The sequence below is a fragment of the Myxocyprinus asiaticus genome, chromosome 2 (genome assembly GCF_019703515.2).
Source record: "Myxocyprinus asiaticus isolate MX2 ecotype Aquarium Trade chromosome 2, UBuf_Myxa_2, whole genome shotgun sequence".
Lineage (NCBI taxonomy): Eukaryota > Metazoa > Chordata > Actinopteri > Cypriniformes > Catostomidae > Myxocyprinus > Myxocyprinus asiaticus.
In genome coordinates this window covers 10,652,186-10,796,364 of record NC_059345.1, presented here as the reverse complement: position 1 = coordinate 10,796,364, position 144,179 = coordinate 10,652,186, and the positions used below count along the sequence as shown (strand labels likewise).

Below are 144,179 nucleotides of genomic sequence, written 5' to 3'. Positions count from 1 at the left end.
ACTGAAAGAGAAGCCATCCTTGTAAACATTCATGTTTCTTATAAGCATAATTGCCACCATATCTGTTTTTACTTCATTTTAGTTTTAGGTCAGGTGCACTCATAACTCTGTAGATTTTATCACACGGAGCATCAAAAGGCTTAGTGGACCAAATGTGGGCAGGATCAAGGACATGGGCCATCTCTCACTCACACACACAATGGAATAAAGATGGACCTGACACCCGGCCCGTCTTCTGCCCCAGCCAAACTTTTGCATAAGCTGTCAATTGAAGTTGAAGCCTGTGCTAGTTTATTTATACATCTTTGTCTGGTCAGTCATTTGTTTGGCAGTGTGTCCTTGTAAGTTTTAAATGGGACAATCCTTTCTTCAGTGCTGACTGGATGCTTTGAGTTCCTTGAGAGATTTGTTTTTTTTTTTTTTTCATATTTATTAATTTATTTTTACTTTTTTTTCTCCAGAGTGAGCGAGCGGTGAATAATACATTGGATTCTGCTCCATGTACATTTTTTATCATTAGCATGCAGCTCCAGTTATCTGCTGAACTTATGAGTGCCTGTGAAATGTTTGTGATGTTATTTATTTATGTTGCTCTCAATTATTCATTTTTTTTATTTATTCATGGCAGAACTAACTGCAATTGGAAAATTCATTTTTGCTGAAGGCACATCCAATCCCCTCCCACCACCACACCTCAACCCACCCTCCCTCCACCTACACGAATCGGGGTGGGGTGGAGTGTTAGTAACTGCTTCATGTGGCATTTCCTCAGACTCAAGGGAAGATGTCATTTTAATCAACAGGGACGGTTGAGGAGACTGGGAGAGATAGACAGGGAGAGAGTACTTGAAAACTTTGCGCTGTGGGGAAGTATGGTGGGGGTTTATAGGGAGAGATTTAATTAAACAGGGATGATTTTTATAGATCTTATACATCCAGGCTTCTTCATATCTCTGAGTGCAGCCATAATGGGCCCCGATTCCTGCTGGATTCCCTCAAGCCCCTATGCTTTTTTGCTTTCTCTTCCAATTCTTTGTCTTCCATCTTGACTGTAATTAAATGGATTGTAATTTTGTTACATTTCACACTAGCATCTGCATATGTTGTAACTCTATATAAGCAGTTACTGAGATTAATTGAGTAGTACTTGGTGATCATAACATGGCGGCCCCCATGAGGGGACCCTCTCCATGTAGAATAAAACACCATGTATATTTATTACAAATATGACTTCATCTCATGTAATTGGTCATGATTTTATACGTTTAAAAAAAAAAATAAATAAATAAAAAAAACATTTATTATATATAGTGGTCCAAAAAGTATTTGGGGACTTAAGCCACACTATTACAACCCGGCTCTAAGGCTGTAACAAAAAGGGAGACTGAGCACTAGGACAAAGCTCTCAGATCAGTTCCATGACACAGCTCCATCCTCACGAGGACGCCGTCGTCAACAAAGGACTCCCCCCTCGTGAATACTTCTGAGGAATTTAAAGCTCCCACTCACAAGCGTCAGGTGTGTCAGCCATGCCCCCCAGAGCCCGAGCCACCTGCAACAACCACTTATACACAAACACTCACAGGCACAAGACTGGGATGTCATACACCCCCAATAAGACTAAGGGACTCACAAACACCCAATTTCAATAAATAAAAAAATAAATAAAAATAAAAAACCTCTCTCTCTCTATATATATATACATACATGCATACTTCCCACTTATGACATCCACAGTAACTTCAGCATCACACTTTTTTAGGACCATGTTTGTCCCACTAAACCCCCTCTGCATCACTACCCCACTATCTTCATCATCAGCAATCCAGATCCTGAAAGCAATATAAGGTAATAAAGAAAGAATGCAGAGAGAACAGAAGAGGAAAGTGAAAGACAAAACACAAGATCAAACTTAATTCAGATCAGGGGCATGAGACAACGCATCAGCCAGTACGTTGTCGACTCCTCTGATGTGTCTCACAGTCAAGTTATGGGGCTATAAAAAGAGAACCCATCACATCAACCACTGACTTGGCCTCTGTAAAGAGTGTAAATATGTCAGGGAGGTGCAGTTATACTGTACCCCAGACTCCAGCACTTTCCATTTATTGAAAGAAATTCGATACAAATGCTAACGGATTGGCTGCGCATCACCTATATCCACATCATGTTGGATTAGATGTGTACAAGTTGTAATATCTCAGAACAAAGTGGGAAACTCGGACACTAATCTGGTTAATTCTAACCGGTGTGACTCAGACAGATGACCAAACAAGACATCTAAATTCTGGAAAGTCTCAGAATTTTTTAAACGGGGTAACAACACACCGTCTTCAGGGGACTTCACATTCTCTTTTCCCTCTGACACAGGAGAACGAGGAGACACAACGGACACCGTGGCAGCGACAGAAACTGGACTTTTTATTTCTTTGTAAAAACAGCGAGAGTTCACATGGCACAACTGCTTTGATTTTTTTACGATCTGGAGTAGCAATTAAATAATTTTGCTTGGATACTTTTTGGATAATAGTATATGGGCCGGTAATTCTTCCACAAAAAGGAGAACATGGTGAAGGCAGCAGTGCCAACACCTGATCACCCGGAATGAACGCACGACATTCTAAACAGCTTCTTCATTTTTGACTGCGCTTTAACAAGATTTTCTCGTGCACTCTCCCCTGCCAAAAGCAAATGTCTGCAAAAACTTTTAACTTAATCCAACAAATTTTGAGGCAGTTCATCGCCTTTCAACTCCTCCTGCAAAACAGCAAGTGGACCACGCACAGTATGAACAAAAACTAATTCATCTGGACTGAAACCCTAACTCTCTTGAGTTACCTCCCATGCCACAAGCATCAACAAAGATAACCCCTCTTCCCAATCATGGTTTAATTCAACACAATAAGCACGTAACAATGCCTTAAGGGTTTGATGAAAACGCTCAACCGCACCCTGACTCTGAGCATGTTACACGCTTGATTGGTTATGCTTCACTTTAAGCAGTTGCAAAATTTCAACAAACATACGTGATGTCAAACTGGTTCCTTGATCTCTCTGGACGATCTTGGGTATACCAAAAATAGAAATAATTGAGTTAAGGCTTTTACAACAGCTTTAGTAGTGATTTTTCGAAGTGGGTGTGCTGCGGGGTAACGAGTTGCTTGGCAAATGCCCGTTACCAGACTTGGATGGAGGCAATGGACCAACTCAGTCAATTAATATGTGTTCAAATGGCTGAGTAGTGACAGATATCAGACACAACGGTACTGGTTTCAAAGACTGATTGGGCTCTCCCGTCAACTGACAGGTATGGCGGGTTTTTTTATTTATTATTTTTTTTTTTTATCCCCTTTTCTCCCCAATTTTGGAATGCCCAATTCCCACTATTTACTAGGTCTTCGTGATGGTGCGGTTACTCACCTCAATCCGGGTGGTGGAGGACAGGTCTCAGTTGCCTCCGCTTCTGAGACAGTCAATGCATCTTATCACGTGGCTCGCTGTGCATGACACCGCGGAGACTCACAGCATGTGGAGGCTCATGTTACTCTCCGCGATCCACACACAACTTACCACATGCCCCGTTGAGAGCGAGAACTACTTAATCATGACCACAAGGAGGTTATCCCATGTGACTCTACCCTCCCTAGCAACCGGGCCAAGTTGGTTGCTTAGGAGACCTGGCTGGAGTCACTCAGCACACCCTGGATTCGAACTCGCGACTCCAGGGGTAGTAGTCAACGTCAGTACTCACTGAGCTACCCAGGACCCCCGGATGGCAGGTTTTTATGTATGTGCCGATGTCTTTATTCAGACGAGGCCAATAGAATTGTTGCAAAACTCATTCATATATTTTCCTGACTCCTAAATGACCAGCGACCTCACCATGGACAGCTTGCATCACCACATCTCTATACTGGCTAGGTACCACAATCTGAACTATGGGCTCACCAACTAAATCGTTATTTTGGCGAATCCACTTTCTTAACAGTAATTCTTCCTGAACAAAATACCCACTCACAGCACTCTCCACATCCTCGGGTAGAAGAACAGCATCAAACAGCCACTGCAACCCAGGGTCATTTTGCTGTGCAGCCACCAACTCACTGCGAGAAATAGGAGGGAGGGCATATAAACCAGGTACAACAAACATTGACAGTTTTTTTTTTTTTTTTCAAATGCCGAAGCATGACTCATTGGATGTGTCGCCGCACAGGACGTAAACACTTCAGGAAATTCCCGCACAAGTTCATCAGACTTTGTAATCGACGTAACTATGGGTGGAGGAGTAACATCTCGCCACACTCGCCCCCCTGCCAAAATATTACCGAAACACCATCCACTGGTAATGATGGACATACCCCCAGGGTCACCTTCCCACAGACCAAATCAGACATCAGGTTAACTCTGTACAAAGGAATGGACAAAGTTTGTAGTCCTATTCCTCGAATCAAAACGTTCTTTTCTGCACTTGACACAACAGTGAAAGTTAGAACGGATTCCAAGATGAAAGATTCAGATGTACCCATATCTCTTAAAATCTTAACTGGCAGTCTATCCGTACAACCAGGCAAAGACATGAGACCTTCTGTAATAAAAGGAGCATAATTTTGAATGTTCGCTTTGTAATCAACCCCTACATTCATCGGCTCCGAAACAGATGCAGAAAGCACAGGCGAATTTGAAAAAGACACGGTTTCAGCCATTAACATAGGAGCAACAGAATCTGTATTGGGACTTTGACTTTCCTGCCACCTCTACATGGGTATGCCTCTCACCTTTTCTCCAACTCCTAAAGCATTGGTGATACGCCTCTGGAACCAGTTCATAAGCTTTCAGGATAGTGGATTTTACTTTATCATAATCCTCCCTATCCGCCATTGTAAGTGCAGTGTATGCCTCTTGTGCCTTCCCTGCAAAGATATTTTGAAGCATCACCACACAATCAGTGGTAGGCCAATTATGTTCCTCAGCTATACTTTCGAACAACGAAACAAAATACATCAGGGTCACGTTCATTAAATTTAGGAAGCAATTTTAAATTACCTACCACATCAAAAATACACAGTGAGCTTTTATTAGACCCCACTCTCCCAGAGGATAACTTACCTTCCCTGATTAGTTTTAAACGCTCAACCTGCAGTTCAAACTCTTGTGCCATTTTCTCAGCTTCAAATTTTTGTTCATGTTTAAGCTGTTGTAATTCGATTCTGCGTTGCTTTAATAAATCATCCCTTTTTAATTTTACAAGCTCAAATTCATGCTCTTTAGCTTATTTTGCTATTTTTCTGTCATGTGCCTGTTGCATTTCCAAAATCTCTTTCTTTTGTTCAAATGATAAACCTGAAAAAAATGTCCATAGCCCAGCCAAATTCTCAAAACAGACCTAAGTTTATCTTTTTTTTAAATGTTTGTCCAACTCACCAATCCTGTAATGTTTTACAAGCTGCCACAGCTGCGGCTTATCAAATGAACTCAATAACTCCTCTGATGGAGCTTCAACAAAATCCTCAATGGATGCCGTAACAAAACTGTTTGGCAATGACGAACCAATCAAATAATTTGTTTATTCAAAGCCACTCAAATTTATAGGCAAGTAAATAATTTTATGGTCAATACAGGTGAGATATTTATTCAGAATCTCCCCTTTCTAATCTAAACATCTCCCCCACTAAACTGTCTCTATACCTAGTCTTCATGCAACTCCCCAGAGTTAAGCATCTTTAAACACCATTATACCACTGGAATTGTATTGAACAAGACAGTTCAACCCGCAACCATGGCAGTGTGCTCAACCCAGGAGTCTGCATAAAAATAACAAATCAACGTTGCTAATACCTAACAGGGAAGTAAATAAAACCTCAACCTGTAATTTACCAAAAATGAACTTACCCACAAAAAGATTTTTCCTCCAGAAAAATCATAAACAAATTTCAACGTAATACTAACCTAACAAATAATCGCGTTCGTCTCCTAACAAATTTTACCCATCAATGAATCAATCAAGACTCATTGTAAACGAATATACAGATCCAAATTAATTTTAAAGAGTAAAGACGAGCCACCCTTTGCTACAACCTTTGCTCTAAGGCTGTAACAAAAAGGGAGACCAAACGTGCAAAAACTGTGAAAAAACATTTATTTTAACATAAGAACAAACACCAAAGCAGAAACTGAGCACTAGGAAGAAGCTCTCAGATCGGTTCCATGACACTGCTCCATCCCCACGAGGACGCCATCGCCAACAAAGAACTCCCCCCCTCGTGAATAATTCTGAGGAATTAAAAGCTCCCACTCACAAGCGCCAGGTGTTTCAGCCATGCCCCCCAGAAACCGAGCCACCTGCTACATCCACTTACACACAAATACTCACAGGCACAAGACTGGGATGTCACACACACTTAAAAATGTATGAATGTCATTGTGTTCAATAGCAAAATTTCAAATCAAGTGGCAATTATTTTTAAGTTAGCACACATTCTAACTCTTCAAGTTTGTTTGGTTTGACATTATAAAACAATAGATATGCTGTTCAAAATTTACACTAAATGTATTTGGACATTTTCTTGTTGCCAATCTTAGTATGTTGTGTCCATAGTGTATATGAACTGCACATGTGGGTACTCTATTAGGAAACCTGTGTGAACTTGAGGGGAACTGACATTACATCCACTAAAAATCACATTGGACCAGTTGGTTGAAACTAATTGCAAAAAAGTAGTTCAGAGAAAAGATCTAGCACAAATTGTCTGCAGATTCTTCTTGGTTTGTTATCTAATGCAATGAAATTCATAAATGTTTTGGTATGGCTTAAGTGTCCTTTTTGGGGCCACTGTATCCTTGTGCGACCCTGCATACACATGTGCGGATGTTGTATTTTGGCTTCGCTATATGCAACATATAATTTCATTTCATTTAAACTGACTGATCTCAGATCAGGAGATTCTGGGCTGTCAGTAAAGGGTTAAACTTTCGACACACAGAGTCATGTGACAAAACAGCATAGCGCAGATCACAGTGGAGTTTGTCTTTGGAAGAAACGGCAACAAAACTATGGGATGTCGAAACACGGTTTTCTTGCATTGTCAGATTTTTTTGAACGACCTGATTTTCGGTAGTTGTCAGTGTATTGTTGTGCATGTAAATGCACTCTACGAAAAAGATATTGAGTAAACATGAGTTGTCATTGTTGCTTTGTGTTGTTGTGGATTGTTTACGTGCTTTTAGCTGAAAGGTGTTTGTTAGGTCCCCAGTGAGCACGCTCATGCGTACTATTTCCTGTCTGCTGCATCGACAAACCACGCATAGGCATGAAATTCCAATTAACTCCGTTTAATTAGGCCCTCCCTTGCTCATGGCACAGTTGCTTCATTTATTTTAATCTTGTTTATGCACCTTGATTGTTTCACAATATAGATTTTTTTTAATTAGGCAAGATTGATTAAAGTGCATTGATTCTGTGTCCTTATTAAAATGAAATGCCACCCCCCCCCCCCCCCCCCCCCCCCCATCCAACTCTCTCCAAACCAATGTTATTTTTCATAATTAGTGCCCGTGCCTTCAGCTTGGCTTTAGGTGACTGTGTGTTTTATGAAAACAGTGTTTATCATACTTTAAAGCAGTGTCTGAAATTCTGTTGTAGTGGCAGGCACTTTATGAGTCAGTGGAGGCTTCATTAAAAGGGTGTGTGGTCAATTATAAGGGGGTCTATTGGTTCCAGTGTTTCCTGCAGAACTGGCCCTAACTACATACTAAACGTTTTTGTAACATATTTCAAATACTAAAAAAACACTATTTTGGTAACATATTTTAATGTTTATATATATATATATATACCATTAATAGAATCAAAACTATTTTATGAATGTGTTTATACCTACATATTGTCATAAACATCCAATAAATGAGCCCAAAAATGCTGTTTTACTCACCCTCATGACATTCCAGATTCTATGACTTTCTGTCTTATGCTGAACACTAAAGGAGATTTTTTTTTAAGGAATATCCCCATCCATCTTCTCAATACAAGGGCAGTTGATAGTGAATCACTTTAAGGCTTAAAAAAGGACACAGCAGTATCATAAAAGTAGTCCATGTAACTTGTCCATCATATTCCAAGTCTTCTGAAGGCATATAATAGACTTTGGTGTGAAACAACCAGAAATGTAAGTTATGTTTCTGTGGAAAATACTGATGTCTGTTGCTCGTTCAGCGCTAAAAATTCTACACTTAATAAACATTTAATAATAACCATTCATTGGTGTTTTCTTTTTTTTTTTTTTTTTTTTTTTGCTAAGGCAACCATTTAGGAGAGATGTGCTACAAAATAATACTTTTCTAACTTATGGTTTTCACCAACCAGGCAATAAAATGGGTAAAAAATTATCCCGCAGGCTTACATTAAAAAAGTGCCATACATACTGTATCTAGATCATCAGATAAGGATCAAAACCTCATATAGACCTGAGGGTAAGCTCTTTTGACTCGGCATAAAGCAAAGACCTAGCAATGTCCTAGCAAACACTCACAAAGCTTAGCAACTACATTACACCCAAGCAAAAGCTCAAAATGCAACATTGGGTGCATTTACAATGCACACTAGTATGCTAATAACTACCAATAATCATCTTTATCTAATCGCGTTTGCATGAGACTTGAAATAATCAAGTAATTCTCTGCTTTCAGTTGCGCACATTGGATAAGCCAGTAAAGCCGCTGATTTACATGTTTACATGCAATGCGAAATCGGGGTAATGGGCAAAAATCTATGCATGTTGATTGGTTTATAACTAAACTGTTTATGACCTAACCCTGATAAAAGAAAATAATTTTAGCTGTTAACATGACCACACATGTTATCGGCTTATCAAGCATAATCGGTGTAAGATTGTGCATGTGAGCATGCTCACTGCTGAAACTACTCAGAATACCTTTAGCAAATACTGGGAAAGTTGTTAACTCCAACATCTATCTCATCCCACTCAATGCAGACTGCAAACTCACAACCCATGTAAAATATGTTTTTTTTTGTTGTTGTTTTTTTTTTTATTTAGATTTTTTGATTTAGTAGCTTTGCTGCAAATGCAGATTGGTTGCATAACACTTAGTAAAAGATGAGAAGTCCTTTAGAAGATCAGGTAATGGTGAGCGTCTCAATACACAAGTATTCTGTCTTCCTGCAGTTCTCTGCTACAGCTAATACATTTGATGCTTATTCGTAGAATTCTCTAAGCATGTAGCGGTGCACAGGTCTTTTAATTTGGATTGTTGACTTGGTTTATCCTTTACATAACACATTCCTGTCTCTGTCCTCCTCTGATCAATGGATGGATACGTGGATGGATGGATGGATGGATGGATGGATAAATGGATAAATGGATGGGTGGGTGTGACAAGGTTCTTTCAACTCTTTCAAGGAGGAAGCGGGAGACTGGTAACAATTCAACGTGTGTTTTTTATTTCCCACACAAACTTCAAAATGCTTTCCAGCTTCAACACAATGACCACACACATGAACACACTGCTGCGTGCAACGCTCTCTCCCCTCCAGTGGTCTGGATTGCACTTTAAATTCCTCTCCGCTCTCACTGCAAACACAAAACAGCTGTTAGAGGTGATTTCCCACAGGTGTCAATCCTTTCCGTACTCACTCTCTCTGCCTCACTCTCCACAGACGTCGCTTGGCCAAGATGGGTAAGTCTTAGATGTGTAACTAAGATTAATGTAAGTCTGTGGGATCATCCCCTTAAGAAAAACCGCTGGTATGATCAGTTAGAAAAGCAACCTGAGTGAGAACAGTCTTTAGGACTGCGTCGAGTTTGGTAGATGTAGCTTAAAAAAGTTTTAGGATGAGTTACAATCAGAAACTTTTGGTCTTGGTTTAGAAAAAAATAAAAAAAATAAACCAAACCTGTAGAATAGTCCAACCAACATAATAATGTTTGTTAATGTTTGTTACACCCATGAAATCAAAACTAAAGTTGAGCTTATTTGTTTTCTTGGACTTTTAATCCATGTGTGTTTGCTTTGAGGTCATCGATATGCTAGCATACTCCAAAACATTGACAAAATGTACTTTTAGCAGATGTACACATTTAAAATTTGCAGTATTTCTCTTCCAAGAAAACGGACCAAAATATTGAAGACTCATCTTGCACTTCATGGATTTCTGTCCAATCAGATGCTCTCTAGAATGAGAATGTCTCTCCTCCTCATACTACTGCAACTGACTAGCAAGCAGCAAATTATGTGACTAAAGCCTATTGGCTATTTAAAAACGGGGGGAAGAGCCATTCAATTTGTCCCTTCCAAACTACATCAGCAGGAGATGTAGCTCAACTGGTAGATCATGGCGCTAGTTACACCAGGGTCATGGGTTCAATTCCAAGGGAACACACAAAAGGATAACTGATCTGTACCTTGAATGCATTGCAAGTTGCTTTGAATAAAAGCATTTGTCAAATGCATAAATGTTAAAAGGTTTTGTGTTTGAGTGGGACATCAAATGCCTCGTCTTCTTTTTTTTAACTGCGATCGACAAGTAAATTCACTGGTTCTTAAATGTTTATGAAACTTATACAGTAAGTGTTACCAATAAAATGTTCTTTTTGCATATTAGGGGGTCCCTGGATTGGCTGAGATTGTGCAAATTTCTCTTTTGTAATACATGAAGCCATGCAATACTCTTTCCCCACCTTTTACTAGTTTTCATCAACCTTAAGGGGCATTCACACCATCTCTCCTTTCCTCTGCTCATTTCATTTATCCCATTCATCTATCAGCAGTTTCCCTCTGTGTTTTCTCATATGGTTGTCCGTGTGACTTCTTCCGGCTCAACTTCAAGGAAACAGAAGCACAGGTGAATCACTAATGGACACATTATCAGGTTCCACTCTTTTAAAACAACACAATTATTGCTTCAGTCTTAATGATGCTTTCAAGGGATATTCAGTGCACAGCAGAGACTCCATCCAGAGCCTTCATCAAGCCCAATAAATCATGCAAGTTATCTCACAAAACCAATATATAAAGTGTGTTTGCACAGTAGTCGGCGTGATTTATTATTTTCAGCCTGCGAGACATCTGTTACAGTGCTCCTTATTTTTGTAATGCATCATCAGCCAGGGGAAAAATTATATTATCCAATCTGGGATCTGCTCTCTCCAGATTCTAATAATCTAATGTAGAGCTGCTATCAGTGAACCACCACAGACACGCTTCAGGGAGCAAACAGGCTTCAGTGATTTCTGTTTGAGAATATCTTGCTGTCATTATATATGCCAGCATGTTCTGTGTGGGTAAAAGTGAGTTTATAAACAAAGTTATGAAATTCTGATTTTAGAAGTTGTGTTCTTTATAAAAAAGCGATATATGCACACATGTGACTGCAAATCTGTTGAATTCTATAGTAAAGGAATAGTTGAGACAAAAATTTTAATTATGTCATTATTTAATCACCCTTATATCATTTCAAAACTTCCTTTCTTCTTTGGAACACAAAAGTTCTTGTGAATGTTTTTGAAAAATATCCTAGCAGCTCTTTTCTATGTAATGAAAGTGAATGAGAATTATGCTCCAAAATGACAAACAAAAAAAAGCAACATGAAAATCTCCAAAAGTGGTCCATATGATTTATGCACTACAAGTTTTTTTTAAAGTCATTAGATAGCTTTGTGTGAAGAGCAGACCAAAATTGTTATTATTATGTTTTTACATATTTCTTTTAATAAAGACAAATACAAATCATATATACACCAATCATCAAAAACATTTAAAGACACTAAAAAAACAAAAAAACATTTAAAATCTTTTTCCTAATCCATATATTAACATATGTTTACAAGTTATGTTTAATAATAAAAAAATTAGCCATCACATCCTTTTTTCTTTTTCTTTTTTTTTCTTTTTTTTTTTCAGTAATATGATAGAAAGTCTATATTCTGTTACTATATTACTTGGCAGAATAGTTTTTTACTCTGATTAATCCTACGTTTTATAATTATATTTTGCATTTTATACACTTAAAATTATAATAACTTTTTACTAAGCACTAAGCCACTCAAGACCATGGGTTATATTTATTTTACCACATTTAGGGAGATTTTAGGACTTCTGTGTTGTGCTAAATAAAATCTCTTACCATTTGGTAAAATCTGCATGACCTCCTCTGTCGTAGTGCTTTATTTTTCTTGTATCAGTGATTATATTTCAAAACCTCCACCTAGACAGCATTTTGGGGCACCCTTGGAGATCCATTGAATTTGACAGTCAATTCAAATGTTTGAATAGGCTTATGAAGTCCAAACAATGCATGCTTTCTAAGTAGGCAGCTCCAGCTAGGTAATGCAGAGAGCTGGAGAAAGCTCACAGACAGCAGAGAGACACAGAGGAGGCGAGACAGCACTGTTACCTTAAAGCCTAATTTATACAATGGAAGAAGCCATTGTATAATTTTTTTCTCTCCTGAATGAACTAAAGCACCCTAGGCGAGTTTGTTAGTTTGTTGAGGTTGACGTCACAGAATGTTGTCATCTCTCAGGCAGACGACACATCAGTAGATAAGCCAATCATCAACGCTCTTCGACTAGCCAAGTTTAGCTAGGACAAGAAGTCTCACACCGAGCCCTAACTAGGCAGTACTCAGTAAAGTGACAAGCGCTCAAAGCTCCTCCGTGCAAATTCGAGTTTTTGTCCTAACGAGCAGTCATGAGTGACAGGATATTTGGTTCGTTACTTGATTTCTATTTCTGTAGCGTCCCACTAAATAGACCCATCTCATTGGTCCGACATCCTGCTCCACATAAATGTATATTAAACATCAAACATTGTTTTGATTGAATGGGAATGTGTTGCATATCGCAGCATTTTCGCATTTAGTGTTGAAAGACAAATTACTGGAAACTTGTTGTGTTGTGCCTGGTTAGGAAAATGTGTTACTATAGCATTCTAAATAAAGTGTGCGTTTATGTGTTAGGCCTCCTGTAGGGAAGCAACTCTTCGAAGTCAGGATGCAGAGTTGATTCAGCTGAAGGCAGGTCTACTAGAGGCTGAAAGGTTGGCCACAGATGCAGAGACCAGACTACAAACTCTAAGTGAATCTCTCGAGCTGTACAAACATAAGTTTCAGGCCTGCCTCAGGAAGATTGCCCAATTAGAGAGCACCCTGCATAGCAAGGAGGAGGACCTGAAAGAAGCCCACGATCAGGTTGGCACCTAAATTGCTCTTAGTAACTTCCATCAGAATTCCATCTGCATTGCATCCAGGGATATATTGGTGAAAATACAATTTACCTGTTGAAACTGTATACTCTTTTTAAAGTGATGAACAGTTATCCATCTTTTCTACTGTACGTTAATAATATTTTGATGTCTGATTTCACTAAAAGCATGTGAATTTACTTACTGTGAATGGTAATTTTTGCTTTTAAACTGGCTATGCAGTAAATTTATAATATCAGATGGTATAATGCCGGCCATTACCGCTTGGCGTCAAGGTCTTGAACGAGGTCTTGGGTTTATTTTGAGTTCATGATTAACTGGCTGTATATTATCCCTTACTTATTGGCTTTCTGTATTGGCCACCCTTTCTATATTTGTGCATCCCTGATTGTAACATTAGAATATGTGAGCACACTAAAACTAGAAGCTGTAGGGCAAATTGCTGAGAGCAAATGTAAGTGTTATTACTCGTACAATAAGATATTTCATGGTTCCATAAGGACTGTACAAGGCTGGCTGATGTTTGTGTGTGTCTCCTCAGGTGGCAAAACAGGAAGAGCAGGTTCTCCATCTGAGAGCTCAGGTTGTAGCTCTACAGGGGGATTTGCAGGTACACTGTGCTCAGCTGGAGAGTGGAGATGATGTTCTTGCTGATCTGAGCCAGCAGCTGCGAGACACGCTGGAGGAGCTGGATCACAGCCGTAAACACACCCAGGAGTGTGAGCTGCTCATCAGCACTCTTAGAGAGACCGCCGCCACCCTTCGCCGACAGGTCAACCCAACTGCCAACCATCACCAATCTTACCCACCACACAGTTCATCTTCACGGTGACCATGATTTTGCTAAGAAGGACGTGTTCCTGAATCAACATCTTTTAATGGTCCCGGAACAGCATTGCTGTCAAAAATCATAGCCCTTACCCAACCAACAACCTTTAAAGACCACATGAAATCAAAATGAGAGATTTTAGTCCATGTGTGTTTGCTTTAAAGTCAAGTAATTGTTATTTGTATAGCGCTTTTCACTATACACATCTTTTCAAAGCAGTTTTCCAGGAAATCATACAGTAATATCAATTATGTATTGGGTCCAGGGCCACCGATAAGGGGGAACAACTGGACCTTTTGTCCCGGGCCGGGGGCTTGAGAGGGGCCCGGAGTAGAGGTGGGGGGGGGGGTCCACAGAAAGGCTATTCCATATTGTAGAGCGCATCTAAATGCGTTCAGTGGGAGACGTGGATGAAAACATGGAGACAGTGTGCAACCGCGAAAACCATCCGGGTAGCGCACGTTGATGGGGTAACTCTCCACGGGTGACGCACTTATTTGTGTGCACACGCAGTGTTTTAGCGCTTTTAGAGCAGTTCACATGCATTGTGAAAGAATAGTACTGCAGGTTTAAGCATTCGCACAATTCCAATTATTAACCGCTACAAGTTATTATACAAATCTACCAGCGTGGCACAGTAGGACAGATAGGACAGAAATATACTACTTTTACATAAAACAAATCTAATCTTCAAAATAATAATTATAATTCAGTATTAAATAATGATAATAAACTTGACTTGGTCCCACAGAAATAATTTAGTGTTATGCAATATTCAACTGGGTTCCTAAAAATAATTCACAAAAATGTTTTAAGTACAAATATATGAAAGTAAATAATGCTTTGTATTAAGCTCTTTTTATTACTGTATGTGGAAAATAAATATAAAAGTGCATGTAAATGATAATGATTAAATTTCTAAAAAACTTGGAAACATGCCTTTTATTTAAAATATAATTTTATTTAATGCCTTTAAAATATTTAATCTACTTGGTTACAATGGCTGTTTGGACGAAATGATGGTTCCTCTGATAAAAAAATTAATAAAAAAATCACTTTTAACCCATTTCAGAGCTAATACAATAATTATCTTGATAATGATAATTATCGAGATACATATTGAATATCGTCAATAGGCTGAAAAATATTGAGATTTAATTTTTGAAACCATATCGCACAGCCCTACTCCCACCCAGGCTTCCTCTTTTAATAGGAAATGTGTCAACACATAGCAATTTTATGGGGATTTTAACCTTAATCCTAACCATTTAGAACCTCTAAAATCAGTCTAGGGTTTTTTATTGGGTCTAACCCTAATCCTAACCATCAAGAAAAAGGTTGATGAGAAAATTGTTCAACTCCAGCCCTAAGCCTAATTCTAACCCGAAACCTAACCATAAAATATGATTGGTTGATAGAAATGTTGTTCTAGGACCAATAGATAAGTCATACTTGGCAAACTCAGAGTCACCATAGTTGCACACTTTTGAGCCATTTTATAGAGCATTGTGAGAGGCTGCAGACTTAAACCATAAATGTCCCATATTTAAAGAGATAGTCCATACAAAAAATTATAATTATTTCATCATTTACCCATGTTGTTTCAAAACCTGTATGACTTTGTTTCTTCCATGCTTTGAATAGAAAAGGTCATGTTAGGCAATATGTTAGTCTCAGTAACCATTCACTTTCATTCATTGTTGACAGAGTTTTATTTAGACTTTTAATACAGTGAAAGTGAATGGGGATTGAGACTGTTATTCTACATAACATCTCCTTTTGTGTTCAACAGAAGAAAGAAAATCATACGGGTTTGAAAAAACATGAGGGTTAGGAAATGATTTGAGTCAAATATCCCTTTAACAAACTCGTCTCCTCCTGAGAGTTAAATTAACTCTGCCGTGTTCAGATTGCATATCAAGCCAAATGAAACCTAGTTACCAGACTTGCGGGTGGAAAGTGGCTTGTTAGTGCAGCACATAGTGAACATAATGGGGAAGGGAATCTAAGCCTTAGATACATTTGTGTTGTCTTATTGGATTGTATCGACCCGGGGCAAAGCCCTCACACCCCCTGCCATGTGACGAGAGAGCATTTGCAGGTGTTTCATGTCCCACAGTGTCAGTGAGAGAGCTGTGACAGGCTCTCTCGAGGAATTCTGGAAGATGTAATTGATTTGGAGTTGTTGGGTAAAGATTGCTTGGAGTGACTTGTGTTTAAGTGGACCTGAAGTTTGCGAGATTTGCATGTATATGTGCGCTCAACATACACTTGGGGGTGGACAGGCAGGCGTAAAGTGGAAAAGCTTGCTGGGTTGACGGCGTCTTGTTGGAATAATGGCCACTGCTCACGGTGGTGGGGCGACAGGGCTCGCCTACAGCCCAGTGATATATTTACCTCTGTCTGATACAGCTGACACCAAGTGTGAGTCTTCCTGCCCTATCCTTCTTCTCCTTCCTGTGCTCCTCTGCCTTTTTTCCTTCCAGCACCTCCGCCTCAGCCCAGCTTCTCCTCTCTTATGTCTATGATGCCCAGTGCTCCATTTGCAATCCATAAACAACGTGCTCACATACACTGTATTGATCCAACTGTTCACAGTCAGAACCTCTGAACACACGTCCTTCAGCGTTTCTTTCATATCTCCTTTCGTACCCTCATGTGAATCTTCTCCTTAAGTGCTCCAACTATCTCATGACACTTATTTCTTTTTTTTTTACATGGAGAAAAATTGCTCATCTCTCAACTCACACAAGGCTGTATCCAAATTGTTGTCCAATAAAATGCTTTTTTAGAATGAAAATGTCCCTCCCGCTAATACCAGCTATCTGTTATTAGCAATAACAAGTAACAAATCCCAATTCATGGCTTGATGCAAACTAAAGGCTACTGGCTATCTAAAACATCATGTCCCTGTTTCAATAAGAAATACATCAATAATGGGGAAAAAGTACTTGTCAAGCAAATTCATGTGGATTTTAAATTATTTTATTTTTATTTTTATTTTTTTATATATATTTCATTATTTATTATTACTATGTAAAGTACTTTCAATTATAACTGTGTACCACTTTGATGTGCTATATAAACTTGCCTTGCTTTGCCAAGCTCATCTTTGTTTTATGATGACTTTTTTAGAACCATGGCAGCAGACAGTGTGACATCATGAAATATTGTCTTTATTAAGTCTGAGCCCATTTGGGAGTGTTTTATATTCAGTCTTGACTAAGCACAGATTCCCTTTACTTCTGACAGCACTGTGCTGGCTGATTTATCTCTCTCAAAAGAAGCAACTTAACAGGCATTAGGCGCTGTTATCAGACCTCACCTACTGAAGAGAGGAAGATAGAGAGCAGATAAAGACTGAGCTGCTTACAGTTTTACATGCTGTTTTACAGTGCACAATGCTGACTTGTGACTACCCAGTCTTTCTCTCCAGATTATCACCTTTTTCCTCATCACTTTACAGCTTGGAGACAATAAGATTTAAAGGAACAGTTCAACCCAAAACTGACAATTCTGACATCTACTTACCCTCATGTTACTTTATATGTGGAACAGAAAAGGAAATATTTAGCAGAATGTCCATTCTGGCTGGGTTTCCGGAAACAGGAAGTAGAACTTTAGTTGCACTTAAGTAGTACTTAATCTATACTGTTTATTTCCCAAAAGCATTGTTATCTAAGTAGTATGTAAGAAAAACAAAAAACAAACAAGTTAGTAAATTAATAAGTTAAGTAAATCCATTGTACACTATTTCAGAGTATAAAAAAAGTGTTGAAAAAAATTGCATTAATATTAATAGGCAATCACCGCATTCTGTGCATGCAACGTGATGGGTCTAAATTTGGTCAAAAATGTACATGACATATAATACAGTATAACATTTTATTGGCCTTCTTTAATAACACAACTATAACTATAGTAGTTCAATACTGATGTCTGATATTTAAATCCTGTTTTGTGTGCATCTGTTCAGTTTCCAGCCAAAGAACCAAAACTTTAGAATTTTGGACATACTATATTAGCCAAAGTTTCAGCACCTTTGGACCAGACAGCTCCGCTAATGAAGCACTTAAGTTCTACTTTACAACAAGCAATCCACCTGCAGGTTTGGGAAACAGGTGTTACTCCATCGTAAAATAATGAGTCTTGGTTAATGTTAATTTCTAAATATACTAATACATTTTGGGCAGTGGTGGCTCAGTGGTTAAGGCTCTGGGTTACTGATCAGAAGGTCAGGGTTCAAGCCCCAGCACCACCAAGATGCTGCTGTTGGGCCCTTGAGCAAGGCCCTTGACCCTATCTGCTCCAGGGGTGCCATATCATGGCTGACCCTGCACTCTGACCCCAGCTTAGTTGGGATATGTGAAAAAAAGAATTTCACTGTATATGTGCAAATGTATAATGTGTGATAAATAAATACAATTAAAAAATTAATTAAAATTAATTAGTATATCTATAAATGTAACCAAGATTAAAAAATGCTGTAAAACATTTTTGTTCTGTGGTACAGTAGCTTATGATACCTAATGCATTAACTAATGTTAACGTATAGAACTATATTATAAGGGTTAATACTTTAAATGAAGTCTCTATTCAATAACATTACTAATTAATAGCATTAAACATGATGAACAAATGCTTTAAAAGTATTGTTCATTGTTAGTTGATGTTAACTTTTGCATTAACTAATGTCAAAGGTGCTGTAAGCGATGTTAGCCATTCTGGAACTTCCATCAGACATTGGCCACTGATTTAGACACGGCCCGTCTTTCCAAAACCCCACCCTCCAAAGACAGTGTTGTACTGTTGAGACATCACTGAGCAGAAGAGCAGCAATCTGTCTTCTCACAGTCGTCAAAAACAACAGTAGCAAAATAGTGCCCACAACAGACAACTAGTCTAACAGACAACTGTTATGAATTTGAAAATGGCTTTAAACCTGAATGATCTGCTTTAACTACAACGCACAAAATGGTTGACAGGCAGAAAGTGCATCAAAATCTTCTGACTGTCTTATCAAAGAATTTGGCAGCGGCCCGTGGCCACATTTTTGTTTTCTGTTGAGTCTAGTGTTGGCACAGAGATGGGTGAGATACGGTATCTCAGCTCACTTATTTATGTTATATCTGTCAGGGAGTAGGAACATTTTCTGCATACCCTTCTATTAAAAAAAAACTAAAACACTCAGCGGTACACTTACAGGACCTTTAACGAATACAACCTTATTGTAGAGCAGGGGTTCTCAACGGGGGCATTCAAAGGATGCCACGGGGCGCTGAGAGCAAATTAGTAGAGAGGGGGGCGTTAGGTTACAAATGGGGGGCGTTTATCAGTCATATTAATCAAATCTATCATCAAGTTCCTCTTTGCATTAAAACGTTTATCTAGACTTGAAGTATATCAGTTTGTTCTCTAGTATATTGTGACATGCCAAGTTTGAATGGTCTGTTGCTTTTGTTTCACTTTTTTAAGGAACTCCTCATTCCGAAGTGGTGGGACCATGAGTGACTGTGTGTGTGTATGTGTTTGCTGTCTCTAGGTTGAAGAGCAGGAAGAGACTGTGGTGAAGATTCAAGCTGATTTTTCCATCTATCGGGCCACTCATGTTCACTCCGATGCAGACTACGAATCCGGGTTTTCCCGAATTCAGGAGCTAGAACACGTGAGTTAATCATTAAATGTGTTCCTGTCTTTGTAGTTGAGTGAAACATCGCATGCAACACTTAAATCTCCATGGATCCATCACCGTATTCTCTGCCTTTTACAAAAATGGCCTTTAAATGGACACATCTGATCCCTATGTCAAACATTACTGTATGCATTGACATCGTGCAACTCTGGGACTATTTATCAGTCATGAGTGGAGTCTTTGATTGAATCAAGAGAAGCTTCGCTTAGGTTCATGGACACCTTTGTGACTAATTGTTTGTTATGTCAGCACGGCAGCCAGCCATCCAGCTTTAATGGAGTGTAGTGGAGCGATCCATCAGGCTGTCTGGGAGCTCGCATGTCAGCGTTTCAGCGTACTCTACGCGAATGGCAACGTGATTTAGTGCCCTCCTCGAACCACTGCCCACCCGCTCCCCCGTCTAAGATTGATTACCCACCAGCCTCGCTGACAGTGCCCGCCATCCTCTGGCAACCTTTTAGCAGCTTTTTATAGATGATTCGAGCTCCTCGTTTGGCTATTTATACATCTGTAAGTGGCCATGAAATATAGATTTGTCTTGACAGATGTTGGCGTTAGAGTGGCAAGATCCAGTGCCTCATGACTCCTCGTTATTTTAATAGCGCCAAACAAAGGGCAGCTGTGTCTTGCTGATTATTCCTGTACTTTATTAGTTTCACAATCACATCTTGGTTAAATCTGTCCTGTTTTAATGCAGCAGACAGACATACCACGACGTTCCTCTGGGAAAGTGCGGTACATGTTACTCACACTATTGTGACATGTTGCTTCACCTGTCACATTGCTAGGCACACGCGCAACCCGGTTGTCAGGGTAATTAAGAGATGGCACCCACACACAGAGCATCCCAGAAACTTAATTGAATGGTTAGTGCGTCAAAAGCGCAGGCTGCCAGGTTGGAGACGACACCTGTCAGGGAGCAAACAAACCTTAAATATTTCCATGGCAGGCGAATGTGTACACGTGCACTGTGGGGATGCTAAATAAAGGCTAGATGGGCGAGAAGAATGGAGTTGAAGAGACGAGTAGAAGCAGCAGGTGTTGAGATACCCTTAGGGATGGAGGCAGTCAGGGGAAAAGGGTTAATTCTTATATGCCTTAGGTCGGCCCCTCCAGCGCCCCAGGCATCAACACTGCTCCCCCAAGGCACAGTCACAGAAGTTTGACAGCTGTGTGATGACTTCGCATGTTAGTGGAGGTGTGTGTGTGTTTGTCCTTAGGCACTGTTCCAGTCATTGGAGTGCTACGGTCAGAGTGCCAAGGAGCTGCAGGCGTGCCAGCTAGAGTTAGAGAGGCACAGATACGACAGTACGGCAGGTGAGGGAACTCACAGCTCACTTTCTCACTCACCACCATTTTTCACATTCTCTCTGTTACGAGCCAGCTTGTATGACTATGGTTGTTTTCTGCATACAGGGAGCATGTTTGTGTTTCTTTCTCTCTCACTCCCTGCCATCTTGAAGTCTAAACTGCAGCAGCAATGCTTACCGCCCCTAACTTCTTTTCCCAAATTTTCCTCTTTAATTTAAAAAACATATTTTCATTTATTTTCATTTATTGTCCTTTGTGTTGCTTTCCTTAAGCCAAGGTTGTGATTATTTGAGGGCTCATCGGGATTCAGATTGAAATAGGAAAAAAATAGTTTCCTCTACATTGTTTTTGTTTTGTGGTGTTCTTTTTCTTTTCCATCTCTTTTTGATTTAATTCTTCCTGGATGATTATGGTTGTTTGAGTATATTTGATCTACTGCTGCGTTGCATATTCCTACTCCTGGAGGGCCAGAGTTAACCCAAAGTCCTTGATTAGCTGGTTCATGGGTGTTTACCCTGCTGACAAAAGCAGCATATGTTGTGTTTTGAATGCTGGTCCAGGATGTTGGTGCGCTGGTGTTCCAACAAGTCTTATTGACTGCCTTAACCGGCAAGGCTTCCTTGGTAAAGCAGAATTACCACATAAACCGTACTGGTTCTCTAGCAAAGTTTGCTGATGAACAACATGGTTATGCTTGTTCAATAGCTAGACCAGCACTTAACCAGCATAAACCAGCCTAGAGCAGCATGGGAACTGCATGCTGGTTACATGCTGGTCTTTTCAGCAGGGTAATTAGAGTTGCAGTAAAACTCTGCAGGAAAGTAGCTCTTCATGAGCAGGAATGACTAACGCCTAATTTATGCAATGAAAAAAGAAAAACTTTTCCCTTGAATGAACAAAAAATATCTTAGGCGTTCAAAGCCTGCGTTTTTATACCATGCGCATTGTCATTTTAAAATTATTTTGTTAAGGAAAATACATAAATAAAGAACATCACGTCCAAACCACATTAGTTTTAACCAATCATCAGTGCTCTTCGAATAGACAGGTTCTCCTCGGTCAAGAATTTCAGGGATGTGCGCGAACAGGAGAAATATCACCAAACGAACACCTTAGAAGAGCAAAGATGAAAAAAAAAGAAACCTGTTTGCCCAGTAAGTGTAAATAAGCCTTAACCCTGATCTAGTGCATGAGTTCGCTCGTTAAGTAGGGTGAGTGAATTAGTACTCTTTTGTTATTTTTCCTTTATAATTTTCAAGGCTATTCAAGGTAAGCCGTTCACAACAAAATCTTAGCAACCATAAGCCATAATAAAATCAATAGTCCTACTGTTGTGAACATGGCTTTTGGTTGCTGAGATTTGCTTTAAAAATCTTGTGCTTGGTAGTGGTACACGGTATTCCAGTACTACGTTACTACTGCGGTACTCAAGCTTCACAATGCCAGTGGTGCCTTTTCAAATGTTAGTAACGTATTTATGGTAATAATTAGTTAATAATGTATATACGATGGTGATTTATTCAAGATAGCATGTGGTACGAGAGCGGAATTCAGCTGTGAAGCGACGCTTGTTTCTCAGAATTTGTAATGGCATGTATCTAAGTCCAGTACTGCATTAAGGCGGTTAGACCCGCTTTTCAAAAATGAACTCCTTTTAACTTGACACTTTGAAAAACATATTGCAATGCCATGCAAACTTAGATGAAACCTAATTATTTTAAATTAATAATATTCTAATGTTTAAAACAACAGCAATGATATCTTTGTGAAAGCTGTTAAGAATAGACTAGCACTGACAATTAGGCTGTTAAAAGAAACAACACATCCAAACAATGTGAGCAGTATTGTGATACTTTAGCTGGTATCCTATCGTAAGACATTATTAAGGTTTCGTGACAACCCTAGCGAATGGTATACCTCAAAAGTATGGCATAGAAAACATTAAGCAGGGCTGCAGGGTTTCAGCATCTCTTATCAGTGTGTGTGTGTGTGTGTGTGTGTGTATGTATGTGTATTGTAGAGGTGCAGCGACTGCAGGAACAGGTAAGGCAGCTCCAGGCGGATGCAGCACATGAGGGCCGGAGACAAGAAGAGGTGGAGTCTCTGAGGCATAGGGTAGCCAATCTAGAAGAAGAACTGCAGGCAGCTCAAAGGCAGTGTGCACAGAAAAAACAGGTAAGCAAGTATAAACACAAACACACTCACCACCTGTGTAAAAGGTGCAGGTAAACAAAAGCATTGTTTGCTTGAAAGTTCAGATCAAAATTGTTTTGCCTGTTACCTTTGTTTTTTAAGCCTGTGGGGATTAGGGGTTGCATAGACTAGTCGACTATAACTAATGTAGTCATCAGCCTGAAGTCGACTAGTCGCTTTCCACGTGATGTACAAAACGCATCTGTAGGGTGGGTGGCCGATTTCTGAAACATAAGATGGCAAGGGAAGACTTCTTCGTATTAATGAGGAAAGCTCTTCTTCATTTGTTATAGTTAGGTTTAGGGGTTGGGTTATAGTTTCTCTGACCAATCAGGTAGCACTTTCTTGTTGAATATTTCTAAATCGTCCAATCAGTTATCGCTTAACTTATGAATATAATTAACTCTTTCCCAGCCCTTAATTTTTGGAAACTTGCCAGCAGGTCTGGAGGTCGATGGCTCTACACTGAAAGAGCGAAGTGGCTCAAATGTACTTTGATAAAGATTACAGATGCTACAGTAACCTCCAATATATGCAAAGTGGTCTTCAAGTATAACAGAAATACTAGTGCTACGAATAATCATTTATAAAGGCACACTTTGTGTGTTTGGACATCTGACCTGGTTGCTGTTCGCTCCTTCAAGAACACGAATCCGTGAGTTAGAAAAGCACTTCAAGTTGGAGTATGATGATATGACGGAATGCATCCCCATCCTGCACGCTAGATCACATGTCCACCTGTAATCATCTGTTCAAGTGGCTGCAAGAGGAGGGGGAACCGCCAGCAGCTACAGGTTGTCCAGACGACTAGGGCTGTTGTGGTAGTAAATTGCCTGTTTATTGTGGATCAAACTTAAAAAAAGAAGTCATTGAACACAGAATAGAAATTAAACAATTTGTGAAATATCACAAAATACCCCAAATACCATGATGCAAAACTAAAAAATAATTTGTATTGGCTTTAACACTTCTGTATATTATAGCGCCAGTAGCCTATCTTATAAGTCAGTAACATGTAAATGTCAACAGCTAAAAATATTCCAGAATGTCTGTACATATAGCTAAACTTGAATATTCAACAAGACTAAATATCAGTAAACAGCTGGACAGTAATTAAATGGTTCAGTCCTACCTTGGCTGAAAGCTTTTCAGTTGTCAGATGTTTTAAAGAGCACCTATTATGGTTTTTTAAATATTACCTTTCATGTAGTGTGTTATATAGCTGTTTGTGAATGTAAAAAAGTCTGCAAAGTTTCAAAAATCAAAGTGCACGACAAATGGAGTTATTGACACCCAAAAGTAAGAACCGATTCTGAACACCTGAAACGAGTCGTTAGTAATTCCAGACTTACTTCCTGTACTAACCTACGTAATTTGGTAACAAAAAACCCACCTCTGGTCTTCATTGGCTGCTCGCGAACAGCTTTGATCCGCCCTCAAACACTACACTAAGCAGTAGACCAATCACAACAGACTGGGACATCTGACCAATCAGAGCAGTGTAGGCTCACTGAAAGGAGGAGTATAGAATGAATCCTTTAGAACGGATCATTGAACGAGTCGTTTTTGACACTGGGAAAAAAAAAAGTAATGCTGCAATTTAAATTATGAGCAAATTAAAGTGTTTTTTGACCTTGGATGCATGTAAATCTATTGTATGAGACCTTTAAAACAAAATTAGGCACGTTTAAAAACCATAGTATGTGCTCTTTAAATTGTTTCTATAGGAAAATAAAAAAGCATCAGGTTTTAGAGAGGGCTTTACTGGGGATATGATGTTTCCAGCTGCACTGAATACACATTCATTCAACAAAATTACTGACAAAATTATTATTATTATTTTTTTTTTTTGATAACAAAGACGTGATGGAAAATAAAATAAACCATGAGAATAATTAAACAATTCTACTTAAAACATACTGTTGCCGAAAATATGACGTAAAAGAAATAACACTGCAAGATATTACTAATGCACTAACAATGTTTTATTTAGAAGAAGAAAAACCTTGTTGAATAAAATGTTTTTATCTCGACTACTCGACTATTCAAAATCAGAAAGTTGTGCAACCCCTAAACTCCTAGTAGGCATGTGGCAAGTGTTTCTCACCGCCATGGCTGGTCGCCCTCTCTTTCTTACTTTCAGGCTATCGAGAAGAGAGACACCCTGCTGAGACAGTCCGAGGCGGATCTTCTGCAGGCGCGAGAAAATATCCAAAGCAGGGTGGCGGAGGCAGAGAGACAGGCCCTCTCTGCTCGAGGCCTGGAAACTGATTTGCAGAAAGCAAAGAAAGAGAGAAGGCAGAGAGAAAAAGAGTGTGCATCTCTCAAAGCACAGATGCTGCAGCTCAGAGAAGAACTGAAAGAGGCTCAAACCAACTGCAGGGACATGGGTGAGAGCTGTGTACACATCACACAGAGCATCACAATGCAAACAAATCACAAACTTTGAAATGACTAATCTTAATTTTTAACTATCCATAAAAGGACAATTCACCTAAAAATGAAAACTCAAGTCATTTTTGGCTTAGAACAACATGTGGGTTGTTGACAGAATTTTCATTGTTGGGTAACCTGCTGTATCACTTTAATCTCCTGAGACCCGAGCGTGACTGCTCTGTGCATTTTCTATTTCCTTTTTTGATTTGCAACTAGCAGCACCTAATAAACATGCAAAAAAAAAAAAGTTAGTTTTCAAATAGTTTTCCTATAGTGGACAGCGGGACTAAGTTGTGAAATTTTAAATAATACCAAGCTATAGAAAGTCAGGTTTTTTTTTAATCAAATTGTTTATTATGTTTCCAGGAGTTATTCATGTTTTTGAGACAATACAGACAGTATTGGGATAAGCACAAATAAAAAAAACTATACAAATATTATTTTTATTTTTTTTACTTAATCTGACTTTTGTTATAATGTTTTACTTTTGGCAAAAAAGCATAAATGTTCTCTCTTTGCACTGTCAAACAAACAAGGGATAGCCAGTGCTGAAGCATTTTACCAGAAATTAGCATAATTAATTCTGATACAAGTAATGGACAGCATTGTCCAAATACTTTTAACCATGTTAAAATAAAGAAAATATATATAATATTATACATTATAAATTCTGAATCTAAGAACTAATTACCTTTGGCCCATGTCTGCCAACCATGTTGAGTGGTTCAAACATCAGCTGTAGCCTGAAACTGAACTTTTGATAATGAAGTTTGAATTGAATGCACTTGGCTTCATAGGAAAGCAATAGGACGCTCCCTTGCTCCCTCTTTAGTGAATGTAACCTCCAGTGTGCTGTCTGTCTGCACTGGTCTCAGAACAGTTTGAAATGCACCTAATTTTTGTCCTAACTTCATATAAATCCTCTGAAAGCAACATTTATTTTCTGAATGTAATAATGCACAGGAAATACAGTATAGGATTTCTTTTTTTTTTTTTTTTCTCCCCAATTTGGAATGCCCAGTTCGCAATTCGTTCTAAGTCCTCATGGTGGCGTAGTGACCATCTGGCGGAGGACGAATCTCAGTTGTCTCCGCGTCTGAGACCGTCAATCCGCGCATCTTATCACGTGGCTTGTTGAGCGCATTACCACGGAGACATAGCGCGTGTGGAGGCTTCACGCTATTCTCTGCAGCATCCACGCACAACTCACCATGCGCCCCACCGAGAGCGGACCACATTATGGCAACCATGAGGAGGTTACCCCATGTGACTCTACCCTCCCTAGCAACCGGGCCAATTTGGTTGCTTAGGAGACCTGGCTGGAGTCACTCAGCACGCCCCCTGAATTCGAACTCGCGACTCCAGAGGTGGTAGTCAGCATCTTTACTCACTGAGCTACCCAGGCCCCTTGTAAATATAGGATTTCGAATGAAAATCTTGTGCTATTGTACACTATTGTGTACATTGTATTTAACAGTGTGGCGCTTCGTGATAAATCGCTCAAATTTTAAAAATGACATTTTGGATGAAACTAGAGACTCTAATCTTTTGACTCAAATGGGTTTCGATGTAAAAACTTAATTAGATTTTTACCAGGTGTGGTTTTGTCGCCGTTTCTCCCAAAGACAAACACCACTGTGATCGCCACCATCTTGTTTTGTCACATGACTCCGTCCGTTGAAAGTGTAACCTTTACTGACAGCCCAGAGTCTCCTGAACTGAGATCAGTCAGTTTAAATGAAATTAAAGGATGCGTTGCATATATCGAAACCAAAATGCAATGTCCACGCATGTTTACGTGGGGTCTCACGAGGTTGAAACAAGATGTTAAAGAGTGTACCTCGGATTGCTATTTTGTCTTTTACATTTACATGTAACCTTTTAGTATTTATTGTCTGTGAATGGTAGATTGTGTTTGTACCTGTTTTGGTTCTGCTACAGCGCATCAATTCAGACCCTCAAGCCATAAGACGCGCACACACACACACACCTTTATGCAGGCCACTGTGGGAATGATGCTCATTAGAAACAATACCACCATCCCAGATGAACAGGGGCGAGGTTTGCCATGATATAACCTGAAGAGATATTAGCATGTTGTTTGGAATACACAAACACAGCTTTTCAACTGTATGGGGTATAACAGTATAAAGCAGTCATATAATGAAATTTGATTTAGTGTGTAATGAAGGTTTGCCTTTATGTGGCTTAATTAAGGTCATAAAGTCACAAATGTTTCAGCCTTGGCCAAGCCATATCAAAACCCTTACCAAGTTGGTCAGAGTGTAACACAGTGTTACATAGCTGCAGTGTTTGAAGTATAATTAGATGTGTTTGCTTGGCAAGCATCACAGTTTATATTGGTCATACTTGGGGTTAGGAATTTGAACAAAGTAAAAAATGTGGTGAATAATTTGTGTTGCACTGTTTGTGCCACATACATGAATCATCCCTCAAATCTTACAGCTTGCTGAAGAGAGATATGCTATTACTTTTCTAAGTGATCAGATTTACAAACCTGGTGGATGGTAAAATGGGCAAAAAAATCCCATAGACCTCAATTAAAAAAGGGACAGAATTTAATAGACTTACATACTAGATTTGGGGGTGGGTTATTATGACTTCAAACAGTAAGTAACCACCTAACACATTGGCAGCTGCATAGCAACACCCTAGAAGGCACCCCTCATAGCATCTAGTTAAATCTAGTATTACCATTGTGTTTCTCACATTGCACTCTGTCAGCAAGTTTACCAAAACTTCCTCTGGGAGTAAAATCCTCAAAGGTATCATGGTTTATTTGTTTACACTCCTTGTGTGTATGTGTTTCAGGCCAAGAGCTGGCCCGGCAGCAGGAGAAGGCGCAGTTGTTGGAGGGAGGTCAGCGTCTTGCTCAGGAGCAGCTCTCTGAGCGTGTGGCAGAGGTGGTGCGGTCAGAGAAAGCTCAGAGGAGACTTCAGGCAGAGCTCAAGAGACTAACAGACAAATTGGAGAACACCGAACGGGAGCTCCAGGACTCACGGTAAACTCAAAACACCCTTTATTTCGATTTTTCAGTGTGCTCGGAGACAATCCCTGTGTTTAGTAGGACAACATAGTGCAGAAGGCAGCTTTTAAAAGCTGTTCAATCAAGACTCACTCTCTCAGGGTGATAATCTGGTCGACAGTTCTCACACCCATAGTCAGGCTGCTAGTTAAAATATGAGCCAATTAATCCATATTTCTCAGCTTTATGCTGCCTTCAAGTCACTTTGGAAGATAAGTGCACATGGATGCCACCACAATGTCATAATTACCAGAGGAAAACTCTGGATTTATTTATTTATTTTTTACTTTCAGACTTTACAAGTTGAGGACGTGTCAATTAACCCTTTAATGTTTAATGCCCACACCTCTTTAGTATTCCTCAACCTTTATTTTCTGAATAATAAAATGTCAAAATTGCACATATATATATATATATATATATATATATATATATATATATATATATATATATATATATATATTATAACTGCTTAATTACCAAAAGTGTTTAGACCCTAGATATGTCTTTTTTTTTTTTTTTTTTGTGCTTCCATAAATCATATTTTTATGATGATTTCATATCTATATAAGTTTATCTATATAAATCACAGGATATATATTTATTTGTTTTATTACAAGATAAATTAGTACTATATTCATACAAATGACAACTAGATCACATTGATTTTCTTTGTGACAATGGTGAATTATCAGTATCCCATATATGTGGACACATACATAATATACATGCTATTTCCTACTCAAGGTGGTGCTGATGTGTCATTGATTGACTTAATTTACATTTGACATTGCTATTCCACAAAGAAGTAACATGGAAGTAAACTATAGCAAGTACAACACATGAACCGTATGATTTGGCTATTGTTATTTGGGTGTACTACTGAAATTATGTCAGTTGTACAAAAAGTGTAACAAAAAGCACCTGAGAAAATACAAATGTGTTGCTTGTATGTTGCTTATGTGTAGATTATGTGCTATGTGTAGCTCAATATGTGTTTGACAGCCAGTTGCGTCTCTGAAATTTCAGTGTGGAAGTAATGAATCCTGTTCTATATTTGTCCTGATTTGTTACATCATCTCTTAGATATATGAAAAATAATACATCAACATATATCAAAATATATTCTATTCTACTATTATCTAATTGTCTTAAAAATGTTTACAAAATTTGACACTATGGGCACTTTGTAAATCAATTTGTGATTGATACGTATATGTGCCAGGTCTCTAAAGACTTGAGTATGTAATAATGTTTGGCGTAACACCCATGCATTTAAGGATTAAAAAAATTATGGTGGAAGCTTATTGGTATTGGTCATAATTAAGCGCATAATAAACACGAACTGTACAATTAGGTTTATATGGGTTAGTTGATACATAACGTATATTTCATCAAGATTTAGGTTCAAATTTTTATGAAAGTATAAGGGAAAGTGTTTCTTTTAGATGTTGTAACTGGTCACTTTTTCACATTCATCCCCATTTTTAATCACCTTTTTTCCTTAATTAATTCACTTAAATAATCCTTTGGTGTGACAATGAAATAAAAAAATAAAAAAAAGAAGTATAAATATTTCATGTAATCTCTCAATTGTGCATAGCCTAATAATTAAAACAGAACTGCAAAATGAATAGCATGTCACACCACAGGACACTCAAAGTATTTAATGTCATCTAACAATTTGCAATTTATACTGTTGATGAAGAATAGCTATTTAGAAAACACTACTCTATTAGCTGGTTTATGAGTCCACAGGCTTGTGCGACAACATGTTTAACGTTATTTAAAATATATACTGTAGATAAAGCAAAAATTATGCATCAAAGTGCATCCTTTAATCTTCGTTTTTGAAATAGCCCCTTATAGCTTCTTGACATTGTCAGTAGGTGAAGGAGAGAGAAATATATAATTTCCCAACTCGTCCATTTTGTTCCAACCAAAACCCACCTTGAATGCATATAATGTCGTAATTATGACTTTCAAACCCACAAGTGGTAACTTCCCAGGAGCATTTGAAAGCATCATTAGACTCTTAGATTTCTTACCATCACCCTTACTGACTTCTCAATACCTGCCTTCAGTTAAAATAAAGTCTCTAGGGCAGTAAGTCACATAGTAAAAACACAATCGGCATTATCAAGCAATGCTGCAATTCCCAGGACAGTTCAATGAGTGTTTTTTCATTCATGACCCTTGGTGTGCTGCATTTATCTCCTACTGAGAACGTTGACCGCTCAATGGAGAAATCAGCATGGATTTGGATCTACATGTGAAATCAGATGTTTAAATGGCTGAAAGACAGCATCTTAACTAGAACCTTGCCAAAGGTCTCTTGTTCAGTCAACCATTCGCCGGTGCGCAGCTCAACTTCCCATCTGCCAATACGCATTACGAAGGATTTAGTAATTAAGTGGTGAGTTGAAGACTAAATTGCGTGTTTGTTGGCCACAGAGCCACACTGAGGTCCCTGCAGCCATGCAGATAGAGGATTCTAATTGCTAAGGATATTGATCATTCCCAGCGAAGGAGTGCTGGGGGATTTCGTGAGCGATCGATTAGCTGTTACTGTGACTGCCTCCCCAATGGAAGAGAAAGTGCACAGAGAGCCACGCAAAGCTTTCATAGGATCTTCTCTTGCTCTTCACCACCTGAAAAAAATTACACGGCACCTAGTCAGCCGCCCGCTTCGCTGCCCAGACACCCTCTCAATGAATCTCGGCTTGTCGTTCACTTGTTTGGGAAGGTTTAAGAGGTTTGGATTGGATAACACATCTCACTTCTGCATCATTTGTCTTGTTTCTGGCCTTTGTGATGGGCCAAGCGTGTCCATGTCTCAAATGATTTGAGGCGCTGTGGTGGGTTTGATTTGTAGTTGTAAAGCGTGGGCGTATGTAAGTTGGATTCCAACACTGATGCTCAAACTGTGCATGAGCTCATCGGTGGCTGCGTCGTTCTGCTCTCATAATTAGTTTAGGTCCCGCTCATTAAATATTCACACTTGCCTTCTCAAATTAAATCTAATCTCTCTCTCATGCCTGCCGTTCCTGTATGTTATCATGCCTCAATTAAGATTTTGGTCTGTTTGACTGGCTACCCGAGCTGGCGAGAGATGATCAGGAAAATATTTTGGCTTATACTGCAGTGTCCCATGATGGCCTCTTGCGCACTCATATAGTGTCAAATCTCTTATGCTCTTTCTTTGTTAAATAAAACTTTCTCGCTCCATGCCCTTGTAAAAAGACCAGCTTATAGTAGTCTCATCTTCAGATGGCACGCCCATGGACTGCTTATAGTCGGCAGTTCCAATCTACTTGGCTGGCAGATACGCAACTTCCAGTAGTCAGGGTGCACGGTTCTTAATTTGGCAACGTTTGCCAGGTTAGTGACATAAAATCATTGAAAAATATGCAGAGCTTTGTTTGAGGTAAAAGTAGTAAGTAAACTAGATATCCACAAGCAGAACTGTATATTCCATAAGTTTTTTGAAAATATGTTTGTAAAATTACATACATATACACATTTTCACTTACAATGTTTTGGTGTTTTCTGCCTAGTCAGTCACGGACCTACACTTATTTTACTTGCACTTAATTTGAGTATTTCAGTGCCAGTCTTTTATTGTGTGGTGTCAACTATTTCAGATTTACCCACTCATAAATGGCATATTAAAACAAAATAAACTATGGCTGGGCACTTTATTTAATCTATTTAATCAGATTACAAAATCAAGTACTTGTGATTAGATTAAATTACATTATAAAGTACTCATAATCAGATTATAGTTACTTTTTAATGGATTACATCATTACATATTAATCTTGCAACTGCGGTAAATTGTTCATAATTTTATGAATCCCTATAACTCCTAAATATTTTACATTTTTCATTCTAAAACAGCCTACAGCTGATATACGTTTGGTAAGTCTTCAAGTGTTTTTTTGTAAGGGGGAGGAAGGTTGTGGAATTGCATACACAGACCTGATACTGTAAGAGCCATCAACCGGGTGGCTATAATTACACTGAAGATGGAGCATTAATCCACACATAAATGCCAAACCGATAGCATAAGTCCTGTAAAGTTAGTTTTAGTTCCCCTAATTGCTTTTGTACTTTGCTTTAAATATGTACACGGATCAGACTATTTACAGTCTCAAAAGTTATCGCAAAAACAAATGTGCATTTATTACAACACATGGATGGCGTATGTAATGCCAGGTTGCTGTAGTAAGAACATTTTAAGTGCCTTTCTTATTTCACACAGAAAAAGACAAGTAGCGAGTAAGCAACATACACAAAAAAATCATCGAAATTCTCATATTTTCATCCATTAAGGAGCTTTTTAATGTATTTAAGCAACTTGTCAAAATGGTACCATCTTATACTAATCAAATGCATGTGACATCATATAAACAAGAATTAGGTGAGAAGTAATTCAAAAGCAATCAGATTAAATTACCTTAAAAATATAATACAAGAGATTACATTACTGACTACAATTTTTGTTATGTAATTTGTAATCACCAGATTACAATTCAGAAGTAATGGACACCCTCTTCCTATTTAAGTAGGTGATTCTTGGCCAGATTAAGGCCACATCCACACTGTTTTAGATTTAACAAAGTGTTTTCAGACCAAAACAGATTAGTGCGCACATGGCCTGAGCTGCAAAGTGAACCAGACATTGCGCAGACTTTATTTTTATGCAGTTAAAAGTCTGGCTATGCAAACCTAAGTTTAACCAGCAAGAATTCCATTCTGATCCAGGCTGCTAGGGTGCTAGTGGACCAGCACACTGGCATCCCATGCTGAAGACCTGCATGCTAAACTCAACAAAGGGGGGGTTTTGTACACTGCGTGGTGTGGTCATTTCATTCTCCATTAGTCTCACAAACCTCATGTGAAGTCTTACTTAAATGTAAGTTGTTAGTCTTGACTTTAAGGATGAGGATGAAAAAGAAATGCTGTTGTGTTCTACAGAAGGTCTGTGGAGCTTGTGAAGGCAGAGGCCATCGGCAACAGACAGGAACTGCTCAACGCTCAGCAGGAGAAACAGCAGATCCAGGGTGAGCTGACCAGCAGCAGAGAAACTCTCTCAGAACTGCAGACTAAGGTGAGAGGCTTTCACACTCATCCTGCACTGTTTTAAGGCTTTAAACGGCTGTATTATTGAACAAAATCTCTCCACAAAGCATCCTGTAAGTTGCGTGATACACTGTATTGATCTATATTGATTAGTGTGTGCCTGAGGAACTGTGTGTGAGGCTGCATGCTTGCATGATGTATTTCTTGTGTGTATGTGGTTCAGTGGAAAGATGCCAGTCAGGCAGGCACTGCAGGCAGAGCTGGCACAGGAACAGGCCAGGCAACGAGAGCAGCTAGACAGAGAACAAATATCTCTCCACAGTGATACCAGCCTAAAGACTGAGAGATCAGTTTAGAATAAATCAGTAGTCAGTACAAAAACAGGTACTATCATGATATAATTCTTTATTCTTCAAAATCCTAAAACGTTGTTTATTTCTAGGTTTAAAGGAATAGTTCACCCAAAAATACAAATTATCTCATTTACTCACCCTCATGCCATCCCAGATGTGTATGACTTTCTTTCTTCTTCAGAACACAAACGAAGATTTTTAGAAGAATATATCAGCTCTATATGTTCATACTATGCAAGTGAAAGGTAACCAAAACTTAGAAGCCCCAAAAAGAACATAAAGGCAGCATAAAAGTAATCCAAACGACTCAAGTGGTTTAATCCATGTCTTCTGAAGTGATCTAATCGATTTTGGATGAGAACAGATCGAATTGTAACTCCTTTTTCACTGTACATCTTGCCATTGCAGTCTCTAGGCACGATCATGATTGAAAGCTCAATTACTAGTGCTTGACGCATGCTCAGAGTGCTAGATGGCACTCGGAAGTGTAATCAAGCTTGAAATCATGATCGCCAAGGAGACTGCTGATGTCAAGATTTATAGTGAAAGTAGAGTTATATGGAGTCGAATGGATTACTTTTATGCTGCCTTTATGTGCTTTTTGGAGCTTCAATGTTTTGGTCACCATTCACTTGCATTGTTTGGGCCTCATACACATATGGAATGGCATGAGGGTGAGTAAATGATGAGAGAATTTGTATTTTTGGGTGAACTATCCTTTAAATTAGATTTTCAATGTGGTTTCAGACTTTTGCATCCTACAGTATTTGTGTCAACATAGTAATAATTCGATTTTGTGGTTATAATTATATCTGCATTAGCATTAACCTGTGCAGTGTATTTCGTCTTGATGCCACTTGCTACTTTATTTTTTCACCTTCTCACACAAGCCTCCACCAAATCAATTAGTTTTCCCTTGAATTTGCATCAAAAAATAATTTAGTTTAAATTTTAGGATAAAATTTAACTGATGCAAAAGTGTACAAATAGGGAGATAATATGATTTTATTGCCCCTTTTTGTGCTGTAGAGATGTTAATGTAAAGCAAAGCTATTTACCGTTTGTTCATTTGGTTGGAAATTGTCTTCTGTTTTTTTTAAACTCGTGGATCTGATGCAGAAGTCTATCTCTCAGTAACAGATTAAAATTAATCTCCCTAATCCCAGTTTAATATCTGTCATGCAAGAGTATATCCCGAATTTAGCCAGCCTCTTAGTGAATATGTCAGCTCACTGGTCCCTCCAGTTTATCTGCGATATTTTGGAGTGTTAGGGAGTCATATTATGAGGAATTAAATTTTCCTTGATCTTTTGCATGTCTGATGTACTGTGTAAACATACTGTAACTTTCAGACCTTTAAACTTTCTCCCCAGTCAAATTATTATTTTTTTTTAATTAATTACATTTTATTTAATGAAATACATTAACACAAGACAGTCCACATTTACACATCAACAATACCTATTCGGTATTCAGAAACTTTGCCAGCCTATTCACTGTGAAGTAATGAGGAGGTAGGATAGATACAACTATACTAATACTACTCACCAGAAGAACTAACATTAAGGCCACTTTTACACTAGAGATATCAAATTATCATTGGAAAATTCTCAAATTGAATTCCTACATCATAGTGTGTTTCAGTAAAAAGTTTCCCTCTATGTCCTTGCGATGCACCATCGTCATTTAAATCAAGAGAGGCTTCAAAATTCACGTTTGAGGTATGACTGTGTGTAATTTATGTTGTAGAACAAAATGTCCACGTATCGTCAAGTAATGTGTAACACAGACCTTATTTTTCTCATGAGTTCAAAAACCCCATTATAAAAACCCATAGGAAAATCCCGGGGGAACCCATGGCGAATCCAATGACTGGCTTATGTTCAATAATATGCAAATAAACAATTAATTGTACTCTAAAGCCTCTTTTTGTATTGTTTTATCAATGCTTAACTCCTCTGCCACAATAATGTAATGCATTTTAATTATCTGAATTTTATTTTATATTTATACTGAATATATGATTTGTAATTATTTAAATACAACTATTTATAATTATTTAATTTTTATAAATTAATTATTATTTATATAAAAATATTTATAATTACATAATTATATATTGAATTATGGTTATTTGAGAGGCTTTCTCAGCAAATATTTACATATGCGATTAATTACGAATAATTGGATTAATTAATCGGCACACCATGTAATTATTGACAGAAATAATTCTAACATTAGAAAAGAGTGGCTTACTGTATTTGTGTGTGGCTTAAGTTTACTTTCATCAAGATCTCTGATTATTACAGACTTACCTTAACAAGTTTTTTTTTTTTTTTTTTTTTTTTTTTGGCACATTTCTGCACATGTTGTTCTGTGAACCTGTCACAATACAGTGTTATTGTAGTATGGGGCAATGTAAAATCAGTTGGACCAAAAAGTGTTGTTGCTCATTTCACATGCCATAGTGGTCATGCACAAAATAACTTGACTTACATTATAAAATGACATTATAAAAATAAATAAAAAGAAAAATATTATATGAGTCATTTAAAGAATGTAGTTGTCAGCTATCTATCTTGCATTCTCCTTGTGTTTTTGCATGTGTGTGTGTATTTGTGTAGCTGAATGAACAGGAGAGGCTTATGAGCACACTTCAGGAACATATTTATGAGCTGCAGTACACTACCAACAGGCTGCGGGAGGAAGACGCAGAGAGCCAGACCCAGCTGCAACTGTGCAGGAAAGACCTAGAGACCAGAGATGCACAAGTCCAAAAACACAACCAAGAGGTTATATGAGAACAGCACATAGAGATATCCTAGCCCAAATCCAGCTAAAGCCAGCTTAAAGTGGTATATTATTTTACATGTTTTCAAACTGGTCCATGCTGGTCATTACCTGGTCCAAGCTGAGTAAGGTGATAAATTGGCTGGACTACGAGCTTGTGGAGCCATGTTTGGCCTGATAGATCATCCCGGTAAACCTGGACAGAGCTGGTAGACCACTCTGTAAAAGCTGGGTATATAGACAGTTTACACAGCATAATAAGGACATTGTTGGACATATTACAACACCAACACAACAATATAGGCATGATGATAGTATTGCATCAGTTTGATGGTACTAGCATTATGTAGTTATTTTCAGTATTTAATTAGGCTTATGGTGTATTCATGCTCAAATTGTGCATTTGTCCCTCCCTTTGTACTTAGGTGAGCACTCTGCAGGCCACAGTGTCTAGACTGAGGCTGGATCTGGAGGAGGAGAGGGAGAGGGGGCGGCAGTCAGTACGAGAGGCAGGCAAGGCAGAGCAGAGAGTGAGAGAGCTGAGACTGGAACTCAGCACAACACAGGCCTCCCATAAAGAGTGTATGGAGCTGGTGAGGAGCAACAGATAACAGAAACATATGTTCAGTGCATCACACACTTGAGTCAAATATCACTGGTTTATACATTCTGTGTGTTCTAGTTGGCCGAGCACAGTCGAGAGGCAGCAGCCCAGAGGAGTGAGCAGGCCCGTCTGCAGCAGTGCTTGATCCAACTGGCAGAGGAGAGAGCTTTTCATGAGGAGAGGGCCAAACAGATGAGTGTAGATCTACAGAGAGTGCATTGTGAGAGCAGGTGCTCTCAAGAGGAGGTAAGACTGATACCTCAATACCCAGGTTCCTGTAGCTCAACTGATGCAAGCAGGGTGCAAGCAACACCAAGGTCATGGGTTTGAAATGCATATGTGCTCCATATATATATATATACAGATTCACGGTTATATATTCAGGTTTATAATCTATATTTTCAGAATTTAAATAATTATTTCCTGTTTGCCCCAAGCATATACAGTATATATATATATATATAGAGGTTCTTTTCCGGCACCGTCTTTGTCATATCACATAGTCCATTCCCTGTCATGCACCAGCGATATAAACAAAGACAGCACATTCATTAGAGATGTTGGTAGTGTAAATGGACTGTATGCAAAGAATTAGAAGAATAGAAATATAGACTCATGTTCTTTTGTGCATTAATAATGTCAGGCATATTTCTATGACAGTGACACGCTCCTTTTATACGCATGGAAAATGTGGTTCTTGTCAGGATTTGGATTTATGCTCTGTTAAATTATAGAGGATGTAAGTATTATTAATTGTTTTCATCTACTGTAATACAAATCATGGTAAACAGTGATTGTATCGGCATGCACTTTATTTCTACAGGTCGATTTTGATTTTGAAAAATTACATTCATTAATTGAAACACAAAAAAAATTCAACCAAAACTATTTATAAATACAAATTACATTTCAAACCAAACAAAAATATAATCAGAAGTAGTCACAAAAATCATACCAAATTCAAACATTTTACTCTCTTCAACTTCTTCCACCGGCCCCTTTTGCAGACTTAAAAATCACTCGACAACAGGAGGAACAATACCAATACAAATTAGATCATAAATACAATTGTAAATATAAACATAATAATAATAATTGAAAAATAAACCATGACCTAAAGACAGTTTAACACAAATCTCATAAATATTTGTTTCATAAAACGGCTACAACAGTGATCATCATGGACATAATTTGATGTTCCACTATATTTTCAGAGTTTGGACATGAACTTTATTACCATCTGCTAGTGGAATATCTAAACTTCAAATGCAGGAACTGAGTTTAGACTTTGTGCTGAAATCAGACCTGCTTTTGAAACGTCTGAGCTCACTGACATATTTCTCAGGAAAATAGCAAATTGCTCTTTGTGCCACTTCATTAACATACAATAAACCTACAGTTTGCGGGCATACATCCACAGATAGCGCAAACACAGCCACTTGTGCTTTGCGCTGGCACGAAAATTGCGCTTAGAATTAGCACTCTCACGAAAACTGGATAAGACGTAGCTCACGGTCATAGCGTGTAGCACATGGTCGTAGCGCATAGCGCTGTGCTTTGCCCACTCACGAAAATATAGCCTATTGTTATTAATCCTGAATATACATGATAAGCCAAAACATTATGACCACTCAGAGGTCAAGCAAATAACATTGATAATCTCCTAACAAGGCCACATGTCAAGGTCTGGGTAGATTAGATGGTAAGCGAACAATCAGTTCTCGTAGTCAATGTGTTGAATGCATGAGAAATGGGCAGGAGTAAAGACCTGAGTGACTTTGACAAGGGCAAAATTGTTATGGCCAGATGACTGGGTCAGAGCATCTCCGAAACGGCAAGGCTTATGGGGTACTCCTGGTCAGCAGTGGTGAGTATCTACCGACAGTGGTCCGAGGAGGGACAAATCACAAAATGGTGACAGAGTTTTGGGGTCCCAAGGCTCAGCGATGTGCGAGGGCAACGAAGGCTATCCCATGTGGTCTGAACTGACAGAAGGTCTACTGTGGCACAAGTCACAGAAAATTTTAATGGTGGTTACAGGGGCAATGTGTCACAACACACAGTGCATCGCACCCTGCTGCGCATGGGGCTGCATAGCCGCAGACTGGTCAGAGTGTCCAAGACGACCCCTGTCCATCGTCAAAAGTACCTACAATGGGCACGCAAGCATCGGAGCTGGACCTTGGAGGACTGGAAAAAGGTCGCCTTCTCTGATGAGTCCTGTTTTCTTTTACATCACATGGATGGCCGTGTACGTGTGCGCTGTTTACCTGGGGAAGTTATGGCACCAGGATGCACTGTGGGAAAATGACAACGTCAATTTGACACGTGCCACCGACCTAAACATCATTGCAGACCAGGTACACCCCTTCATGGCAATGGTATTCCCTGATGGCAGTGGCCTCTTTCAGCAGGATAATGTGCCCTGCCACACTGTGGTTATAGTTATAAATTTGAATATACTGTATAGTGTTGGGGTTAGCAATTTTTCCTAGCCCCAAACCTACCCTATCCCTAACCTTAACTCTTTATTCTGATTGGTTAATAGCAATATTGTTCCAGGACCAATGATGATATTCAGGAACATGTCCTGTGTGGGTTAAACATATTTAGGCAGTCCTAAGAGGAATATTTCGGCAAACCCGTGACACTGTCCATGAGCAATCTAAAATGTTGCCCATTCTGCTGCTCTAGCAGAGAGTGTAAGTTGGAAGTCGAGCCAGTTTAGTCATTTAAACTGCTAACTCTCATTCTTTAAGTGCTGTCAGTGTTGCATGGGATGTCTGGCCACCCCTAATTGGTTTTGGATAACCATCCTTGTCATTTTGTGGTCAGAAAACTATACAGATAAACAGTACAAGTAAAAATAAAGTGTCTCCACTGTCCAGGCTCTAAAGTATACACACACTCACACAGTCCACCACTGGTTAGACTGCAGAAATAATCATTATGCGAGTGTGTTGTGCATCGGTTGTCTGATTTCAGCTCTGGCTTTTAAAAATAATTGCTGTTGGTGCTGCAGCGGTATCAGAGGAAGGCCAGTAATGATTCTCACCAGTCGCGTGGAACGCAACATGCAGGGAAGAGGGGGGAGACAGCCACGAATATAAAGGCGGCTATCATTTCAGTATGTATGTGTGGGTGTTTGTCTGCCGGGCACATAATTAAGGTTGCATAAGGTTGTGTATTCATATAGAGTGTGTTTGTTTTTGCAGAGGTGCTATGTGTTTTTCAGAGTGTGTTTGCAACTATACTCCAGTCTCCGTATATAAATTCAATTAAATTCAAGAAAATGATGAGTAGAATCTCATTTGAGCTTGTGTATGTGTGTGTTACAGGGATTAGAGTTGAATATAAAGCTGCACGGGTGCCAAGGTCTACCTTATAACCTGCTTACTACACACACACACACACACACACAGCATTTTAATTGTCTTTCCTTCACTGTTTTTATTGGCTCTCCTCTGCAGTGTGTGTGCTGTGGGTAAAGGTCAGCATGCTCCCCTGTCTTGCACACTGACAGCGCTACTAGCAATCAACCTAGTCTGCCTTTTAATTTAAGATGAATTCTCATATGCAAAATTGAAATTTGCATGAGCTGGTATTTATTTGCCACATCATACGAGTGGAATAGTAATCAGTTAATGTAGTATATAGATTTTAACCTAGGTAAAGATTAAGAACCATATGTCCTCTGCCTGGAAAGCAATATTATACATCGGTATAAACCAGAAAAGACTATACTGAGACATCCAAAATCTTTAAAGGTGAAGTGTGTAATACCGGCACCACTGGCAACACTGTATGTACAGTACAGTATGTCTCAGTATGTGGTTTTAAAAAGTATGAGCAATAGTGATAATGATGCTCACCTTATTATACAATTTACACCACTATAAAGCATACAGACTATATTGAGACTGCCTCAACATCCATACAGACTTGCAAAAATAATGACCAAACTGTTTGGGTAGTCCTGCCCCAAACTCATGCCTTTGGATGAGCCAGAATTTGATGTTGATGTTTCGATAGTGCCACTTTTATAGTTGTTCTGCACATTAAACTAGTATAGGAGCAAATAATTCAACATTGAAAAAATTGCACATCTCACCTTTCATGTGTAAACATTTCTCTTTTTCTTAAGGCTCGGGCGTCTGAGGTGTTACTGACGGAGCTGCATACCCAGCTAGCACGTTCACAGCAGTGGGCACAGCAGCAGATGGCAGCCCTGCAGTCCAGAGAAGAGGAGGTACTCTTGCTGAAGATTGAGGTGGCTTCTCTTAGAGAAAACTACCAGGCTAAAGTAACTCAGGTCAGTCAGATTATCCCAACATTTATGGTTCTCAGCTGGTGGGTCTGTTCTAATAGGGCTGTGGACAGCAGGAAAGAACAATGCTAAATGCAATTAATAAAATGGTTAAACTAACTGTATAACTATGTATAGTTTGATAAATAAACAGGCTTATCAATTTTTAAAAGGGAGGAGAGAATGCAACCAAAAAGGCGATATAAAACTACTGTATTTGTGTGCTAATTCATTTTTTAATTTAATATGGCTAATACTAATACAGTATTTGGCACTGAGTGATGTTATTAATTCATTTACAAAATAGTAATTGTCTTATTCAGCTTATGTCATGTTAAAGAAATAGTTCACCAAAAAATGAAAATTATCTCATTATTTACTCACCCTCATGCCATCCCAGATGTGTATTACTTTTTTTCTTCTGCAGAACTCAAACAAAGATTTTTAGAAAAATATTCAGCTTTGTAGGTCCACACAATGAAAGTGAATGGTAACCAAAAATTCGAAGCTCCAAAAAGCACATAAAGGCAGCATAAAAATAATCCATATGACTCCAGTGGTTTAATCCATGTCTTGGTGATTCCAACTGGTTTTGGGTGAGAACAGACCAAAATGTAACTCCTTCACTATAAATTGTGACATCAGCAGTCTCCTTTGGCGATCATTATTTAAAGCTTGATTACACTTCCTAGCGCCATCTAGCGCTTGGCGCAAGTGTCAAGCACTAGGAAGTGTAATCAAGCTTGAAATCATGATCGTGCCTAGAGACTGCTATGGCAAGATGTACAGTGAAAAAATAAGCTGTTCTCGCCCAAAACCGATTAGATCACTTAAGAAGACATGGATTAAACTACTGAAGTCATATGGGTAACCTTTATGCTGCCTTATGTGCTTTTTGGAGCTTCAAATTTCTGGTCACAATTCACTTGCATTGTATGGACCTAAAGAGTTGAAATATTCTTCTAAATAAACTTGTTTGTTTTCTGCAGAAGAAAGAGAGTCATGCACATCTGGGATGCCATCAGGGTGAGTAAATGATGAGATAATTTTCATTTTTAGGTGATCTATCCCTTTAATAATTTTGCATATTATTGGGCCTATGCAGTTAATGGTAATATTAAGGTAATTTAAGGACATTTTATTATTTTATCCTTTATCTGCTGGTACTTTTTTGGGTCATCACTTGATGTTGATTGTAAAATCTGGGTTCTGAAGCAATACCAGTTAAACACCACTGATTTATATTATTGATGTATATTTGTATCTCTTTTTGTGCAGGTTGAGACTCTGTACTCACAGATGAACGCTGTAGATCAGAAGTACAGTGCAGCTGTTTGTGAAGTGGATGTTTTGAGGCAATGCTTAGGTGACGCACGGAGTGACAGCTCTCGCCTGCACAGGGAAAGTGAGCTGGTCGTGACCAATGTGAACCAATGGGTGAAGGAGCAAAAGTAAGACTACAACATAATGCACTATCAAAAAATTACCATGGTAATACCATTAAAGCATTTACCATGATAATCCAATGGAATTAATTGAAGGACCTTGGAGTACTATGTAAATATCATAGTTTGTGAATATGGTAATCATTCAGTAGCATGGTGTGTATATACAGGTGCATCTCAATAAATTAGAATGTCGTGGAAAAGTTCATTTATTTCAGTAATTCAACTCAAATTGTGAAACTCGTGTATTAAATAAATTCAATGCACACAGACTGAAGTAGTTTAAGTCTTTGGTTCTTTTAATTGTGATGATTTTGGCTCATATTTAACAAAAACCCACCAATTCACTATCTCAAAAAATTAGAATACATCATAAGACCAATAAAAAAAACATTTTTAGTGAATTGTTGGCCTTCTGGAAAGTATGTTCATTTACTGTATATGTACTCAATACTTGGTAGGGGCTCCTTTTGCTTTAATTACTGCCTCAATTTGGCGTGGCATGGAGGTGATCAGTTTGTGGCACTGCCGAGGTGGTATGGAAGCCCAGGTTTCTTTGACAGTGGCCTTCAGCTCATCTGCATTTTTTGGTCTCTTGTTTCTCATTTTCCTCTTGACAATACCCCATAGATTCTCTATGGGGTTCAGGTCTGGTGAGTTTGCTGGCCAGTCAAGCACACCAACACCATGGTCATTTAATCAACTTTTGGTGCTTTTGGCAGTGTGGGCAGGTGCCAAATCCTGCTGGAAAATGAAATCAGCATCTTTAAAAAGCTGGTCAGCAGAAGGAAGCATGAAGTGCTCCAAAATTTCTTGGTAAACGGGTGCAGTGACTTTGGTTTTCAAAAAACACAATGGACCAACACCAGCAGATGACATTGCACCCCAAATCATCACAGACTGTGGAAACTTAACACTGGACTTCAAGCAACTTGGGCTATGAGCTTCTCCACCCTTCCTCCAGACTCTAGGACCTTGGTTTCCAAATGAAATACAAAACTTGCTCTCATCTGAAAAGAGGACTTTGGAACACTGGGCAGCAGTCCAGTTCTTCTTCTCCTTAGCCCAGGTAAGATGCCTCTGACGTTGTCTGTGGTTCAGGAGTGGCTTAACAAGAGGAATACAACAACTGTAGCCAAATTCCTTGACACGTCTGTGTGTGGTGGCTCTTGATGCCTTGACCCCAGCCTCAGTCCATTCCTTGTGAAGTTCACCCAAATTCTTGAATCGAATTTGCTTGACAATCCTCATAAGGCTCGGTTGGTTGTGCATCTTTTTCTTCCACACGTTTTCCTTGCACTCAACTTTCTGTTAACATGCTTGGATACAGCACTCTGTGAACAGCCAGCTTCTTTGGCAATGAATGTTTGTGGCTTACCCTCCTTGTGAAGGGTGTCAATGATTGATCTGTCAGATCAGCAGTCTTCCCCATGATTGTGTAGCCTAGTGAACCAAACTAAGAGACCATTTTGAAGGCTCAGGAAACCTTTGCAGGTGTTTTGAGTTGATTAGCTGATTGGCATGTCACCATATTCTAATTTTTTGAGATAGTGAATTGGTGGGTTTTTGTTAAATGTGAGCCAAAATCATCACAATTAAAAGAACCAAAGACTTAAACTACTTCAGTCTGTGTGCATTGAATTTATTTAATACACGAGTTTCACAATTTGAGTTGAATTACTGAAATAAATGAACTTTTCCACGACATTCTAATTTATTGAGATGCACCTGTATATAATATATATATATATATATATATATATATATATATATATATATATATATATATATATATATATATATACACCATCTGATACTATAGTATGTATCTCTGTACCAAGGTACCGCCACTACAATGCACATATTTTTTTGTTTTTTGAAAGGGTGGTAAGTTAATCACACATTACTATATCAGAATCAGAATCAGAATGAGCTTTATTGCCAAATATGCTTACACATACAAGGAATTTGTCTTGGTGACATTGAATACTTGATCCTGATCGGTCAATCACAGAAATCTACTGCCAAATATTTTTATACTGTATAACTGACCGTTGTTACAGGCAACCGATTTCCTACATACTGTAGCTGTGCTAGTTTCATATCTCTTGTATCACTCCATGGTCTCTTCTCATGTAATATAATAATTTCAACTCAAATAAATTTTTATCATCCATTTATTTGTTTATTTGGTAAGTAGTCATGCAATAAGCAGGAATAATGTACATAATGTTACAGTGCCTCGTCCCTTTTCGAACCTGTATATAAATATTAGGAGTATAGAAAGTGTCTGTGGTGTATAAGAACTTTTGCATCCAGACGGAGGCACTGTTATAATGGCCGTATCATTATCATTCAGCATCGTGGTTCATTGTGACTGCAGCTCGCAGCTTTCTCACTGCAGCCCATTATCTCTGCCTCTGCTCCTCTCCAGGAACACTAATGAGAAACTGGCACTCAAGATCAAAGACCAGAGCAGGACGATCATCCACCTGACAGCTGACAGAGAGTAAGCCCTGCTCACCCTGTCCAAAGCCGTTTCCGTTCCTCTCAGCTTGGAGTGTGTACAAACATGGATTTTAGGTCCAAGTAGCAGGGAATGTGCTCGCAAAGGTAGAGTGAGTGTGCATGTATGTGAAATGGGATTAAACTGTAATGTTTGTCCTGTTTGCACTCAGTCACCTTCAGGAGAATGTAAAGAGTCTACAGGGGGAAATCAGGAAGCTGAAAGCTGAGCTGGAAATGGAGGGAATGGAAGCAGAAAAACTGATGGTAAAACTCAAGCACACAGCCTTTAAATATATTCCAGCACACAGCCTCCAAACGTAATCAAGCACAGCGTATTTACATACTGCAATACAGCCACTAAACATACATACATACATCACAATCAAAAATAGAGCACAACAGTGCCTGCCTTCCTTTACAGCCATCTTGGATCCGGAAGTGTTTTTCCATAGGGATTTCATAAAATCCTTCATGAAAGAGTTCTTAGCCACGAACCAAACAAACCAGCTCCGAGGTGAATCACAGCATTACAAACTTTGATTTGAAACAAAAAAGTATTTTTTTTTTAAATCGGACAAAAAGACAAAGGTACAGGACTGTGGACCTTATGTTTTTCATGAGGGTGTGAACTACAATCCCATTAATCATTACAAATAACATAACTGAATTAAAAACATGTAAAAATATAAAACTATTGATTTTAAATTGTTAATTATTAGTATAGAAATAATATATTTTACGTTTATTGCAAAATGCTGTATTTAGATATATACTAGGTATGTCCTTATACCATTTTTTATTTTGTATTTTTTTTAAACAAGTACGAGTACCGATGCTTCCTTTTTGGTACTCGCCTATACCGAGTCTGATACCTGTTTTTTTGTTTTATTTTTTCTGAAATTCCATATCAATGGTTTATTTCATTTTTTTTTCTCATCAAAATGGTGTTTAAATAAATGAATTCATTAAAACTTTAATCAAATGAAAATATAACAATTCATTCTCAACATAATATTGTATTTTATGTGCTTTTATACAAAACCTTACAGCACAATCCAAAACACAACATTGGAGTTATATTTTGTCAAATAAACTGCTGCATAACAGAGCATCACAGATGTGTTACTTAAATATACTACAATTACTATTGACTGTATTACCAGGAATAGTACATAACTACATACAGTAGTGACCTATTTCTGTCGTACATTTTTCGCTTTAAATTCAGCATTTATTTTGATGGAGCTTTTATTTTGAAGTGTTTATGTGTTGCTATGAAGGTAGCTTCTCAGTCTGGAAAGGCCGGTCGCTATGTAATTTAAAGTGATTTTTAAATAAATATGTAGTCTGTACGTATGTTCCTCACGCTTCAAAGTGAATTAGTGCTCTGCTAACACATGATTGTGTTTTCTGTATATGAGTCAAGGAGCTCTGAAAGGTATGAGCACGTTGTGTCTTTATGTCAGCACAACACCGGCTCCACACATTCACAAGAACTCAAATTTGAAGCATGCAGCACATGTAAACTAGATATTTATCTCATTAAATCGCAGCTTTTGCAGTTAAATAATCCCACTAGGACATAACGTGATTTTAATTAGTTATCTGAATGTTTACATAATGACATTCGTATGTCGGATGGTATCGGAGCATTTTTTATGCGTACGAGTACAAGTGCATGAGCGCGGTATTGAGCCCAATTCCAAATCCAGTATCGGTAATGGGGCATCCCTAATATATACAAATATATAAGTATTTTGAGAGTATAGGGAGACCAACTCGATTGCATCATCGTATATGAGTGACGCGTTTTTAAGATGCCATGTCAAGTTAATAGAACTTTTAAAGTTGTCTGCGTCTAGCTTTTTTTAATGCAAGAACAGGATCGGTATCAATGAACTCTCACATTTTAGGCCATGACCACACTAATCAATTTTCATAAAAAAAAATAAAAATAAAAAAACATACTGATTTAGCTATGTTTACGCCTCTCATTCACACTGTAATGGCGATTTCCTCCATGAAAATGGAGGACTTTTGAAAACCGCATACTTTGGAAAACGATGACATTAGAAAACTGAAAACTAGGGCCTAGGTTGCTCAGTGAGCAAAGACACTGTCTACCACCCAGTGTTGGTTACGCTACTTTTAAACTGTAGTTTGAAAAGCTACTCGTAGTTAAGCTACAGTCAAGCTACCCTTTTGGAAAAGTAGTTAGCTACACTACAAGTTACCATCAAAAAGTAGCTAGCTACGTTGAAGCTACTTAATGAGGCAATTGTTTTTACAATGTTACAATCAAACCAGTAATAATAATAACAAAAATAATCATCATCATTATAATTAAAACATTTTAAATAGTGTGCAATATAGCAGGCTAGTTAATCAATTTAATAAATGAGGACTAGCATTACTCACCTGTATGTGTGTCCTTAAATTTGAGCTTAAAGTCTTCAACACAGACAATGTTTTAATCTTTGGTTTGCATAAAGGTGTAACCTTTACTGTTCGATTCTTTAAGAGACATGAACTTGGATAAAAAAGGCCATCTTCCCATTCTGCCGCCATTTCTTACTGCATCATGGATAATAAGGATGTGTGTGTCGAACTTGAAATATCGATACTTCCAATCATTTATTAAAAAAAGTAAAGGTAATTTTTCTGTTGTGTTGTCTATTAACAACAAAGTGTCTGAAACATTCTTTGATTCATAAAATAGAATGGTTTTCTTTTATCATTTTCAGATTTACCCGCCCCTGTACGTCTTGTAAATGTAAAAACAAACTGTGTGTGGTTCATCCCTTTACATAACCATCAGATAGTCTCTTCTTATCTAAGTGAGCTGTAATAAGCTGCCTGATTTAACAGTAGATGGCGATAATGCACTATTTTAGTTTGTGGTCTGCCATTACAGAAGAAGAAGAAGCCTGATTCTGAGCAGCAGCCAGAATACAATGCAAATTCGTTAGACGTTTTGCCGGTAGAAGTTTGGCTTCTAAGGAATAAAGAAGGCTATTAGTTATAATCTGACCAAAATATGATGTAGCATTTGGTCATGCTACACTGGTACTTGCTGGACAAAGTAGTTCACTACTGTCAAGTTACACTGTTTTAAAAGCAGCTGAGCTACTGTCAAGCTACTGAAAAATTAGTTAAATTAGTAGTGTCGCTACTTGTAGTTAGCTACTCTCCAACACTGCTACCATCCCTGGAGTCCTGAGTTCGAATCTAGGGTGTGCTGAGTGACTACAGCCAGGCTTCCTAAGCAACCAATTGGCCTGGTTGCTAGGGTGGGTAGAGCAACATAGGTTACCTTCCTCATAGTCACTATGTAGTGGTTCTCGCTCTTGTTGGTGTGCGTGGTGAGTTGTGCATGGATGCCATAGTGTATAGCGCAAGCCTCCACATGCACTCAGCAAGTCACGTGATCAGATGCACGGCTGACTGTCTCAGAAGTTGAGGACACTGAGATAGGTCCTCTGCCACCTAGATTGAGGCGAGTAACTGCACCACGAAAAGATTATTGGGAATTGCACATGCCAAACTTGAACGGATTAGTGTGGACATTTTTGCAATAGTTTTTATAGTCTTCACTTGGTGGATTTCTAACATTCATTTTTGTGGCTAACAGGTGGTGCCATGTGCCGTTCCAACCAAACAAGTCTTATTTGAATGTTAACCCTCAAATCACCAGTCCAGTCTGATTTTTCCTCTACTCCTCTTGTTCATCCAAAATGACCCAATGCTGGCCATTTCCTATTACATCTCCCCCTTTCATTATTTTCTCTCTTCCTCTATGTCTCCTCTTCTCTGTTATCCCATACTCTCATACCTAGCATCGGCGAGACCTTCTTTGTTGTGATTTGGTAGGTATTTCTATCAGATGCAGAGAAAAAGGTGTCCTATAACCAGAGTGAAGGTCTGTGTCACCATTATCCATCTCATTCTGGAGTGTCTGTCTTCTCGCTGTGGAGTGATCCAGCTCTGTAGGTAAAGGCTTATCTTCTGTAATAGGTTTTGATGTGATTTACACTTGTGAAATTGGAAAGGAAAAGTTTAGAGATGATTTGAGGAACTTTTGGCATGGTGGAGGCCGAGGGCTGGATCTGCCAGTCTGAGGTGTTGACTGTACTGATGAGCCCTTTCTGTGGGGTTGAATCAATTTTCCTCCCTGTATGTTCTCAAGGTCCAGAACCTGCCCCACATCCCATCTTATTCCATTATTAATGGTGGGGAAAGAGCAAGAAAGTCAGTGACCTGCTCTGGGCCTGACTTTACTGAGTTATGCTACTTACAAAATTTTAGATTAAGAAAAGTTGAAGAGCCACTGAAGCAAGTATTTAATTGCACCACAGACCATGACTCTCTTGACTAGTCATGCAAGGCACAAGGTTGCATGTTTAAAGGAATAGTTCACCCAAAGATGATAATTCTCTCATTCTCTCATTTACTCACCCTAATGCCATCTCAAACTTGTATGACATTCTTTATTCTGGGGAATGTAAACAAAGATATTTTGATGGATATATGATGTGAATATATCCATCCAATGCAAGTCAATGGGTCCAACACTCTCAAGCCTAAAAAAGGACATAAAGGCAGCATAAAGGTAATCCAGAAGATTTATGTGGTTTAATCCATGTCTTCTGAAGTGATATGATCAGTTTTGGGTGAGAACAGACCTATATGGACATTTTTTTACTATAAATCTGGCAGTCTTCTAGGCGCTATCTTGATATGAAGCTCGATTACACTTCATCGCACTTGATGCATGTGCAGAGCAAGTTTTCTTAGGGTCACTCTATTTGACCTATACAAAATGTGCCTTTTCATAAAATGTCCGATGTGTTTTAGAAACTTCACACACAATCATGAGGGTCTAAATGAGTTAACTCGTTTTTAGATTTTTCAATTTAATGGACAAAAGTTTTTTTTTTTTTTTTTATTTATTAAAGAAAAACAAAAACATTTAATAAGATTTTAAAACAAAATCAAACTGCTTATTTTCTAAGAAATAAAAATATTTTTTTTATTCCAAACTACTTAAACCAACATTTATTTTTTCAAGAATTTCGGCTTTTCACGAGATATTTTTTTTTTTATTATTTCCCCCGGATGGTTACACCACATTTTTTACTTTAACCCTGAGAAAAAATATCAAAAATATCTTTGAACTTTGATGAAAATGTTTTTTTTTTTTTTAAGTATAGGTGTATTCAAGAAATTGTTTTGTGTGAATTGCATTTTTTATGTATTTTTGAGTAACTTAAAATATCAGAAAACAAATGTTTATGGGTAATTCACACCAAAAAAATGCACATTTATTATTCAAAACTACTCTTAAAGCAATTATATGAATTTCATTCCATTTCAGTTATACTTCTTTAGATTCAAATTTGAATTACAATTCTTCATCCTATTTGCTACCGCAAATCAAATTCAATTATACATCGCACACAACCGTGTTTACTCTTAACCACAACACTAACGACACACTTACTGCCCATTTCTTAAGACTCAATAACTAAGTGAAGCTCAGCTAATGTTCCCGAACACTCCAAATACCTTCAGTATTCTAAGAAAGAAGGAGTAAATACAAATAAATAGATAAGAGATCAAACAGCATGCTCACACAGGGTGTGGTTTATTTATGACATGCAGGGCTCGTTCTGCATGCATGGATTCCCAGCTTTCATTAAGTGTCATTACCAGAGCTCTTAGGCCAGGTGTGGCCTTACAAATCTGCTGAGACCTGACACACAACTTACAGATACAAGACAAAATGTATATGGATGAACTGCTCATGCCCCTAGAGGAACAGTAAGGGTGCATAGGGACAGGAAGAGGGGCTTGAGCCTTTGGATGAGTAGATGCAGCTATTAGTAAATCAAGAACAGTATCACTGCTTGATTTGTTGTGATAAATAACTTATAATAGCCTCAGTCGCTCCATCAAAAATGGATGGCTGAGTTTATACCACTGTGGTGGACGAGGGTAAATATGGTCATGTTTTATGGCAAGCCTTGTTCAAGATCATCGGTAGAGATGTTTATAGCTGTGCTCTTAGCTACGGCCTTGTTTTTTTTCTTCTTCTTCTTTACTAATGCATACATTTTTGAGGAGAAATAAAAGAGTCACTTTTACAAGACATGCTTTCCTCCCCCAAACCTCGCTATTCATTAGCAATTTCTACTTTCCAGTTCACTTCTTGCAACGTTCCCTGATTGATGGAAAGCCTGCCATGTTTATTTGGATATCGGGGAATGAAATATTCATATTGTACGCTTTTCCAAGCAGAAGTTATCTGGGTGCAGCGTAAATGGTACTTGGGATTAGATTTTCACAGCAGATTGCAGTTATTAAAGAGAAAAAAAGGAGGGGGTACAGAGAAGCTGCCATCTTCTGGGGAGGCAATCTATTTCTTTTCACGCAGTCTTGGAGTGGCTGCATAGCCTCTTAATGCACTGGAGCAAAAGTGCTTTGGTCTGCAACCTTTCACGCCTTCCTCTCCCTTTTATATGATTGAATACTTAATAACTTTGACTTTGCTTTGAAAGCCTGCGCCATGGGGCCTGTTTCGCCTGCCTTATGGTGAGACTGGCGTACCTGGGTGTTTGTCTGCTGCTAACTGCCCTTATTACTAGCTGTCTGTCAGCCTGTTGCCTGCAGCTGAGCTCATTTGGTGCCACGTGCGTCTTCGGCACGTCATTTTGTACTCTTTATCTTAATATCAGTCTGACTTTTAATGAAGCACTAAATCTATTTCACCATAAGTGGTGTGGTTGTAGGCGCTTGATTCTGGCTTGCACTGTTTCTCTCTCCATCTGCCTTTCCCTGACATGCACAGAGCTCATTAACGCATCGAGTGCTTGCAGCCCTCGCCGAATGTGACCCTGCCTAATTGTGCAGCAGGTTCATTTGCTCTCCCTGCATGATGTGGTGATTGCTTATTTGTTCTCCTCGGGGCGTCTCTCGCACATTAAAATGATTGACTCATTTCATTCTGGGCACATTTACCGAGCTTTATTTGATAAGCTTGTTTCCCATGGAACCCACATCTATATTGTTCGCTTGCTCAAAAGTTATAATGTCTACCACTGTGGATTATTATTCAAACTGCTGATTATTTTGCCATCTAATGATCTTTGTTTGAGTAATTTTGCATGCACGGGCCTGTTTATCCTTCCCGGAATTAAGCGGCACAAAAGGTCTCGCATTAGCCATGCTGTTGACGTCGCCAACAAGCCCATTGTATATGCTAAGCTGTCCGGCACATGCGGTGAACAAATGAAGGAATACAGGGAACTGTGACACCAGAGATGTTCACTTTTAATAAAGGGTGAAATTTACATGCAGCCTAAGATATGCTGTGCAAAAAAGGATACCTATTTGGTTAATAAGCTGGAATTGTTTTCCACAGAGAGCGCAAGTCTTCACTAAAAGTCCTGATGAACTCTTCAAGATAGAGAGTGCTCATTATATCTGGGCAACTTTCCATGGATATCTTCAATAGCCTTTGACCTTCATCTTGTATGCAACAGTGATCAGACCCTCAATGTGTTTAAAGAAGAGTAGAGGAGGGGGAAACCAGAGCCAGACAATACTTGCTACTTGTATAGAATATAAGCAGAACTTTTTGTTTACATGTGAAAATTAGATTTTTTTTTCAATTTCTGAAGGAAATATAAGTGATGTATGGTTCTAAATATTTTTTAGCATGTTACTAGGCAGCTGCTAGTGTGTTCTGGATGGTTGCTATGTGGTTTCTAGGGTGTTCTGCATGGTTGTTAAGTCAAAATTGCCCACCCTTAAGTCTCTATGATATTCTGGTCGCTAGATATGGCTTTGGTCCCTCCTTCAGTGTAAATCTATGGGGGGTTTTTCCCCGTTTTATCATCTGCCAGACAAAAATCTTAAATTAAATTGCTAGAAAACTAATAGCACACTTCTCCCCAACAAGCTGCACAATTCGAGATATTATTCAGGTCTGTAGTAATACGTAAGGCTAGGGGTTTGTTCAAAAGTCCATTACAATACCTGTGTAAACTTTAAGGAAACTGACTTTATACATCCACTAAAAATTCAGCTTAAGTCAGTCTTTGCTTACTGATATTCAAACCACTTTCCCAGTGGCCAAAGCTGGAAGTGTGTTTGAACAAATGGGCACGTGAGCTTCAATTTTTGGTTGAAATGTCCATAGATTGGCGTAATACCATCAACAGGAATGCATATTTTATTAACCATATGCCCTAACCCTAACCAACCCTAATTTAACCCTAACCTTACCCTATCCCTTACTGTCAGTGGAGTAAAAATTTTATCTTAGAGGGAAAATGCAACCTCCAAATCACTCTCATCATTGATTATGTGAATGCGATTACTTCCTGGTTTCCATGGAACCAGATCCAGAGTCTCTATCACACTATCAGTAGTGCCATACGAAAAGGTAAACACATTTGAATTGATGCAAAGTTAGTAATTTGACGGAACTGAGTCGATGTCAGGGAACCGGAACATTCGTTGACAACATGTCGAGTTCCTGTGTGATCGCGTTGCTTAATTTGATGGATAATGTCAGTGTTTAATAGTTACTGTTTGAGGTTAATTGAAACAAGTAATGACTTTGTGTATGGTCAGGTTCTTGAAAATTAAACCATTGCATCCTATTAACAGTAATACATTTTCAGGCAGCCCACAATAGCAGCTTTGATAGTCTAATAGTGGAAGCTTTAGAAACAGTTGAAAAAACATACAAGGTGGGGATCGTTTAAAAATATTATTACAAAGAGAAACATTTTATATTTATCAGATGAAGGCAATGGATTTTCTGGGTTTAAATGAAGAAATTGACTTCAGTCCTTTTCTTTAAATAGTTGATGTATTTTTCCTATTGTGGTTATAATTTATATTTTATATATATATATGTATATATATATATATATATATATATATATATATATATATATATATATATATATATATATATATATACATTTTTTCTCTCTCTCTTTATTGTGACATCATTTACTATGATATAAGTACCTAGATATACTCTACCTAGTGGATTTCTTACACTAAATTATGTGTGTTAGTGATTTCTTCTGAGCAGGTGTGCCCAATTTAGCAATAATGAAGTGAGAGTCACTTCTTAAGTCACTTTCGTGTGTTGTAGGCTGCACCCTGAAGAAGGCATTTTTGCAGATACGCGTAGGTTTGCAGCCCTCATTTCTCCACTGTTTTTAACTGTTATTGTTATAGTCATCGACAATAAAGGCTTTTAAACTATATTTTTGATCTGGAAGTGTGCCTTGATTTTCCTTTTTTCTTTTTGGATTATTATTTTCTCATTCAAGAGCAACTTCATATTTTTTGAAGAACTTCGGAGTATACCGGATTTTGTTTTTTAAACCACTGCATTGTGCTTGCTTCCTACAGTGAACAGTCAAAGAGCCAGATTAAGAAGAAGAAAGCACTTCCTGACCAACTGCAGCTTAAGCGTGTGCCTGCCTCTGCCTCTGCCTCTGCAAGTGCCTGTACCAGGATCTACCTGTATTTCACAGAGTGCCTTGAAACCTTTGGAGAGAAGGTCACTAAAAAGACTCATCTGTTGCGACAGAACTGTTTTAAACACATTATGTCCAAAACCAAACAATCTCTTGAACCTTTTCTCAATTTCTCAGTACGTTTACAGTACATGCGCAATTACAATAGAGCTAGTAAAGCTATAGTACAAGTGTGCTGTCCAGTCTTCATCTGTCTGTCTAAGCCGAGGCTAATTGTGGTCAGATTTAGGTGTATGCTGTGTGAAACTGAGCTACAATCACATTGTCTAGGTCTGTGAGTCAAACACTGCTTAATCGGACTGGTATGATTTCAGGTGGGCTAAAGTGTTTACATCAAATTTGAAAAAGACAAATTATTGTTTTAGTCCGAATGAAATAAGAGTGCATGTAAACGTTCTGATAGACTCAATAGGCCTGTAAACCAGTAAACTCTGATAATCCAGAGTTTAGGAAAAACATTGATAAAAATGACAACTGATTGCTTGCTATACTTCTAATAGTTGTTTTGAAGGATGTTTAAAGTTAAAAATCATTAGATGAATTCAAATTAAGATGTTTTCATTTAATCCAGTAACTAGTTCATGCCTAATTTACGTTGATAAGACTTGAAATAACTTTAGTGCTCTGTGCTAAACCTTTGACTACTGAAATATTCCAGAATTTCTTCAAATGAAGAATTATTTGATTATATTTAATGTAAATGATACCGTGAGATATTTTCTATCTGCTACATTTTTACCACAATTTTAGTTTCTAGATTTGACAGTGTGTAAATTGTAATGCAGTTCAAGTTTACAATGTGCTTCTGTTATAGTTCTGTGTAGTTTGTGATTGTGAAAAGTTAAAGGTTATATTTGTATGTGCATTCAATCATACAAAATGTCTCATATAAATGAGTGTCTAATACAGTACATTCCAATAGATATTACATCGAAGGCAATGGAACGTTTTCAGTAATGTGTCAAGTTCAGTCAGCCAGCTCGCATTAATAGCATTTTTAAATGATGAATTAATGCCATTCCTTATACACTTTGCCGTCATGCATTCTGTCTAAACAAAAATCAGTTTATACAATGGAACCTGTTTCCATTTGTAAGTTTTGCCTTTGCATTTGCAAGTAAGCATTAAATAAAGCAATTAAAAAATAATAACTCAGCTATCACCTAGCAATGCCCTCAATCCTATTTTTTGTCGCAAGCCCTTTCGACATTTAATCATGTGCACGATATGAATTATAGATATCAACATTTTCATTTGCATTAGTTAAAATGCTTTTTCTTGATATCAGGAATGGAATTACTGCCAGTGAAAGAGCTCATTTTTATATCAGTAGTTACATTTGCACTAGTAAAAATGTAAATTCTTGTTATAAAATACTCATAGAAAGAAACATTTTTGATATAAAAAATAGAATTTCAACTTGTAAAAAACGTAATTGTTAATATCTGTAACTGCTTTTACACTAGTAGAGTTTCACAATGATCTGTCATTCATACCGATTTAAAACGCAATTACAGATGCCTGTGATATCTGTAAATGTATTTGAACATGTTAGATTTATTTCAGATGTCTGGAAATGGATTTCAAATATCAATAAATTGGGAAGTAATTATAGATATCTAAAAAGCTTTTTTACTACTTTCAGTCACACTACAGATGTCTGAAATTAGCATTGCCACTAGTGAAAATATCAAAAATGAGCTTTTTTACTAATTGTAATTCAGTTGTTGATATCAGAAATGGACAGTTGCAGTAGTAACTGTGATATTAAATATGATTGTTTTTACTAGTACATTGCTGATTTGTGAAATGAGAATTTTAATGAGTAAGATATTAATTATAGATATCTGTAATTGTGTTTAAAGCAGAAGTGAATGCCAGCTTGTAAAATTCTACATGTGAAAACGTAGTTACAAATGTCAGTAATTATGTTTTGCACTAGTTAAACTACTAATTCCATTTTTGATATCAAGAATTAATGTTTTTACAAGTGCAAATGTAATTGCTTATATCAAGAAAATTCAACGGTAGATGTCTATAAATAAAATCCTGCACGTGATTAAATGTCAAGGGCTTGTGATTTAATTTTCTACTTTAGGTTGTGATGCCTTTAAGAATTCACTCCAAAATGCACATCCTTCTTGTATTGTATTAATGCATGTTGCCCTCACATATTCAGAGTATTGAGTGTGCTGAGAGTGTTTGTCAGCGAGGGCTTGTTTGAAGTGTTCCGAGTCAATGGGAGTTGAACCCCACGTGTCTTAAGTGACAAGCAGGGCTTAATTCTCCCCATATGGGATGAGCGGGCCACCTCTTTCTGCTCCACCAAAATCAATAGGCAACATTCTATCTAGTGCAACAGTCAATAAGCAACACTTAAGGTGTCTGTAGAAACTAAAAGACGCCAATAATTGTTATTAATACCCTGAATTTCCCAGAGCACTGCGTTTAAGCCCAATTCTAGTGTAACAAGACTTCCACAAGCACTGGTTGTGCCTTGAAGCTACTACATATAACTGTAATCACATGCAAAACAAGCTTGTGATTATGTAGTGAATAATGAGGAAGGATTGTGAACAGCAATTAACAATAGCATAAGTAATACTTGGGTCATTACATTTGTGTAGTACTGTTCATCTTAGCATGTCTTAATTTTATGCGCATCTATGGGTGGGTTGTGTTCCAGAAAAGGCAATGATGGATTGCATGCAGCATTTTAGAAGAATCATCAGTTATTATTCAAGTCTGTCAATGTAAATCTAGGCTTAATAAATCAAGTATATTTGCAATCTATGAAATGGTAAAAGAATAGCTCACCCAAAAATGAAAATGTCATAATTTTCTCACCCTCAAGCCATTCCCTCGAAAGCATACAGTGACCATGGGCTGTCAAGATCCAAAAATGACAAAAAGATCTTTTTTTTTTTTTTTCACCCAATTTGGAATGCCCAATTCCCAATGCACTTTAAAGTCCTCGTGGTCACGTAGTGATTCGCCTCAATCCGGGTGGTGTAGGACAAATCCCAGCTGCCTCCGCGTCTGGGACCACCAACCCGCGCATCTTATCACATGGCTCGTTGAGCGTGTTGCCACGGAGACATAGCGCGTGTGGAGGCTTCACGCCATCCACCGTGGCATCCACGCTCAACTCACCACACCGAGAACAAACCACATTATTTTGACCATGAGGAGGTTACCCCATGTGACTCTACCCTCCCTAGCAACCAGGCCAATTTGGTTGCTTAGGAGACCTGGCTGGAGTCATTCAGAACGCCCTGGGATTTGAACTCCAGGGGTGGTAGCCAGTGTCTTTTACCACTGAGTTACCCAGGCCCCCCTCTAAAAAGATATTTTAAAAGTATAGTAAAGAGTCAAATCTAATTCACACTTTTGCATATTCAAATTTGGAGCATTGCGTTCAGTAATGATACACTAGAGAACTGCTATTTGGTGTTACTTCACGTGTCAAGTTTTAATACAGTACATGCATGAGATGAGATTTGACTTTACATTTGGACATCAAGTGTCATCCCAACACAGTACAAAAATTGTTCATTGTATATAATTAAACAAAAATGTCCTCAATGTGTTTTTTGGGAGGATGAGGGCACGTCAAGCAACCTGTCCATGTTGGCATGTACCTAATTTGGCTAGCTTCTACCAAGAGACAAATTTGCGGCAAAATAGTGGAGAGTTCACATCATACAAATGAGGTGTCCATTAGTCTATATAAATGTGTTAGATGGGCATCTTTTACTGTTGTGGCACATCTCGCTGTTTTTTTTTTAAGTGTCTCTCATAGGGGCGCGCACATTTTTAAGAGGCAAAACAGCGTGACTCGAGACACCTGCATTTTCTTCTATTCGATGTGTTCTAGCTTTTTTTAACACAAGAATGTGTTCGGTCTGAACGGATCCTAAATATGCAAGATTATTTGGTTAGTTGCATTAGTAACACTTTACAGTAGGGTTGTATTTGTTAACATCAGTTACCGCAATAGTAAACATGAACTAACAATTAACTTTTACAGCATTTTATATCTTGGTTAATGTACATTTTTACATGTATAAATACATTTGAACATGAATAGTTAAAAATGTAAATAGTAAGAAAGGAAGTATATTTTAGCATTAATGCAATATGAACTAAAACAAACAAATAGTATTTTGATAAATTAACATGAACTAACATTACTAAATTCTGTGAAAATCATTGTTTATTGTTAGTTCATGATCCCTAACACATTTACTCATGTTAACAAATAGAACAAATAGAAATAGTATTGTTTAAAGAGGTAAACTATCCTTTAGTTTTTTACCTGCCCAGTTGGCAAATTTTCTTTCTTGCTTTAAAGAAAAACCTCATGTTAGATATATAGCACATTACAGTAAGGTTCCATTCGTTAACATTAGTTAATGCATTACGTAGGTGGCATGAACTAACAATGAACAATATACAGTAGTTTTTACAGCATTTATTATTCTTTGTTAAATGTTAGTTAATAAATATACAATTGTTCATTGTTAGTTCATGTTAGTTCATAGTGCATTAACTAATGTTTGCATATATAAAATTTGATTTTAATCGATTTTACTATATGTCGAAATGAACATAAAACAAGATTAATAAATGCTGTAAAAGTATTGTTCATTGTTAGTTCATGTAAACTTATGTTGTTAATTAATGTTAACAAATGGAACGTTATTGCAAAGTTTCCCAATTTCTGCTGAAAACATGGACGACAAATCAACTTAATTCAACATATATTTTCTTATTATCTTACACAAGTTTGCTTCTCAAGTACACTGGCGGCCCAAAGTTTGGAGTAATGTACAGATTTTGCTCTTATGGAAAGAAATGTATACTTTTATTCACCAAAGTGGCATTCAACTGATCACAATGTATAGTCAGGACATTAATAATGTGAAAAATTACTATTACAATTTGAAAAAAATGTTCAGAACTTCTTAAATCTTCCACATGCAGCAGTGATAGCTTTGCAGATCCTTGGCATTCTAGCTGTCAGTTTGTCCAGATACTCAGGTGACATTTCACCCCACACTTCCTGTAGCACTTGCCATAGATGTGGCTGTCTTGTCGGGCACTTCAAACGCACCTTACAGTCTAGCTGATCCCACAAAAGCTCAGTGGGGTTAACATCCATAACACTCTTTTCCAATTATCTGTTGTCCAATGTCTGTGTTTCTTTGCCCACTCTAACCTTTTCTTTTTGTTTTCTGTTTCAAAAGTGGCTTTTTCTTTGCAATTCTTCCAATAAGGCCTGCACCCCTGAGTCTTCTCTTTACTGTTGTACATGAAACTGGTGTTGAGCAGGTAGAATTCAATGAAGCTGTCAGCTGAGGACATGTGAGGCGTCTATTTCTCAAACTAGAGACTCTGATGTACTTATCCTCTTGTTTAGTTCATCTGGCCTTCCACATCTCTTTCTGTCCTTGTTAGAGCCAGTTGTCCTTTGTCTTTGAAGACTGTAGTGAACACCTTTGTATGAAATCTTTAGTTTTTTGGCAATTTCAAGCATTGTATAGCCTTCATTCCTCAAAACAATGATTGACTGATGAGTTTCTAGAGAAAGCTGTTTCTTTTTTGCCATTTTTGACCTAATATTGACCTTAAGACATGCCAGTCTATTACTTACTGTAGCAACTCAAAAACAAACACAAAGACAATGTTAAGCTTCATTTAACAATCCAAATAGCTTTCAGCTGTGTTTGATATAATGGCAAGTGATTTTCTAGTACCAAATTATCAATTTAGCATGATTACTCAAGGATAAGGTGTTGGAGTGATGGCTGCTGGAAATGGGGCCTGTCTAGATTTGATCAAAAATTAATTTTTCAAATAGTGATGGTGCTGTTTTTTACATCAGTAATGTCCTGACTATACTTTGCGATCAGTTGAATGCCACTTTGGTGAATTAAAGTACCAATTTCCTTCCGAAACAGCAAAATCTGTACATTATTCCAAACATTTGGCTACCAGTGTAAATGGATCTTGGTCATTTCTACATGTACTTTTTTAACATTAAAAGTTGTATATGTAAACATTAGTTAATGCACTATGAACTAACATGAACTAACAATGAACAATTGTATTTTGATAAATTAACATTAATCAAGATGAATAAATGCTGTAAAAAAAAAACAAAAACAAAACATTGTTCTTGATCATTAATGCATTTACCATTGCTAATGGGTCCTAGAGTATTTTTGTTATTAGAAACAAATAAGGCAAACTTAGTATTAGACTTGACTTAAAACAATCTTATTTATCACTTGACTGCTAGAAAGCACAATTTAAAATGAATTAAATGAGGGGATTTTTGTTTTGTTTGTAACACTTTACAATAAGGTTAGTTAACATAAGTTAACATGAACTTACAATGAATAATACCTATACAGCATTTATTCATTTTAGTTCATGTTAATTTCAACATATAGTAATACATTTTTAAAATCAAAATATATGTTTTATGTGTATATATATGTTAAAATTAGTTAGTGCACTATGAACTAACAATGAACAATTGTATTTTTTATTGACTAACATTTAACAAAGATTAATAAATGATGTAAAAAAAATTATATTGTTTATTGTTTGTTCTTGATACCTAATGCATTAACGAATGTCATTGAATGGAACCTTATAGTAAAGTGTTACCATTTTGTTTTGTTTTTTTGACAGGATTTGAATTGTCAGTAGACCTTGACAGCTTCTATTGAAAGTTGGAGTGAGATGAAGAATCACTCTTTTTTTGCTTTTCTCCTTGTTGGAGAAAATACATGATATGATCCCTCCCTCTTTAGTCACCCTAAATCTCAGCGAGGAGCGGAAGGCATCTGTTCTAAGCTCCACTGTAAAATGAACGGGTCTTATGACCCAAAACATCTCGGGATCCCAGAGCCAATCTGTGATGTGAGGTTTTACTCTAAAGCCAGTGGCTCCGATTCACAGTGACACTAAGGCCATTATAATTCCCTTCATCATCACAAAGACCTTCAGCAGAAATCTCTTGTAAAGATGACTGCTGGAACTGCCATTCAGGAAGAGGATTTGAAAATGTCAGGCAATATCAGAGATTTGCCTCATTAAAATGGGTTAGAGGGGCTTCTGCCAAAGATCATTTATGAGATTGACGAGTTCACACTGCAAAAAATCCTCAGTATTCAGTATTTTTACTGTTTATTGTTTTCCAGTAAAAATATTTCAACATCCTTAAAAGATAAATTTCACTTATCAAAATTGCTTATTATTATTTTCAGATAATAGATCTTGAATTAAAAGTACAGTTCATCCAAAAATCTAATTGTTGTAATCATTTACTCACCCTCATGTTGCTCCAAACCCATAAGACTTCCTTTCTTCAGAGAAGTCATTGTATAGGACAGTGATGCAAAGAAAGTGAATGTTGATTGAGGTTAACGCTCTTCCTAATATCTCCTTTTTGTGTTCCACAGAAGAAAGTAAGTCTTACATGTTTGGAACAACGTGAGGGTTAGTAAATGATGACAGAAATTTCATTTTTGGGTGAACTATTCCTCAATTCTTTTTCTTACCTTTGGCAAAAAGGTTTTTTTTCTTGTTTTAAGCATGAACCTCAAATCTTGTTTATATATATATATATATATATATACACACACAGTAGGTATCCAACCAGAATGACCCTTACTATCGTGGGGATTAACGCGGCGTTAAAACTTTAAATTCTCACATGAGATACGTTTGCAAAATCACTGCCAGGAAGCGCAAAGGGGCACTTTTGGCACCATCGTTTACTGTGATGAAAGTGTGATCTAACAATGCTAAATTAATGGCAGCATTCAAGTTATAGCTAAGTTAGCTCATTAATTGGTATATAAAAATTAAAATGCTAGAAAGTCAGCCTTTTCCAATAAATGAAAACTGTTGCTTCATCTTCCTGAAAATCTAAATGAAAATACATTGCCGAATATTCATTATTTTATTTGTTAGCCCTGCTTAAAAAACAACAACAATGCATTTAATTAATGGTGTTACCTGTGTTATAATTGAACCAGCTAGTCGGTAGAGATAAAATAGAGTGGTTCAATTGAAACCCCGCTTATGTATGTGCTCATTAAATATACTGTATATAGGCTATTTTCTGAAGGCATTTTTTTTTTTTTAGTCCACAGAAAATGTTTATAGTTATTCATAGTTTCAACATACTGAAAGCAGTCAAAAACAGTGCAAACTTCAACATCACTCTGAAATGTTAATTTTACATTTTCCAAAAAACAAACAATGTATGGCTCCTTTAAGGCTTCTTCATAGCCTCATGTTCATGGTAATGCCTTTCAAAATGAAAACAAATACTCTGCTAGCAGCAAAGAAAATGACATCATTTTGTCAAGCAGTGTCGTCTATCATAATTATAATCAGAGAGTATTAGCTCACCCCTCACCTCTCTGTCTGATGGACATCTGATTAAATGTCCCCTGGCTGTTGTGAATAATTCAATTGTGGGTTGTTTGTGTCTGTGTGAGCTCATCCCCACTTGATCAGTACTAAAAGTGATACAGAATTTATATTTCAGGTGTTATTTTCCCCAATTCTCTCAGTAATGGAATAAATAAACACAAATAACAACCAATTAACAATTGTGAAATTAATGCATGGCACCTAAAATATTTTTTGGCCGAATATGAAACCATATAACGAGGTTACTGACAGCACTGTGAGATCCAGTCAAAGATGACGTCTTGAATTTGTAAAAGTTCCTCCCTACAGAACCCCATTCATCAGGTGGATTCAGATCAAACTAAACCCCTCCAGGTATGTGTTTTCAACCAGAGGAAAGACTTGAGTAAAGGTATGGTTGGACAAATTGGCTTAACTCAGCTACAAGTTGTTGAATCTTTGCAGAGTCATTAAGTTTTAGGCAAGTTTCTCAAAAAAGTAATCCATAACAAATTACTAATTACTACTTTAATCAAATTACTGATTACTTTGTGGGGAAAGTAATCACATTGCTAATTAGTTTACTTGTATTTTTAAAACACCTTTCACAGAAAACTTTTTTTTTCAATGATTTCAAATTAATGTCCATATTTCCTTGTTCTTTAACGCACACAAATCATACACTCGGCAACACTTGTTTTCCCCTTACAATGTCTCATTAGGTGGCCTTTTAGTGTTCACAGAAGCACAAACAGATGTTTATATGAACATAATGCATGTTTTAAATGTCTAAAAGTGTGTAATGTACTTTTTAGCTTTTGTCTTTGTGTCACTTACACTGACACCTAGTGGCTTGGATGCAGCATCATTTAAAATCAATAGTTTTCAGTTTCAGATGCCATTGTAGTAATGCAGTATTCACAGTCAGCCATGATTACTTTAATCAATGAGTGAAAGTGTCAAATAACAGGACGTTTACTGAGATTAAGCGAGTAGTTTTCATCCGGTCATGTGATTCTAACATGGCAGCCCCCATGTGCGAACCCTCTCCATGTAGAATAAAACAGCTTTTTTTTATATATTATTGCTGATCTGAACATTTTCTGAACAAATATTGGCTTATTAAAGCCTAGACATGACTGTAACAATTTTATGAGTAGTCTGTCAATATTAATTGTTGTAGAGAATATTCAAGATTTTATTGGTGAATGTTATTGGTCAGTTTATAATGGCAGTTATCAGTATGCTGACCAATTTGTTCACTGTTTTCATATTGAATACTTAGCTTTATGTAAAAAAAAAAAGCCTTTGACTTTTTTGCATAAGAATTTTAAAAATTATTTTTTTTTTTTATGTGCATGTTGTAAAACCCCACCAAATTTGATGGCAGACCTACTGTATAGTATATAGTAAGTATATTGTATGGCAAATTATTTTATTTCCAAATGACAATTTGTTCTCCAAATCAAAACTACTAAACCTTAAACATTTATGAATTTAAACATGACAAAGCATTTTTCACAAGTATGATGTATAACTCAAAAGCCAAAAAATTTTTAAACCTAAGGACACTGAGCTACGGGCTCTCTGCAGAGTGTTACAAATGTTTACATGTACCAGTGATTAATCTTGGGGAAGTGCTCCGTTTACCACTTTACAAGGTAACAAAACAAAAACTATTCAGTACAACACAAATCAGACATACAGTAAACTTTCCACTTTAAAAAACATGTTCATTTCATTTTCGTCTAAACATATTTCTACTTCTGCATATCAGACAAACATTAGTCCTATAAAACAGACAAGAAACACAATATACAGATATATCAGAAAAGAAAACTGACGGTATGCGGTTCAATAGACCTCAAATATTACAAACATAAACAGAGCATCTGAGCACTGACAATTTAGAAATAAAGTAGAATGGCCCTCTGTGGCAAATGGCTAATTATTCTGTAGTTTTTGTGAATTCACAGCAGAAGGCATATCATCTCTGTCTGTGCACAGTAGATGTGTTCAATGACTTTAAGCCCAATTGCATCAAAGCCTGTGCAGGATATGACCCCTACCCAGTCAGTGTTGAGTCCACCAGAATGATGAAATATTCTAGCAATGTTTTTGTCAGAATAACAAAGACATGGTACATCCACAGGGGACTGACCTATCAAAGTACAGGAAGTTAATATTCATGGCTGCTCTGTGTTCTGTGAAAGAACGGCACAACATCTACATTTCACAAGCCAAAATGTGACAATGTGAATATCACAGCAGTCTATGAATAAATGCTGCTCTTTTTTACACAAACCACTGGAAAAAGACATTTTTATTCTAATTAAAAATAATAATAATTAAACAAAAAAAAAATGTGTGTGTGTGAATGTCACATTGAATAATTTTGGGCAAGAATGTTCATGAATGACACAGTTGTTTGTTTTTAAATCATTGCTTAAAATGTAAGATCAATTGCATTTGTATTTCTAGCATCCACTTTTTATTCAAGAGAGACAAATCACTTTGAAGCAAAGAGCATTTTCTCCTTAAACAATTGCTCCTACTGCTGATCAACCCAGGGAACTGCACCTGACAAGCACTGTGATGATCATTTCTAAATAAATTAAATTGATGGTAGCAATTACACCATCTCCAAATAACATTACGAGCATGACAACATATTTGCAATATTATGCTTGTGACATTTTTTATACTAAACACTACAAGCCAAATCGTGCAGGTGTTCGCTTTGGTGTCATGGGCGTGTCTTCTCTCCTTCCTGGAGTGCAGATCTTAGTTGACCTGTTTGGAAACCAACAAAAGAGGAGATGTTACTTTAGGAGGTTAAAGTTTAATAAAACTTGCCAAAAGTTGTATATAATGCAGCCATGAAATTCCACTACATTTTCATGACCTTTTTCCCTGAGCAAAATCAATGAAAATGTGCATTAGCTCTTTTTTAGTAAAGCCTTTAAAGTATGTAGCTATACAGAGAAATATTCACTAAAGTAAAAATCTGGACTACTAGCCCCAGTCTCCCCTATATATATATATATATATATATATATATATATATATATATATATATATATATATATATATATATTAGTATCTGTATACAGTTGAAGTCAGAAGTTCACATACACCTTAGCCAAATACATTTCAACTCAATTTTTCACAATTCCTGACATTTAATCGTAGAAAATATTCCCTGTCTTAGGTCAGTTAGGATCATTACTTTATTTTAAGGATGTGAAATGTCAGAATAATAGTAGAGAATTATTTATTTCAGCTTTTATTTCTCATTTCACATTCCCAGTAGGTCAGAAGTTTACATACACTTTGTTAGTATTTGGTAGCATTGCCTTTAAATTGTTTAACTTGGGTCAAACGTTTTGAGAAGCCTTCCACAATCTTCTCACAATAAGTTGCTGGAATTTTGGCCCATTCCTCCAGACAGAACTGGTGTAACTGAGTCAGATTTGTAGGACTGCTTGCTCGCACATGCTTTTTCAGTTCTGCCCACAAATTTTCTATCAGACTGAGGTCAGGGCTTTGTTTGTGGCACAAAACTTTTAGGTATGCTTGGGGTAATTGTCCATTTGGAAGACCCATATGTGACCGAGCTTTAACTTCATGGCTGACGTCTTGAAATGTTGCTTCAATATATCAAAATAATTTTCCTTCCTCATGATTCCATCTATTTTGTTAAGTGCACCAGTCCCTCCTGCAGCAAAGCACCCTCACAACATGATGCTGCTACCCCCATGCTTCACGGTTGGGATGGTGTTCTTCGGCTTGCAAGCCTCACCCTTTTTCCTCCAAACATAACGATGGTCATTATGGCCAAAAAGTGCAATTTTTGTTTTATCAGACCAGAGGAAATTTCTCAAAAAAGATCTTTGTCCCCATGTGCACTTGCAAACTGTAGTCTGGCTTTTTTATGGCAGTTTTGGAGCAGTGGCTTCTTCCTTGCTGAGCAGCCTTTCAGGTTATATCGATATAGGACTCGTTTTACTGTGGATATAGATACTTGTCTACCTGTTTCCTCCAGCATCTTCACAAGGTCCTTTACTGTTGTTCTGGGATTGATTTGCACTTTTCACACAAAACTACATTCATCTCTAGGAGACAGAATGCTTCTCCATCCTGAGCAGTATGATGGGTGCGTGATCCCATGGTGTTTATACTTGCGTACTATTGTTTTTAAAGATGAACGTGGTACCTTCAGGTGTTTGGAAATTGCTCCTAAGGATGAACCAGACTTGTGGAGGTCCACAATTTTTTTCTGAGGTCTTGGCTGATTTCTTTTGATTTTCCCATGATGTCAAGCAAAGAGGCACTGAGTTTGAAGGTAGGCCTTAAAATACATCCACAGGTACACCTCTAATTCAGTACACCTTCTTTCAGAAGCTAATTGTCTAAAGGCTTGACATCATTTTCTGGAATTTTTCAAGCTGCTTAAAGGCACAGGTAACTTAGTGTATGTAAACTTCTGACCCACTGGAATTGTGATTTAGTCAATTAAAAGTGAAACAGTCTGTCTGTAAACAATTGTTGGGAAAATTACTCGTGTCATGCAAAACTATAGTTTTCTAATATTAAATCTGTGGAGTGGTTAAAAAATGTGTTTTAATGACTTCAACCTAAGTGTATGTAAACTTCTGACTTCAATGGTATATTGTATATTATAGAAATGTCCATGACACATTTTTATGAATTCCCATGACTTTTCCAGGCCTGAAAAAAAAACAGTTTTAAAATTCCCTGATATTTCCACGCAACAACAGAAGTTGTAAATTGGCTCTAAGATTGAATGAACAGATTAGACAGAGTGGTGACGAGGTTAGAGGAGAAAGAAAAGGACAGTTTGTCTCTGTGGGGACCTGCGGTACACAGGTCTGATGTAGCTGACAGGGTGATCTATCATCTTTAATTACAGCGTAGCACATCGCTCCCCTCCTCACACCGCCAGCAATTACATCCATCAGGCCACGACCCTTATCCTCCTCCAGCACAGACTCAACTCACACCTCCATCACCTTCACTCACCTCACTTCACTTCACTTTCTGCTGCCTGCTATACTCTCCCTTTTTTTAAAAGTTATCCAAAAACTATATAGTTTTTTTACAATATAATTTTTTTTTAAAATTAACTAGATTTACAATGCTAGGGTGTTGTGGGTGGTTTTAGTGTGTTGCTATGCGGTTGCTATGGTGTTCTAGGTGGTTGTTTACTGGCTAAGAGCCCACTCCCAAGCCTCTAAAATATTCTGGTCCCTAGATATGCTTCAGGTTCATTCTTTAATGTAAGTCTAAGCGTTTTTTGACGGCTGTTTTATTGTCTGCCGGGAGAAAATCTGAAAAATGAACAGCACTCCATGATAAAACCCCTAACCCTAAGCATTAAACTTTGACGTTCCTACGTTTTTGCGACGAACATGAATGTTAGCTCAAATCATGCAGCTTGTTAAAGGGAGTTTGCTATCTTCTTGTTTTGGGACAAAATTTCATGTAACCATATGGTTTGGGTAAAAAAAAAAAAGAAAAAGACTTTGTAGAATACAGTAGATATAAACATGAACATAGCATTTAATTGATCATATTTAGTACACACTAAAGCTACTATTTATTTACTACCTTTTGCACTCTTGTTCACTTATTGGGCCTGCACATATTCCAGTGTTTACAGTTAGGATCTGCACTTTACTTACATACCAACCAGCGGAGCACAGGCTCGGCACGCGAACCATCGCAATTTCGGTGGAAAAGGGCTAATAGAGACTTGAGGATGGTTTCTTTGCAAACCCCTAGCAACACCCTTGTAACCGCCCAAAACATCCTGACATTGCATTTATATAAACTAAAAAAGTATCATATATAAGTATCATATATACATTATATATATATATATGATACTTTTTTAGTTTATATAAATGCAATGTCAGGATGTTTGTGTGTGTGTGTGTGTGTATATATATACACACACACACACACATATATAAATAATATATATATATATATAAATAAAAGTACCATAAAAATGTAATCCTTTTTTTTTTCTTCTACTTATTCATTGTGGAGAATCCAAAGTCATTTTGACCAATACAAGAGAAAGATTAGTCTGTCTTTTAAAAGAATATTCCGGCTTCAGTACAAGTTGTTCAATCGAAAGCATTTGTGGCATAATGTTGATTACCACAAACAAAACAAAATTCGACTCGTCCCTCTTTTTCTTTAAAAATAGAAAAAAATCAAGGTTATAGTGAGGCGCTTACAATGGAAATGAATGGGGCCAATTTTTCGAGTATTTAAAGGCAGAAATGTGAAGCTTCTTATTTTATGAAAGCACTTTAATCCTTCTGTTAAAACTCATGCATTATTTGAGCTGTAAAATTGTTTGTCATTTTTACTGTCATTTTTTAGGGTTTGTTGACATTACATCATCATGAAAACGAAGTTGTAACTCTACACAAAAAAGGTTAGTAAGCGATTTTACTGCACTAAAATCATGTTAACACACATATTGTTTATGTCTTGTGGCTATACTTTTGAAACAGTGAGTATTTTAATGTTTACGGATTGGCCCCCATTCACTTCCATTATAAGTGTCTCACTGGAACCCAGATTTTTGCTTTTATTAAAGAAAAAGAGGGACAACTCAAAATTATTTTTTGTGGTAATCAGTATTATGCCACAAATTCTGTCGATTGAGCTTAACTTGTATTGAACCCGGAATATTCTTTTAACTCTTAAATGGGTCAAAAATGACCTGAACATAACAAGAGTGTTGGAGATCAGACTTACGATTTTTCACCTGGCAGATGAAAAATAAAAAAAAAAGGGCAAAAAAAAGCCCAAAGACTTTGACGGAGGGATCAGAAATAGTAGTGATTTGGGGGTGGGCTCTTTTAACTTAAGCCAGTATTCAACTAACTTGCAAGCACTTAGCAACATGCTAAAAACCACTCAGAACACTTTGCAACTGCCCTGGCAAAAAAACAGAACCACCTAGTATCAGGGGAGCAAATTTTTCACAGGCAAGCACCACTCACATTTACTTCAAGAAATGTAAAAATCTAGTTTTTAACTATAGTTAAAAAACTTTGTCCTCTCTAAAGAGAACACAGCACTGTCCTGTGGGTGCTATATGGGTCATGTGAGGTCACACAAGCTCTGATCTCAGAATCAGAAGAATCAGAATCTCATCAGCAGATCAGACAGCGTCTTCCTATCAGCTCATTTAAAACCACATGCAGGCATCAGAACTCAGGAGGGAGGCCGGCACCTTAATTATCCATCTCCCCATCATGCAAATCAAAAGTCTAATCCCCGCTTTTAATGTGATTATTGTCAGGACGTCCATCACACAGACAGTCAGCCCAAGGCTTTGATACAGAGATAAAAGTCCTGATTAATTAATAAAGTGTTATTGCACAGAACATATCTCCCGCTTTTGTGGAGCTGACAGGTGTGTGTAAAATTAATTTCCCGGATAAGTCTGAAAATTAGCGTCTGTCTCTCTCTTCCCCGTCTGCGGTGGCATAATTTAAATTGCTACAGTAATGGAGGTCAGCCAGAAGTCAATATTATTTCTTTTTCTCAATTGTGGAGACGGGAGGTGAGAAAAAGCTCATCACAGAGAAGACAAGATGATGGTAAGTGAGGAAAGAGACGAGAAAGATGGAGGCAGTTTCAGACAGGGGAGCGAGAGAGGGGGATAATTGTCTTCCCAAAAATTGCGGCATTAGTATTTCAGCGTGGCAGCCTTTTGAAGAATTCTTTCTAAATAGGATGATTCAGATTTTGTAGAACACGAGCAGTCATTTTAAAAGAATATTCCGGGTTCAATACAAGTTAAGCTAAATCGACAGCATTTGTGGCATAATGTTGATTACCACAAAAATTAATTTCGACTAGTCCGTCCTTTTTACAATGAGGCACTTACAATAGAAGTTAATGGGGCCAATTTTTGGAGGGTTTAAAGGGGTCATGAAATGGAGAATAAAATTTTCTTTTATATTTAGACATATAAAAGGTAATTGTACTATAAAAGCATACTGTAAATTTCAGAACTCAAAACATCCTCCCCAGTCTAAAAAGAGCATTTATAGTTGCCACCCTGCTGAAATGTCTCATTCTGAAATCTGTGTTTGTGACGTCACGAGACACTGCTCATTTGTATTTACACATCCCACAACATGCGTCATTGCACCCTTGGCCCCGCCCACTGGCGCACAGTTCAAGTCAAGAGAGCAGGCCTTGTGTGGCTAACTATTCCTGAACACAAATGGGACCCATCTAGACTATTTTGAATTATTTTGTACATGAACATGAACTACACAGACTCTTTAACAGCTACCATGTTTTTCGCCACTTTTAAAAGACGCAGTGTCAAGTTACAACTCTGAAAGGAAGAAGCAATTTTCTTTCATTGAGCTGCTGCCTCTTGTTGTTTTTAGCACAAACGCTTAATGGACACATTCTTCTGCACAATTTTTAATTATTGGTGTATGTAAACATAGACTAGATGGACGTCTTTGACCGTTTTGATGTGTTTCCGGCGATGTGCACCTCAGTGTGCCGACAGCATGTGTCATTTCACCGTGCTTTGGACTATGTGTGTGTGTTTTATTCAGCTCATATCAGCATGGATTACTTGTGAACCAGACATAATGTGATTCAAGCTTTGCAAAGGAACTGTTACTGAAGAATGGGGCAGTTAAAAACACTTGGACCCAATCAAAAAAGTAAATAAACTGTTTAATTCATGAATATTTCAAATGTCATAATTGTTTGATAGTTTATGGTGCTGCTGCACTAGAGATGAATGGTTTAATATATTCGGATGCGATGTGTCGGATGTGTGTTGTGTGTAAACCCTGAAATTTAGTTTTATAATGTTGTGGAGCTTGTTCATTCTCTTCCGATTGAGTTTCAAATATTTCGAGGGGCTGCATGCTGTTAGCCAATCATAATCTAGGGTGTTTACATTGAAGTTTAAAGGAGGCGCTTAGGGCCAAAACTGAGTGTTTCAGAAAGAGGGCCAAAAACAGGGTGGAAATGTTTCATATATTAATAAATTATTACTATTTTGGTGCAAAAAAACTTTTATAACATTATCAGTGGACCTCTGGGAAGATAATAAAATTATACTTCATGACCCCTTTAAAAGGCAGAAATGTGAACCTTATAATTTCATAAAAGCACTAACATAAATTCTTCAGTGAAAACTCATGTATTATTTGAGCTGTGAAGTTGTTTAAATCGTCAACTTTCCAGTCATTTTAGGGTTTAACGTTATGTCGTCATGGCAACAAAGTTGTAAAATTGGATATAACTTTACACAGAAAAGATTAGTAAGTGATTTTATCACAATAAAATCATATTAACACGTATATTAAGTATTGGCCCCATTCAATTCCATTGAAAGTGCCTCACTGTAACCCAGATTTTGCTTTTTTTTTTTTTTAAAGGAGGGGCAAGTCAAAATAAATTTTTGTGATAATCAATATTATGCCACAAATGCTGTCGATTGAGCTTAACTTGTATTGAACCCAGAATATTCCTTTAAAGAGTGAGAAAGTGACTCCAGGTCTCAAGAGTAAGGATTGCCCTATCAGGCCAGTGCTCCATTGACACTACATTTTGTGTTTGTTACGAGGAGGAGGGTGGGGCCGGGCCGTGAGTGTGCATGCCCGGCCCCCAATCGGGCTAATCAGCCGAGGAGAGGGATAAAGACGAGCCGGATGCAGCAGTTCAAGAAAGAGAGAGAGAGCCACATGCAACTGCCATGCGTGTGTTTATGTTTGTTTCTTTTTGTTTAAGGTTCATTAAATATTACTTTGATGGTTCGTCTGGTTCCCGCCGCCTCCTTTCCCATTTTAACCCCCCCCGTAACATTGGTGCCGAAACCTGGGAAGGAGGAGGGATGCGCTGTCGTGGAGTTCTCGCCACTGCCATCCGCCCAAAGGAGCAGCTGCGGCTGGACAATTTTCTCTCACTGTCGCTCTGCCTCGCTCTTTCCCTTTCCCCTTTTTCCTCCCCTTGTCTCCCTCCCAGGTCTCGAGGAAGGCGGGGAAAGCCTGCTGGCAGGCACGGCCAGAAGTGTCGCTCTGTATTTGAGCCTTTCTTATTTCTTTGACAGTTTTGTGCAATAAGATGTTATAGGTATTTAGCCTATTTATTTGTTAAATATCCGTTAGTTACCATATCCCTTTGAAATGCATCCGATCGAGGTCACGTGAACATAACGCAGCCTAATTATACATGGGTTCCTTAACACTGACTATTTGACTTGTAGGTAACATACAACTAGTCAATTATGAAAATGTTAATGAATAATTTCATGAAAAATATAAATATTGGCACACATAAAGTTGCATTGCTAAAACAATAAATTTTTTGTGTGTGGTGGGGCCAGTGAAAATGTTGGCGGGGCAAGTAAAAATTCAGAACTTCTGACCCAACCAGGCCAGCAGAAAAAAGTCCTTATTGTTGAGCCCTGAGAGATGGCTGTATTTGTCAGGGCAGTGGCTGACGTACCTGACGCTGCCAAGATTGCTCTTCTTCTCCTGCTCTTCTTTCCGTGCCCTGATCTGATCTTGAGCCAGTGACATCTCCTCCTCCATATTGGATATTTCCTCCTTGGCTCTCCGTCGGTTCTCCTGAAAGAGGGACCAAAAAAAGTGAGTCAGAACAAGAGACAGAACCTTGGAGATATTTATGTGTATATTTAGAGGAGGATGTTATTTACCTGTCTGCTCTTGTTTGCATGTTTGATACTGTAGAACATTGGCCCCAGCTCTGCCAGCCACTCGCCGTCAACTGCTGTTACACACTGCATGTACTCCTGAAATACATGCACATACATTTCAATGAATCACTATTCACTAGGGGTAAGAAATATATTGAATCTTCTCAATATATTCAATATTATTTTTTTAATGATATCGTGGTGATTTGAAGTTTCCTAAAGACTGTCATTAGCCTTGTGAAAATTAGACTAATAAGACTAGTAGATATTCTTATTAGGGCAGTCAATCGATTAGAATTTGTTAATCTAATTAATTACATGATATGCTGATTAACTAATTGAATTAAGCAAAATGAATCATATATGTAAATATTTGCAGAGAAGGCCCCCCAAATAACAATAATTCAATATATAATAATTAAATAATTATACATATATATATATATATATATATATATATATATATATATATATATATATATATATACACACACACACACACACACACAGTCTAATAATTCAGACTATTAAAATGCATTACATTATTGTGATAGATGAGTAAAGCATTGATAAGACAATACAAAAAGGGCTTTAGAATGCAATATATTGTTTATTTCCATATTATTGAACATAAGTCTATCATTGGTTTTGTACATGATTTTTTGTTATATGATTAATTGCACTGAATTAATGAGTTCAATCAACAGTCCTAATTCTGATAATAATGCTAGGTTTGTGTTTTTTCCTTGTTTCATGACTATTGTGTCAGAGAGCTCTCATTTAACCCTTTAATGTCTGAAGGTGCTTTTAAAGATTTGCTGTTTCAGTGGCATGCCCAAAATTAAAAGATGTATAATTCTAAAAAAAAAAAGTGTAAATTGTTTGGTATCATTTTAAAGAAAACAAATGATATAGACTATGATAAATTATGAGACAATCAGCCTAAGAAACAAAGAAAACTTGAGCCAAAAATTTACTTTTTTTCTTATTTGACAGTATATATCGCAGGGTGTAAATAAGATAGCTCCAAAAAAACTGATTTTTTTTTTTTTTCATTCATGCCACCTGTAACTTAGTAAAATGTTGTGTTGATATGACAAAGCAATCGAAAGTTGTAGCTTCACAAAAATTATTTATCCTTGTGTCCAAAAATGTCTCCAAGTGTCCAAAAGCCTCTCCAAACAAATAAAACATAATAATTGTACATGCAAATGTCCAAACTCTCCAAAGCATGCAGGCATGAATAACGCTATCATTGAGTCTGTGTCATGTACTTGGCACCAACTCCTGGTGGACATATGTAATTAGAGTGAATGATCCTCTCTGCCCATATTTGGATGACTTTCACCTCTGGTTGCAGTGATCTAAATCCTAACACTGGACAACATACTACATCATTTCTGATGAAGTCATCTGATCCAGTAAAGCTAAAGTGTTTTTAGCCAGATAGCACATTATGTGCTGTGTGCACATTGTACTTTGTGTGAATTATCTAATGATCTATGCATCTGATTATGTTGTGTGTGGGCTCATTTTAATAGGAATCCCCTCCTCTATGTAATGTTATGTGATATTTTAATTGATATTTTATTTGAAGTTATAAGTGAAAATGCAGCTTAGAAGCAACACCTGATTACATGTAGCATGTATGTCAAAGACATGTACTTAGCTATTACTCATTATATTTATGACTGAGTAAATCAAATAGGATGGTTGTATTCTTTTGAGCTTTTCAACAACATATGACACATGGCTATTTGATCAGTTTTATATTTTAACTGATTATAATAATATGTACAGTGCAAAATTATTAATAAATTATCAAAACGGAACACTTCTGATTTGTCTGCAAATTTCAAAGCACTTGCTCAGTTTTGGTCATAATGCCTACATGCACTGTACAGCTTCTAAGCTTTAAAACGATACCTATTTTGTGTTGGCCAAGACTGCAGTATTAATAATTTAATAATTAGTTTTTTTCTCGGCGGGCCTGCCTTAAAGGGTTAAATCTCAGTAGCAAAAATGTTGCGAGTTGTAAAGTTTGATTCATTTCAGTATATCAGTTGTTTCAAACTGTCCGTTTTAGGGAGAAAGTACCTTTGTGGTCATGACCAGCTCATGGTAGATGATGTAGTCCGGGGTGTACCCCATCCCAAACAGAGAACTGGTAGGGTGCAGATGACAGGGCATCCCTGTTCTTACATTTACATACTCCCCTATTCCCTATACACACAAACACAGGTCAGAAAGAGACTTAACACATTGCTTTTTACAAATCTTGACAATGTAGCACTAAAATCAATGTTCTTCTGCCAGTTTCGGACTTTATACCTTTAATTTAGCAGCCTGGTGGAAGTATGCAGCACAGATGCACTTCCTGATCACATCCCAGTCTGAGCCGCTGGAGACCAGGTTCATTTTCTGCTGCACCATGATGTCTTTGAGCTGAGCCCGCACCTCACGCACCTGTGATGCACCCAAACAATTAGTCAGTACAACCTCTATTAAAGCAGAAAACATACTTTAAGAAAATGAGCAAAGAAACAAGTAAGTTTGACACAAATAAGAACAATTAAAAAATTTCTGAAAATTACAAAGCAGACAATAAAACCATTAACTGACATCAAAAGTGCTTCATGTGTACGTACAATAGTTTGATTAAATATTTTTTGAGTAAATGCGATTGCTAACGTGGACATGCCGTCCATGGTTGCTGAACTACTGTGTGTACTGTTATTTCCTTCTTCCTAATATATGAACAATTTCTTCATGTGCAAATAAATTACAAAAATTTGATGACTAAACAGAAATCTGAAGAAACATTTACAATACAATATAATTTTTTAGTTTTGAGTGAAATTGAGTAAATATAGTGCTAAATAAGAGTTTATTATATATATTTTTTAGCAATTTTATGTTTGTTATTTACTATATTAAATTGTGTGACATATCGGCATTGTATCGGCCACCCTGCTCTCTGGATATCGGCATCGACCATTGAAAAACCCATATCGGTCGACCACTAGCGTGGATTGTTTGTTGTTTGTAAACTTTTGTAAAGTTTTAAATGTAATGTCGATTTTGCAAGGAGATTATTATTGGCAGCAGCACACTCACAGCCCATAAGCATGTGCTTTTACTGCAAAAAGGGCCTTTACATAGATGTCTGTAAGGTACAAAGGGCCTGTTTAATTCTAAGGGTCAGAGAGTTTGTTTTTGAACCAAAACATCTTGCCTAAAATGTGAAAAAATTAATGATATGCCCCTTTTAAGAAATTAATTTGTAGTTCAATGTGACAGCTCAGGCTGACATACCTTGCGCATGGCTTTGGTGTGGATGAAGTGATCGTTACACCAGATGCTGGAGTAATTGTTGTTCTTCCACTGCAGGTAAACGTTGAGGTAGGTCAGGTGATCACTCTCAGGCACTGAGAACTTCTCTCTCACCTGGTCACTCTCCTCCTCTCGACCCTGTACAAGAGCAGCAGATTAAACCAAAAAACAGCACCAACATGCACAGCTATACAAGATTTAGAAGTCAAGATTTCCTAGGATAATGAAAACTTCAGTAGCAAAAATACTGCTAGAGTTGGAAAGTTTGATTCATTTGCATGAATTAGTTGAACACTGATTCAATGTTTCGGCAGCATCATTTAAAGAATGTTCATAGATAACTCTACATGACATTTTATATGCTTTAAAATGTTTTAGTACAAATATGTAGGTAATTATTTTACATCTGTTTTAGGGATTTCCCGATACTGTATCGATACTATTTGATATAAATGATGGTTCTTCCGATCAATAAAATAAAAATAATAATAATAATAATAATAATAAAAACCTTCTAAGCCAGTTCAGAGCAAATACATAAATACTGATATATACATATATTAGTGCTGTCGGAATTAACGCGTTAATCGGATGCAATTAATTAAAAACGTTTAAACCAGCATGAACACTTGTTGGGAGGGCGGAAGGTGTGTATTTTATATATATATATATATATTACACACACACACACACAAATACTGGCAGCCAAATGTTTGGAATAATGTATAGATTTTGCTGTTTCGGAAGGAAACAGCAAAATCTTTGTGTTTGTGTTTTGTTTTTGAGATGCCACAGTATGCAATAGACTGGCATGTCTTGAGGTCAATATTAGGTCAAAAATGGCAAAAAAGAAACAGCTTTCTCTAGAAACTCATCAGCCAATCATTGTTTTGAGGAATGAAGACTATACAATGCTTGAAATTGCCAAAAATTTCATACAAAGGTGTACACTACAGTCTTCAAAAACAAAGGACAACTGGCTCTAACAAGGACAGAAAGAGACGTGAAAATTCCAGGAGATCAGCAGTTACAGAAATACAATTATGCAATGCAATTATCTATCAGCCAATCATGTGGCAGCAGTGCAATGCATAAAATCATGCAGATATGGGTCAGGAGCTTCAGTTAATGTTCACATCAACCATCAGAATGGGGAACAAAATTTGATCTCAGTGATTTGGACCATAGCATGATTGTTGGTGCCAGACGGGCTGGTTTGAGTATTTGTATAACTGCTGATCTCCTGGGATTTTCACGCACAACAGTCTCTAGAATTTACTCAGAATAGTGCCAAAAACAAAAAACATCCAGTGAGCGGCAGTTCTGTGGACGGAAATGCCTTGTTAATGAGTGAGGTCAACAGAGAATGGCCAGACTGTTTCAAACTGACAAAGTCTACGGTAACTCAGATAACTGTCCTGTACAATTGTGGTGAGAAGAATAGCATCTCAGAATGCTGTTCTGAGATGCGGGTTGGCGATGTTTTGGAGGCATGAGGGGGACCTACACAATAATAGGCTGGTGGTTTTAATGTTGTGGCTGATCGGTGTATACAATATCATCAAAAGGCTGTAAAATATCAAGATATAATTTTTTCTCTGCATCACCCAGCCCTATGAACCTATTTGGTACCTTTGGTCTGTAGAAGATGGATGGCACCGACAGCATGGAGACAATGATGAGGATGTCAGCACTACAACCCATGTCACATGACACAATCAGCATTTTAGACAGAGCTGGATCCAGAGGAAACTCCACCATGAGCCGCCCAGTTGGTGTCAGAGCACCTGAGACAGAAACGAGAGAAGAGAGCATCCTCAAATACAGGAAAAAGTCAAACAGGATTAGAAAGCACCTCTTTCCAAAAGTGCTGACAGTGGGAAAATCATTACACTTCAAGTTTAAGATTACATTTTTAGCAGCTTAGATGTCAAAGTTTACATGATGGACTAAGAAGATTAGTGTGAGAGTGCAGTGAATAGCAGAGCAGATACTCTGGGCAGGTAAACCTTAATCAGAAATAATCTGCTGTTAACACGGGACGGGAGCTAGAAGGAAAAGTGCTCCACATGGTCAAATCCCCTCAAACCCCTGAGAGATATGCAGGAAATGAGATTGAGATTTCTTTCTGGTCACACAATAAAAGCTTTTACTTTAGTTGCTACTGCTGAAATTGGAGTAAGAACTTCAGTAAGACCTTAATACTTCACTGCAGCACCTCCAAAAAAATTCACAAGCTTAAATCTACTCTGCTAGAATTAAAGTTACCTTTAAAAGAGTTTTCCCTATCAGTTGTTAGCTTTAAACATCCATAACATTCAAACATATCAAAACACTAGCAGGTTAATTTACCATGACCCAATGCAACATATAATATTGAACTCCCAAACACAAAACTGTTCTTGTATACTTAAGGGATAGTTTACCCAAAAATTAAAATTCTGTCGTTATTTACTTACACTCACCAAATAATTTCCAAACTGCAGCTTTTTTCACGGTATGGAAAAAATTCAATGACAGTGAATGGTGATCGAGACTTTGGTTCCACCAAAGAAAGAAAGTCAGGTCTTGAACAACATATAAATAGTTGAGCAAATAATGAGAAAAATCGCTATAAATGTGAGATTGGGGCTGAGGCTTCTCACCTGTGTTGTCCAGAGCTCCCAGAATCCACAGCTGGTACATGGAGTTGAGCATGTTGTCTTCAGGTGGAGGGTCCATGAAGTGGAAGAGCAGAAGTTCTTGCACTCCCAGAGACTTCAGCAGCAGCACAACATTGGCCAGGTTGGTGCGCTGGATCTCCGGAATAGTGGTGGTCAGCATTTCATTTTTGAAGGCACTTTGAGTGTATAACCTGAAGCGAACAGACACAGAGGAGAGAAAGGTGAGCTCATTTTGCAGAAATTAAAAAGGCGCAGAGTGATAAAAGTGGCAAGCAATAAATCACTTTTTAAGTTTTTGTCCAAACCAGCCACAACTTTGACAAGTGACCAAACATTTGGATTTCTACTTCTGTTGTATCTCACTTGGAAGACCTGCCCGCAGTGAAATCTTATTGGTGCAAAATCACACTCCAAATAATTGTATAGAAAACATTACAAGGATGGTTTACCCAAAAGTGAAAATTCTCTCATCATTTACTCACCAATAAATCTTAAAATTTACAATAAATCTCCACTTTCACTTTCTTCTTTTTTTATTTTGGTGATTCACATTCTTTATGTATACCACCACCTACTGGGCAGGAAGGAAAATTAAAAGTAAAAAAGGACTTAAATATTGATCTGTTTCTCACCCACACCTATCATATCACTTCTGAAGATATGGATTTAACCACTGGAGTCTTATGGATTACTTTTATGCTGCATTTATGTGCATTTTGTACTTTCAAATTTCTGGCCACCATTCTCTTGCATTGTATGGACCTAGAGAGGTGAGATATTCTTCTAAAAATCTTTGTGTTCAGCAGAAAAAATCATGCACATCTGGGATGGCATGAGTGTGAGTAAATGATGAGAGAATTTTCATTTTTGGGTGAACTATCCCTTTAAATATGTTTTGATTAACTCTGATTTTGGCACATCACTGCAGTATTTCTCTTTCAGTGTGGACAGGCTAGTTATTTGACACTGTTCATTTGCTGTGACATGCCTGGGTAGGACACAGTATAATGGGCTAGTCAAACTAGATTTTATGTTCCATTCATATGCAAACATATGCATATACATTTTATATGTCGCTGTGTAGTAAAATTCAAATTTGGTGTACTCCGACCTGTGAATTTGTATAGCAAATAGAAGACTGACCAATGGAAGACCTAAAAGTCACAGATTTAACACTTGGTTGAAAATAAAATATAAAAATAAAACAATAAAATAAAATAATAAAACTCTTGTTTTGGTGGTTTTGCACCATCCTGTTCCATATAATACAAATTTAAAGGATAAAAACTTAATTTTATCTTAAACTTTATGCTAATTTAAGCTAATTCTTAATCTAAAGAGAAAATGCATGGAGGTCTGTCAAAGTCAACATGAAACGGCATTCGCAACCCATTTTTCTTCTGTGAAGTAATGTATTTCGGAGTAAAAAAGTATATTAAATGAAACAAAAATCAAGGGCGGGACTTGATTTCATCCATAGGGGAATACATGGAAAGTGAACACTGGCAGATGATTTTAGGGTAAGGGTGAAAAATAATAGGGCTTCGTGAAGTCAGCCGAAAGGAAAGCGATTTCAGAGGCAGAGCAAGTGATTACATCTTGATGAAAGATTATGAAGACAAACATTTTCTCTTTGGAATAACATGCACACATGAATTGTGCACAATAAGACCAGACACAAGTATTTAAAAAGTAAATAGGGTCCATTTTGATTTCATGTTGACTTTAAGAGAGTAATGTTATAAAATAAAGAAAGCTAGGCCAGATATACAGGAAGGAAGCACGTGTAATGCAAAAGGTCCACAAAAAAAGCTTCCATTTACAAGCCCTTTACCTCCATCCGAGAGAAGCCCACAACAATGAGCCGTTTCCAAACTACTTCTGAGCATCTTCAAATATCACAGCTCTCCTTGCTGCTCCACAGAGACAGATCTGAGAGAACAGCAGATTTCTGCAGCTATTCAACTAAATGGATAATCCTTCTGAAGAAGACGTGAAGAGGGAACTCTGGAAAGCTCTGTAGTACAGTGCATGCATTTATGCATATCAGCAGAGTCCTACTGGCTCTTCTGAAGGTGCAGCAAACACAGGCTGGAATGCCTTTGAGTTATGGATTCAACATACAAGCCACTCACACACTGCCACAGTATAAAGCATCTGACTAAACAGAATTGATTCTTGATGCATGCAACTAATCCAGCATGTGCCACAATTCTTTTATGAGCTGCCAGAAACAGTCACTGGGAGACAAAACCCTTGTATGTGTTTTCCTTTGTGTACCAGGAAAACAGCAGGACAGAGTGTCACTGCATCTTTCAGGGTGTGCAGATTTCAAGGTGGTCACAGTCAAAAAGCCCAGAGGAGACTTTGTGTCACATTCTCAGAGGTGTAAACAAAAATTAAACTGCATGAAAACCTTTAGAGATTACCATCCTGTCTGCCTCCTGTAGTCACTCTGCCTTTACCGCTAGATGCTTTTAAAAAAAAAAATGCGACTGGCAAAAAGATACCGTAATAAAGAGCAGAATGCAGATCTGACTGAATCTCAGTGATGTGCAAAGATGAACACAATACTCGTACATAATCTATCTCCATTAGCACACAGAGACCAGATGAATACTAATGCCTGAGGGGCCGTATACACAACTTTTGCGTCAGTTTACAACTGTAAGTTTCAGAACTCAGAACATCCTCCTTGATACAAAAAGAGCATTTATTTAAACCAAGCTGCAAAATTGCCTCATTTGAATTTTCCCTACTTTGTGACATCACATAGATGAATACATCAGCACATGACTGCCTCCACAGCAGGACATCAATGCCTACTTTTACATCATCACCCCCATGGCCTGCCCACTGGCGCTCAGAAAGGTGAAGATGAGAGAACAAGACGGGCCTACAATTCATCTCTTCCAAAAGGGGACTTACTTTGACCGTTATCATGCATCTCACGCCACTTTTTAAATCCGCAATGTCAAGTTATAACTCTTAAAAGAAGACCTCCATTCTGCCTCTTGCTGTTTGAATCCTGGATGCATTTAGCACCCATCTGCATAATTTATAATTGCTGGTCAATTTTCGGTGATGTGTGCCACATTTTAAGAGCGGTGCAAGCTCATCTTTCAAAAACACGGCTTTTCTGCTCCATTCCATTGCTGCCACAGGCTGGAAGAACCACGTCTCATCCAGAGTAAACAGACGGTGAAAGATGTGAGATGTCGTGCCTGTGAAGGCAAGCATCTCTGCTTTGGCCTCTGTTGAAGCATCCCAACATCAGGAAATAGTGACTGAAGTTTAACTGATTAAATTCCTGATTGCATCAGTGCAGGATGATATGTCTGAACATCATGTTTCACCGTGGATTGTATTATGTGTGTTCAGAAAATTGTATAGTGGTTTGTATGTGTGTTCGGCTTATTTCAACATGTATTATGTGTTTTCAGCTCATATCAGAGGGGATTGCTTGTGAACAAGTCACAATATGATTCTAACTTTGCAAAGGAAGTTCAGGAACTGTTATTGAAAGAGGGGGCAGTTAAAAACACTATTGGAACCGGCCAAAAAAACATAAGTAACCAATTCCATTTATGAATGTTTCATATGTCATGACTGTTTGATATTTCTAGTTTATGGTGCTGCAGTGCTTAAATGAACAGTTTGATACATTCGGATGCAGTGTGTTGGGTGTGCATTATATTTAATCCCTGAAATGTAGTTCGTTTTTTTAGTGGAGCTGGTTCATTCTCTTCTGATTGAGTTTCAAATATATATGGCTGAATTCGAGGGGCTGCACGATGTTACCTAATCATAACAGTGGTCGTTTACATTCAAGTTTAAAGGAGATGTTGAGGCCAAAACTGAGCTTTTCAGACAGAGGGCCAGAGACAGGGTGAAAAAAAAGAATATGTATATATTACTAAATATTTTTTTTTACTAACATTATAAGTGGACCTCGGGGAAAATAATAAAATCATTAAAAAAATAGTATGTCATGGCCCCTTTAAAATGACAAAAATTAATACAGATTGAAGAAAAATAGATTGCATCAAATGTTGTGTTGTTTATGGCTCCAACATGTCACCAAACTCACAGTTTTACCATTTTTAAAAAAGCTTTCTCTTACAGTCCAATGACTGACAAATTCTTTGTGAATCAGTTCAACTGACACATAAAAATGAATAAAATAAATAAAAAAAACAGTTTGAAAGAATGCTTGGTTCACGAATTGGACATCACTATGTAAGGGATAATGTACAGTCAGCCGGTCTTTATCACAAGATAAATCCAGACTGGGTGATCAGGGCCCTGACTCTGAGCTGCTTATTACATGGCTACCTACAAAATAAATAAATAAAGATCAAATATTGCTCTGTAGAAATTATGTTATTATGTGAGAAGAAATCTAGAAAATGTAACTAGAAACAACCAAATTCTACCTTCTGTTGGTGTCTATTTTTCAAAATATACTGTTTGACTGCTCATTATCCCACTTATTACAAGATTACTTGCCAAATAAATAAATGGTAATTATTGTATTAGCACACTTGTTGAGATTGCATAGTGATTTGCATATAAATATCTACAGATATGAGAAGTAGGAAAGATGACTTGCAATACCGGATGGCCAGTCTGATATCACTAAATCCCCAGATGTGCAGTTATTATTCAGAAATATAAGACCAATATATGACCAATCAGAATAGAGTTTTCCAGAAAGCTGTGTAAAAAAAAGCAACAACATGCTATATGACAAAATGGCTGTGAATTTTACAGATAGGGTGGGGGTATAGCTGACTGGGATCGTTAAGGATTTTCTCAAACTGATGGGGAAAAGGGACCTCTCTCTTTTTCACACTCTCTAAAAAGAAAAGGAGACCCTCAACTTGAAGCCTCAGAGACAGGCTGCCCCTCACACTGGATAGGAGACCTCTAATGAGCCAGGCCGAGATGTCTTCTTTCTGATGTATTTTTTCATCACCTTTCATTCTTTTATTTTTCTCTCTTATCTGTCGCATTGTATTAATAACACACTTTGCACTGCGCAGTTACTGATGTTGGCATTCTGTCTTTGTTTTACCTGTAACACTGTCCTGGCCCTGTTCTTCCAGCTCTGCCAGACCGCTGGTTGGCATTGGCTTGACTGATGGGGTATACCTGAAGGGCATCCATGCCAATGCGAGGATTGAAGACCTAAAAACAGTATCAGATGTTCTAAAGTCATTCCCCTGCTGGTAATTTATAGCTAAAAATACAGCTTGTTTATGGTGGAATAGGTGGAACTTCACCTTCAGTTTGCAGTAACCTGAATCTACCACAAACATGATGCCGTCCACGGTCAAAGATGTCTCAGCAATGTTTGTAGCAACTATACATTTCCTCACTCCATCAGGAGCCTGTCAATTACCACAAAGATTTAGTTCACACAAACAGTTTAAATGTTTGTCTAGGAGATCTAATGCAAAGAGAGACCCATAGAGATAGATGTTTACCTTCTGGAAGATCTTGGCCTGCAGGTCAGAGGGAAGCTGGGAGTAGATGGGCAGTACTGCTAGCGGCGGAGCATTCTCTAGATCCTCCAATCGCTCTACAATCTGATCTGATGTCACCTGTAACAGGCCAGACATTACATTTGTGGCATACAATGGCTCCAAAGACAACCGAAATAAACAAGTCACTTATATTACACCAGCATTAAAGAAATATTTCGGGTTAAATACAACTTAATGTTTATATTTTTCAGCATCTGTGGCCTGCAGTCAATAACCACGGAAAATAATGCAGTGTTTATATTTGAAATTGTATCGTATGATATAGCGATTTCCATCATTAAGTCTCATGCATAACCACAGAAAGTTCTCCTCACCTCGATGTCCTCCTGACCAGGCATGAAGATGAGGATATCCCCAGTCATCCCACTAAGATGAATCTGTAAGGCCTGTTTCACAGATGCCTCCACATAATCCTCTTGAGGAGTCTGAATCACACCAACACTCAGCCTTAGCGTACAGCACACAAACCAGCTTAAATTTTAACTAAAGATGCCATTAACACCTCACCTTACTGAACAAGATATCCACTGGGAATGTCCGACCGGGAATGTGGAAAATAGGAACATTTCCAAAGAATGCTGCAAATTTGTCCGAGTCCATGGTGGCAGAGGTGACTATGAGCTTCAAGTCGGAGCGTCTAGACACCACCTAAACAAATGAAAGAAATTATTTAAGGTAGAAAATTAGTAATCAGTCAACAATACATGTATAGTTGGGGATCTCTTATTCAGAACGTATTCAGTTGAAAATTCTCTCATCATTGACTCACCCTCATGCCATCACAGATGTGTATGACTTTCTTTCTTCTGCAGAACACAAACTAAGATTTTTAGAAGAATATCTCAGCTCTGTTGCGATATGATAGGTTTGCGTAACAAACAGATCAATATTGAAGTACTTTTATACTATAATTCTCAATTTTCACTTACAGATGTGAAAGTGAATCTAATCAGGTGCCACATGTGACTTTCAGATGTAAAAGTGAAAGTGGAGATTTATACCACCCACACCTATCATATCACTTCTGAAGATATGGATTTAACCACTGAAGTCTTATAGATTACTTTTATGCTTTTAAAAATCTTCATTTGTGTTCAGCAGAAAAAAGAAAGTCATACACATCTGGGATGGCATGAGGGTGAGTAAATGTTGAGAGACTATCCCTTTAAGTACTTGTTGACTTGTTTATTTTAGTGTGTGGGGTAGTGTGCGGGGTAGTGTGCTTCCTCATAAAAGTACTACAAAAGTACGGAATCATTTATCCGGAATCGTTAAGTGGAATTGAAACAAGAATAGTTCCTTTTTTTCACAATTCCCATCAGTTTACAATTAGATCAACAAACCAACAAAATATACTGTGATGAAATGAGACCATATCCTACATAATTATCCCTCAGGTGAAAGCAGCTAAGGGCAGTGATGGCTCTCACCTCTCGCAGCAGCCCAAAGAGCACATCAGTGTTGAGGGAGCGCTCGTGGGCTTCGTCCATGATAACAGCACTGTAGTGGTCAAGGTCTGACTCCCGCAGAGACTCTCTCAGAAGAATCCCATCAGTCATGTACTTAATGACAGTCTTCTCTGATGTGCAGTCCTCAAAACGGATAGCATAACCAACCTGGGAAAAACATCAAATAATCCTAAAATGAGTGCCCAAAACCTCCTTAAAGGGATAGTTCACCCAAAAAATGAAAAATTATCATGCTCATGTTGTTCCAAACCCCTATGGCATCTCTTTGTTTGGTGGAACACGGAAGGAGGTGTAAGGCAGCATGTTAGACTCAGTCACCATTCACTTTAATTGCATTTTTTATCCATACAATGAAAGTAAATGGTGACTAAGGTTAACATTTTGGCTGCCTAACATCTCCTTTAGTGTTCTACGCCAGATAGAAAGCCGTATGTGTTGGGAACAACATGAGGGAGAGGTGATTTTCATATTTAGGTTAATGCACAGCCTCTCAAGTCTTCAGTTAAAATAACAAGCAAGTCTACCCAAATCCACCAGGTGGCAGTATTTCTCAATAATTTAAATTTCTTTGGTCAAGCAGATGAAGTAAAAGGACAGAAAACTGCTACAGGTGTTAAAACATGGAAGACGTTTGACACCCACCTCCTCTCCCAGGTTACTGTTCATTTCCTCACTGACTCTCTTGGCCACACTCATGGCGGCCACTCTGCGGGGCTGTGTGCAGCCCACCATGCCATAGCCGGTGTAACCGTCCTCATGAAGATACTGCGTCAGCTGAGTCGTCTTACCGCTGCCTGTTTCCCCCACTACAATCACAATATTGTTATCCCTGCCAGAGTGGATACAAAACACAAGGACTGTGTCAGTATACCGAGTGACCTGACTAAACATCAGTGACAAACCAGAGAGCAGACACATGACCTCACTTATGTCAGCGCTAATTTTTGGATAAAAGAAAGCAGATGAGAGTGAATCATAAGTCAGAGGTTGACGTGTGTGTTCAGCACCTGATGATGTTGAGCAGTTGCTGGCGAACAGCAAAGATGGGCAGGTACTGTCTCTGCTCGAGCAGAGTCTTCTTCTTAGCAAACTCACTGCTTGCTACATTCTTTTCCTTCATGTGATCAGCAAACTTCTGCTCCGTTCTGATAAGATCAAAGATGTAACTTATTCAAATTTATCATAAGTGTGCGCTGTGGTATTAGACAGGAAAAATGCAAATATTGTATTCTGACCAGGGCTGAATATTTTCATTATATATGCAATGAGTATGTTGACGATATAAAATCATTGTGAATATTCCAGTTAAGTTTTCTAACGGCCATTAAGTTTTGCGTCTCCATCCGTCTCGTATCTTGCGTGTATGAGAGTGAGAGTGATAACGCATCTGTCTAAATCAATGCACTGTTTTCAAAACCATTTCAATGCATCAATTCAAAACACCAATTAAGCTATTTGTTGCATCAAGACAAATGTTTACAGACCTCCACATATGGCATTTTAGATGTTATAATAAAGGATCTGTATGTAAATAAATATTACTGTTTAGTACTCAAGATTTGGTACATAAATGGATTTCGTAAAATATTTTCTCTTTTTTCCTGTGTTTATTGCGTGAAAAACAGTAAGTGGAAAATGTGTTTTGATTGTTTTAGCTTGATAACAATAGTTGTTTGACCAAATGATGGTTCCTGAAAAAACAAAAACTTTTAAGCCATTTTGGAGAATATATATAATCAAGATATATATTGATTACCTATATCACCCAGCCCTAAATCTACCTGTCTGTTTAAATAAAACACATACGATTATTTATGACAGACCAGTAGAGTGACACTAGTTACCTGTAATCCACAGCACCATCCTCTCCTACAGCCTTTTTGTCTGATCCATCCTCTGATTTCTTGATGCCCATGATGTCACCTAGTTTGGTGCCCGCCAGCTCCCAATGTTTGTGTTGTGCCTGTCAAGCAGAAGAAAAATGATTAAAAAAACAATTTCAAACGTACCAATGTACACTGCATTAGAATGACAGCTGAATACCATTTTAAGCATAAATACAAAAAAAAAAAGCACCTTTTTCCTTTCTTTCTGCTCTCTGTGTCGACGGACCAGCTGACTGCCCTTGCGGGAGATGATGGCCATGTCTGAGGTTGCATCTTTCACTGGAATGACTGGTTCAGGCTGGAGTTATAGGACAAACACAAAATCAACAAAAGATTCACAAGCAAGAAAGTAAAAAGAAGTAAAGAAAGAAAGAAAATATGAAAGATAAAAGGACAGGAAAGATAGAAAAGAAAGAAAGATTCATAGCAACGAATCTACAGTGCCACAGCAAAATAAATCATATTTTATGGCATATAAGTATTGAGCTTGCAGTCTGAATTGAATGTATCGGGTTAAATGGGCAAGTTACTACAAAATAAAGAAAGACAACACATCTTTCTATTGTGCTTTCTTTCCTGAGGCCTGTCTCATGAAGCCAGTTTCAGTGGCTAACCTGGTAAGTCTGAGTGAAGTTTGAGCAATCTCTGGTTTTTCAGTCTGATGTTCATCGCCATAGCAACCTATACTATGTGGCTAACCTGCTCTGGAACAGGTTTTATTTTGAGAAACCGATCACAAACACATAGACCCCCTTCTATTACGATGCATCTCGGGTTATCCGATCACATGTGGTCAGGTAAGACACATCACTGTTTACACCTGGCCACTTAAATGTGACCACTTATGTTCTATGTCAGTGTGTTACTGCATGATAATAAAGCGCAACAAAGTCAGAAAAGATGAAGAAAGTGCAAAAAATGGTCCGAAGCATAAATGCAACATGAAATTTTGAAATTTTATCGAAGCATAAATGCAACATGTCAGGCAGAATTATCTGTTATTTTAGTGGATCGCTTGTATTAAAGGAGCTTCAGGTGTTCGTGCTTGTCATCTGTGTTGATATCAGACACACTAAAGAAGATCTTTAAATTTTTCCAATCAGAGGGTTATTTCCTTTTAAAACTCTTGTTTTAGCGGAGCAGTTGACTGACAGCTGAGGGGTGGCGCTTCACTGCTGCCGGGACAGATACAGGACGGTTTAGCATTTACACCTCAAATGTTATGTGGTCACATGTGTTTTTGACCACATTCGTATGTGTTTTTTGTGATCCGATTACAAAACGTTTTAGACCCCGTTTAGACCTGTATTTAGGACTAACCACAAGTGATCGGATCACCCGAAAAGCATCTTAAAACCAGGTGGAAACGGGGTCATACTGGACCAATCCAGTGTGAGTCAAGTGACATCTCTGACACTACCCTGTATCTCTTGCTCCAAATTAATGTGTCTGAAATTAAGATTTAATATACTATATAAAGATATTATAAGATTATTTATTTCAGAGATCAGGGAACCTTTTATCTTTTTTTTTTTTTTTTATCCCCTTTTCTCCCCAATTTGGAATGCCCAATTCCCACTGCTTACTAGGTCCTCGTAGTGGCGCGGTTACACACCTCAATCCAGGTGGCGGAGAACAAGTCTCAGTTGCCTCCGCTTCTGAGACCGTCAGTCCGCGCTTCTTATCACGTGGCTCGCTGTGCACGACACCGTGTAGACTCACAGCATGTGGAGGCTCATGCTACTCTCCGCGATCCACGCACAACACACCACGCGCCCCATTGAGAGCGAGAGCCACTAATCGCGACCTCGAGGAGGTTACCCCATGTGACTCTACCCTCCCAGGCAACCGGGCCAATTTGGTTGCTTAGGATTCCTGGCTGGAGTCACTCAGCACGACCTGGATTCGAACTCGCAACTCCAGGGGTGATAGTCAGCATCAATACTCACTGAGCTACCCAGGCCCCCGAACCTTGTATCTTTTGAGCAGCACATTAAAAATTAATTATTGAGTTTCTTTGCATTTATTTACAAACTGTACCTGTGTGCAGTGTGTGATGCTGAGAACTTCAAAGAATACTGTTTGCAGTGTTCGTATGGTGATTCTCACACTTTAAAGACGCATTTTTTGTGTGACGAGTCTTTCCACCTGAACAAATATACTGATTAAAATTATATTGTAGGCTAATCACACATAGTGACATGGCTTGTACTTCATTAAATTATTTTAGGCTTTTAATTTAAATGAATATAAACACTTTTACATTTTAAATAAATATTTAGCTTTTTAAGCTTTTAAAATTAGTAAGCCTGTATGTTCTTACTTGAACCGATATAAATTCAATTACATTATATCGAGTTATATTTTCCAGAAGTCATCTCAAACTTGTACAGCAGCAGCGGTGTTCCTTCTCGCTGTGTAAAAGTTTCAACTCTTCATATTTTCATAATGATCTCTTGATCTTCAGCGGAGAAGTATAACACGCGGAATTTCTTGCGTGAAGTAAATCACGCTGACTCTGTCCATGCTTCACACGATTGGCTGTTCATTGCAAACGTCACTCATTCATGTGCACGTGCTTCAAGGTTAAGGTATGAACTCGGAGTTGAGAGAGAAGCTTTATAGCGAGATCGCTGAACCCATTCTAAACCGGTTTGGCTCTGTATGGTTTTGTCAACAGTGCAACATGTTTAGTCCGATTAAAGAACGAATGACTTAATCAGTCAAAAATAACAAACTCCAGAGTTATCAGTTTGAATAATTCTAATGAATCATTTGTATGGGGAATAAATATGGGGGGGGGGGAGTGCCCTCCAACAAAAACGCTGGCGTAGAAACTGGCATGATGGTCTTTACCTGCTTAGTGAAGACAATCCTCCCATCCAGGAAAGGTGGCACAAGGTTATGGACAAGCAGGTGGACTTTGGCCGCATTGTCTTCTTCAAAGTCCTCATCCACCTCCAAGCGCTGAACCACTCCACTGGTAAGCATGCGGTTGGTCTCCCAGCGTTCATTATCCTAGAGAGAGACACACATACATTAAGACAACAACATCCATGTGGCAGTCTCTGTACTGTTCAGAAGGGCAAATATGTGCAGTGTTACCTCATTTATCTGCCGCTTCTGTGCTGAGATGCGTTTCTGGGTCTGTTTCTGCAAGATCTGCTCCCTCTTCTTCACATACTCTTCTGAGCTGGATGTCAGGGGGTTGTGGAACTCATCAAAGCCCTCGTCCATCATGTACCAGTCTCTATCAGCTTGCTGTTAGGAAATCATACCGTTACACAGCTAGCACTCACCAAATGCTACATCCACCCTAATAAGCACCAACTTATGTTTGAATTACTTGTATCACCAACGTTAATCGGGCATGTCACATATACAAACTAGAACTGGTAGATATGGCACCAAAAAGTTTACTAATCAAACCTAAACATCAAAACAATTGTGTAAAGTTTGAGCACTTACCCTCTGATCTTCCTCCCACTGTTCCTTCTCTTCCTCATTATCAAAAAGGATGCCATCCTCTCTATCTTCTCTTTTATCTCCTACAAAATAAGAGTTCCTATAAATACAACTTCATGAGCACTGACACACTGCATAATTTTCAATAAATGTGTATATAATACAGTACAGTTTAAAAACAGTATTAAGTATCTTATACATATTAGTATTTACAATGTTGTTCACTAAGAGAATGTGCTTTTTTTACCTTTCCCTCGGGAAAGACGAGGGGTGGAGCCCAGATGCTTCCTGTCATTGGCCCACTCATTGTATTTGTATGAGGGAGTTGGTAGAGGAGTGTCTGCTGGATATTGAGCTCTACTTGAACTAAACATCAAAAGCAAAAATAAAATGTTTTTATATCAGTTAAAGGGATTGTTCACCCAAAAATGAAAAGACTCTCATGATTTACTAACCCTCATGTCATCCTAGATGGTATGATTTTCTTCTGAGAAGAATATTTCAGCTCTGTAGGTCCATACAATGCAAGTGAATGGTGGTCAGAACTTTGAAGCACCAAAAAGGACATAAAGGCAGCACAAAAGTAATCCATACAACTCCAGTAGTTTAATCCATGTCTCCTGAAGCAATACGATAGGTGTGGATAAGAAATAAATCAATATTAAAGTAAATTTTTTCCACAAATTTTCCTCCCTACCCAGTAGGTGGTGATATGCACGAAAAAAACAAAAGAAGAAAAATGTGAAAGTGAAGATTTATAGTAAAAAAAAAGGACTTAAATATTGATCTGTTTCTCACCCAGACCTATTATATTGCTCGTGAAGACATAGATTTAACCACTGAAGTCATAAGCATTACTTTTATTCTGACTTTATGTGCTTTTTGGACCCTCAAAGTTCTAGCCACCATTCACTTGCATTAAACGCACCTACAGAGCTGAGATATTCTTCTAAAAATCTTAATTTGTGTTCGGCTGAAGCAAGAAAGTCAAACACATCTGTGATGGCATGAGGGTGAGTAAATAAAGACAGAATTTTCATTTTTGGGTGAACTATCTCTTTAATTTTCTGTCTGATGAAAGTATGGACCAACACAACTATCCAAAAACAGCATTCAACCAAACATTAATCAATGACATTTTGATGAAGCGATTCATACTTGTCTCTTCTCTCACTGTCGCGGACTGAACGCTGGCTGCGCTCAGAGCGGTCGTACTCTCGGTGTGAGGGGGTAGGAGAGGGGCTCTCCCAGTGTGAGTGGCGTGAGCTGCCAATTCCACTATCATCTTCATCCCAGCTGGAGCGTGATGGAGTGGACAAATCTGTGTTGATATATGAAACATGCTTAACATTATTTATCTAAATAAATCATGTTCCTGGATTAACATCCTTGTTGGTCCTGAAAAAGCACTGCAATCACCCAATCGGATTTTAGGGTTCCGGCATCGGGACATGGCATGTTGATCCAGGAACACATCCTAATTGGGTAAATCTTATTGTGCCATGTAACACAGGATATGTAAAGTCAACTGAAAGACACCTGACAATCAGTAGTGCTAAAACTGCAAATTTGGTAGTCAGACTCACCTTTGGGTCTGTTACGCGGTGTTTCAGGATCGTCACGGCGACTACCACGACTGAGGCGCTCGGACCAGCCATCCCTCTGTGAGCGCTCACTCCTCACACAGCCATCACCACGCTCAGAGCGACTGCTGCTGGATCCTCGACTGTGGCTGCTTTCTCGTTCATCTTCACAAACAACATGTAGGACAACCAAAATAAGAGCATGACATTCTAGGTGCACAGATGGGAAGTCAGTGCTCTTCAGTGGAATCTCACAGGTGTTGAGCACCTCACTTACCTCTGTCTTTTCTTCTTTCTCTGTCTCGGTAGTGGTCTTGATCTCTGTCCCTGTCTCTGGGCTGGTCTCTGTCTTTTTCTCTGCTCCTGTCTTCTTTGGAAGATGCATAAACCCCGTGTTCACGTCTGTCTTTCTCCCTCTGTTGATGTCTACGCCTGAACTCCTCACTAACCCCTCCTGGGTTTGACGGTGTTTCTGAGCCAGTGACGCGGTACTTCCTGTAGAGGAACATAACAAACAGTGAACTATTTTGTTTTTTTACATGATTCCATTGTAACTATTAACAATTAAAGTGAATGAAAGAAAAAGTATATTTTTACTAAGATGTTTCCAAAGTCTGTACTTGATATTTATTAAATATATAAGTTAAATAATATTTATAGTTTAAGTGCTGCTAGTACATTAAAATGTTTAATCATGATCAATTGCCTAATTTTTCATAGTTAATTGTGATTAATCGCATATTTTGAATGTGCTGAAATTTGACTCTAAAGACAAAACAACATGTAACAATATAATGGTTTATTAATATTTTCCAAACAAATCCTTCCACAGTATAAAGATAACATTTCAAGTAACATTAAACATTTCCCTAAATTCTAAGTGGGAGCTTGATTAACTAAAAGAACTAGTCTCCCCATAGGTTGCATATTCATTGGGCATAAAATCTCTTAAACTCTCATCCTCCACAATATAAATCTGCCTGTAGCCATGTTCATCTACATTTATGCAACTGGCAAACACTTTTATCCAAATTTATCCAAACATATTACAGGGACAATCCCCCCGGAGCAACCTGGAGTTAAGTGCCTTGCTCAAGGACACAATGGTGTTGGCTGTGGGGATCGAACCGGCAATGTTCTTCTTACCAGTTCTGTGCTTTAGCCCACTACGCAGCCACCACCACTCCCACTACTTTTATGATTCATGTCAGGGCATCAAGTGGCACTTTGAACTTCACATGAAAAGCGCTTGCAGACAAAACTATCACCAAAACGCAGAATAAGTTTAAGACTTGCCGTGCTTCTGTGGTAAGTAAAATGCACCTTACTTGGGCTGAAAAATACTTGATTTCTGTCAATTTTGACAGCTCTAATAATATCGAACATTTATCGGCCAAGTAAACTTAAGTTACATTGCCAATGCATTAATAGTAGGGCTGCAACTAACGATTATTTTGATAATCGATTAATCTAACTATTATTTGAACGATTATTCGACTATTCAGCGATTATTGCAACGATTAATCATTAGCTCTTAACCGACTATTCAGCTTCTGCCCCGACTTAAAAGGTTGTATTAAACATGCTTACTAACAATAGAGGACAAATCATCTTTTAAAAATACCTCTAAATGACAATCACTGAATTAAAGGGAAAAAAATACTTTTTATTAACTTTAATTCAGTAAAGAAATTCACTGCCAAAAAAACTATTGTTATCAAGTGTTTTTGTCTTGTCTCCCATTTAAAATTGTCTAAAAACCCTTAAAACAAGATACGTTTACATATAAGATATTTAGACTTGCTTTAAGAGAATGTATCTTAAATATAAGTGTATTCTGTATATAAGTGTATTTTTTCACTTGGTTATACAAAATATACTTGTATTCAAGACCTATTCTCTAAAAGCAAGTCTAAATATCTTATATGCTGCTTCTCAGGTGAATGCATCTTATTTTAAAGGATTTTTAGATATTTTAAAATATTTGTATTTTTAATATTATATTCGACATTCTCAGATAACCATTTTTTTCTTCTGCAGTATAGCTGCTAAAGAAAATGTACGGTGCTTTAAAGGAGTTTTAGATATTTATATTGGAAAACAAGCCAAAGAAAAAACAAATCAAAAACTTATTTTGTTGCAATGTATAATGGGGCGAAGACTACCCTCTCACCTTTCTGTTCACTTCAATCCATCTTTAACTCTCAAAAAAAACAAACTCACTCTTATTAATAAAGCTGCGTATTAGGGGGGGCCTGGGTACCTCAGCGAGTATTGACACTGACTACCACCCCTGGAGTCGCGAGTTCGAATCCAGGGTGTGCTGAGTGACTCCAGCCAGGTCTCCTAAGGAACCAATTGGCCTGGTTGCTAGGGAGGGTAGAGTCACATGGGGTAACCTCCTTGTGGTCGCGATTAAGTGGTTCTCGCTCTCAATGGGGAACGTGGTAAGTTGTGCGTGGATCGCAGAGTGCAGCATGAGCCTCCACGTGCTGTGAGTCTCCGCGGTGTCATGCACAATGAGCCACGTGATAAGATGCACGGATTGACGGTCTCAGAAGCGGAGGCAAATGGGACTTGTCCTACATCACCCGGATTGAGGTGAGTAACCGCGCTACCACGAGGACCTACTAAGTAGTGGGAATTGGGCATTCCAAAATTGGGGAGAAAAGGGGATAAAATTATTTTAAAAAATTATAAAATAAATACGCTGCGTATTGCCAATTTTCTTCACGATAAGAAAAGCACAGTGACATATATTATGATTCAATAAGTCGCGAGCCATCACGTTAACACGCATTAAGCTTGCGCGTTCGAGGGACGAGGGTCCGCGTGACAGAGTGTGCGTCAGCCAGGTGCAGATTCAATCACTCCCCCTTAGATCTGGACATTCGAGCAACTCATAGAAGAGGCGCTGACCGCACAGAGAAATGCCAGTTTCAGAGTTTGTAGTTATTTACATGACCTGCTTCCGTATTATTTGAACTTTAATAAAGCTATAACGCATTAAATATAACTGCATTTAAAGTGTAACGCTGGGGTGTTTCCTTTAAAGACACTTGACAGGCAAATTTTGCTTCAGTGGAGCGGCAGCTCCAGCTCCGCTTATTCCACAACGAGAGTGCTTCTGTATTTACTTATTATGTATATTTTTTTATTATAATTCGCTCATACTTTGCGATCTACACCACCTGAAGCTGTTTGGAAAGTTTAGAGTGCATCTGGACTTTGAGATGTGTTTTCTTCCTCTCCTCAGTCATCCGCAAGCTGCAGTGCTGCTCTCACGCATCATCAGAGTTTAATGTGATCTCATGTTACGTTAAATGAGATCAAACAACTATTCAACATGAACATTTTTGTCGACAATTTTTTTATTGTTGACGTTGTCGATAACGTCGACTAATCGTTTCAGCCCTAAATAATAGATACTATACATACAGATATAAAACAAATTGAATGCTGAAGTTTAATTTGTTGAAGTTTAAAATCTCAAAACTATTATTTTCTGTGGCTAGCATTCAGTCTCTGTCGTGCACACGCTGGGTCTCTCTCGTGCAGTTTCGCTTTTGAAACTGGTTAAAATGACAGTGAGTTTTTAGGTGATGCGAAAAGATACAGCAGCTTGCTCGTATCTCTCCCACACCTGGCTAATTTCTAGTGTTTATTATGCCCAGGACATGCGTCACGCATAATGAATAAATGTGCACTGCTCCACACAATCAGTTTCTGTGCTAGGATGTGCAGTCGAGTTGAACATATACCTCTTGGAAATGCATATATGCCAATTTTAGCCACAGGAAGTGGGGAAAAACGGATACAGCATTAATTGCGTTAATTTATTTTTTTACTCGTTAAACAGTCAATTATTAATTGCAGAAATGAACACGTTTCATTTCCCAGCCCTAATATATATATATATGTGCGTGTGTGTGTGTGTGTACAGTATGTTCTATGTGGCACAAATGATCTTTACCAAGAACATGGATAAGACCTCACCTTTCCTTTTTACCATTCCTGCTCTCACCATCCTCCTGATCTTCATCATCAGACCCAGAATCACTTTTACCCTCCTCCCAGTCCTTGTAGGACGACACCTTGGATTTTTTGGGCTGAGTATCTGTATCCAGCTTTTCCCTTCCCTCGCGTTCCTTGCGTTTCTGGGCAGCCAGCAGATCCAGGCCCAGGAGTGAGGTGCGTGGAGCGGGTGTTCTGAACACATGCTGCTCTGCTGCAGCGCTCTTCTTCTTCACTACAAGCCCCCCGACCTGCACACTGGGGTCACTCCCCTCTAGTCGATGCAGGGCTGCATCATCATCATCCATCTCTCAAGATGATTTTTGTACTATTTCTGATGTTCAAGTATCTATAAAGAGATCAGCAAAAAAAAGTTAAGACTCTGGCGGTGTCTCAAAACTTAATGTTCGACCTACCTTGACCTATGATGGCTAAAATGCATTATTTTGATAGGCAGCTCACTAGCTTTAGGGGGGGGGGGAGACAGGAAAACTAGGCTATACAATGACCTTTGGCCAGGTTTAGGTGTCACCTTGTCATATAAATATGTTTAATATTAAACTATATCTATTTTGGTCTGCAGAACAGGTGAGTATCCAATGATGATAAATCCACACAGCAATAGATATTTAGCCATTTTACAACTCAAAAGGGGATGGCAAACTAGTTCCATTGGAGATACTATACTTTCAGTGGACCCTCACTTCCCTCCCGTTAGCCACAGTTATTCTTATTAAAACTGTAGTTACTAGGTATTAGCCACAAGTCATCAAAAAAGGTAAAGAAATTGAAGAAAATTATTATTATTTTTATATATATTCCTTTTAAATTTTTTAAGGAGATCCAATTTTAATGTGATATTGCCTTTCAGTATTACTTATAACTTTTGCAACTATGATTAGTGGTCGACCGATATATCGCCGAGGCCAATAAATCGGCCAATATTCGGAATTTATCATTACATTTTCCCATTTGGCCGATTTTTTTCTTGAGGGTGCCGAAAATTGCCTGCTTGCATGTGAAGCGACTGAGACATGTAAACTACCAGTCATGGTTCGTTTTGTTGTTACGTGCCATCGTATTACTACAATAATAGACCGGTGTGTAACACAGTGTCATTTAAATGATCTGCACTTCAGAGCAGCGGCAGACGCGTTTGAGCTCATAATATTAAAGTGCTCACCTGTTTCATTCTCCCTCTCTCTCTCCTCAACAATTTCCTGTAACTTTATCTGTCTTGTCTAATGATAAAAAGGCAAATATCAATAAAACTAATATCATATACCGTCTGCAAATATGCGCTTAACTCGTTTAAACAGATGTAATAAACCAACCTCACAAAACTTCAGCAGATCCAGCGTCCTGTGGAACGCTCATAAATCTTCCTCTGAAGCACGTATTCTCTCCTCAACAGTTCCCTGTAACTTTTCTAATGATAAAAGGCAAATATCAATAAAACTTGTATTACATACCATCTGCAAATATGCAGATATCTTGTTTAAACAGATGTCATTCACGAATCTCACAAAAATCCAGCATTTTCTTCCCGTCGAGCACTCATCTAATATCTTCCCCTGAAGTGCGCATTCTATCAGCCAGAATCAAAAACTTCAGGATCAGGATCAAAAGTTCCCCTGAATACAATCCAGCCCAAGGTAAAAGCGCTTCATGTGTGCTAAGTAAATGTCTTACTATGCACTGTATGTACAATTCGTTTTTTGTTTTTTTGGAGTAAATGCGATTGCTAACGTGGACATGCCATCCATGGTTGCTGGACTACTGTGTGTGCTTTTATTTCCTTCTTCCTAATATATTAACAATTTCTTCATGTGCAAATAAATTACTAAAATTTGATGACAAACAGAAATCTGAAGAAAATGCTAACATTTAAAATACAATATTATTTTTTAGTTTTGAGTGAATTTTAGTAAATATAGTGCTAAATAAGAGTTTATTATTATTTTTTTCGTTTATTTTTTTAATTTAATGTTTGTTATTTACTATATTAAATTGTGTGATATATCAGCATTGTCTCGGCCTATCGACCACCCTGCTCTCTGGATATTGACATCGGCCATTAAAAAACCCATATCGGTCGACCACTAACTATGATATTTGATAACCATGATTAATTTGCTGTAAGAATTAGACAGCATTAATAGGCTAACTGATCTGTTTATGAGATTTTGCTTTAAGATCAGAGAAGAGCTCTGTCAAAACAATGTAAACAATTTAATCTACATTCAAGTTCATTAACAGGACTGTATCCGATTTATAAACCGCTAACTGATATACAGTGTGAAGTCTTAAGCAGTCCCTCCAGGATTTTCTGATCGCAAGAATTCTTGCAAATTCAACCAATCACCGCTTTATTTGTGGCAGCTTGCAATTTATTATAATTTCCGCAAATTTTCCGCAAAAAACGTAAATCTGAGGGAATCCCATCGCTTTCCTTCATGTTCAACAGTGTCAGCGTCTCCATCTCGTCTCCTCCGCATTGTGCATTCAATATCGAAATCATTGTCTAAACTTTTGCGGAACCGTAGACAGCACACATACAGCTAGTGTTTAATCTTCACTCTGAGTGCTGCAAATGACCTGCGTTTATACAAAGAACCCCTAACATTCACTTAAAATCCCCATTAGTTGTGTAATAAAATGTGATTTGAATTTGAAGTGCTTAATACAGTAGGCTACGAATCTGAAAATAGCAATATGCTTATATGCTGATAATAAATGTTCATAAATGTTTGTTACTAAAATAAAAAAGTTCACATATATACATACATTGGCGACCAAACGTTTGGAATAATGTACAGATTTTGTTGTTTCGGAAGGAACATATACATTGTGATCAGTTGAATGCCACTTTGGTGAATAAAAGTACCAATTTCTTTCCATAACAGCAAAATCTGTAAATTATTCCAAACTTTTGGCCGCCAGTGTGTGTATGCAGCAACATATATTTCAAAATATGACAAAATTGTCATTTTCATACATTTTTTTTTTCAAAACATTTGTGGAATTTAAATTAATACATAAATGCTCTAATATATGAACTCTAATTGTATTTGTATATCAGATTATGTAATAATTGCAACAGGCCCAATTATTGAATCCTCATTCGTGTTTTTAGTTTACAGATTTATTGCACGTCTATTTTAAACTTAGAGAAGTTGTCTTGCATTGTCTGAGGCAGAAAATTAACACAAAAATAATTAAGGGTCTTCCAACACCCACAGGTTTCACCTAAATGTGTGGTATTTTTTGTGTAATTCGGTTTTATTTTATTTTTTATTTTTTTTATTTTTTTGCTAGCTAACTGCATAGAAAGTTATTGTGCACTAAAATATTTGCATGCAATTGCATTTATAATGTAATTAACACAATTACAGAGGTATATAATGACGATTTGTGAGTTTTCACTGCAAAACAACACCAAAAAATACCGCAAATTGCATCGCAACATCTGAGAAAAGACGCAGCAAATTCAGTCATTTTGGGCAGCAAAAATCGGGAAAATGTTCCGCGAAATCCTGGTGGGACAGCTTAAATACGCTGTAAATGTTTAGGCGCTATAGCGGAACTGCGGCTAGCGTTGAGGCTAGCTACTCACTAGCAACAGAGAAAAACGCGTGTTTTGCCTTTCACGCGTTATCCTCATCGTCAGAGATTTAAATTTTATAAAAACTATCACGCACGCTAAGATAAAGGTTATATTATATCGGATAAAAATGTAATTACTTACCTTGAAATGGATTAGCAGCAAACGTCAACAATGTGCACTGTAGGACGCCATTACTACCCCAGCATTCACAGTCAAGTGACGTCCTCTCCGATTCGCGAGATTCGAAAGAACTGAACAAATCTTTTGAACCGAATCTTATAAATGATTCAGTCAAACCGAGTGTCTAATAAAACATAGCGTTTGTGAATCATTTGACTGATTATAAAGCAGTAAACTGTTAGATTAGTGCAACTTCTGACACGATCTTTTCACAAACCATTCAAGCAAGTACTGACATAATCTGAATTAGAGTAGCAACATCAAAGTGGAACACATAAATGTACTATAATGCAGTGGTTCCCAACCAGGGGGCCTCAAGAGGACTTTAAAAGAATATTAAAATAATCTTAATTAAAATGCTAAAAAATATTTTATGATGTATGCCCACAAATTATAAACAGACTCTTTCTGAAACTTCTAGAATCAAAAATGATCCATGATTAATTATTTTTAATCAGACGCATCTAGTTTCGGGCAAGGGCAGCCTTCGAATATTGTCTTGGGAGAGTGGGGGTCCTTGAGGTCAAAAAGGTTGACCTCAAAACAAGCAAGTACAACACATGTTAATTACAACATGTTACATACCTGGAAATGGCCATTTTTGTAGTATTTTAAAATACATGTTGCATTTATGTTCAAGTATGTGACTTTCTTTATATCAATGAAAACCATACAGTATATGAACAGATATATTATATGTGTTTTGCATATATTGCCATATATAACAACTCTGCATGGGTCAGAAAGGTTTCCTAATTAAGCCTACTACCTGTTTTACATTCCAGTGCATGTTATTTTAGTGCCAAGCACAAAATACACAATATATTGACAATTATAATTCACAAAGATATTTGCATTTTTAAACATTTATTGAAACACAGCCGATTTTTTTATTGATTTTTTTAACACCCTGACATACCACAGATATTCTGAAGTGGACAGATAAATTATTTTTGATGAAATAGATAACATTTATCTCAGAAATATTAAAGGCCTTGAGCTATTTGTCCTGCTGTTGAACTAAAAGAGCAGAAAATGAGTCATACTATAAAAGTTTTTCCACCACTATATGTAAATTATAACAACTTTAGAATGTGACTGTATGAAAATATGACAATGTCGTAAAATCTACACATATAAAATGCACAAAAACATGAAAATTTGAAAAAGTTTTACACAAAGCTGGGCACATTGACTCGGCATGGCAGAAGAAGTATTAATCTGCACATTTCATGGTTGCAGGCATGTCAAATGATTTTAAAGGAAAACATGACACTCAAACACGACACATGACAATTTGGTAAATTCTGCATGAATATACAAAGAAAAACTATAACACCAAATCAGAAACAGGTTATATCATTCAATAATAACAATGCATGAGGATGACTTGAAAGTGTACACAGATAACTATACTGATTCAGAAATGCATTTGAATATATATTGTTTAACAATGATTCACTCGATGTGTTTCTTTAAGAGCTACCTGAATTAAATACAACATTGTTTGGAAAGGAAATACATTGAGAGACAGAATAACAAGAATAAAGTATTGAAAAAATGAACAAGAAACAGAACATGTTGAAGGAAAACATTTTGGTTTACTTGAGAACGTTAAAGGCAACACTTGCATATAATGGTTCATCATGAAGTGCCAGCAGAGCTAGAGAGTACATGCAAGTGCCTGCGTTGCTAACAATGACTTAATAGACAAGCCTATGCATAATAGTAATGAATATATGAGCAGATACTCTATAGACTGTACAACAGTTCAAGTATCAAACACTTACAATAATGTTCTCACCAACATTAAAACAAACTGCTTTCAAAACACATTTAAACATCTCCCAATAAATGCATAATTACAATTACAATTTCAAGTTTGCAGATACAAGTACCACATTATATAAATCTTCAATGTAAGAAAAGAGCCTACATGTCTAAAACTTTAAAGCACTCTCTGACTGTAACTTTGCAACAATTCTTACATTTCAGCAATTGCGTGTTGCCTGATGGAGGTGATATGACAATATTTCCTAGCTTTCATTAAACCATGTTGTATTTAAATTAGTAACTTTTTAAAAATAACATATGACAGGGCTATAGCATATAAGATATCATATGTAACAAATTAATAACATAGGACAGGGCTTCTCTTGTATACGCACCTCCCCGTCCTATCTCATCCCACTACGGAAGCTTGGATATCATTTGGTCAAAATCCTGACAAACATCAAATAGCAGCTATATCAAGGCTGTGGACAAGTGATTTGTCAAAATACCAGCTAATTAGGATCTATTGGCAAGAGCTGAACTATACCTGAAATTCCCAACTAATATGCTCTGGATTAACTTAAAGGATTTGAAATATTTTCCAAATAAATAAAAAAAAAAAAACAGTTACAGAATCTGATGGCAGAAAAAGTGACCTAGTTAAGAAATAGCATGAGTATATAAATTGCGAGAAGAACAGGCTATTAATCATGTTAAAATCTTCAGCTGGGTAGAAAGAAGAGAGGATAAGCAGGAGTTTAGAGATGAGTGAGTTTAGAGGCTCACTCTTTCAAATCAAGTCAAGGCCTCCAGACAAGAGAAAAATAGCTGTGAAAGATTAACATGAGTTCAGGAAGATTTATGCTCCAACATATAGTAACGATACATGATGCCCACAAGTGCAGCGGCTATGGCAGGAATTAACCAGGTGGTCCATGACCTAAGCAAAAACCAAATGGACAAGTTAATAATAGTGCTGTCAGTCGATTACATTTTTTAATCGTGATTAATCGCATAATTCTTTGTAGTTAATCGCGATTAAAACACAGGTTTTAAAAGTGCTGAAATTTAACTCTATATATATTTCTTTTCTTGACAAAATTAATTTATTTCCATTTTAGGAAAGGAAACAAACAATATGTAGCAATAAAATGCTTTATTATCATTTTCCAAACAAAGCCTTCCACAGTATAAAGATAAAAATGCACTAAAATAGCACCAATTCAAATAACATTAAACATCTAATTGGGAGGTTGACTAATTGAAAGAACTAGTCCCCACATAGGTTGCGTATTCATTGCAATGGGCATTAAATCCCTTAAACTCTCATCCTCCACAATATTAATCAGCTGGTAGACTGTGGCTATCTGCTTTGTTACAGCAATCGTGAAGCTGGGTTCATGATTCACGTCATGGCGGCAATGCAGCAAAAACGTCTCATTCTGCATTTTGGTGATAGTTAAGACTTGCCGTGCTTCTGTGGTAATTAAAACGTGCCTTACATACTTCTGAAAAATACTTTATATATATCACAAGACCCATCTGTGCTTGTTTTGTACGACAAATAGTGTTAAGAGGTCCTTTCTCCATCGTTTTATCACTGACAGGGAAGCGCTATCAGAGATACTTTTTTACTGAGATAACAACCTCCGTGGCTCTATCATAGAAGAGAGCGTAACAGTCAACTAGAATGTCTATGGGACTGCCTTATTATAATATTTTATGCTAAGCTTGTAGGCTCTCCTTGGTACTCCTTGGAAGGTCTCTGGCACTGTGGTGTGTGCGTCAGTGTAATGACTCCGGGCGGACACAGTACAAAGGTTCCGCCCTTCACACCAGTGTTTACGCTGTATTAACGGTAAATGCGTTAATCATGATTAAGAAAAATTAACGCGTTAAACTTTAATTAATCGTATGCATAACGTGTTAATTTTGACAGCTCTAGTTAAACTCAAACTCAAAATGTATGTAGTTTACACTTATGTAGTTTGGGAACTGTTGTTTATTCCAGGGGTTTTCAAAGTGGGGTCCAGGGACCCCAAGAGGGCTGCAGAAAATTGCTACATACGAGACATTAAGGTTTCATTCTGCTTTATAAAGACAGGTCGAAAATCATGAGATCAATTTAGATCATTTTATTCTGTTGACGGCCATAGTTTTAAACAGTAAGAATTAAAAACAAATCTGCATACAGTTCTGTGAATTTAAAAATAAATAAATAAATAAATAAATATAGATATAAATTATATTCATCTCTCCTTTCTTGCAACATACATACTTTCAAGGAAAGTATGGACTTCAATCTTTGTTTCGGCTTTAGTACAACACCAATTATTTACAACATGTCTATATCACACTTACTATATTTCGCATACAGTATAAATGGGTCTTAATAAATGAAAATATATAGCTGACTTTTATATTTGAAGAAGGGGGTCCTTCGGAAGGAGATTAATATTATTTGGGGGTCCTTGGCATCAAAAAGTTTGAAAACACATGGGTTATTCAGAATATAAATATTTACCTGGACTCCCTAGAAGTTGTGATGTAAACTTCCTAAAAGAGAAAAAGTGAACAAACTGCAGCTTAAGCATTAAGACAAGCACACATTAACAAATTGCAACCATTTTTACAACCATTTATGACATCTGATTTATTTTTGAATCAGCAACAAATATCAGTAAAGTTCTTTTTTTTTTATTTTTTTTTTTTACCTTCTTTGATTCTGTATTTCGATCATCCTAAAACAGGAAAAGGGAAAATTGGCTATGTTAAAGTTAACATATCAAGCATAATTTTAAATCTACACAGAAATATTTTCATGAAAATATCATGTCTTGTTAGCTAGAAAACCTAAGAAAAAACATCAGATAAAATAACAAAGACTACCATATGGAGTTCCCCAATATAATACTGCAGGAGCATCTCTCTGGCATCTGTGGAATGGCCCACATCCTCAAAACTTTCCGTTGCATCTGCTCCGGCTTGCTCCAGTAGAACTTCCTCACCTCCTGGATGCTGTGAAAGAAGAGAAAAGAAATGTTTTTCCATTACTATAAAAAGTATATGACCATGAATATTACATCACCAATTTAATGCCATGGTATTACCATGTTTTGGGGGTTGGGGGGAATGGTATATACCATTCTCATGGTATATTACAGTATATACCATGAAAATGGTACATACCATGAGAATATACCATGATACATGAATATGGGTCATTCTCAAAAAAATGTTGACTTAACGACTTAAAAAAAATAATAATTATATTTTCAATTCAGTTCAGTTTAGAGATATGGGTAAACATCTTCACATTATTTTGATTCCTAAAGGAAAGCTTGACTGTTGTTCTTTATTTTATTATTATTAAAATTAATATAACGAATGAAGCAAGGGTAGTAACACCAGTGACAAATTCTCTTAAAAGATTAATTCTCTAAGATGTTGTCAATAGCATTACAAAATATACACTACTGATCAGACTAAAATTAATAAATCATACCATTAAATACTTTTTTAATAAAAATCTTTCACATGAACATATACCCTTTGTCTCTTATCCTTAAGATTTCCTGTTTCATACCAAAAATTAAAGGATTATAACTTGACGAAAAACAAGGAGGGTCAAGTGTTTGGTATTATTTAAAAAAAAAAAAAAACGTACATTTTTTTAATGATATATATATATATAGATTATGATATATTCTGAGACTCTCAGCCTAAGAAATTGCTGAAAAAAAAAAAAAAAATGTACAACTTTTTTCTTATTTTTCTGATTTGACATTTTACACCTCAGGGTGTAAATAAGATGGCTCTGAAAAACTGCTTTTGTTTTGTTCCCAATCATGCCACCTGTAACTGAGTACAATGTTTGTGTTGATTCAACAAAGCAATCACAAATTATAGCATTACAAAAGTAATTGATCCTAGTGTACAAAAACTTTGTGTCCAAAAGCCTCTTCAAACAAATTAAAAATAATAATTGTTCATAAGAACTAATTACACATGCAAACACAACAATGTCTAAAGGTATAGCATAGCATAGCATGGCATGCAGACATTTTAGTAATGAATTGATTTTTCAGAATTAAGTACTATTTGAGTCATCACTGAGTCTGTGTCATGTACTTGGCGCCATCTCCTGGTGGCCATATGTAACAGTCACCAATCGCATGTTTCTCTGCCCAAATATGGATGACTTTTTGCACTGATCTGAACCTAATTTAATTAGTTTAGTGTTCCATGATGCTACATCATTTCCGCTGATGTCATCTGATCCAGGAAAACTAACGTGTTTTCAGCCAAATTGCAGGATGCCAGATTATGTGTGCACACTGTGCTTTGTGTCTATTATCTAATGATCTATGCATCCGATTACTTTGTGTGTGTGGGTCATTCGAAAGATAACTGCCTCCTCTTAAATAATGGCATGTGATATTTTGTTTATTTTTCATGAACTTATAAGTAGGGGTTCACCGATCTATTGGCCGATCTTCGTCTCAAGACTGTGATCGGCGATCGTGCCTAGAATCAGGACCGATCTTTTTTGCAGCACGTAGGGAATCACACATACACTGCTACTCTAATGAATGAGTGCTTTCTCAGCCCTTGATGCATGACAGTGTGGCCTCTGGTGGGTGAATTGTTGGCAATTCTAGGTATTCACGAATTTAAACTTTCAGACATGCTGTTATTCAGATGAATATGCAGGTTTGTTTTTAAAAATGTGTAAGAATTACACATGTATGAATATTAAATTGCCCATTTTCTAGAGTCATTACGGTAGTCATTCTGACTCGCTGCACTGTAAGCATGGAGAGGATAAAGAGACTGCAAACGGGTATAAAAACGTATTAAACAACAAATAAACATGTGTATACAAATCTGAGTATACATGATGTAACGCATTGTCGTGACAATTAGACGTTGTGTTGAACGATAGAGACTGTTTGAGCAATCATGAGCACTTTCAGCTGCACTCAGGGGTGGGTTTATGATTTCTGAGGCCTCAAACAACCGACCAACCCGGCGCCCCATTTCGAAAATTTTTGCTTAAATAATGACATGAAATTGACTGTACATTCATCCTATCAGCCGTTGTAGCCAAGTACATTCAAAATGTTTAATGAAATAAAATTATAGTTCAAGATAATTAATGCATGTTTTCCAGTTTTTCCACAATACAGCGATAAAAAAAGCGATATTTACCTACATATACTTTTACAAAACAAAAGTACTTTTTTTTTTTAGTGAACAGGATGTGCAAAACTACTTCACCCTGTACCATTTTGGAATTCCGTTGTTACAGTATATATTAATATTATAACCCAACAATTATTTATTGTTGTCCAGTTTGTCATTATAATATGATATAGTATTATTATTATTACTTTGAAAACTTGTTGTATACAATAGTAATATATTTCTGTCTTATTTACTTTCATCTGAGCTTATATTCAGACACTTCAGTGTATTGTTCATCATGTTGCAAAAGGCTGTATTTTATGTAAGCATTGTAGGCAACATTTGTAACAGTAACGATAAACACAGAAGGCACGGCGGCCCCTCAGCACACTAGAGCAGAAGGAAAAAAAAACATTGCCGTTTATCAAGCGCTGAAACTTTGCTTGGTGCAGAACAATCTGGAATAACATTAAACATTGTAACAGTCACCTCTGTGCAACCTGAACTTGTTCAGAATGTTAAATCTTTGTGACACCTGCACTAAAAACAATCTAGACTCAGCACAACAAATGAAACAGAACACAGGTGTCTTGACATGCATTTTTAAAACCTGAAGTTCTTTTTAACTTGACACAGTGTCTAAAAATGTGCCAGTCCTGCATGAGACACTGAAGAAACGGCAAGACGTGGTGCTGCAGTCAAGGACATTCATCCAGTGTGTGTTTACAAAGGAAAACAATGGAAAAACAGAGTAGATGCATGCAGAAACACGTTCAGTGTGAACGGCCCCTAACTCATCTGTTCTTGTGTATCTGTGAGTGAAAGAGCGTGGGCGAAACAAGTTCGGAATGCCTGTATATTCAGGGCCGTGGGAGGATGATTTATGTTGGGGGTGCTGTAGCGGGAGATTTTTGTGTGTACGTGAATGGTTACCAGATGAGCATGCAAGGGTGTCGATTTGGCTTGAAATTTAGGGGGGTTGCAACGTGAAGCATTTACATGTTTCCATTGATCATGGTATAAGTATTATTAAAACCCAATAAACTGTCAATTACAAAATTAAATAAAGAAATCAATTAATTAAAGATGTATAATATTATAAATACTACATTTAACTATGGCTAAAATGATTAGTTTAGATTAGTTTTCATGACATTTTACAGCAGACTTCTCTTATCGTCAATTTGAACGGGATTAAGCAATTTCTACTGCATTTACACTGCCATTTCACATTATTATCGGGACTGTCCCGATTTTATTGGGGCATCGGGCCACCCTGGGTTTTTAAGGGCCGCACATAGCACTGGCACAGACAAATAGACTTTACTTAATACACAGTGTGCAGTGGGTGTTCTGAAAATAAATTTTTTTAACGAGTTTGAGCAGGTTTCAACAAACGTTTTTTTCTTTTTTTATTACATGCATAACGTCACCTTGTAATATAACATAGGCTACTATATTACTGTAACAATCACTGTTAATGAACGAGCGCAATCGTTCAACTTTTCTGAGATTTATTCTTGGCAGTACAACAGGTAAGGGGCAACACGAAGCTAACGAACACTTCTCTCTCACACACCCCTGAGCGCCATGCACGGGCACACACAGCGAACACCCAGGAAGGGTGGCTTTCCTATTATCATCCAACACGAAAGCACAATCGAACTTAGTCAAAGCTTTTTTATCGTCATGTGTACAGAGTACCAAGTAAAATGTCATTCTTACTTGGATGCTTCTCGCAAAACTGAGACAACATGTATGTGCAAAGAAAGCAAGACAAATAAGGAGTGACAGACAGCAAATTTACATAAGCTTACAAAATAAAGCAATGTGCACAGAGAATGTGTAGTGCAAATGTGTATAGAGTAAAGGTTGATGGTAAGAGTTTTGAAATGAGTGCTAAATTATATTAAATATGTATGTGAAGGGGTCTATAAAGTTATGTTTTAGATGTAACAGTATGATTGAATAATCTTATGGCAGTGGGGTAGAAGCTGTTCCTGTATCTTGATGTGCGTGTGCTGATGAACCTGATCCGCTTTCCAGAGGGGAGAAAGAAGAAAAATGGTCATGCAGGGTGACTAGAGTTCTTCATGTTGCTTTCAGCTTTCCTGAGACAGCGTTTAGAGTGGATTTCCTGGAATGCGGAGAGACGTGTGTCTATTATTCTTTGAGCTGTTTTCACCACCCTTTGCAGAGACTCACACATTGAGACTCGAGTCACGACCAACAAACAGAGCCACACCCCCCACGACTTGATCAATACAACAGTTTCTATTATCCGAAATAACTTTTAATATGTGAAACTTTTTATGTTTCAATGTACTCGTGACCGCATTACCACCTCGGGTAATATCTTTCTTATTTTTTAACGTATCTCTGCTGTGTGTGATGCTCTCATGGTTTTTACTGCTTACCAGTATGTCACAATGACCTTTTGATATTGACAACAGAACTATTCATAACTGTTTCAAGACAAATAAATGTTAGCAATTCACAATTAATGTAATTTTAATGTGATTCTGGTAACTATAAAAAAGGTACCATTCAGAATGAGCTTTATTGTCAAGTGTTCTCACGTACAGAAGGAACTGTTTTTGTTGATAGGAGAAACAAGTGCACACAGAACATTACAGTCAGACACAGAATATATAACAAGGTAAGATTATAAATAGACATACAAATAATAGGACATAAAACAAAGAATGGCGTATGTACCTGTGCAAGTGGCAATGTATGCAGTTACTGAATGAAATATGTGTATTTACATATGTACATTTGCACTATGGGGGAGTCCTGAGGCAGTTTAATTGTTCATGAGGAAAATGGCCTTTAGGGTAAAAACTGTTCTTGTGCCTGGATGTCCTGGTGCTCAGTGCTCTGTAGCGCCGGCCAGAGGGCAACAGTTCAAAGAGGGAGTGGGCAGGGTGTGTGGGGTCCAAAGTGATTCTACCTCCACATTTCCTCATTCTGGAGACGTACAGGTCTTGGAGGGTGGGCAGGGGGGCACCAATAATCCTTTCAGCAGTCCTGACTGTCTGTTGTAGTTTCCTTCTGTCTGATTTGGTGGCTGAACCAAACCAGACAGTTATAGATGTACACAGGACAGACTCAATGACGGCCGATTAGAACTGTGTCAGCAGCTCCTGTGGCAGGTTAAATATCCTCAGCCGACGAAGGAAGGTGCGGGGGGAATTCTTCTGGGATTTCTTCCACCATCATCTCCACTGTTTTGAGCATGTTTAGCTCAAAGTTGTTGTGACCGCACCAGACAGCCACCTGTTCAACCTCCCTTCTGTTTGCAGACTCATCACTGTCGTGGATGAGGCCGATGACCGTGGTGTCGTCTGCAAACTTCAGGAGCTTGATAGAGGGGTCCTTTTCAGTGCAGTCATTCATTTACAGGGAGAAGAACAGTTGAGAGGGAGCACATCCCTGAGGAGTACCAGTGCTAATAGTGAGTTTCCCAGTCTCACTAGCTGCTACCTATTATTCAGAAAGCTAGTGATCCATCGACAGATTGGGGTGGGCACGGAGAGCTGGGTCAGTTTGGTTGAGAGAAGATCAGGCATGATGGTATTGAAGGCTGAACTAAAGTCCACAAATAGGGTCCCTGCATAAGTCCCAGGTCTGTCGAGGTGAAGCAGGATATAATGCAGTCCCATGTTGACAGCATCATCCACAGACCTGTTTGCTCGGTAAGCAAACAGAAGGGGGTCTAGCAGGGGTCCAGTGATGTCATTCAGGTAGGCCAAAACCAGTCTCTCAAATTACTTCATGTCCACAGACATGAGAGCGACAGGTCTGTAGTTATTAAATCCTGTGATTTTGTGATGATGGTGGAGTGTTTGAAGCAGCAGGGAACTTCACACTGCTCCAGTGATCTATTTAAGATCTGTGTGAAGATGGGGGCCAGTTGGTCAGCTCAGACTTTGACAGGCAGGTAGGGCTATATAAGTAAATACAGAAGCACTCTCATTGTGGAATAAGTGGAGCTGGAGCAAAGCTTGCATGTCAAGCGTCTTTAAAGGAAATACCCGGACATTACATCTTAAATGCAGTTATATTTAATGGGTTATAGCTTTATTAAAGTTCAAATAATACGGAAGCAGATCATGTAAATAAACTCTGAAACTGGCATTTTTCTGTGCGGTCAGCGCCTCTTCTATGAGTTGAGCAAAGTGTCCCGATCTAATGGGAAGAGACTGAAACTGCACCCAGCTGATGCACACTCTGTCGCGGGGACACTCATCCCTTGAGCGCGTGCGCTTGCTGCAGCTAGATTATAACATGATGGCTCATGACTTATTGAATCATAATAAATGTCACTGAGCATTTCTTATCCTGAAGAAGACTGGCAATACGCAGCTTTATTAATAAGAGAGAGTTTGTTTTTTTGTGAGTTAAAGATGGACTGAAGTGAACAGAAAGGTGAGAGGGTGGTCTTCGCCCCATTATACACTGAAAGAAAATACGTTTTTGATTTGGCTTGTTTTCCAATATAAATATCTAAAACTCCTTTAAAACAACGTACATTTTCTTTAGCAGCTATACTGCAGAAGTAAAAATTGTTATCTGAGAATGTTGAATATAATATTAAAAATACAAATATTTTAAATCCTTTAAAAAGATGAATTCACCTGAGAAGCAGAATATAAGATATTTGGAAAAACAAAAAAGTGGAAACAAAAATCCACATCTAGGCACTCTTGTGAGGTTTTAAGTTAAAAAGCCTTTATTGTGAATGCTACATATTATAAAAGCACCAACGCATATCGGCCCAAACAGGCCGATTAAAGCAAGTCTAAATATCTTATGTTGCTTCAAGTAAATGTATCTTGTTTTAAGGATTTTTAGACTATTTTAAATGGAAACAAGACAAAATAACACTTGATAACAATAGGATTTTTTGCAGTGGATTTCTTTACTGAATTAAACTTAAGTTTTTTCCCTTTAATTCAGTGAATGTCATTTAGAGATATTTTTAAAAGATGATTTTGTACTCTTTATTGTTAGTAAGCACGTTTAATACAACCTTTTAAGTCAGGGCACAAGCTGAATAATCAGTTAAGAGCTAATGATTAATCGTTGCAATAATCGCAGAATAGTTGAATAATCCTTCTAATAATCGTTATATTAATCAATTATCAAAATAATCATTAGTTGCAGCCTGACAGGCAGGTGAAACACCATCTGGGCCTGAAGTTTTCCTACTCTTTTGTTTCTGAAAGTCCCGGCACACATCCTCCTCACAGACCATAAGTGCAAGTTGAGTAGCAGGAGGGGGAGGAGGGGGGTTCCAGGAGGTGTTGGTGTTTGTGTGAAGTGATGATCAGAGCTGGGGAGGGGTGTGAAACTAGGCTTTTCAAACCTGCAGTAAAACACATTCAGGTCATCAGACATTTGTTGATTCTCTACAGAGTGAGGGGGAGGTGTCTTGTACTTGTGATGCTTTTCAGGCCTTTCCACACAGATGCAGGATCATTGGCTGAAAACTGGTTTTTCAGCTTTTCAGAGTAGCTTCTTTTAGCCACTCTGATTTTCTTAGTGTGTTTCTGGCCTGGTTGTACAATATTTTATCATTATCATTCATTATATTAGTTTATGCATTAGGTATCATGAACAAACAATGAACAATATATTTTTACAGCCTTTATTAATTGTAATGTTAGTTAATAAAATTACAATTGTTCATTGTTAGTTCATGTTAATTTATAGTGCATTAACTAATGTTAACTAATACAACTTTTGATTTTAAAAATGTAATAGTATATGTTGTAACTAACATGAAGTTCATTAGTTCATGTTAACTACAGTAATGTTTTCGGTTGTAAAATAATGTTAAAAAAATACAAAAGAAGTCCTGCCCCAATTCATAAAGTCACAAGTATTAAGTGGGTGCGTCGATTCAATTCAAATAGATCAAAGAAGACAAAAAGGAATCTGCAAACCAGGCCATAAAAGTTGCAAAGTTGCAATCATGCTCGGATTCGGACCACAGCAAACGTGCCCAGTGTGAAAACCACCTTAGTGTTAAAAAAATCAGAGATCGGTATCGGCCTCAAATTTCCAGATTGGTGCACCACTAGTTATAAGTGAAAATGCGGCATATAAGCAACACCTGTTCACATTAAAAATAAATGTCAAAGACTTAGCTATTACTCGCTATATTTTTGTCTGTGAGTAAATCAAATAGGCTGGTTGTATTCTACTCTTTGAGGGCTTTCCAAAGGCATATGACACATGGCGATTCGATGAATTTGATGTTTTTACTGATTACAATAATATATACAGTGCAAAATGATTAATAAGTTATCAACACGGAAAACTTCTGATTTATCTGAAAATTTCAAAGCACTTGTTCAACTTTGGTCAGAATGCCTTGTAAAGTAGAGCTTCTAAGCTTTCAAACATTACCTATTTTGTGTTGGTCAAGACTGTAGTTATTAATATTTTGATATTTGATACATTACCACTCGCAGGCCCAGGGCCCATCCGAGCTTCAAGTGTTAAAGGGGTCATGATATGAGGAATCAAATTTTCCTAGATCTTCTGACAGATCTTTTGACATGTAAAGTTAATTGTACTATAAAAACATACTGTAAGTTTCAGAACTCAAAACTTCCTCCTTACTGCAAAAACAGCATTTGTTGAAACCAAGCTGCCAAAACGACTCGTTCTCAACTTCCTCCACATTGTGATGTCACACTGTGGTAGACATTTGCATCTGACTGCCTCCACAACAAACACATCAATGCCTACATTACCTTTAATTACTTCCGTAGCCTACCCAGTAGCGGTGAGCAGTGAGATGGCAAGTAGAGAGCCAATCATAAGAGTGAGAGTTTATGGTCAAGTCTTAAAGGAGAAGCAGCACCAGGGGGCCTGGGTAGCTTAGCAAGTAAAGACGCTGACTACCACACCTTGAGTCGTAAGTTCGAATCCAGGGCATACTGAGAGACTCCAGTCAGGATTCCTAAGCAACCAAGTGGCCCGCTTGCTAGGGTGGGTAGAGTCACATTGGTCACTATAATGTGGTTCTCGCTCTCGGTGGGGCACGTGGTGAGTTATGCGTGGATGCCGCAGAGAATAGCGTGAAGCCTCCACTAGGTCTCCGCGGTAATGCGCTCAACAAGCCATGCGATAATATGCACGGATTGACTGTCTCAGACGCGGAGGCAACTGAGATTCGTCTTCTGCCACCCGGATTGAGGCGAGTCAATATGCCACCATGAGGTCTTAGAGCACATTGGGAACTGGGCATTCCAAATTGAAAAAAAAAAAAAAAAAAGAGCAGCAGCACCAAAACAGAGGCTAGGTTTTTTCAGGCAGTTGACTAATTTAAATATTTTCCAAGAAAAAAAATAAAATAAAAAAAAAATAAAAAAAAATACATTGTAAAACAATACAGAGCCAAACCATTTCATATTATTTAAAAAAATGTTAGGTTACAGAATGATGTCTTTTAAATTAGGTTTCTTGACTCTTTGAAATCTTTTTCAGGACTGAAAAGTCAAGGGACATATTTTGATAAAGACCCATATCGTCAAGTACCATGGTATTACAGTATTGTTAGGAGTTTAAAAAAAAAAAAAAAAAAAAAACTGAGCAAAAACACATTCCTCAAATCAAATATTATATGATTGCAGATTTTCGAAATAAATCCCAAATGTTTCATTAAACTTTTCAAATAATTGATCAGTCGCTGCTAAATAAACCAAACTACATATCCCATAATTCCATGCAACGCTGTTACAACATTCAACCTCGTAACTGTCTCTTTACACAGTTTAATGTTACACAACGGTGAGAAAGCATGTTGCCGCACTGCTGACACAATTAATTTGTCTTAAGCCTCGTTTACAAAACACATTCGTGAACATTACATTTTCAAATGCAAGTGTTTATGGCCTCTACATGAAACAATCGATCACCGATCTGCTCGATTTTACATGAAACACCTTGACATTATATCATTCCAAATGAAAACCGGAGCTTGACTACATAAAACTCGCCACAAAGCTGAGACGTGCTAAATAAAACGCAAACACTTAAGATAGTCCCATAAATGAAACCCGTGTATAATAAATAGCAGGAAGTGTTCAATGAAATGTGACAGCTGGACACGATCAGGCTAGCAGGGAAGCTATTTTGCTAATACTGGTTATGCACATACTAACCTGGTCTGCACTGCAATACCTTTCGATTTTTTATTTTTTTTAATTTTTTTTTTATAGCAAACATCAGCAAATATTGTTAGGTTGACTTGCACTTAAATGCTTTAATCATTTAAAGTGACATTTACTTAAATAAATATAGTATGCTAACTCACTGATTTAGCCCACAGAAACTTCGGGCTGCTATTATCTCTTAAACACGATCCTGTATAGGGAGTAATAAGCAGTGGTGCAAACGGAAGATATATAAATAGGAGAATAATGAAACCATGCATGATTGAGTGTAATAGAGTTAAACGGTATGTACTGTAGTGTGGAGGACAGCAAGGTACTCGCTCTCTCTCTCTCTCTCTCTCTTACCTCCTCCATGAAACTTGTGATATCGTAAACTTTATCGTGGATAATGAGCCATGGGTCTTTGCTCATGTTATGGGCTTGCACCTCCTCGCGTGTGTAGTACCTCACGCCGTTCTCCTTTTCATCCCTCATGTCCTGGTAATCGTTTCTATTCACGGAGCTCTCTGTTTCTTCTCCCATTTTCAGCAGGTATCGGTCGCTTTGCTGCATGAACTCAATGAAATCCAGTGCTACCCGTGATAGTTTTGCTTGAAGTTGGTTATCTGAATTACAACCGGACTTGTCCCGTTCAATTCAATTTCATGAACGAGAATGATACTATCTAGTCACTCCAACCACATATATATCAGTGTGTTATACGCATATTGTCGTTACGTTGCATAACAGTAAATGTCCCAAATACACTTTTTTTTTTTTGACTGAATTCTGTTTATCAACAAATGCATTAAAGTTAGCTATTAAAAAGTGGAAAAGTCTTAACGTGTAAATTCAAGGGACTGTTAAAAAAAAAAAAAAAAGTTTTTATAATTTTTTATAACTATATAGTTAAAAGATGGGCTGAAACCTCACTTCAAATTCCTCACAAAAATGATCTTGCAATACTCCGTGTAAACCAAACTAAATAACATATGGAGAGAAAATTTTGCAATGACCGAATGCAGAGTTTTCATCCTGTGTTCGGTGGAGTGCAATTCCCTAATATTTCTTTATATACAGTACTGTGCAAAGGTTTTAGGCACTTGTGCAAAATGTTGCATAGTGAGGATGTCTTCAAAAATAATGCCATAAATAGTTTTAATTTATCAATTAATGTCATACAAAGTCCAGTAAACATACAAAACCTAAATCAATATTCGGTGTGACCACCTTTGCCTTTAAAACAGCCCCAATTCTCCTAGGTACACCTGGGTTGTTGGCAGATACAGTAGGATGTTCCAAGCTTCTTGGGAATTCGCCACAGTTCTTCTATCTATTTAGGCTGTCTCAGTTGCTTCTGTCTCTTCATGTAATCGCAGACTGACACAATGTTCAGTGGGGGGCTTTGTGGGGGCCATGACATCTGTTGCAGGGCTCCCTGTTCTTCTATTCTAATCTTTTCTATTTGCAAAAGTAATGTTTGGGAGTCTAACATTTTAATTTCTTATTGACACACTAAAGCTGAAGATATAAATAATCATCTTAAAACAAATGTTTTAGTGAAACATCTTAAGTGCCTAAAACTTTTGCACAGTACTGTATATCTAATCAGTAAGTTATACGTAATAAGCACCATGTGTACTGTGCTGATATGTGTTTACAGAACACAGATAAAACGTAATTAGTCTCATCAGTGAAATGATGATGATAGATGCAAGCAGCAATTAACATGGTCCAAGTAGGCCTACCATTTAGCCCATAATACAAATTCATCATTACAAAAGTTGTAAGAATGTAACGCAGCTTTTAGACCAAGTAAGAAGCAAGTCAGGGAAAGTTATGTTTGCCAGCTTAAGTAGACAGAGTATCTTCAGGGACTCTATTTCCTTAGTGAAAACCAAATTCTTCAGGTGTTGTCTGGCACACTGAAAAAAACAAAAAAAAAACATTTCAGTCTGATTTAAAGATTTACACATTGTAACTTGTTTATTCACGAAGGACGTGGATGGCCTTGTGTTTTCAATTGTTTACATTCAGCACATATGTACAGTATCGCTGTATGAAGTAACCTGGTACAAATTTCCATCAAACTGAAATAATCTTTGAATGGTTAACATATTCCACGTTCAATACAAGTTAAGCATTTTTGGCATACTGCTGATTAGCATAAAAATGAATTTCGACTCATCCCTCCTTTTCTTAATCTGGGTTACAGTGAGGCATTTACAATGGAAATGAATGGGGGCCAATCCGTAAGTCACTGTTTCAGAAGTATTGTCACAAAATGTAAACAATATGCGTGTTAACATGATTTTAGTGTGATACAATTCTTACTGACCTTTTCTGTTTAAAGTTATATCCAATTTTACAACTTTGTTGCAATGGCGATGTAATTTCAACCATAAAACGACTGTAAAAATGACGATTTAAACTTTACATCTCAAATAATACATGTGTTTTAACAGAAGAGTGAATGTAAGTGCTTTTATAGAATTATAGGCTTTACATTTCCGCTTTTAAACCCTCCAAAAATTGGCCCCATTAACTTCCATTGTAATGTGTAAACAATGACTTTAACAATGAATAGCTGATGCCAAATTTTACGATGTGTTATTTTATGCAAGTTTCATAAGACACCAGCAAAAATCCAGTAACTTTATTTTATTTTTAAGTGGTTTTTTTTTCTTCATTGTCTTTTTTTAAAGGAATAGTTCACCAAACAATGATAATTCTCTCATCATTTACTCACCCTTGTCGTCTCAAACTCATATGACATTCTTTATTCCGCGGAACACAAACAAAGTGTTTTAGAAGAATATCTCAGCTCAAGTAAATGATGACCAAATTTTCAAGCTCCAAAAAAGACATAAAGGTAACATTAAAGTAATCTATAAGAGTAGTTTAATCCATGTCTTCTGAAGTGATCCAATCGGTTTTGGGTGCGAACAGACCAAAATGTAATTCAATTTTCACTATAAATGTTTCCTTGGCAATCATGATTTCAAGCTCGTTTACACCTCCTAGCACCATCTAGCGCTCTGTGCATGAGTCAAGCACTAGGAAGTATAATCGAACTTGAAATCATGAGTGTGCCTAGAGACTGCAATGGTAAGATGTACAGTGAAAAAGGAGTTCCATTTAGGTTCCATTTAGGAACCGATTGGTTTGCTTTAGAAGACATGGATTAAACCACTTGAGTCTAATGGATTACTTTTATGCTACCTTAATGTCTTTTTTGAAGCTTGAACATTTGGTCACCATTCACTTGCACTGTATGTACAAACAGACATCATATGTCCATTAAAATATCTTTGTTTGTGTTCTGTGGAAGAAAGAAAGTAATACAAGTTTGAGACAACAAAAGGGTGAGTAAAGGATGAGAGAATTATCATTTTTGGGTGAACTATTCCTTTAATGAGGATGAATTTTTGACTGTCCCCAGCCCTGTGTTTTCAACTGATTTAAGATCAGTTTTAATTATTGTTTCTTTTGTATGTATCCCCCATGTATGTTTATGTTCTATCTTGTATATGAAGCAATAAAGAAAAAGATAAGCGTATATTTTCGTATTAGCAAATATGCACATTTGAATTTGACTGGAAAAAAAATTGGAAGAAAAGCTAATATTTACTATTTATTATCTATTTTTTAAAGACTTCAAGTTCTCTTTCTTATAACATTTTTGTAGTGTCATGACCTTAAGCATAAATCTAGTTATGACTAAATGAACTGTAAAACTGTCAAAATCCTAATTATTACTAGTAAGAATTTAATTGTAGAGCTCTGTAATTCAAATTCTTACTAGTAACAATTGAATTAGAGAGCTCTCTAATTGGACTTATTACTAGTAAGGACTGATTTGTTGAGCTTTCTAATTTATTTCTTACTAGTAAAAATGCAATTACGACGAGTAACGCTGGGTGTTTTAAAAGCTAATTGCACGGCATAATCAAGCTTCTTTTCTGCTAGTGCATTTACGGCGGTGTTTTGATTTTCTTTTTGATTTTGGAAAATATCACCATGGTAGGTCATTCCTGCTGCATTAAAAACTGCAATAGCAAGTCATACGATCATTCAGGAAATAAACTGAACAATGGGATACGCTTTGTTCCTTTTTCCGACGTGTAAACAACGCAAAGGAAAGCATGTTGAGGAGGTAACGAGAAGATGTCGCATGACGTGGATAGCGGCAGCAAGACGAAAAGACATTAGTTATAGCAACATCTCTGCGTCAATGAGAGTGTGTTCTCTGCATTTTCAGTCAGGTGAGTACCGTGGTGTGTAACTTTGACCTTAATTGTACAATATATTTCTTCAAAAACTGTTATGATGGCATGTGAAGTGTAAACATAGGTTTGTGTGTGAGTGTAGTAATGGGTGAAATCTAAAAAAAAACAGTCAAATGTAAAACCACAACATACAGGTGCATCTCAATAAATTAGAATGTCGTGGAAAAGTTCATTTATTTCAGTAATTCAACTCAAACTGTGAAACTCGTGTATTAAATAAGTTCAATGCACACAGACTGAAGTAGTTTAAGTCTTTGGTTCTTTTAATTGAGATGATTTTGGCTCACATTTAACAAAAACCCACCAATTCACTATCTCAACAAATTAGAATACATCATAAGACCAATAAAAAAAAAAACATTTTTAGTGAATTGTTGGCCTTCTGGAAAGTATGTTCATTTACTGTATATGTACTCAATACTTGGTAGGGGCTCCTTTTGCTTTAATTACTGCCTCAATTCGGCGTGGCATGGAGGTGATCAGTTTGTGGCAATGCTGAGGTGGTATGGAAGCCCAGGTTTCTTTGACAGTGGCCTTCAGCTCATCTGCATTTTTTGGTCTCTTGTTTCTCATTTTCCTCTTGACAATACCCCATAGATTCTCTATGGGGTTCAGGTCTGGTGAGTTTGCTGGCCAGTCAAGCACACCAACACCATGGTCATTTAACCAACTTTTGGTGCTTTTGGCAGTGTGGGCAGGTGCCAAATCCTGCTGGAAAATGAAATCAGCATCTTTAAAAAGCTGGTCAGCAGAAGGAAGCATGAAGTGCTCCAAAATTGCTTGGTAAACGGGTGCAGTGACTTTGGTTTTCAAAAAACACAATGGACCAAAACCAGCAGATGACACTGCACCCCAAATCATCACAGACTGTGGAAACTTAACACTGGACTTCAAGCAACTTGGCCTATGAGCTTCTCCACCCTTCCTCCAGACTCTAGGACCTTGGTTTCCAAATGAAATACAAAACTTGCTCTCATCTGAAAAGAGGACTTTGGACCACTGGGCAACAGTCCAGTTCTTCTTCTCCTTAGCCCAGGTAAGACGCCTCTGACGTTGTCTGTGGTTCAGGAGTGGCTTAACAAGAGGAATATGACAACTGTAGCCAAATTCCTTGACACGTCTGTGTGTGGTGGCTCTTGATGCCTTGACCCCAGCCTCAGTCCATTCCTTGTGAAGTTCACCCAAATTCTTGAATCGATTTTGCTTGACAATCCTCATAAGGCTGCGGTTGTCTCGGTTGGTTGTGCATCTTTTTCTTCCACACTTTTTCCTTCCACTCAACTTTCTGTTAACATGCTTGGATACAGCACTCTGTGAACAGCCAGCTTCTTTGGCAATGAATGTTTGTGGCTTACCCTCCTTGTGAAGGGTGTCAGTGATTGTCTTCTGGACAACTGTCAGATCAGCAGTCTTCCCCATGATTGTGTAGCCTAGTGAACCAAACTGAGAGACCATCTTGAAGGCTCAGGAAACCTTTGCAGGTGTTTTGAGTTGATTAGCTGATTGGCATGTCACCATATTCTAATTTGTTGAGATAGTGAATTGGTGGGTTTTTGTTAAATGTGAGCCAAAATCATCACAATTAAAAGAACCAAAGACTTAAACTACTTCAGTCTGTGTGCATTGAATTTATTTAATACACGAGTTATACAATTTGAGTTGAATTACTGAAATAAATGAACTTTTCCACGACATTCTAATTTATTGAGATGCACCTGTATGTTCATTTCATTTAGTTCGTCTGCCAGCATGAGATACTGTTTAAATTATATAAATATTCCCATCAGCTTGTATAGCCTATGAAATTGCTGTATTTACAGGACAACCAGCATATGAAATATTTGACACCCATCCTGACTGGGCACCATCTTTGCTTTTGGGCCACAATGAAGTGAAACCGACAGACAAAAACAGGTTTGCACGTCAGTTAAGGAGACATGAGAGATCTGGGGTTAGGACAGGAGAGAAAGTCGAGGACAGGGTTCGAAGTGAAGCAGAGGAGGGGGCTCGACAGGAAGCAGAGGAGGCGGCACAAGAAGACGAAGAGGTACAACAGGAAGAGGATATTTTATTGCTTGTCAAATAACATGACAATAACTGACATTAAAACAGTGTACGAATATGACTTTTCCAAAAGAAAAATATTGTCGATTTGTTTTTATTAGGAACATTTTATATTCATCAGACTAATGTAGTAACTCAAAACCCAACAGCCTTTAAAGTTTATTTAGAATCTATAAAGATTTTAAATCAAAAAGCCCAAATAACTGTGCCTCTATTAAATGAATTTAACATATGTTTGTGATGCCCTTTAATTGCTGTTTCAAATTGTACTTGCAAAATGTGAAAATTGTGAAATGTCTTGAGAATTTGCTGAATTTTGTAATTTTGAAAGTTCAATAAAAAAAAAAAAACATGGTATAACACTTTGCTGACACGTTAACTCTTTGTTAACAGATATACAACAAGGAAACGGAGGAGGTGAGACAACAGGACGTGGAGGAGAGGGCACGGCAGGAAGTGGAGGAGAGGGCACGGCAGGAAGTGGAGGAGGGGGCACGGCAGGACGTGGAGGATGGGGCACGGCAGGACGTGGAGGAGGGGGCACGGCAGGACGTGGAGCAGAGGGCACGGCAGGAAGTGGAGGAGAGGGCACGGCAGGAAGTGGAGGAGAGGGCACGAAAGGAAGATGACATGGCACAAAATCCTCATGACCACAGTGTAGAGGAATGTGAGCTCTGCCAGTCCAGGCATGATGAAATAAACTGTCTACTAGGAAAACAGGCAGCTGAAGCATGAACTTGATAAATGCAAAATCACAGACAATTTTTTTAAGGATGATAATGTTAAAGTAAAGTATTACACTGGACTTCCAAGCTATGCCATTTTTCAGGTTTTGTTGTGCCATATAATGCCATTTCTGCCTCAGGAAAGAAGAAAGTTGACACCTTTTCAGATGATCCTTCTTACCTTCATGCATCTGAGATTGGATCTGCCAATCCAGCACATCGCTCATCAATTCAGTGTGCACCAAGCAACTGTTAGTACTGCATTTAAGGAAACGGTTAGTGTTTTGTACTCACGCTTGTCTCCACTAGTGCATTGGCCAGACAGAGAGAGTTTGCGAGTCAGTATGCCGCACCAGTTTGTGGAGACATTTGGAAATCATGTTGCTGCCATTGTGGACTGCTTTGACATTTTTAGAGAAAGACCATCAAATCTTCAGGCAAGGGCACAAACATTTTCAAAATACAAACACAGTCAAACACTGAAAAACCTCATATTCATTACCCCACAAGGAGTCATTTCTTTCATCTCCAAAGGGTGGGGTGGGTGCACTAGTGACAAATGAATAACCGAGAACTGTGGTTTTCTAGACAAACTACTACCAGGTGACATAGTATTAGCAGATCGAGTGTTTGACATAAAAGAGAGTGCGGGATTGATGTGTGCTGAAGTAAAAATACCAGCATTTACAAAGGGGCAACATCAGTTGGAAGCAAAGGATGTGGAGGAAACGAGATGCATTGCACACCTCAGAATCCATCTGGAGAAAATTATCGTTGTTGTACGCAACAAATATAAAATCCTGTCTTCAACTATTCCTATCAGTATGATTCTGCCACGTGAGTGTGAGAATGTGACATTTTTAGACAAAATTGTTACAGTTTGCTGTGCTCTGGCAAACATGTGTCCAAGTGTTGTACAATGATTACTTAAAAAGTATACTGCGGCCCTGTGAATTTGCGTGCTTTTACATTGATCAGTTTATGCAATAATAAATAAGTGTTTTTAATGAAAAGATTTCTTTAATGCTTGTCTAAAATGTTTTTACATGCCTTGCTTCTATTGTTTGTGAAACAACTTTTTATATATGAATTGAACATAATAAAGATTTGAAATGACATATATATATATATTATATTATATTTCTTCAAAAACAAGGATTTAATGAGCAAAAAATTGCATAACAAATAAATATATATATTTTTTAATAAAATTACCTTACAATAAGCAAAACAAATGTGGTATTAAATGAAAGTTCCAAGAGGTCCGGTCTCCACATTTCCTTCCCACCAAAGGTCCGGACAATAATAACTATTATAACTACAATGTTAGGAATTTAGTACATAGAGGGAATTATGATTAATTTGGGGAACATTAAAATAATGAATGGTTATGTCAGCTCAACATATATGGCCAGCGATGAGTTCGTACTCAATAATCCATAAATTCTCCTCCCTGCCCAGTAGGTGGCGATATGCACAAATCATGCGAATTGCCAACAACAAAAAAGAACAATGTGAAATTCCATCCACAACTATCATATTGCTTTAAAAGACATGGAATTAACCACTAGATTCGTATGGATAAATATTATGCTTCCTTTACATGCTTTTTGGTCCTTCAAAGTTCTGACCACCATTCACTTGCATTGTATGGACCTACAGAGCTGAGATATTCTTCTAGAAATCTTTGTATTAAGTAAAAGCAAGAAAGTCATATACATCTGGGATGGCATGAGGGTGAGTAAATAATGAGAAAATTATCATTTTGGGGTGAACTATGCCTTTAAAGTGAAGTAACAGTAATGGTGAGTTGGGGCAACCGTTGTCATGATGATGTCTCGCAGTCTGGATGGAACCAAACCGTGGGTAATAATAAGTATTTTCGCCAAATTTTCCTAAGTAAAAACTGCATTGTTCCTAGAGGTAAATTCCATTGGGCATCTTTGATTGAGTGTAGACTGGAAGAAAGCATGGTTGTTGCCTCATAAGTACTGCATTCTCAATAAGACCAAAGAAATCCACTTTAAGATTTTGCAAAAGATATATCCTTTGAATCTTACTGTGTCTAAATATGCAGATGTTGACAGCACCTGCTCATGTTGTGGATGTGAGGATGAAACATTAATCCATTTATTTTTTTCAGTGTGAAACAACTCTAAATTTTGGTCTAATTTTTATTCTCATATAGTTAAGCCCCCTGAAATTGCCCAGTCCTTTAATTTAAAAGATATTATTTGCTACTACATCAACACTTCCAACGATTCAATGGAAAAATATATATATATATATATATATATATATATATATATATATATATATATATATATATATATATATATATATATATGAAATTTATTTATTATTATTATTATTTTGTATGGAAAATTCTTCATCCATAAGCAAATGTTTTCTAACTCGCAGCCCTGTCCCACAATTTTTGTATTGAATTTGAGGCATTTCTCAAATCACTTCAGTTGACAAAAAACAAGAAAAGTGTCCGATTCCTGAAACACTATGAGATATGTTTTGGTAATACCACTTATGATGTGTAATGTTTTCCTCTGTATATATGCGTATGTTATTTATTTTCATTTATTTTTTATTTTTTTATTTTATGTATTTTTATTGTCTTGTATTTGTGTATGTCTGTATTTTGTTTCGTCTCCCTTACTTGATTAATGTGAATGTTTGTACAAGTGCTCATTACTTTTTCCTGAAGATATTTGTACAATTTATTCTTGTTTAATAAAAAAAAAAAAAAAAGAACCAATCCGGTCCACTACTTAGACAAGTCTCGCCTCCACTTCCTGTTTCAGTAGGAAACGTTAAAACACCAAATCGAACTGTGCTTGTCAAGGCACTTCACAGGGAAGATATTCTTTGTTTGACTTATAATGTTTAAACAGAAATTTACTTTAAAAATCATTTTTTGAAAAGGCACAGATTTCGTGGAATGACCAACACGTGTACTGTGTAGGTGTGCTGGCCGCGTGATGAGCCGCACCTGAACTTAATTGTACCTTGTCAATGCAGCCATAAATGCACCTTTTCTCCAATGTCCTATTTTTTTCCATGTATGCACAATGCCGTTTTCTTACATCCATGAGGGAACCGCCATTCCTCCAGGTTGTCTGCCGGGCCATTTGGGAAGCGGTACCACCAAAGGATGAGACTCCGCCTGTCCCTGCCCTTACCTGCAGGAACACCTCTCCTCACAACCCGTATTACACTTCACCCTGGTGGACTTTATTTCTCCTCTTGTCAATAAAGCTCATTCACCACTACAATTGAAACTACTTGTTAAATCAGGCGTTTAAAGGTACACTAAATAATTTTTTCCTCATTAAAAAAGCTGTACTCCTTAAGAAATGAATTGTAATTTTGAAAAATATGTAGGAAATCATGACCACACTGCCTAGCTAAAACAAAAGTTGCTGTTTGGATTTAAATACATTTTGTGATCTGGGGTTTCTGCAATTGGTCAGGTCTAGGCTCAGCAATATTATGAGGCAATAAAATGAAGTCTGCTGACTATCTGAATGTACTGAATGACCAGGTTATCCCATCAATGGATTTTTTCTTTCCTGACGGCACGGGCATATTCCAGGACGATAATGGCAATATTCATTGGGCTCAAATTGTCAAAGAGTGGTTCAGGGAGCATGAGGAATCATTTTCACACATGAATTGGCCACCACAGAGTCCTGACCCTTAACCCCATTGAAAGTATTTGGGATGTGCTGGAGAAGACTTTACGGAGTGGTTCAACTCTCCCGTCATCAATACAAGATCTTGGCCAAAAATTAATGCAACTCTGGACAGAAATAAATGTGATGTTGCATAAGGTTATCGAAACAATGCCACGACGAGAGTATGCAACTTTTTTTGGCCAGGCAGTGTATGTCCATGCAGTGCATTACAGTTTCTCTCCAGTATGCACTGTCCTGTGGGGGATTCAATCATTGATTGTAAAGCGGGTACACTTTCCACAGTGGGAACACTTGCTAGGTCCTCCTCCAGTTTGGTTTGAATATTGATAGCTATTTTCACTGGAGTAACTCAATTTCCCCCCATACAGTGATCTATAAACTGGTTGACCTTTCCTCCAGTTTGAATTGGATATTGATGGTGGCTATTTGTATGAATTGATGGCTATTTTCAGTCAGGTAATTCAAAAAAGTGCTCTTTGTTTGTCTTCTAGGCTTGTTTAAAATGTTTAATCTTTCCTCACAGATGGCATGTGATAAACATCTCTTCCTTTAATGTTCCATTGTAATTGCATTATATTTTGTTTTGTGTGTTAAACTAAAGTGAAGTGTATTTTGTAATTGAGTTCTAAGTTGTTGTAATTAAACTCATTCTTTTATCATAAAGGAAGTCCTTTTTATTCATGAAACTTGCCACACTGTGGGAAAGGTCTGTGTCTCTGTGTGTAGTGTGAGCAGTGATGGTTCACCAAAAAACTGAATATTATCTCCTCTGGTGTCCTGAAACATAATGATATGCATTTATATAATTCATGCACTATATTCCAAGTCTTCTAAAGCCATTTGATAGCTCTGTGTGGGGAACTGACCAAAATTAACTTAAACTCTTGCCTTCTCTCTAGCTCTCAATTTTCATGCTTCCACATGTTCAAACCTGACATGCGTGCATTGGGTTGTAGCTCTTTTCTTAAAAAAATAAAAAAAATAAATAAAAACAAAATGTCCATAATATGATGATTTACAAGGAAATTTGGAGTGAACTGAAATAGATTTTCATTGGGTTGGCCAAACTCATGATCGGCTATGGAGACAGGCCCGCTTGGAAGGTTTGTAAAAGCACGTTTGTCATAGAACTCAAATGTGTTCTAAAAAATCCCAAATAGAAATATTTGATTTGGGAGTGAGAAAACTATAAGTGGGGGGAAAGTCACACCTTTAGAGCACTATGTATAGTAAGTCTGATGTTTTGGTGATTTAAGATCTATGGATGCCTATACACTGTTAGGGCAGAAAAATAGGTTGAAAATTCCAGAGCTTTTGTACAATCTCATAGTGTTGAGCATTGAAGTACTTCTAATGCTGATGTATTCAATGTTTTAAAAATTGACACTAGATGGCGATATATACATTGAGATGGCACTAGAGAATTATATATATATATATATATATATATATTATACAGTTCCTTTGTCATAGGGGAAAAACAGACATCCCAGCTTTAACAAGTAATTTTAAGGCAAGACAAAAGATCTGAACTGCTCAAATGACCAAATTCTATCTTTTTTCTCTCTCTCTTAAATTCAAAGTGCCATTGTTCCACATTGTCAACAAGGCCATATACTGTGCCACACCTCAAGTTGATTTTAGTAGGCAATGTTTGTAGAAAACTGTAATATTTTTTAGTTTTCTTTTTTGTTACAGACAGACAGACAGACAGACAGACAGATAGACAGATAGATATAAGCAGTGGCATAAATCACACAGAGTTGACTGTATATTAATATGCATTAGGCTAATATGAATGCACATAAGGAAAAAAACATGTATTTATTTAGAGACAAATTTCAGATACATTTCATATGTGTGTGCTGTACCGGTAAGTTTAGGTTAGAAGGCAATGTTTGTAGAAAACTGTAATAAAAAATGAATGCCAGTACCACACTTTTGTTTAGACAGACAGACAGACAGGCGGACGCACAGACGGATGGACAGACAGACAGGCGGACAGACAGATAGATAGATATAAGCAGTGGCATAAATCACACAGAGTTGGCTGTATATTAATATGCATAAGGCTAATATTAATGCACCAAGGGAAAAACAGATAAATGTCATATGTGTATGCTGTACTGGTAAGTTTAGGCTCACTTCGAGCACGGCTGGGTCATTCCTGGGATTCGGTAATATTTCAGTCCTCCAGAATTTATAAAGTGGCAGTTCACTTAAATTAAATATTGAAAGCTTTTTTTCAAGATGTTGATATGTCCATTATAATGAATTAAAGAACTGTCACATTAAAAGAGCCTTTATCTTAAAATAATCTCTTTTATCTTAAACCAAGCATATTGTCGAGGCACTTTACTGAATTTGTACCTAGAACATTTTTTATAAAATGTGCACTCTGTCTATAATTTTTGTCATTAATGTAATTTGTATTCCTTTGCTGAAAAATATATTTCACCAAAAAATGCATGATTTTTATTTTAATTTTTTATAAAAACCAGGCAATAAAGTTTTGTCCCCCAGTCTGAACTCAACACAGTCATACCAACCATTTTCAGCCCATAAAAATTTTTGTTCCACCCATATGTGACATTATTTACCAGAAGTAACATCATTCAGTTGTCTTCCATAGTGTGGAACAGAAACGGATAAGAGATGTAATAATTTGTATTCATTTTTTTTAAGTGTATAATAGTAAGATGGGTATGTTCAAGCTCAACAGCTCAACACTGTCACATGAAATAAAGAGATTAAATCAGTACTTTTTAAAATGATATTTTAATCCATAAACATATATAGAATTTATTAATTTCATGCATGCAATGTGGTCTTCTGTTATACACCACATGAGGAACATTGGCCATTTTGAGCAAAAATCTCCGTCACACACAGCCCTGTCACATTTCTTCACCATCAACCTGTGACGGGTTGAGTTATTTACTACATTTATGAATATTGTGACTATATAGTCACAATATAGTCAATATACAATGCATAACAAATTCTATATATTTCATTTAATAAAACATGGTGTTAAAAATATGTGGGTGCAAGTAGCCTAATGGTTGAGGAATTGTGACAGGGTTGAGATATGAGTGATAGTACTTGATAATTAAAATGGGAGCACAATTAAAAATCAATATATTGTTTGCTGAGCACAGCCTGAGTTTTAAAACCTGAAATTAACAGGCACACAATTTGACTTTTTGTAGCTTCATTACGTAAAAATTTAAAAACTGTCATAAATGTTATATTTGCAGTCATTCAATTGGTATGAGGGATGCATGAGCAGTAGGTAGATGTTTATTTTATAACAAATATCATGTAGAATCATTTTCAAACCACTTCCATTATGTCCGTTGAGAACAAAAGATGTCCAAATCAGAAAAAAAAAAAAAAAAAAATGGAATTTCAGACAATTAATCAAACGTAGTTGAATTTTTTTTTTCTCCTCCAAGTTGAAATCTTACAGAATCCCAGGAATGACCCAGGTGCCATTAGCAGGTTCTGTCTTGATTATTCTAAACACTTATTGCGATCGGTAATACAGCTGCCTTTGTGTGCTTTATGGCACTAATTCATTCCCCACAACATATAACATCGCCCCTTAATCCATCAGGCTTGGTAGTAAATATTTGCGTCTTTCTCTGGCAAACTGACCTGTTCTCTCATAAACTAGTTGGCAGTACAACCTAATGCTATATGCATCACTGGCATAATGATGAAGACAAAACCAGCTGAGATGAGACAAGCTAAAGGAGTAGCAGCTTAGATTAAATGTGGACTTGGTCCGAAAGTATTCATCGGCCCTCATTATTTCCGTCCAGCCATTCTTTCCTTAAGAAATTCATGATTGGGATCTCAGATTGGCACTACTAAACAGTTTGGAATGTTTACACAGGAAATTGGATGGTGATTTTCACTTTCTGTTGTCCCTGTGCCATATGGAGTGATGCATTATGATCATTCTGAGAGAGGATGAATCACAATTCAGTGCCTCAAGACACTCGTGCATAAAAATCCATTCTGTTCTGAAGCAGTCACTGCTGTTGTGACTTGTTCATTAGTGTGTGCTATCACATATTAAAGTGTTTCTTTATCTGAATTAGACAATAAGTCATTGCCCATCCTACGTCACGTCCAGGATGTGTTTTTTTCCTGCTCTCCTTCTCTTCCTTTCAAACATTGTCTGTGCCATTAAGTCAATGGCAGCAGAGTGTGCAAAGATAAGATGTGAGAGGACTACAGGTTATATTGAATGCTGTGCAAACTAGGAAATCTCATCTAGAAATGTGGCATGACTCCCAAGGAGACTCAATATATCACGGATCACCCTCTACATTAGACGGGTCAGAAAGGAACATTGTATGAACACATGCCTGACAAAAACAGCCAAGGTCAAAGCTCACTTGCAGAGGCGTGACAGCATTGAAAATTAAATCCACCCACGGTCTTTAATATACCAGAGCTTAAAAAAATATTTTATAGCAATGAGATGGATCTAGTGTGCACATACTGTGCTTTAGACCCAGGCTATTAAGGTTTTGTAAGTTGTACTGAGATTAAATAGTGCCATTGAATTTAACAGGCTTGAATGGCAGAATGATTCAGATATGAGAATAAAAAAACCTTGTGAAGTTCCTTGTGTCATGTCGTCATTGTCTTCACTCCTGCCACTTCAACTTCATCATCATCCCTCTGTTCATAAAGACTCTTATGTTGACACTGTTATTGTCTTCTGTTGTAGTTTGCCCCCATACTACAATTCCCATGATGTACTGTCCTCATCACATCCATCTGTTCCCCGTCTCTGTTCCCATGTGTTCTCTGTTTAGTCATCATCCCTGTATATATATATATATATATATATGCCCTCACTTCCATTTTCCTTGGTCAGTTCTTATGTTAAGATGTAATGTTAAATATGTATATTTAGCTCTTTGTATTCCTCCAAGTTTATTGTATCACCTTCTTCCTTGTCTTCATTAAACAAAGCCTGCGATTAGATCCATTGCCTCTCATCTCTGCTAAACGTTACACCTTGCTAGTTATAAATGCCACAAAAGTTATAACCGCATAAATTGTTTTTAGAAATAGTAATGATGAAGTCTAAAGCCATTTCAAAACTGACCCTTTAATATGAGTTACATTATACACAGTGAAAGATGTGTTATGAGCATGTAAAAAGAGGCCAAGAATTGCTAGCATTACAATCAGTATAATTAGAAATTGCTTCGGCAGATTTCCAGCTGGCACAGATGAAGCTGTAAGATCTCTCTACACATGGCTAAATCTCAGAAAACCTTGACTTTCAACAGACATTAGATTTTATGAAGTGTTATTTAAAACTAGATTTTTACATTTTCTGAGAAAATGTATGGTAGCTGAATGCGGTGGCTAAAGTGTTCTAAACAGATTGCTATGTGGTTGCTAAGGTGTTCTGTGCGGTTACTGGGTAGTTTTGCATATGGCTTAAAGTCCCTCCTTCAATGAAAGACTATCCCCATTTCCAAAAATGCTAACATCCCTACTATATAGTATGAGTATTTGTAGGATGTCTGATTCCTCAGAATTCACACAGTGCACATTCACCGGACACTTAACAATACCATAAAAACACAGGAGCCGTCAGATATAAAAGGTTGAATTTCAATAAAATGACAGAGAACCATGAATCGGGTGGCTCTTTTCAACTTTAAGTGCTATATATACCAAGAAAGTTTGTTTATTGTAGTTAAATTGTACTTGTTGAACAAAACCAGTGTAGATTATATTCACGGTTGTTGTTACTGCATCATACATTTGGGTCATGGGACAATGCCCAGGTTCCCGGATAGAGTATGTCTAAGAATGTATTAATTTATATTTACATTAATGCATTCAACCATACATTTAAATCAGTACATGCATTCCCTTGGAATTGAACCCATGACATTGCCGTTGCGAGCACCATGCTCTACCAGTTGTTCTACAGATGTACATACTACTTAAAGGTATAGTTCACCTAAAAATGAAAATTATTTCATCATTTACTCACCCTCATGCCATCCCAGATGTGTATGACTTTCTTTCTTCTGCTGAACACAAATATTTTTAGAAGAATATCTCAGCTCTGTAGGTCCTTAAAATGCAAGTGAATGGTGGTCAGAACTTTGTAGCTCCAAAAATCACAAAGGAAACATAAAAGTAATCCATTTGACTCCAGTGGTTAAATCTATGTCTTCAGAAGCGATATGACAGGTGTGGGTGACAAACAGTTTAAAATTTAAGTCCTTTTTTTACCCTAAATCTCCACTTTAGAAACTAAACAGGCAACACATGTGGCTTTAAGATAGTGGAGATTTAGATTTAAAAAAACGACATTCATGTTTATATTCAAAATAATTAAAAATAGTCCAGATGGGTCCCATTTGGTGTTCAGGAATAGTTAGCCACGGAAGGCCTGCTATCTTGACTTGAACTGTGCGCCAGTGGGCAGGGCCAAGGGTGCAATGATGCATGTTGTGGGATGTGTAAAAACAAATGAGCAATGTTTCGTCACGTCACGAACAGATGGATTTCAAAACGAGACGTTTCAGCAGGGTGGCAACTATAAATGCTCTTTTTAGACTGGGGAGGAAGTTTTGAGTTCTGAGATTTACAGTATGTTTGTATAGTACAGTTACCTCATACATCTAAAAATCAAGGAAAATGTTATTCTCCATTTCATGACCTCTTTAAAATGAGCTAAAGCAACATAATTCTTTAGCATTTGGTCTCAACTTAATTTAATTGTGCACAGTCCATCTATACTGCGTGCCCAATTATTAGGCAAATTGTATTCCTCAGGATTAATTTTATTGTTGAACAAACACAATGCTCTCAGCCAATCCAAAATGTTATTGAACCTCAAACCTGAATGTTTAACTAAGAAAAAGTGAGTTTTGTCTTTCTCAGGGGAATATACAAGTGTGCACAATTATTAGGCAACTAAATTACAAAAATAATTTCTCCCAATGACAATTTTGTCCTTTCAAAAATATTCAGTGACCAATATAGCCACATTTCTTTTCAATAACTGCCATGAGCCTTCCATCCATGGTGTCTGTCAGTTTCTTGATCTGTTCACGGTCAACTTTCGCTGAAGCAGCAGCCACAGCCTCCCAAATGTTGTTCAAAGAGGTGTATTGTCTTCCCTCGCTGTAAATCTCACATTTGAGAAGGACCCACAAGTTCTCAGTAGGATTTAATTCAGGTGAGGAATGGGGCCAAGTTATTATTTGGGCATCTTTGAGGCCCTTGCTGGCTAGCCAAGCAGTGGAGTACTTGGATGCATGTGATGGAGCATTATCCTGCATAAAGATCATGGCCTTCTTGAATGCTGAGGACTTCTTCCTGTACCACTGCTTGAAGAAAGTACTTTCCAGAAACTGGCAGTAGGTTTGAGAGTTGAGTTTCAGTCCATCTTCAACTCGAAAAGGTCCATCTACCTCATCCTTAATGATAGCAGCCCACACCAGTACCCCTCTTCCACCTTGCTGGCACCTGACTCGAAGTGGTGTCCATTAGTGATCCAGCCACGGGCCCATCCATCTGGTCCATCAAGAGTCACTCTCATTTCATCGGTCCATAAAACCTTGGAAAAATCTGTCTTCATGTATTTCTTTGTCCAATCTTGACACTTCAACTTGTGAATATATTCAGTGGTGGTCGTGTTTCAGCCTTCTTGACCTTGGCCATGTCTCTGAGCACTTGGCACCTTGTACTTCTGGACACTCCAGGTAGGTTGCAGTTCTGGAATATGGTAGCATTGGAGGATAATGGGTTCCTGGTAGCTTCATGTTTAATTTTTCTCAAGTCTTTTGCAGTTAATTTGCGCCTTTTCTTCTCAATGCGTTTTTTTGCGCCCCAGTTGACTATTCGCAACAAAACTTTTGATTGTCCGGTGGTCACGCCTCAATAGTTTAGCAATTTCAAGAGTGTTTCATCTGTCTGAAAGGCATTTTAAAATATTTGACTTTTCAGTGTCAGTTAAATCTTTTTTGGCCCATTTTACCAGTGGTAGTGGAGCTGCCTAATAATTATGCACACCTTGATATAAGGTGTTAGTCACTTTTGCTACACCCTCCCTCATTACACAAATACATACCACCTGAAAATGATAGAATCCAATAAGCATTCAAGTTTATATGGTTTGGAGTTGGAAAATGTGCATGGAAATAACGATAAGATCAGAATACTCAATTGCCTAATAATTGGGCACGCAGTGTATGTTCACCTAATCCAATTTGAATCATATTTGTTGAATCAATGTATTGCTGAAGCCGGGCAGGGAATTTCTAGTTCCCAGTATGCTTTGCACGGGACTGGATTAGGAGAGTAAATTTTAAAATGAAGTGTTATTTAATGAATTTATACTCATTTTCATTATGTGGAACCAATGTCCTCAGTTGAATTAAGTTAAACCAATTATTTTTTTCAGTGTAGTACAGTATATTCCCTAGATATGTCTTGAGTCCCTTCTTGTTAGATTATGAGACTTTTTCACCCGTTTTATTGTCTTCAGGCAAAATAAGTCTTAGAAAAGTAATAGCACACCTTTTGTCATACAGCCACACAATTTGACGTAACACTCATGCCCACATATCACAAAAAGTTCAGGACGCACCAACGTGTTGTAGGGCTTTACTGGTTGTTTAGATCAGTGTTACTATCAGAAATAATAATAATTTCTTTAGTTATTAATTAATATTTAAATTAATTAATTGAATCTAACTCATTAAAACCTCATATGGGGCTCCAGTAAATGTAGTGCGCTACGTTTAGAAGCGGGTTTGATTAGCAATAATTAATAATTATCAAAGACAATTATTAATTATTAAAATCAATAGAACATTGATGAGAATCAATGTTAGCTTTTTTTAATCCTTTAAATTAACAATTATCAAAGATAATCGTTAATTGTTAACATCGATGAAACATTAATTAAAATTAACACTAGCTTATTGATCATTCAAATTCAACAATCATCAAAAACAATCATCAAAAAACAATGAATGAAGGCTTGAATCCGAGCACTGACATCCCGTCAGCATAACACAGGTGTATGCAAAACAAACCAAAACACTTCTCTTTGTAATATAACAAAGTTTATTTATGCAGTAATATCAATTAATAAATAATACAATGCAGTCAATAAACTTCCGGCTTACAACTACAAACTAATCAGTGATATGATTAGATATGGAAATCAAAATAATCCTATAACACATGAGGGTGTGTGTGTGTGTGTGTGTGTGTGTGTAAGGAGGGACGCGCACAAAATGGCGGACGTGACTCTCGTGGCGAGTATGTCACGCGAGACTTCCGTCCAGGGAATATGACCGCGAATGTGGGCGGAGAGAAACCAGTCAATGGTAGCTTAGGGACAAAGCTGAACTTTATCACGAAGCTATCTACTAGCCAAAAATGTGTGCCAGAATGTTTGTGAGGGGTCGTGCGTGCGTGCGTGCGTGCGGTTAGTACGAGAGAGAGAGAGAGAGAGAGAGAGAGAGAGAGAGAGAGAAAATTAAGTGACGGACCCAAAGCCGATTTCGCGATCGTGGGAGAGAAAGCAGCTGTTAGTTTATCACTCAGAGACGCGATGGACGGCTCGTAAACAGTCCCGCATTCTTTGATTCTTTAATGGGTAAACTCAGTTTGCCGGTCTCAACCGCGATGGCAAAAATGCACAACAGTCCAATTTGGTTGGATCACAATACAGCAAATCAAATTCGTGATAATTAATACCCTGAGTATTAATAATGAGCGGACATGGCGGTCCATAAACTGTACAAGCAAAAACCTTGATACACAAGAATAACACACTATAATATTCTATCTCTGCCCAGACGTAAACCTCTTACTTGAATCGCATGAGGATGCAGGTGGAATGTGTGTTCGTCCGTCCTTTAACTCAAACTCAGTTCCTCGAGGCTCAGGTGATGACGGGAGGCCGTTTCCTCGCTCTGTCGGCGGGCGGTACGGCTGCTGATTCTCGGCGGGCTGGCGGAGAAAGCATTTCTGAGGTATTTCTACTCCTGATGATGTCATGGTTGAGGGACATTCTGTTGTGTGCCTCATCCAATAGGAATTGAGAGTTCGATCCTTTAGTGAGCAAGGCTCCATGGGATTTGTAGTCTGTTTTGGACTCCCTTTGTTTGATTTTGGCATGGTTTTTATCAGTAAGATTTATGACCTGGTATGTGGGGGCCTGAGTTAGGTTTTACAACTGTGTTAGGCCTGCCTTTGTCTTCTATCTGAATACATGAGGCCCAACAGTGTAATAACTGGGGTTAGGGCTTTGTTCAAATTCCTAACCATATGAATAAGCAATTGTAATAGTGCATAGTAATAAGTGCAAAATTGTATTTTATAGAGCCCATGAAGAGTTTGTGTTGATCTGATCTGCAGGTATATAATGAGACTCATTAGCTTTAAATGTTGTCTTGGGACTTCCATTACAACAGTCTAATCAAACAACTGTAAATGAGCAACTATCTCCTTTATTGTTCATGTTGATTAGGATATGACAGCTAGTGTCTCCATTTTGTGCTCTGCATTTTGGTTCTCTGTTTGCAGCACTTCACTGCTTTTATGAGTGGTGCAACCCCCAAGGTGTTGCTGTAGCTTCCTTTACCTTGTGCAATACTGCCATTAGATTTGCTATAAAGCTGAAGATTGTACATTTAGTGGTATAATTTTCATGACCATTTTTATTTTTTTTTTTGCACATAAATCATTAATTATGGGATTGTACTTTGTTATTTGGCAATGGGAATGTTTCAGGCATTAATTGTTAAAAAGATTCGTTCGTTTTCAATATTTCAAATCACTTATTCTCATTTTAACCCTCATAAATTTGTGCTAAACACAAACAGCCCTTCCATTCTGTTGAACAGAGCCGAGTTACAAAACGTTGACAAATCACTCCGTACTGACCTATGCAGATTTATCTCCAAAAAACCAGCCTAGCAAAGCTCGGTGACTACTACATTGTTCAGCTTTATGTATGAAGGGTGCTGGAAGCCGATTTGATATTACCAACATAACAGGATTTAGGTGAGGCCTTAACCCTCAATTTTTCTCCATTATGGAAACCAAGAAAAACTGAATTGCTCACATCATCTTCTGTGGGTCTATAATGGTCTCCAGAAGTTGCTGAGACAAGCACTGAAGTTCACAGCAGATGTTCCATACATATAAAGAAAACCTACTGTATGTGCTGCAGCTTTTGTGTGCTGTTTACTTTATCTCAGGGCCACATAGGGGAATTTGGTAAGATCCCTATTTTGGTCAAATATGTGATAAATATAGATAACAACATGGCTCTCTATATACTTGGTTCTGATTGGTCAATCGCAGATGCTGTAGTCAAATATTTTTTTAATGACCGTGTACTGTATAATTGACCATTGTCCCAGGCAAGCAATTTTCTATATAGCTTTTCTAGTTTCATGTCTCACACATCAATCCACAGTATCTCTCTTCTGACATATTATAAATGAGAATATTCAGATAATATTGTATGCCTATTTAGTCATTTGGTAATGTCTAAATAGTGGCCATATATATATAAAAATTAATGTAGTCCTATTTGGTAGACTTAATGGTTCGTTAATATTCAGTTGGCCAGTAATAAAAAAAAACAAAAACACAAAACTGACAGGACCCCAATGCGAAGCACAGCTAGGTAGGAAGTTTGTTGCCTGGAACAGTCGTCAATAAGGTTTAACGGTCATTAAACAAAAATATTAGCTCAGAATATCGTGATTGGCCAATCAGAATGAATTATTCCAGAAAGTGTAATAGAGCACAAGTCACGATCCATAAGTAAAAATCCCATTAATTTTCTCCATATACTAATTGAATTTTAACTATGACTTTGAAATAGTTAAAGGAATATTCCAGGTTAAATAAAAGTTTAGATCATTCGACAGCATTTATGGCATTATGTTGATTACGTCAAAAATTTGTCCCTCCTTTAAAAAAAAAAAAACCTTTGCAAAAATCGAGGTTACAGTGAGGCACTTACAGGTGCATCTCAATAAATTAGAATGTCGTGGAAAAGTTCATTTATTTCAGTAATTCAACTCAAATTGTGAAACTCGTGTATTAAATAAATTCAGTGCACACAGACTGAAGTAGTTTAAGTCTTTGGTTCTTTTAATTGTGATGATTTTGGCTCACATTTAACAAAAACCCACCAATTCACTATCTCAACAAATTAGAATATGGTGACATGCCAATCAGCTAATCAACTCAAAACACCTGCAAAGGTTTCCTGAGCCTTCAAAATGGTCTCTCAGTTTGGTTCACTAGGCTACACAATCATGGGGAAGACTGCTGATCTGACAGTTGTCCAGAAGACAATCATTAACACCCTTCACAAGGAGGGTAAGCCACAAACATTCATTGCCAAAGAAGCTGGCTGTTCACAGAGTGCTGTATCCAAGCATGTTAACAAAAAGTTGAGTGGAAGGAAAAAGTGTGGAAGAAAAAGATGCACAACCAACCGAGAGAACCGCAGCCTTATGATTGTCCAGCAAAATCGATTCAAGGATTTGGGTGAACTTCACAAGAAATGGACTGAGGCTGGGGTCAAGGCATCAAGAGCCACCACACACAGACGTGTCAAGGAATTTGGCTACAGTTGTCGTATTCCACTCCTGAACCACAGACAACGTCAGAGGTGTCTTACCTGGGCTAAGGAGAAGAACTGGACTGTTGCCCAGTGTTCCAAAGTCCTCTTTTCAGATGAGAGCAAGTTTTGTATTTCATTTGGAAACCAAGGTCCTAGAGTCTGGAGGAAGGGTTGAGAAGCTCATAGCCCAAGTTGCTTGAAGTCCAGTGTTAAGTTTCCACAGTCTGTGATGATTTGGGGTGCAATGTCATCTGCTGGTGTTGGTCCATTGTGTTTTTTGAAAACCAAAGTCACTGCACCCGTTTACCAAGAAATTTTGGAGCACTTCATGCTTCCTTCTGCTGACCAGCTTTTTAAAGATGCTGATTTCATTTTCCAGCAGGATTTGGCACCTGTCCACACTGCCAAAAGCACCAAAAGTTGGTTAAATGACCATGGTGTTGGTGTGCTTGACTGGCCAGCAAACTCACCAGACCTGAACCCCATAGAGAATCTATGGGGTATTGTCAAGAGGAAAATGAGAAACAAGAGACCAAAAAATGCAGATGAGCTGAAGGCCACTGTCAAAGAAACCTGGGCTTCCATACCACCTCAGCAATGCCACAAACTGATCACCTCCATGCCACGCCGAATTGAGGCAGTAATTAAAGCAAAAGGAGCCCCTACCAAGTATTGAGTACATATACAGTAAATGAACATACTTTCCAGAAGGCCAACAATTCACTAAAAATGTTTTTTTATTGGTCTTATGATGTATTATAATTTTTTGAGATAGTGAATTGGTGGGTTTTTGTTAAATGTGAGCCAAAATCATCACAATTAAAAGAACCAAAGACTTAAACTACTTCAGTCTGTGTGCATTGAATTTATTTAATACACGAGTTTCACAATTTGAGTTGAATTACTGAAATAAATGAACTTTTCCACGACATTCTAATTTATTGAGATGCACCTGTATAATGGAAGTGAACGGAGTCCATATTTGGAGGGTTTAAAGGCAGAAATGTGAAGCTTATAATTCTATAAAAGCACTTACATTAATTCTTCTGTTAAAACTCATGTATTATTTGAGCTGTAAAGTTGTGTAAATCGTCGTTCTTACGGTCATTTTTGTGTTTTAGGGTTTACAGCATTACATTGTCATGGCAACAAAGTTGTAAAATTGGATACAACTTTACACAGAAAAGGTTACCAAGCAATTTATTCCCACTAAAAGCATGTTAACATGCATATTGTTCATGCCTTATGGCTATACTTTTGAAATAGTATTTTAATGTTTACGAGTTGGCCCCATTTACTCCCATTAAGTACCCCAGACTTTATTTATTTTTTAAAGAAACAGGAGGGGCAAGTCAAATTAAATTGTGGTAATCAACATTATGCCACAAATGCTAACAACTGAGCCTAACATGTATTGAACCTGGAATATTCCTTAAAAGACAGAACTACCATGAGCTCAGAGGTTGTTGATCAGAAATGCTTTTGTTGAAGCCATTAGTCCACGTTATTTCAGCTTTCGGTTTTAAAAATCATGTTTAATTGCAGAATTCCTGGTGAAAATCAACACTACCCATGAATCAGAAAGTCTCAGCAAAAAAGCCCAGCAGCAACCACCCACTCCCATGACGCACTTCAAATGATGCAATCAAGTTGGCCACCTATACACTCTGAAACCACCTATATATTGGTATTTCTGAATGTTTTGCAATACAAATATTTTGTTTCTATCATTTAAAATCAACTTAAAATTAATAGTTTTATATTTCCATTGTTTTTAATTTATGTCATTGTCACTGGATTTAACTTTTGTCTTTTTGTCTGATTTTCAAATACATTTTTGCTCAAAGTTTGTAATGTTGTAATTCGCCTCAGAACTGGTTGGTTTGGTTCATAGCAAAGAACCTTTTTATGAACAAGTTTATGAAATGCCTATGGAAAAAATGAATGGGAAAACACTCTGGAATCAAGATGGCTGTAAAACTGGGCGAGCACTGTTGCACTCAATAATCATACACATCACATTTTTGACCAAAATAGGCTCCATCTCATCAAAAACTTTCAATGTGTGCCCCTGAGCTGCAAACAGGATGTGGGAACATTTGTTGCAAATGCCTATACATTATGCTTTACATTCTGTATCATGCCTCTGACGTTGTTACAAACTGCACAACTGTAAATGTCATTTTGATGTGAGAGTTTGAGCAGAACATATTCTGACATAGTTGAGATCAACTCTGTCAAACTGCACCTCACTGCTCATTTCAAAGAGTGCTTCTTTATTTATTCTCCCACCGAGCTGCCAACTCAGGAACATCTTTTGTTCCCCAAGACACAAGCACTGTACTAGACGTATTATCCCAAATAAAGGAAACGTGTAATAGGACTGAAAATTATTTATAGTTCTGGCAATCCACCAATTTATAGTTCTGGTGAGTGGAAGGGATGGAAATGACTATGAAACTTACGGTCAAAACCACTGGCGTTGCAACACTGTTTGGAAAAATTCACACATTGATTGAGTCAGTATTGCTATGTCAGACCGCTGAAAGCGCTACAGTGTATACACTCGAGAAACTCAACCTACAAAAGGCTTACTTTGCCTAGACTCTACAATCGGGATAGAAGAATGTATTTTGCATCTGTATCAACACAATCAACATTTGTAAAATTAATCACAGTGCCAAACAATGAGTGATGTAGATAGTAAATAGGCTTTGATGCTTTATTTTACAACAAATTGAAGTCTTAACATTATACATACACTTTTATAAACAGTATAAAAAATTTATTATTTACAAAAACTTTAGTAATAAGTCTTTTTTTCTTATAGCTGTATAACACCCCTAGGCCATTAATAGCTATTTTTATGCATGCTTATGTAACTGCCACACAAAGCTTAAATTCATTCCCGACACCTTTGAACAATAATATTCTGTAACAAGTGCTTAAGATAAAACAAACTTAAAATTCAGATTTAGTTTGATTTTACAACACTTTCTTTCGCTAAATTTCACCCTTTGAGCATGACCACTCTAATTCAGCATATACTGCAACAATAGGGTTTTCTGGGAAAATATTTACACACGAGCTGGGTCATGCTGGTCTTATAATATTCCTGCATAGATAGAGAATACCTGACATTAACAAAAAAGTCAACCAAGTTGGACATAAAAATGAATGTTTACTTCTGTGATGCAACCAAAATGTCATGAAACAGAAAAAGGTTAAAGCCAAAAGGCATCGTTGATCTGACCTTTACATTATGTACCTAATTACCTCATATTTTGCATA

The 144,179-nt window shown here is 37.5% G+C and overlaps 3 protein-coding genes and 1 pseudogene across 5 annotated transcripts; 2 read left to right on the top strand and 2 right to left on the bottom strand.

The window, feature by feature from the left end:
* The first annotated feature begins 41,758 nt into the window (after positions 1–41,758).
* On the top strand, positions 41,759–56,450 carry LOC127415738 (polyamine-modulated factor 1-binding protein 1). Its single transcript, XM_051654610.1, has 5 exons — positions 41,759–41,866; positions 43,139–43,311; positions 45,740–45,814; positions 45,984–46,077; positions 55,249–56,450. The coding sequence occupies exons 1-5, from the start codon at positions 41,774–41,776 to the stop codon at positions 55,249–55,251; spliced, it is 438 nt and encodes a 145-aa protein (XP_051510570.1). The 5' UTR covers positions 41,759–41,773; the 3' UTR covers positions 55,252–56,450.
* Positions 56,451–65,230: 8,780 nt separating this feature from the next.
* Positions 65,231–102,350, bottom strand: dhx38 (DEAH (Asp-Glu-Ala-His) box polypeptide 38). 3 transcript variants are annotated; one of them, XM_051654442.1, is made up of 29 exons: positions 102,270–102,350; positions 99,856–99,950; positions 99,705–99,762; positions 98,504–98,870; positions 94,785–95,002; positions 94,511–94,672; positions 94,083–94,245; positions 93,172–93,290; positions 92,928–93,007; positions 92,565–92,720; positions 92,316–92,477; positions 89,650–89,757; positions 89,418–89,536; positions 88,581–88,718; positions 88,216–88,402; positions 87,535–87,720; positions 86,612–86,752; positions 86,419–86,529; positions 86,045–86,161; positions 85,841–85,948; positions 85,633–85,745; positions 80,538–80,746; positions 79,525–79,679; positions 77,875–78,030; positions 76,891–77,025; positions 76,657–76,782; positions 74,560–74,655; positions 74,349–74,470; positions 65,231–66,605 (listed from the first exon to the last, which is right to left on the bottom strand). In XM_051654442.1, exons 4-29 carry the CDS (start codon positions 98,827–98,829, stop codon positions 66,524–66,526), a joined length of 3,795 nt encoding a protein of 1,264 aa, XP_051510402.1. In that variant the 5' UTR covers positions 98,830–98,870; positions 99,705–99,762; positions 99,856–99,950; positions 102,270–102,350; the 3' UTR covers positions 65,231–66,523. The 3 variants fall into 3 exon arrangements, with proteins under 3 accessions (XP_051510402.1, XP_051510382.1, XP_051510392.1); XM_051654422.1 differs by lacking the exon at positions 99,705–99,762; XM_051654432.1 differs by lacking the exons at positions 99,705–99,762; positions 99,856–99,950 and having other exon boundaries at positions 102,270–102,336.
* Positions 102,351–103,164: 814 nt separating this feature from the next.
* Positions 103,165–118,167, bottom strand: LOC127415732 (cytochrome b5). The gene is made up of 5 exons (XM_051654596.1): positions 117,806–118,167; positions 106,971–107,099; positions 106,796–106,822; positions 106,606–106,637; positions 103,165–105,021 (listed from the first exon to the last, which is right to left on the bottom strand). Exons 1-5 carry the CDS (start codon positions 118,010–118,012, stop codon positions 104,931–104,933), a joined length of 486 nt encoding a protein of 161 aa, XP_051510556.1. The 5' UTR covers positions 118,013–118,167; the 3' UTR covers positions 103,165–104,930.
* Positions 118,168–121,602: 3,435 nt separating this feature from the next.
* Positions 121,603–125,615, top strand: LOC127413782 (uncharacterized; annotated as a pseudogene).
* The last annotated feature ends 18,564 nt before the right edge of the window (positions 125,616–144,179 follow it).

Bases quoted from the DNA above. Each gene is read 5' to 3' on its own strand.
- LOC127415738 (XM_051654610.1), top strand. From the start codon at position 41,774: ATGGCAGCCCTGCAGTCCAGAGAAGAGGAGGTACTCTTGCTGAAGATT. The intron at 41,867-43,138 runs GTCAGTCAGATT...CTTTTTGTGCAG, and splicing joins ACCAGGCTAAAGTAACTCAG to GTTGAGACTCTGTACTCACA. The intron at 43,312-45,739 runs GTAAGACTACAA...GCTCCTCTCCAG, and splicing joins CAATGGGTGAAGGAGCAAAA to GAACACTAATGAGAAACTGG.
- dhx38 (XM_051654442.1), bottom strand. From the start codon at position 98,829: ATGGATGATGATGATGCAGCCCTGCATCGACTAGAGGGGAGTGACCCC. The intron at 93,008-93,171 runs GTAAAAAAAGCA...CTTATTTTGTAG, and splicing joins TCGTCTTTCCCGAGGGAAAG to GAGATAAAAGAGAAGATAGA. The intron at 77,026-77,874 runs GTATGTCAGCCT...GGTGCATCACAG, and splicing joins ACACCAAAGCCATGCGCAAG to GTGCGTGAGGTGCGGGCTCA.
- LOC127415732 (XM_051654596.1), bottom strand. From the start codon at position 118,012: ATGCAGCAAAGCGACCGATACCTGCTGAAAATGGGAGAAGAAACAGAG. The intron at 106,638-106,795 runs GTAAAAAAAAAA...TTTCTCTTTTAG, and splicing joins GAAATACAGAATCAAAGAAG to GAAGTTTACATCACAACTTC. The intron at 105,022-106,605 runs GTAAATATTTAT...GTTTTTGCTTAG, and splicing joins ACAACTTCTAGGGAGTCCAG to GTCATGGACCACCTGGTTAA.